We start from the raw sequence: 144,179 nt of genomic DNA on the forward strand, positions 1-144,179 counted from the left end.
TTTCCATGCACTACTCTGGTTCACCAGAAGCGGCTTAGTCAGGCTGGCCATGTGACCCGGAAGCTGTAGGCCAGCTCCCTCAGCCAATAAAGCGAGATGAGCGCCGCAACCCCAGAGTCGTTTGCGACTGGACCTAACAGTCAGGGGTCCCTTTACCCTTTACCTTTAAGCCTTCTTGGAGCTAATTCCTGCCTTCATAAACCATAGAGTCGGGAACAGGGGTTGGGGCCAAGCACACTTTTTCCATCCCTTCATTTCTCCGTTATTTTCGGAGTTTTTTAACTGGCATTAAGCCAGCATTCCCTGATTTGAACTAACTGGGAATTAGGCTTAATACAAGCTCGAATCTTTGTGCTCAAGCCATTGTGGAACAGGAATGGGTGAAGTATGCTGTTGTGATGTTCAGAAGGGCTTTTTAAAAAGCAGACAAACAAAAAGGCTTGGTATGCCGATGCTAAACTAAAACTCGAGTGCTTTTTTGAAAGTGTCTTCAGTAGAAGAAGTACAATTGTTGGGTACAAAGGTGGTTCAGATTCTGTTAATATAATACTATGCAAGTCTGAGTTCTGATAAGTTGCAATTTAGACAACAACCTACCTTAAGCCTTCCAAAGGGGCACCAGGGATATACTTAACCTTTTATTTGCTTGTGTCTCTTTTTGCACCCAGTTCATTATATTCTCAAGCTGATGAATCTGCAAAATGCAGATTCCGGGATTTGTTACTTCTTAGGTATCTTTGAAAAGACCATTTGAAGTTTGAAACATGGAAATCAGAAACATTAAACCAATAAGGTAATTTTATTTTAAATCCCTTATTTTTAAATGACCCTTGTAATAAAAATTTTAAGGTTTCATATATATAATAAATGTTCATAAATGTACCAAGCAAATATGTACATAAATATATAAACCACATGTCTGAAGCAGCACAGGAAGACAGTCCTGAAACCATTTTGACTCCCAAACTGACCAAATGTTTCTCTGCAAGGAGGGAGGGGGTGAGGGAACCTTCCCATTGTCTCAGGAATTAAGTGATTACCATCTCAAAGGAATGGCCAGACTACCAGAAAAGTCAATCAGGTAACTTGCCAGACAGGAGATAAACAACGCACTCAGATTTCTGTTGTAGACCGCCTTTTCTGTGATGTAGGTATGATGTTTTTGGGGGTGGTCTTAGACTCCAGGGTGGGCAATTTAAAATGTCTATATAAGAGCAGGCACACCTTTGTTCTGGGTGGTCCTCCTCTCTCTTGCATGTGAGGGGAGCACCCTGTTGCTAACAGCTTTAATAAAGATCAGGCTTACTAGCTGCTTTGCTTCTCAATACAGTGGTGCCTCGCAAGACGAAATTAATTCGTTCTGCGAGGTTTTTCGTCTTGCGAATTTTTCGTCTTGCGAAGCACGGTTAGTGGGACATTCCCGTGCTCTCCGGCCCGAGAGCGACGGTGGGGGCGCCGTCAGGCCCGCGGCTGCTTCGGCTGCCTTCTAGCCGCTCCCTTGGCTAGTGGTTTCATGAGGGCAGGGAAACCTGCAGAGAGTGCAGCAAATGCGCCTTCCCCCTCCCGCCGCCGCCGCAGCAGCAGGCCCGGGCTGGCCAATGAAGAGGGATGCACCTGCAGAGCAGCTGAGCTGGTGCAATTCTCTGCGCCTCAACACCACCACCGCCCCCCGCCTCCACTCCGGCAAGGAGCTGCTGCAATGGAAGAGCCGCACAAGAGCGCATGCACTCCCATCTGCTGCGGGGGCTCCGCACAGAGGCATTGCAGCTAGATCGGATTCTGCCACGTCAGCCAATAGCGGCCGCCAACCTGATCTCAACTTGGTGCTGGTCTGCGCCGTTCTCCTGAGCCACCGACCACCTCGCATTGAGGTCATCGACTTCCAACCTCAGAGAGGCATTCTGAATCACGTGCTCACTAATGGACTGCTTCCCTCCCTCAGGGACATGGCAATGGATTCAGTAGACTGGTGGATACTGGGGGGTGGGGGTGGGGATAGGTGGAGAATGACTTAATCCATAGCAGCAGCACATTTCAGGGGGGAAAAGGCTGATTGAAGAAGGCTGATCGCTGAAGAATTGATGCTTTTGAATTATGGTGCTGGAGGAGACTCTTGAGAGTCCCATGGACTGCAAGAAGATCAAACCTCTCCATTCTTAAGGAAATCAGCCCTGAGTGCTCACTGGAAGGACAGATCGTGAAGCTAAGGAAACAAACTTGCAAGACGTTTTCGTCTTGCGAAGCAAGCCCATAGGGAAATTCGTCTTGCGAAGCAACTCAAAAAACGAAAAACTCTTTCGTCTTGCGAGTTTTTCGTCTTGCGAGGCATTCGTCTTGCAAGGTACCACTGTATTCTCTATTTTCTCTTACCGATGGAGAACCTACAAAGGACTCTATAAGGGCTCTTGAGTACCCCATAAGGGAATAAGGGCAGATTTTGTTTACAACACCCTTGGGGTCCCTACTGTACAATTTTATGATTCTAACAGATGACCCTTAACTAAACAAGCACATTTAAATAAGAAATAATGCAGTGGTACTTTTCAGTAAAATTGAATTCCTCTTTACCTAACGTCAACATTTTTCTTTTTATTAAATCAAATTTGAGATTGTACTTTTTAAAAACTATTGCTGTTCTAAATATATATTCCTCTCAAGTTTCAGAGCTCATTTGAGACAACTAATAATTTGTAAGGCTCTGCTAGCACTACTTTTGCTGTTCAAACTTGAAAGGTGGGGATGCAATTATTAAATTTAGCAGAGTGCAGCTGAGTACTGAAAGTTTAACGAATGTTAACTTGATTCCTGATCTCTATGTGATCCTCCTGCAGTTTAGCTACAAACATCCAAAGTATATTGCCTTTGGTGCAGCCCATCTTAATAGGCCCTAAAATAAACACAGCTACTATGAAGAAAGGATTTAGTAGGAGACAGATTTTAGATATGGCCTGGAGTATTTGTTGTTGTATCTGTGAGATTAGTATCACTGTGTGGCTCACAGTACCCTAAAATACAACACAGGGATTCTTTCTAATTTTAAATACATGAGCAGCTTAATAAAATTGGAACTTCCGTTCCACCCCAGTTACCAGTTAATTATTGTTATCTTATTTGTGTGTATGCAGGGCTTTTTTTCCAGCTGGAACTCACCGGAACCCAGTTCCAGCACCTCTCAGGTGGGTGCAGTTGCCATTCTAAGAGAACAAGGGAGGCGTTCATGGTGAGTTCCGGCACCTCTTTTTCCAGAAAAATAGCACTGTGTATGTAACATGTAGGGACGCGGGTGGCGCTGTGGGTAAAAGCCTCAGTGCCTAGGACTTGCTGATCGCAAGGTCGGCGGTTCGAATCCCCGCGGCGGGGTGCGCTCCCGTTGCTTGGTCCCAGCGCCTGCCAACCTAGCAGTTTGAAGCACCCCCAGGTGCAAGTAGATAAATAGGGACTGCTCTGGCGGGAAGGTAAACGGCGTTTCCGTGTGCTGCGCTGGCTCGCCAGATGCAGCTTTGTCACGCTGGCCACGTGACCCGGAAGTGTCTCCGGACAACGCTGGCCCCCGGCCTCTTGAGTGAGATGGGCGCACAACCCCAGAGTCTGTCAAGACTGGCCCGTACGGGCAGGGGTACCTTTACCTTTATGTAACATGAAACTAAAATGTAGCTTGGTCTTTCTATTTTTCTCCCAGGGCTCTGGGGGTTTCCTCTTTTTTAGCATTGCAAAGCAAGCAAGAATTGCACCAGCAGTTCGGACCAAATTCAGACGTGCTGTAAAATAGAACATGGTGCCCTATGTTGTAGGCTACAAGTCTAAACCCTGACCATTGGCCATGTTAGCTAGGGCTGATGGGAGCTGTAGTTCAAAACATCAAGCGAGTACCAGGTTGGGGTTGCAAAGCTCTTGCAAAGCTTTGGAATTGGATGCAGTCTAAGTTAGAGCTTCCCGTCAAAAGGAAAGGGACTTAACTAACGTTTCAAATTGATCTCAGTGGGACCTAAGTACAGTTGTACCTCGGGTTACATATGCTTCAGGTTACATACGCTTCAGGTTACAGACTCCACTAACCCAGAAATAGTGCTTCAGGTTAAGAACTTTGCTTCAGGATGAGAACAGAAATCGTGCTTTGGCAGCACGGCAGCAGCAGGAGGCCCCATTAGCTAAAGTGGTGCTTCAGGTTAAGAACAGTTTCAGGTCAAGAACAGACCTCCGGAACGAATTAAGTACTTAACCCGAGGTAACACTGTACCATATTTTTCGCTCCATAAGACGCACCTAATTTTTAGAGGGGGAATGCAAAGAAAAAAATATTTTTTAAAGGGAGTGCTGAGCAGAGCCTGTATGCATCCCAGGCTTTGCTCAGCGCTCCCTTTCACAAGCTGCATGGAGCATGTGAAAAGCCTCTTGGGGGCTTTTCTCCGAGGAGGGAGAAGGGCAGCCAGTCAGTGACCACGCATTCTTTAAAGGGAGCGCTGAGCAGAGCCTCCCGCCTGCATTCGCTCCATAAGAAGCACACACATTCCCCCTTACTTTTTAGGAGGGGAAAGTTGCGTCTTATAGAGCGAAAAATACGGTATAACCAACTTTTAGGCTGTAATCCTAACCCCACTTACCTGGGAGTAAGGCCCATTGAATTAAGTTGAGTAGACATGGTTAGGATTGCACTGCCAAGTGTGCCTCCTATCCTTAGACTCTAAACATAATCTCCGAAAATCTTTTGTGAAATGACATTAATCCATGGTGGTGGCCCAGGCTTTTGAGCTACACTGTGGATTCAGATGTTTCAAGTAGTCTTGGAGCCGTTTGTACAAAATGGGTGGAACTCTAGTCTGGCTACTTCTAAATATAAGTGCCTGGGATTAGGACGTCCCATTGCCTATTCCTCCACAGCTCTTGCGTGTGTATATTGCATGCCCCTCCTCCACGTATGTACCAGCAATTTCGTTTTCAATGGTTATATTTCTGCAGTCTAAAAATAGTAGGTTTTTACAATTGCACACAAACTTCACTTTTGCTGTGTCGCCTCTGACATTTGGTGGCGCTTTGGAATCTTGGTACATGAAATGTGGGGCCCCTTGCATGTTGGTCTCAAAACAGCACATGCAGACGCTGGAATGCCGTTGGGAGATCAAGAGTTCCCACAGTTTTCCTTCTAAAAAAGGCAACCGAGTTCTGCTGCAGCTGTTGATCTGATACCAAGTCTGCATTGGGCTCTTTTTATTTGCTTCCCCCTTTCTTTCCTCCTCGCCCTCTCAGCAGCTGCAACGGTTTCTGAAGCAAACAGGCAGTGGTGAAGCTCCCCCCCCCCCATATTCTCTCTCTTGCTCACAAACAGCAGAGGAATGAGGGACTGTGTGGCATGATGAGTGAACAGCTTCAGAGGGGCTATGAATGCTTTACCAACATGCGTAAACCGCCGACCTCTTCATTGCTTGTTTGCTTTTAAATACCAGCACATCTAAAACATTTAAAAGTGTGTAGCATAGTTAATTTTTAAAAGTGTTTTAACGGTGGTGTGCCTTGTAAGTAGTTTTGTCCGCATCTGCAAACATTGCCACCATTTCTCAACAGAAGAGCCAGTGCAGTGCCCAGCGTTTGATTTGGGTTAAAAACAACCTGGGTTCAAATGTCTGTGCAGCTGTGAAACTCGCTAAGTAACAGGCTGCAAGGCACTGCTTTGATTACCTTACTATTGAATTGGGTAAAGGTAAAGGGACCTCTAACCATTAGGTCCAGTTGTGACCGACTGGGGTTGCGGCGCTCATCTCACTTTACTGGCCGAAGGAGCCGGCATACAGCTTCCGGGTCATGTGGCCAGCATGACTAAGCCGCTTCTGGCGAACCAGAGCAGCACACGGAAACACCGTTTACCTTCCTGCCGGAGCGGTACCTATTTATCTACTTGCACTTTGACATGCTTTTGAACTGCTAGGTAGGCAGGAGCGGGGACCGAGCAACGGGAGCTCACCCCGTCGCGGGAATTCGAACCACTGACCTTCTGATTGGCAAGTCCTAGGCTCTGTGGTTTAACCCACAGCGCCCCGCTGGGAGGAAAAGTAAGCTGCAAATAATGTAAGTTAAGAGGTTCCTTCAGATGCCGAATGTAGCTGCTGGAAGAAGTCCTGTGCATGGAATTCTCTCTCACAAGTGTCTTCTGAAAATGAGGCTCTTCACATTTCGAATCAGAATTGTAGAATTGGAAGGGACCCTGAGGGCCATCTATTCCAGTGTTTCCCAACCTTGGGTCTCCAGCTGTTTTTGGACTACAATTCCCATCACCCCTGACCACTTGTCTTGCTAGCTAGCTAGCTAGGGATGGTGGGAGTTGTAGTCCGGAAACAGCTGGAGACTCAAACATTGGTCTAGTCCAATCCCCTGCCATGCAGAAATCTGGCATCCCTAACAGATGGCTATCCGACCTCTTCTTAAAAACTTCCAATGAAGGGGGAGTCCACCACCATCTTCCAGGGGAGTCCATTCCACTGTCTGACAGCTCTTATTGTCAAAAAGTTATTCCTTATGTTTAGTTGGAATCTTCTAAATTGAATCCATTGGTTCATGTCCCAACTTGCACAGCAGCAGAAAACAAGCTTGTCCCATATTCCATGTGATGGTCATCATATTCTGGATAAAACAGGGAGGAATTTGAAAGCCTGGATAAAGGTGTGGGAACCACTGCTGTAATCCAGGTGCGCTTGACTCTGATCTGTGTTTCGCAACCAAGAAATTGCACTATTTTTTAACAGACTTGGCTACTTCACCTAACCAATCTGCATGTTGTGGGTGTGGGTGTTTGGTGCACCCATTGATACTGGATTAAGTATGTGGTTGAGAGAACTGTGATTGCCCCATCTGCCCAGCTCACAATGCAACCCACATTCATTAAATAAAATAATCATGTGTGGTTATTAGCCTTCAAGCACCTACCAATATGCAAATGTCTTAAACTGCTTGCGAAAGACATCAAAGCTATAGCTGTAGGGGAATTTTGGTGCTCGCTGTGCTCAGAAACATTTGCTCAAGATGCCCTTTGTTCCCAGGGCCATGTAGACACTGTGCTTCCCCCAAGAAGTAGGAGAGGAGATATTTATGGTAGGTAGAGCGGGGGCATACCTGCTGGCCTCTCTTGTCAAGCATTTTTCCTTGATAAAAGTGTCCTTGCTGTTTCGTTTCGCCTGAAGAGTCAATGATCGCTGGCCTTTTCTATTTATAGAAGGTATTCCGTTTCCTGAATAATTCTTCTCATCCTTTTCTGCGTCTTGAATAATGGCATGGTGTCCTTTGAGAAGCAGGAGATTATGTAGCTGTCGAGTTCCTCTCCAAAACGAAGTCAATAACCTGTGTTGCTTCATGCACGGAAATATAAAGAGTGGGTCATAAAAATGGAGAAGGGGTGAATAAAAGCATTGGGGTGGGGGTGTAAATCAAAGAAGGCCCAATAACAGAACTCTTTGCTCACTGGAATTGTGTTTCAGGGGAGAAGTCCCAGGGTTTGATGCATTTCAAAGGGAAACTGATTATCTTAGAAAAGCAGCCGAGAGACCCTTCCTTGGCCCTGGGGCACAGCTAATTGCCCAGCAGGCCACTTTCCCTTCCTATTTCCATAAATCTTTGATACCATGTCGCTTTCTTTAGCACAATTAATATACTCAGGCAACACACAGCTAAAGCCAGCTCCTGTTTTTAACCCTCAGTGCACCTGCATTTTTCTGACAGCAGCCTGATCCTATGCATATGTACTCAGGAGAAACTCCCACTTATTCTTCTTCTTATTATTATTAATTATTACTATTATTTATATCATGCCCATCTGACTGGGTTGCCCCAGCCACTCTGGGTGGCGCCCAACAAAACATTAAAAACTGAATAAGCATGCATAGGGTTGCAGCTTCAGTTAACTTCATCTGCCAAGAAACGCACCCCCCCTTTTTTAAATGCTGCTGCGTATGTATGGTATGCCTAGCTAGAGAGATGGGGGTTGCTGCTTATAAATATGTAACAGCACACTGGAAATTATGCATGAAATATTCATATTGGTCTACATATTTAACCCACATTTCTGACATGAACTCTTCTCGCACGGGCACGTGATAATGGGGGAAAGGGTTTTCCCATGGATGAATGCCAACGTGCTGAGAAGGTTAGCCATGTGAGAAATAGGTTTTAAATGCCAGAGGCTTGACGGCTTTTTTATTATTGTATATAGAACTTGCATTATTGTATATATAGATGCACAAAAGATCTTCCCAGTTAGTATTTTGGTGCCACATCATATACACATAGTTACAGGAGCTGCATTAGAAATCACTAGGTGCTTTTTTCCCCATTGGTATCTCAATTTCCATAAAAATGCCAGAATAACCATAAAATGTGCCTTAAAAATAACCTTTGATGCACAGCTAAGTGACTATGTCACTAAGCATTTCCCAACATTCTGGCCATGCATATTTAGTTCTTCCACTGCAAACATTGTGGTGAATGACAAACAAAACACTTTCAAACTCCAAGCATGTCTAAGGTAATTCTCAGTAATTACTTCTCTACACATTTCCTTTCCGGGAATTCCCTTCCCACAGAGGTGTGTCTGGCACCTTCATTATGTAGTTTTGATGTTGTATGTTCGAAGCTGCACCTCTTTATCCTGGTCTTTGACATCTGAGATAAGTGTTTTCAGGAGTCCTCTTGTTCCTTTGATTGTAATTTCTTTAAACTGTTTTTAATACTGACTTTTAAAATGTTGTATCCCACCCTGTGGTGACTGCTGAAGGGTGAGTGATTTATTTATTATCAACAACAACAACAACAAACTGAAACACCCCTTACAGTTCTGATAAATTTTAGTGGGTGGTTATTGTTGGCATCCATCTGTCTCAAGAGACAATGAAGTTGCACCTCTCAGGGTGAAGTTGAACCAAACCATCTTAGGGACGACTCCACTCTGGATTTGTGTAGGGTTTACTCCTTAGCCTTTTTTCCTCCTGAAGATAACCCACAAGGCAGCAAAGATTTAGGATCAGAGTTTTCCTCCTTCTAGATGGGTTATATACTGTATGTTTTAAGTAATTGCACCAGTGCCTTTAACTGGTTGAGATACTGTGGGAAGATCCCAAACACATGGGCAAAAACACCAAACAACTACGGCTGCATTCAGATGTGGGGTTTCTTGTGTTAGTTCGGCTGGTTATAATGCTAGCGTTTCTCTCCCAATTTCTAATGCTCCTTTTACACTGCAGTATGTGCTGCATTATGGAACTATGGCTTTTTGATTGCTATACCGCTATGTCACACTAAATTTTAAATTTTGTGTTTTAGCGTTTAGTCGTGTCCGACTCTTCGTGACCCCATGGACCAGAGCACGCCAGGCACTCCTGTCTTCCACTGCCTCCGCAGTTTGGTCAAACTCATGCTGGTAGCTTCGAGAACACTGTCCAACCATCTTGTCCTGTGTCGCCCCCTTCTCCTTGTGCCCTCCATCTTTCCCAACATCAGGGTCTTTTCCAGGGAGTCTTCTCTTCTCATGAGGTGGCCAAATTATTGGAGCCTCAGCTTCATGATCTGTCCTTCCAGTGAGCACTCAGGGCTTTAAAAAAAAATAAAAAAAATAAGACAACAGGCATTTAAAAATTTTAAATAGTGGGAATTTTAAATAGTGGGATACCACCCCAAATTTTGCCACATGAAATTACAATGCAATACTCCTGTCATTTTCGGAGTTAACAGGTTTGGAAACAGATTTTTTTCTGGAAACAACACAGAAATAAGTGTCCTTCAGCTCTCTACATTGGACAAACAGGCCAAACCTTACGCCAAAGAATAAACGGACATAAATCTGACATCAAGAATCACAAGACAGAGAAACCAGTAGGAGAACACTTCAATCTCCCAGGACATTCTATACAAGATCTCAAAGTAGCTGTTTTACTACAAAGGAATTTCAGAAATAGACTGGAAAGAGAAGCTGCTGAATTGCAACTCATTACCAAACTTAAAACCATGGAGAGACCTGGTCTGAACAAAGACATTGGATTCTTATCTCATTATACATGACAAAGCCATTTTTCACCTTCTCACCCCTTGCTTTTTCCTGTAAGACCTATTGCAGTCGTTAAGAGTCGTCAACAGGCTCATCACAGCTATCTGCCAATCACCCATTCCCACCACCCTTCTGAGTAATACCCCTCCCCACCTTCTCACTATATAGAAGGATCTGGCAACTTCTGTTTCAGTGTATCTGAAGAAGTGTGCATGCACACGAAAGCTCATACCAAGAACTAACTTAGTTGGTCTTTAAGGTGCTACTGGAAGGAATTTTTTTTGTTTTGACAGAAATAAGCGTTAAACTTCCCCTAGATTTTCAGAAGTGGGAATTGTCAGGTAAGGAAACATCAGGAAAATTGAATAAAGCGCTGTCTGAATATAGCCTATGTGATCATTGCAATATGGCTTCAGATGCCACTGTTCCTATAACAGCACACTAACCAATATACCTCCATGTCCTACCAAAGGCTGAAATACCCAATCTAACAGTGGGAACATTGAAGGATGTAGTGGCTAATGAGGAAGGCCACAAGGATAGATTTAGCCCTACCAACCAGCGGAATCTGCATTGCTGTCTTTATTCCTGTTTTCCTGAGCACACTGGGAAGGAAGAGTCTTGTTTTCTTGTGGCTGCTGCCAGTCTCCATCAAAGGCCCTCTCTACAAAGCCACAATAGTTTATGCAAAATTGATAAGCTACTAATGCGAATGCTCTTATGCTCCGAATGGCTTGGGCGCAGCAGCACAGAATGTTTCTCTTGATGCAGCTGGCAGAATAAAAAGCAAACCCATTTCTGCACTTGAGAGTGAAATGTAGCTGTGATTAGATTCAGCTTTAAAATGCTTCACACCGTTTGTTGTTTTAACAGAAGAAAATTCCTAAGTGCAAGAAGGCTGGTTGCACTGAGATACTTTACTGCTTTCTTTGATCCGCTATGGGATCCTTCTGTTGCCTGGCAATAACCTAATCCTACACATAAGAGGACAATAAAACCATTTGCTACACCATGATAAATCTTCTGCTCTTGCTCATAGTGTTTGCCATATTTTGTATCCCACCCTTCCTCCAAGGATCTGGACTATTCATGAGGCTTTCCTCCAGAACACTGACCGATACTGTCGTTTGATGTACAGTCCTTAACTTTCCCCTGTGTCATCTCAGGATATTTCTGGCCATAAGATCCGGTATGTTTTTTGTTCACTGTTTTTCCGAAGATGCCCAAATGAGCTTTGAATATATTGTTATGAGTTGGTGGGGGTAGACTGCATGCTTTGAGCCCACTTCTTATTCCTAGATCCAGAATGAATTCAATTCCTGGAACAGCCAGGCTAGCTTCCTGGTGAGGTAATGGCCCTCTAAGCATGGGCCATTAAGGTAACAAAGGAAGTGCCTCTGTGCCAGAGGACAAAGTTAGAAAGACAAAGGCTAGAGTTGAGAGTTTTGAGTGATGTGAGCTAGAAGCTGGAAGACTGCAGGCTGGGCAGCTGGGAGAAAAAGCCATGCCTGCTTTCTTCTTGACTCCAAGGTGGTGGCTATGGGAGAAGAATGACCCACTTGGGGTCTTGATGCTGTGAACCCCTCCATTGTAGACTCAGTTGTATATTTTGTTGTTTAGTCGTTTAGTCGTGTCGGACTCTTCGTGACCCCATGGACCAGAGCACGCCAGGCACTCCTGTCTTCCACGGCCTCCCACAGTTTGGTCAAACTCATGCTGGTAGCTTCGAGAACACTATCCAACCATCTCGTCCTCTGTCGTCCCCTTCTCCTGGTGCCCTCCATCTTTCCCAGCATCAGGGTCTTTTCCAGGGAGTCTTCTCTTCTCATGAGGTGGCCAAAGTATTGGAGCCTCAGCTTCAGGATCTGTCCTTCCAGTGAGCACTCAGGGCTGATTTCCTTCAGAATGGATAGGTTTGATCTTCTTGCAGTCCATGGGACTCTCAAGAGTCTCCTCCAGCACCATAATTCAAAAGCATCAATTCTTTGGCGACCGGCCTTCTTTATGGTCCAGCTCTCACTTCCATTCAGTTGTATATATGTGCAAATAAACCAAATATCATAGGGATACCAGAGATTCCACTGTGCCTCATTCTGAAGAAACATGAACCCTTGGCTAAGCGCCTGGGACCCCTGGGATCTCGCACCACTTGGGAGACTGGGGTGGCGTGCAGCAATATGAAGGATTCCAAGTCCTCGGTTTGGTATATCTGCAATTAAAGCAACATAAAAGGGCTCCTTAGCTGCAGGAATATCCCCTCCTATTAGACATGCATTCATTCAGCTCAGATTTCATACTAGGCCCATAATTGACTGGTAAATTTTAGGGGGTTGCATTGCCTTTGAGTGTATCCTGAATAAAGGGGCGAATTGGGCAGGGCCTCACATCCTGATTGGGCTGTTGGCAAAGCATGTTTGGGCAGGGGAGGAAACAAAAGCAAAGAAGAGGCAGCGCCGGAGTGCCAAAAGAGGCCAATTGGAGAAGAGGTACAGCCAGGATGGGCCAACTGTCCCTGAAGATCTTTGCCTTGGGGCCAAGGCTTCCACCACCTGCAGCTGCTGCACCCATTCTAATGCAGTTGAGCATAAGAGATATTTGAAGATGGCTAGCGTATCTTCTTCTTTTTTTTTTTTAAAGATATTTATTCAAGTTTTACATTTATCGCCCAACACATATAATCCCATCCCCCACAATACAATAATCAAACATAAAAGAAATAACAGAAAAAAGACTTACAGAAAAGAAAAAGAGAAAAGAAAAATTATAACATCAAATCCAAATTCTTAATGTTCATACTTTCTTCACTTTTGAACTTCTTCGCATCTTCCATTCCTGCTTTCCAGGTTTGTAAAATTCTAAACAGCAAATTATCACCTTATTTCAGTTTCTTATCTGTATTTTCCCCATATTATGTCTCTAAATTTAAGTTTATTTTCCAAATACTTAAATACTTAATTAGGCATAATATTAACCAAAAAATTAACTTTTTCTCAAATTTCACCTATTCTCAAATTCTTGTCAGCTAACTTACTGATGCCCCATTAATTTTTACTCTTGCATCATCTTAACATTCATACAATTTACAATGTTTTTGTAAGTAGTCCTTGAATTTCTTCCAATCCTCTTCCACGGCTTCCTCTCCCAGGTCGCGGATTCTGCCAGTCATTTCTGCGAGTTCCATATATTCTATCAGTTGCATCTGCCATTCTTCCAGCGTGGGCAAGTCTTGAGTTTTCCAGTGTTTAGCTATCAGTATCCTTGCTGCTATTGTTGCATACATAAAAAATGTGCAATCCTTCTTTAACACCCTCTGGCCGACAATGGCTAGCGTATCTTCTCTCAGTCTCCTCTTTTCCAGGCTAAACATACCCAGCTCCTTCAACCGTTCCTCATAATGCTTGGCTTCTAGACCCTTGATCATCTTGGCTGCCATCCTCTGCACATGTTCCAGCTTGTCAACCACCTTCCTAAACTGTGGTGCCCAGAGCTGGACAGAGTATTCCTGGTGTGGTCCCACTGAGGTGCTGTGGGTTAAACCACAGAGCCTAGGACTTGCTGATCAGAAGGCCAGCGGTTTGAATCCCTGCGACGGGGTGAGCTCCCGTTGCTCGCTCCCTGCTCCTGCCAACCTAGCAGTTCGAAAGCACCTCAAAGTGCAAGTAGATAAATAGGTACCGCTCTGGCAGGAAGGTAAACGGCGTTTCCGTGCGCTGCTCTGGTTCGCCAGAAGCGGTTTAGTCATGCTGGCCACATGACCCGGAAGCTGTATGCCGGCTCCCTCGGCCAATAAAGCGGGATGAGCGCCGCAACCCCAGAGTCGGCCACGACTGGACCTAATGATCAGGGGTCCCTTTACCTTATTACTTCCCTTGTTTGAACACTATACAGTCATACCTCATGCTAAGTTTGCTTCATGTTACGTTCTTTCAGGTTACGTCCTGCGGCAACCCAGAAGTATCAGAAAGGGTTACTTCCGGGTTTCGCCACTCGCGCATGCACAGAAGCGCTAAATCGCGCTTTGCGCATGTGCACAAGAGCCAAATTGTGCCGTGCCCCTGCGCAGATACGGCGCTTCAGGTTGTGCTCTTTTCATGTTGCAAACGGGCCTCCGGAATGGATTCCGTTCACAACTAGAGGTACCACTGTACTTCTGTTGATGCAGCCTAGAATATGATTATTTTAATCTTGAATCTTCTGTTTACTTTTGTTGGCTGTTTGACTGCGATGGTATCTTTTTATGCTGGGGTCGTTAATCAACGAGGGAGTGGGCTAGAAATTTAACAAGCAAACAAAATGCAGTTGCCCAATATTCCTCTTGCGGCAACTTTGCCTCTGGCCCAGCAGGAACTGTTGTAAGCAGAAGAAAGCAATTTGTCACAGGTCCAGCCGCTCTGACCACTGTCATAGGTTAGAATGAGGTGACAGGACTTTAGCAGAGGAAAGGCCCCCACCTACCTTGCGGGAGAGAGCGGCATCGATCCGCTTTGCCATCTAGGTCCAAACACAACGAGCGGTATAAAGTTACCGCCTTTATGAACGTCTTTTCCTCTGTGTTGGTTGAGGACAGTTCTTCTTTCTCTCTCTGCTCATGTTGTTAATCTGGATCCTTTGTCACAAAAAGAAAACACAGAAGACAGTGTTGAAAAAAAAGTACTGGAGATGTGCCGAGAGATTCAAACAGCAAGCTATTTAGCTAATGAATTATCTAATGGAAGCGCACAGTATCTCGTAACAAATGAGCTTGATAGCTATTCATGCACTCAGTTTCCAGAGAAATAAAGGGTATATTGTGTCAGGGATAACCTGTAGAAAAGATCTGGAGTAATGTTACTACAGTAACCTTAACCATGAGAGCCTCTGAAAAGGGCCATTCTGTCATTCTAAAGTAACCTGTGGACACACTCCGTGGATAGATTTAGAGAGGTTACATAATATGTTCGGGTCAGGTTTTCAGCTCCCGGTCTCTGAATAAGCTATTTTTCTACAGAAAATCTGAAGCTATGCAGGCATTCAAACCTGTTAGGAAGTTATGGTACTGCATGTTCAGATTCAAAAAGGACAGAGAATAATGGCACTTCAGAAGACACCTAGATTCTGAGCATGGAAGAATCAGAGCTATTATTGTTCTTTAGAAATCTACTTTTTAAAAGAAACAACATAATTGGAATGAGGTAGGTGAGAATGAACAGTGGCGTACTGTTCCTTGTAAATTTCTTCTATCTTTTCTCCCTGTGAACAACGACGAAATATCCCCTCTAACACCAGATTCAGGAGGCTGAGGGCCAAAGCATGGGAGTCTTCCATTTCTTTTTTCATTGCAGAGGGTTGGACTAAATGATCCATGGGGTCCCTTCCAGCTCTACAATTCTGTGTGTCTAAAATGCATAAAATACACACCATTAATGTATACCTTAAGTTTGTCCTTCCTAGCTTATAGATACAGTGGTACCTTGGTTCCCAAACTTTAAGACAGTATTGTAGATTATAAAAATTAAAATATTTTTTTTCCTTATTTGCACTGATAGTAGTCATTGTTTAGATGGGGGGCTTTTATCCATTTATGCAGTCAATCTGTAGCTGAACTGGGTTCCACACAGTCACAAAAACAAGTCACAAAAACGAAGTCACAAGCCACAGCCACATGTCAGTCCCATAAAACGAAGAACAAGTCACAGTCAAAAAACGAAAAATCCACACAAAAATGCAAAAAAAAAAAAAAGGAAAAATAAAAGCTCAAAATATCACTTCTGTGTTGTGTGGGTGCTCGGGACTCAACAGTCAACTTTCTAGAAAGCATGATTAGCAGCTGGGGACTCAATTTACAAACGGAACACACTCAACAGGAAGGGGAACATGTTCTGATTCCAAGGCAAAGTTCACAAACTAAAACACTTGTGGGTTTGCAGCGTTCTATTTCCAAGTTCATAAACTAAGCTGTTCTAAAACCAAGGTACCGCTGTGGGAGACTCGCCAAGGTGGTACGGGTCAATGCTCCTCTGAGAGGGAACTGTTCCATTCAGCCTTAAAGAGCTGGTCCAGGTAAAGACTGAGTTAACAAGGTCCTTTTTGAACTCTTTTGTATCAGGCAATTTCTCCAATGCTCCATCCTTGGGCAAGGTGCTCAGTGGTTTGGTGGCATCCCCACTCTTATTTCCTACTTCCCCGGATGACACAAATGATCTAGATTCCTTGCTTTCAATCCAGTTTCAGGTCCAGTTATGGGACAGAGACAGCTCTTCCCACAGTGATGGGCACTGCACCAGGAACTAGATATGGGGAGTGCATCCCTGTTGGGTTTTCTTGGACCTCTTGGTGGCTTTTGATGCCATTGACCATGGTATCCTTCTGGACTGCATAGCTGGGATGGAAACCAGGTGGCACTGTTTTCTGATGGTTTCAGGCCTTTCTGGAGGGTTGGTTTCAAATGGTTGTGCTGGGGAGCTTCTGGTTAACACCTCGGCTGTGGACCTGTGGTCTCCCACAGAGTTTCTACTCTATCTCCTTCAAGACTTACAGCTGAATGTAGATGTTATCTAGAGTTTGGAGCATCAGTATGCAGAGAAGACCCAACTCTATCCCTCCTTTCCATCACAATCAAGGAAACTGTCAATGTTCTGAATCAACTTCAGTGAACAGTAACAGACTAAAAAGGTAAAGGTACCCCTGCCAGTACGGGCCAGTCTTGACAGACTCTAGGGTTGTGCGCCCATCTCACTCAAGAGGCCGGGGGCCAGCGCTGTCCGGAGACACTTCCGGGTCATGTGGCCAGCATGACATCGCTGCTCTGGCGAGCCAGAGCCGCACACGGAAACGCCGTTTACCTTCCCGCTAGTAAGCAGTCCCTATTTATCTACTTGCACCCAGGAGTGCTTTCGAACTGCTAGGTTGGCAGGCGCTGGGACCGAGCAACGGGAGTGCACCCCGCCGCGGGGATTCGAACCGCCAACCTTTCGATCGGCAAGCCCTAGGCACTGAGGCTTTTACCCACAGCGCCACCCGCGTCCCTACAGTAACAGACTAGATGAGAACAAATTAAAGCTTAATTCAGACAAGATGGGCTACTTGAAGGATTGATTTATTTATATGAGCCTGCCCAGCTGTTTGTTGAGAACAGAAGTGCCTTTGTAGGGAATTTTTTTTATTTGTCTGCAGAATATTTGGGAGACAACATTAAAATTGCATATCTCACCTGCAGTCTGACATGGTACATCCCTTCATTTGTTCTATGAGTCCATCACCTCTAAGCTCAGCCTTGGTGATGGTTCCTATCTCCAAGGCTTTTTTAAAACAGCAGATTACTTGCAGCAAAACCAATGATGACAAGTAACTGTATTATAGGATAAGCTTTTATGGACTCTTACTCACTTTGTCAGATGCATGTGATCAGGTAGGCCTGAGTCCATGAAAGCTTACATATGTCCCAATACATTTTCAGGTGCTACCTCTGAAGAGATGGGCTTAAGACAACAAAAGCTTAGACCACAATAAATGTGTTCGTCTTGAAGTTGCCGTGGGACTCTTGTTATCAATACCAGTGTCTTTTACCAACCTAGTTATATTTTGCTAACATGATGCGTATTTGGTTCAGCTTTGCTCTTGACGTCTGGAAACTTCTGAGTGTTAAAGGTAAAGGTAAAGGTACCCCTGCGCGTACGGGCCAGTCTTAACAGACTCTAGGGTTGTGCGCTCATCTCACTCTAGAGGCCGGGAGCCAGCGCTGTCTGCAGACATTTCCGGGTCACATGGCCAGCGTGACAAGCTGCATCTGGCGAGCCAGCGCAACACACGGAACGCTGTTTACCTTCCCACTGGTAAGCGGTCCCTATTTATCTACTTGCACCTGAGGGTGCTTTCGAACTGCTAGGTTGGCAGGCGCTGGGACCGAACGACGGGAGCGCACCCCGCCACGGGGATTCGAACCGCCGACCATGCGATCGGCAAGTCCTAGGCTCTGTGGTTTAATCCACAGTGCCACCTGCATCCCTTTCTGAGTGTTACTAAAGTGCTAATAATAATAATAATAATAATAATAATAATAATAATAATAATAATAATGTAATACTTATACCCCGCCCATCTGGCCAGGCCTCCCCAGCCACTCTGGGCATCTCCCAACAGAATATGAAAAACACAATAAAACATCAAACATTAAAAACTTCCCTAAACAGGGTTGCCTTCAGATGTCTTCTAAAAGTCAGATAGTTGTTTATTTCCTTGACTTCTGATGGGAGGGAGTTCCACAGGGCGGGCGCCACTACTGAGAAGGCCCTCTGCCTGGTTCCCTGTAACCTCGCTTCTCGCAGTGAGGGAACCGCCAGAAGGCCCTTGGCGCTGGACCCCAGTGTCCGGGCTGAATGATGGGGGTGGAGACGCTCCTTCAGGTATACTTGGCTGAGGCCATTTAGGGCCTTATTATTTACAAAAACACTTCTGAATTCTAGTTCTGCAAATTTGCATGGTACTCCTTTGGATGCAAATATCTTTCAAATAAAACAAATACAGTTTGATTTGCAAATCTGAAAAAGGGAAGAGGAAATTTCCTCAGGGACAGGGCACCTTTCAACATAACATTCAAATACAGCTGAAGTATTGATGTAAACCCCACAACACAATGGATTTGTGTGCTTAAAAGATAATACTATGAGTCATCCTTACTGTACAGATCAAACATGTGTATCTGGAAGTAAGCACCATTGTATACAATGGGGCCTTCTCATAAGGTAAGCGATCAGCCTCTTTGAGATGGCCTTGGCTTAGTTCTACAGATTCCTCCTTATTAGTAAGGAATGCCCACTGAATCAATGCTAGCCATGCATGATAACTGAATGGCAAGTGCACAAAGAAGAACATTTTCAGCAGCTGGTCCACAGCTCCATGCTTTCTTCTCTATGAGGGTCACTAAAGGCTGAACTCTTGAGAGTCCCATGGACTGCAAGAAGATCAAATCTATCCATTCTGTAGGAAATCAGCCCTGAGTGCTCACTGGAAGGACAGATCCTGAAGCTGAGGCTCTAATACTTTGGCCACCTCATGAGAAGACTCCCTGGAAAAGACCCTGATGCTGGGAAAGATGGAGGGCACAAGGAGAAGGGGACGACAGAGGAAGAGATGGTTGGACAGTGTTCTCGAAGCTACCAGCATGAGTTTGACCAAACTGTGGGAGGCAGTGGAAGACAGGAGTCCCTGGTGTGCTCTGGTCCATGGGGTCACGAAGAGTCAGACATGACTAAACGACTAAACAACAACAACAAAAGGCTGAACGTGGGCATTTTCTAGTCACAGTCTTGATATCTAGGGAGTTCGTTTTTAAAAGCGAACTACCCACTCTGGGGCTTTAATCCAAAATACGGTACCAACAACCTTGCAATTGCTTATAAGTTGCATGTATTTTGGGAGGATCAAAACACTCATTTATTGGAATGCACGGTTCATATAACCATCTGCTTGATATTGCTCGATACACTGGCTACTTTTCCTGTGGGTCATGTACAACTGATGTCATTTGCATGCTATTTGCATACTTCTGCAAACCTGCATTCTAGAATGTTAACAGTCGTATACAAGCAACAAAACCAGTTCTGCATGTGGCAACATCTGCGTGCAGCCTGCAGGTTGCAGGAAGGGAGCTAACCTATGCATCCATTTCAAGCAGCCATCATGAGCCTTACTGGTTATTATGGGAATCAATCCTCATATACCCATTATGTGCAGTGAAAACTAAGGATGTCCTCCTCTTCTACTATAATCCTGTTCCTAGGACTGAAGCTATAACTGAACAGATTAAGAATATAAATTAGGGCAGGGATGGGAACCTCCAATCCTCCAGAAGTTTCTGGACTCCAGATCCCCTCATCTCTGTCCTCTGGGTATGCTGGTTGCGGAAAATAGGAGCAACATCTGGAAGGTCGCGGGTTCCTCAACCTGCTTTATGGCATTGAGTTACAGTTATTCTATTATCTGGGTAATTCCAGCAGTGTTACATACATAAATCTGAGGCTGCAAATTTTCCTGGGAACGGGGCCCATCATCAGTGGGATTTGCCTCTGAGTAAACATGGGTAGGGTTGGGCTGCAACACTATTTTCGAGCGCTGTCTCCATTTTGATGTAGCGCAGAGACAAAATCATTACACCCAGCAGCAGATAATTCTATAAAAGCCATTTGGTACAGTATGCGTGCCTTAAAAAAAAAGAAAAAGGACAAACCACTTTCAGCTCCCAACCATTAAAAGATCTATTCAATCAATACAATGCTAGTTTGACTGCGGTTAAGTGCCTCGTCATTCATTGTGACCTTGTTGTTATTTACTGAATCTTGTCACAGAGCCAGCTTTTGGGGGGTGGTTGGACAACGTGTGGCATGGTACCCCCGCTTCTGTGTCTATGGTGGGCAGCAGCACCATCACACACACCATGGCTGAGTGCTGCATTTTCATTTCCTACAGTGCCCCAGGCTGATGCTACACCAGGGAAACTGAACAGTGGGGAATTAAAATACCAGCTAGGTTCAGCAGTCTGGTGCTGCTCAGATCACTAGGCCGCCAGTAAGAGGACAGACATTAGCGCTGGGCCCTGGCATCTGCCCCGCTTGTCATCCTTAAACTAGGAATCCTGAGGTAATCTACAAATTCTGAACTAATCCAGAGGGGCAGGGGAAGGCCTTGTCTATGTCCCAGGCTGGAATCCTATGTGCATCCCTTACCTTATGATGTTAGCCGCTCTGAGCCTGGCCTCTGCTGGGGAGGGTGGGATACAAATTAACAACAACAACAACAACAACAACAACAGCTGAGTCATGGAAGCCACCAGACCCTCCAAGCGTCCCTATTTTGCAGGGACTGCCCCGGATTTTAAGAAGCTGACCTGGTTTCTGTTTTGATCCCAAAATGTCCCGCTTTTACTTAAGAGGTCTCTATTTTCATTGGAGTGTATGGAGTTATGCAAAACGCCCCCCCCCCCAGCCAAGGTTATAAGTAACTATAGAAGACATCTGAAGGTAGCCCTGTATAGGGAAGTTTTTTAAAAAAAATAAATGTTTTAATATATATATAATGTTGGAAGCTGCCCAGATTGAGAGGGAGGATAATAATAAATAATAATAATATGCCCTTTTTAAATGTGTTTTTTTGGGGGGCTATTGGGTTGTTGTTTTTATTTTTATTATGTATTTTGTGGTTTTATATCTTGATTTTATTCTGTGAACTGCCCTGAGACCCCCGGGGGAATAGGGCGGTATCTAAATTCATTAAATAATAATAATGCAATAGGACATCCCTATTTTCATCGGGGAAAAGTTGGAGGGTATGGGGCTGTAGACCTATGCACATCCCTTACCTGGGAGGAGAGTGGCCAGATCCAATGGGGCTTCTGCACCTTTAACAGCTGAGTTATAGAAGCCTCACCTGCCGAAATTCCCCGCTTTCTTAAGGCGCCTCTTCCGCCTCTGGGCTACTCCTACCTGGAAGGAAGACCCCCCCCCCCGACTTAAGAGTGAAAGTTGCTTAGGAGTAAACATGACTCGGATCGGGCCTATTGGGGTTCTATATAAATAGGCGCCTATAGATGGGATGCCTCGACCCTCCTCGCCGCCCCCCTCCGCTTGATCCCTGCTTGGCGAGCCCCCTGCCAGGCTGGCGGGGCAGCGAAGAGGATCCATCATCTGGTCGCCTCGAGGCGGAGCTTAAATATCCCGAGATGGGAGTTCAGCTTATGAAAATTTCACATCCCTCCAGCCTCTCGTGTGTTCCTTCTTTCCGTTAGCTCAGCCTTGACCGGCTCGCAAATAGAATCAATTAAGGCAACGGCGTCTGGTTTCCCTCGGAGCGCCCAGGGCGCGCGCGCGCTCGCTTCCGACGGCGGGGTGGGTGGGAAGGAGAGAGAGAAAAAGAAAAGAAGAAAAGAGAAAGAAAGAAAGCCCCGCCAAGTGAAAGGGACGAAGGAGCCTGACTACAATATATTTTATTTTTGTGTTGGGGAAGGACGTCGGGGTTGTTTCCTAGCCGCCTCCTCGTTTCTTTCCACCGACGATGTCCGAGCCAGAGGAAGGGAGTGAGTTTGGCTACATAGTGGACCTGCTGGAAAAAGGCAAGGTAAGGCGACGGAACCAGGAACCCCGATTCCTCTTCGTTCCGAGTCGGGAACCTTGCAGTCACTCCCCCTTGCAAAGGCGGGACTGGGCGCGCGCCTTTCTTGCTGCTCCGGCCGGGATCGGGCGCAATTGTTTATTTTCTTCCAGTTTGCAATGTGCGGCGGGACTTGCCGAGTTGTTCCCTGTGTCATTTTTCCCCCTTGAGGCTGGGAATACAACCCGAGAGGAGGGACGGTAGTCTATCTGGGTGCAAAAGAACGACTTGTTCCTCGCTGTGGCTTTTGTCTTCTTCTTTTTTGCCGGGCTGCAAGCGGGCGATTTGCATTTGCAAGGGGGCTGGCAGTGGGCGGCGGAACCGGGCGGGCGTGGCAGGCGAAACGGGAGCGCCGGTCCCGTGCAAAGCGAGGGGATCAAGCGAGGCCGCGCTGCTCCATGGGGCAACAGGTTGGGCGCTGCCAAGGAATCGATAAGCCGCCAGACTGCAGCCAAGCCCCGGCTCGTCTCCCTGCTGCGCCGCGCTCGGCCCAGCCGGGGACTAGACGCGCGGTGGCGCCTTGAAAGCCAAGGGAAAGGATCCGGCCAGTCGAGTTCCTTTATAGATATGGATATATTTGCATAAAATAAGCTGGCGGATATATGCACCAGGAGCAATTTCCCAAGTTTGTGTGTGTGTGTGGAGCTTTGCTAATCTGTTGGAGCGGAGGTCTTGTGGCACTTGCTGAAGCCTTTTCGCTCAGGGAGTTTATTCCATAAGAAAAGGTGTTCTGTCTTTAAGGCAGCCTTCCCCGACGTGGCGCCCTCTAGAGGCATTTACACATTTGTCGATGTGCCACCCCGTTTCCATTGTGTTTTTTTAAAAAAATTACTCCCCTTTTCTGGACCCTTTCTTCTATTTCTTATTCCATAACAATACTATAATCTCGAATCCCATCTGTTGCTTATAGTTCAAATCCTGCTCCCGAGTTCATCATATTAGAGTACAGTGGTACCTCGGGTTACAAAAGCTTCAGGTTAGAGACTCCGCTAACCCAGAAATAGTACCTCGGGTTAAGAACTCTGCTTCAGGATGAGAACAGAAATCGTGCTCTGGCGGCGCGGCAGCAGCGAGAGGCCCCATTAACTAAAGTGGCGCTTCAGGTTAAGAATAGTTTCATGTTAAGAACGGACCTCGGGGTGGTGCTGTGGGTTAAACCACAGAGCCTAGGACTTGCCGATCAGTAGGTCGGTGGTTCGAATCCCCATGATGGGGTGAGCTCCCGTTGCTCGGTCCCTGCTCCTGCCAACCTAGCAGTTCGAAAGCACGTCAAAGTGCAAGTAGATAAATAGGTACCGCTCCGGTGGGAAGGTAAACGGCGTTTCTGTGCACTGCTCTGGTTCGCCAGAAGCGGCTTAGTCATGCTGGCCACATGACCACATGAAGCTGTACGCCGGCTCCCTTGGCCAATAAAGCGAGATGAGTGCCGCAACCCCAGAGTTGGCCACAACTGGACCTAATGGTCAGGGGTCCCTTTACCTTTACCACTGTATTTAAGTAGTCCAGGGGAAAAGGCTTCCATTCTTCCGCCAAACAACCATCGTTAGAGTTTCCTATTTTGGCTGTTAACTTTGCCAATTCCGAATAGTCCATAGGCTATAATTCTCAACATGCTTGGCCCTTTGGCCATGCCAACAAGTTGATGGGATTTGTAGTGCAAAGTAAATGGAGGGCACTGGTTGGGGAAGGCTGCTTTAAAGTGTACCAGACTCTCTTATATCCAGAGCCAGCCCAAGACGTTTTGCTGCAGGCAAAACGCCCAGTGCTACCCCTGCCCCCACGATGCCCCCCATGCAGACATGGGCCCCCTCTCCCCACTGTAGCAGCCACACTACCACCAGCCCAGTCGCTACAACTGTACTCTCACCTGTGGGTGCAGTGATGAGAGTGAAGCCCTGGTGGGGCTGCCAGTGGTGCAATGGCAAGGGTTGCATCTGCCGCCTGAGGCAGAAGGCTTCAACTCACCTCACGCATGGGTCAGATTTGGAGGTGGAGACAACCTGAAAAGCGGATAACAACATAATATCTTCATAATAAGATCTTCATTGGCTCCCAGTATGTTTCCGAGCACAATTCAAAGTGTTGGTGCTGACCTTTAAAGCCCTAAACGGCCTCAGTCCTGTATACCTGAAGGAGCGTCTCCACCCCCATTGTTCAGCCCGGACACTGAGGTCCAGCGCCAAGGGCCTTCTGGCGGTTCCCTCGGTGCGAGAAGTGAGGTTACAGGGAACTAGACAGAGGGCCTTCTTGGTAGTGGCGCCTGCCCTGTAGAACGCCCTCCCAGCAGATGTCAAGGAAATAAACAACTATCTGACTTTTAGAAGACATCTGAAGGCAGCCCAGTTTAGGGAAGTTTTTAATGTTTCATGTTTTATCGTGTTTTTCATATTCTGTTGAAAGCCGCCCAGAGTGGCTGGGGAAACCCAGCCAGATAGGCGGGGTATAAATAATACATTATTATTATTATTATTATTATTATTATTATTATTATTATACAATTCGGTTGTTGCCAACTCACAGGGTTAGTATGGACCCCGCATCCCTGAGAATAAGCCACTTAGTTCATGCTACATAGGTATAGACTGGGGTTCACAGAGAAAAGCAGACCACTTGGATCTATTTGAGAGAGAGAGATCTGGGTGCCAGGTCTGCTCTCTTGTACTGGGAGGGCTTTGGTCAGAGAAAAGTGTCAAGGAAGGTGGCTGCTGTCTCTAGAGTCTTGGTTTCTAGTACAATGGTACCTTGGTAGTCAAACAGCTTGGCTCCCGCACAAATCGGCTCCCAATTGCCGCAAACCCGGTAGTGAGTGTTCTGGTTTGCAAACGTTTTTCATGGCTGACGAGGCTTCCGATTGAGTCAGGAAGCTCCTGCAGCCAATCGGAAGCTGCGCCTTGGTTTTTGAACTGTTTTGGGAGTCAAACGGACTCCCAGAACGGATTAAATTCAAGAACCAAGGTACCACTGTATTTTCTCCAGCACCCCAGAATTATCTCATCTGAGGGGGTGGTGGAGGAAGCAGCAGCAATTACTGGATAGTTCTGGGGTGGGAGTGGCCTACCTTTCAATATGGTGGTTGTGCGAGGAAGGTTGCAAGCAGCTTCTCCAACTGGGGCTATTGGGGTGTTAGCTACTGCACTGTTTCTTCACCTTTCCCGCTAGTCAGAGCCTGTTCTGTGCTTTTCATGCATTCAAGGGGAACTTCTCTGTTTGGAGGGACTGGACTGTTAAAAGTGACAAATCAGTATGAGGCAGACTTGCGCCACTAGGCAAAGGAAGATCCCATTACAGTGATATCTCGGGTTACATACGCTTCAGGTTACAGACTCCGCTAACCCAGAAATAGTACCTTGGGTTAAGAACTTTGCTTCAGGATGTAGAACAGAAATTGCACGGTGGCGGCGCAGCAGCAGCAGGAGGAGGCCCCATTAGCTAAAGTGGTACCTCAGGTTAAGAACAGTTTCAGGTTAAGAACGGACCTCCAGAACGGATTAAGTTCTTAACCTGAGGTACCACTGTAGCTGCTTTCTCCTGGACCCATAATTACCGTAATTCCTCTGTTCTAAAGTGTTGACTATGACTGCTGCATTAGATTAGAATTAAGCAGGAATAGATGTAGTTTATGTTGAGAATAAGTTGATTTGAACATGTCTGGGGTGGAGGTTGAGAGAGAATATTCCTTAGCCCGAAGCAAACATTATTTAAATAAATCTTAGCTGGCTGAATTCTGATTAGGTTAGGAAGAGAAATTGGAACCCTTCTGCTCAGTAATTTGATTACTGCAAACTCAAGACCCGCGCTAGCTAAGAGCTTTTGGCAAAGGGGCAAAGCTTCTAAGCAAGGAGGAGTCTATATTTGATCACATAATCAGAGTTGGAAGGAACTCTGAGGGTCATCTAGTCCACCCCCCTGCAATGCAAGAATATGCAGCTGTTCCTCATGGGGATCGAACCTGCAACCTTGACATTATCAGCACTATGCTAACCAATTGAGCTATCCAGCTGTATTGTGTGTGCCCCCTTTCGAATCTGACTGGCTGGTTAAGTCCAGTCAAAGGCAAAACAAAAACCAAAAACAAGTCAAAGTACAGTGGTACCTTGGTTTGCATACGTCTTGGTTTGCATATGTTTTGGATTATAAACACATCAAACCCGGAAGTGCGTGTCCTGGTTTGCAACCTTTTTTTGGATTACAACCCATTTTTTCTGAATTATGAACAATTTTTTTTGGGAGGCCCCATTGGTGAAAGCGCGCCTTGGGTTACAACCTGTTTTGGTTTACAAACGGACCTCCGGAATGGATGATTGTAAACCATGATACCACTGTATTGCATGACACAGGGGTTGCCACCCTTTTAGGGCACATTTGTATAAAGCTATGCGGGTAGCGATGTGGGTTAAACCACAGAGCCTAGGACTTGCTGATCAGAAGACCAGCGGTTCGAATCCCCGCGACGGGGTGAGCTCCCGTTGCTCGGTCCCTGCTCCTGCCAACCTAGCAGTTTGAAAGCACATCAAAGTGCAAGTAGATAAATAGGTACCGCTCTGGCAGGAAAGTAAACGGCGTTTCCGTGCACTGCTCTGGTTCGCCAGAAGCGGCTTAGTCATGCTGGCCACATGTACGCCAGCTCCCTCGGCCAATAAAGTGAGATGAGCGCCGCAACCCCAGAGTTGGCCACGACTAGACCTAACAGTCACGGGTCCCTTTACCTTTACTAGTGAGGAACTCCAACTATATCATTGCTCTTCCTGTGTGTGGCAGTTATTCTGTCCGTGATATTTCTTCCTGTCCTTGTAAAATGTTATGTCTATCTTTTCCTGATTGTTGCTGTTCTCCATCATGTCTTGGGCAGAGCTAATATCCCATTGTTGTTTCAGAAATTTCTCAGTTGCTCCGATATTTGTAAACCAGAGGGGTTGCCATGGGCACAACAAGCATGATACAGCTCTCTTGCATCCCAACTGTAATACCCACCCACCCCAAATTACCTTCTGTCCCGCAATGAGGCTTGAAGAAAAGTCTTCTGTATGCTACGGAAGGCTTCTTTCAAGTGTAATTTCAGCAGGAGGGCAGGATGTGACCTTCTGGGTGCTTGGAAGGGACACATACATGCTCACAAGCAGCATGTTGATAACCCATAGCACAATTTGTGAAGCCCCCTTGAGACAACACCGTTTATTGAGCAAGATTACGTTTACAAAGTTTCTGTTGATAAAGATGACTCTGCTCAAAAACATATCAGTCCTAACGCTTCCCCGAACATAACTTGATTTCCACAGAATCTTTATGAGGTAAAAAGGGTGCGTTGGGCACAGCAGAAACGCTGTGGACTTAAAACTTTTCTGGCTGGCTAAATTTTCTGTTATTTTCATGCCTACAAATTGGTCTTAGCCTGCGGAGGAGTTGTGTATAAGTTTTGTTAACGCTTACCACTCCCAATGGAAGTTAATTATGGCTATCGTGAGGATCAGTGTTTGCATAAGCAATAGTCCCATGTTGCTAAGTGACACTCCTAAAAATAATTTCTCATTCTGTGGCAACAGATAGGGAATATGCTAGGGAAAAGTTGTCATCTTTCAGGAAATGATTTAGGACTTGTAAATGGAGCTCAGGGGGGAAACTGAGGGTGTTTGCATCTTCACACTCTGAAAACCAAACTCCTCCTAGTGTGATATCACTTGTTATAGTAACTTGGGTTTTCTCTCTTCGCTGCTTCACAAAGTGTGCAACCAGCAGCCTATAAAACCTGGGGGAACTGAAGTTGCTTTCAATACTTAGCTGCTGCATCACTGCCCCTGACTCTGTTCTTGCTCCTATTGCTTGGCCAGCGAACCTGTGGCCTATTATCCCTATTAACTCATTTTCAACCCTGACCATTGGCTATACAGTGGTACCTCGGGTTAAGAATTTAATTCGTTCTGGAGGTCCGTTCTTAACCTGAGGTAGCACTTTAGCTAATGGGGCCTCCTGCTGCTGCTGCGTCGCTGGAGCACAATTTCTGTTCTCATCCCGAGGTACTATTTCTGTTCTTAACAATTTCTGTTCTTAACCCGAGGTACTATTTCTGGGTTAGTGGAGTCTGTAACCTGAAGCTTCTGTAATCTGAGGTACCAGTGTGCTGGTGGGGTTAATGGAACATCTCCAGGGCCCACCCTTGGACTAAACATTTCTTCTTGAGGCTCAACCACCTCCATTGGAGCTCTCCATCATTCCCAAAGGGCGTGTTTGTCCTATGAGGGCATTCTGTGCCCTCTTCTACACTAGTTCTGCTGACTCTAGTGAAGCGTAGGTGTCCTAGCGATTGGATTAGCCTTGGTGCAGTGGCGTGTGGTCAGTGGACTAAGGGGGCTAGTCTAGTCTCCTAAATGTTCCTGGTAAATTAAAGTATTAAAGCTTGGTGCCTCCTTCCCAAAGCCTGGGAAACTTGTGCCCAGCTTAGGGAGGGGGGCGCGATGCTTATGCACATAGAATAAGGACATCGTGAGGTCAGCTCCCCCCCCCCAATCGCCCCCACAAGCTGGTTCCTCTGGCCCTGTCACCCTACGCCACTGCTGGTGAGAATGTGAAAAATGGCAGCACTGCATCCCAGTCTAGAAAGCGGTTGAAGCACTTCCCCCTGCCCAGTTTAGTGAACAAAGTCCATTGGTAATTGTTTGGTAATTGCTCCTTTAGTAATTAAATTTTTAAAAATGAAGTTTGGCGTGTGTGTGGGGAGTCCTTTGAACATCCTCTTAAATTGCCAAATTAAACATGCCTCAACTGCACAAATTCATGTAAAAGAGGCAGCAAGTCAGTAGGAGAGACTGTAACTAAATGGGAACGAAGCTCTCAAGTAAAATAACCAAAGTGATTTCATTTCAAGGTAGCATAATAATATTGCTGACGTTAATTTCTTTGATATTTGTGTGCGCTGTTACAGTCTGGCTCTATATATCTTGTCGTCTCTGTGTGCCGCTCTGAGTCGTCTGTCCATTCTCTAAAAGGCTAGGCTTTGGGATCAAGGTATTGTAGTAGATGGTGGTACTCTGTAGAGCAGGGTTCCCCAAACTTGGGTCTTCAGCTGTTTTTGGACTGCAATCCCATTGTCCCAGACCACTGGTCCTGCTAGCTAGGGATGATGGGAGTTGGGAGTCCAAAAACAGCTGGATACCCAAGTTTGGGGAACTCTGCTGTAGAGAAACTAAGACCCAAAATAAAAGACAAGCAAGGTCTTGCTTCATGTTGGAGAGAACATGTCTCTGATCGGCAGCTGCTTTGAAGCCTTAGCTTTTTGATGTTAGTCTTCAGTGTGAATTGTGGCTAAGAGGGCTAAGGGAGAAACCACTTCCTCAGCTTATTCATAAAGTATACTTGCAGGGGAAAAAAGTTTGCTGCTCTTTGTGTTGCAGCAGGAGTTTAAAATGCACACCATATGATATGCACTGTCTTGTGGAATGACAGCTCATATTCCGGTGCACTTCAGGATAGAGTGTTTAACCTTGCAGCATAGAGAGCAAAAGAAAAGTTTTGTATAATGTTACCAGCAAAAATGCAACATATTTCATTTATTATTATTATTATTATTATTATTATTATTATTATTATTTAACTAAGATTTTACACCCACAATAAAATTCTGTCCTGCAGGAGAGTGAAGCTGCTTCTAAGTTTTCCATATCGAGACTGGGCATGGGCTTATGGGGTTATGATTCAGGAAGTAAAACTCTTGACAAAATATTTTATTTAGGGCATGTGTTAAGCACAAGCCTAACTCTATCCAGTAGGAACCAGAAACAACAGTAGCAGAGGAGCTGAAAAAAAGTTGTTTTAAATACAGGAAGCTTGGTTAAGGCTTCTGGGCTGTAACAGCTTCCCCAGTATTATGCAATCAATTTAAATATTTTTAGCAGACGTATTGTGAAATGTTGATTCCAAATTATTTTAGCAACTTCATATTAGAGAAATGTGATGTATTCTAAAATACCTGTGTACTCAATTTGACAAACAAGGGTAATAAACAAAAGAGCATAGTAAACTGGCTACAAATAGAAATGATGTTTACTCCCAATTCTCTGATGACATTTAGATTAATATTTCAAAATCCAGCTGAATATATGAATGCAGAATCTCTTCCTGAGTGAAGTCAGAGACGCAACATAGAGGTTTCCCCCCTTCAGACTTATGTCAAAATGGAAAGGCATTTTAAATAATTTCTTGCTTACTCTTTGTGACAATATAATATATCCAAATATATAATAAAATAAAATAAAATAAAATAATAAAATAAAATAATATATCCAAATAAATATATTGCCTGACAGTAGATCTTGGATTTTTTCCCTCATGAACCAACACAGCTACCTTTGCTTAATGTTCCTGTAAATAATTAAGTTACAGAAAAAGCTCTCTTCAAGAACTTTGCAAGAATCCCTTTCCCCCTCAAATGGCTAGTGCCCTGAGACTTTTGAGTAAAGATGGGCAGATTGTGCTGTCTGTGGATCTTCTGCCCTGGTTTCCTGTGTCTTCTTACGCCAGCCTTCCCTTCCCCCAAGAGATATAAATGCTGCTCTTAATGTAATCATTACAACAGAACAATCAGTGTATGTCTCCAGGACCTTTGCTGAATCAGAATTGCTTTGTCGAATCCCAGTGGAAATTAGATGTGTGTGTGTCCAGGGTGGGGGTGGGAGCTGAACTTTAGCCTGCAATTCTGTATATCTATTCTTACCTCTGAGTAAGCCCCACTGACCTCGGAGGGGCTTGCTTCTATTTGTAGGATTGCACTATTCATTGTATTCTTAAAGCTTTTGCGAGATTGTACTGACCTCACTGGTATTACAGCTGCTGCTCTGATATTTTGTATTATTTTGGGGGGAGGGGTTATTGTACAGTGGTACCTTGGTTCTCAGACTTAATCCGTTCCGGGAGACCGTTCGATTCCCAAAACGGTTCGAAAGCCAAGGCACAGCTTCCAATTGACTGCAGGAGCTTCCTGCACTCAGTTGAAAGCCATGGAAAGCCGCATTGAACGTTTGGCTTTCGAAAAACGTTCGCAAATCGGAACACTCACTTCCAGGTTTGCTGCATTCGGGAGCTGATTTGTTCAGGAGCCAAGCCATTTGAGTACCAAGGTACCACTGTAGTTGTTCTGCTATTTTAAATTACTGTATACATCTTCCTGGGAGTCTTGTGCTGAAAGGTGGTGTTATTTATCCCTACATAACAGTCAGAAGTCTCCTGGCGTGGACTGGAAGATCAACCTGCTGATTAAAACCCTGAATTGGTTTCAAATATGACACTAAACAATAGACAATAGAAATATTCCATCAAAATGCAACCCAAGGATGGTGCCTTTGTTCTTCTTAGGGAAGTTTTGTAGATGCTTTGTTCTCCTGGAGCAAAACAGGATAATTGACTATCTGGCGCATCTGAGAACAAGAAAAGAATTTGTAACTACTTGGTTTGTGCTTCGTCTTTCTGCTGAGATAATAGTGGATTGCCAAACTTTTCAAGGTATTATATTACAAGTAGCTTTGAAATTTAAATTATATTACCACTGAAACAGTTAAGAAGAGCAGATACTTACACAATGGCCCTGGTCCTAGGCAGTTTAAAATATGCTTCTGTTACCTATGAAAGTAAAATGACCTTTAATTCATTGCAGTTTTAATCGGAGTAGTAGAGCAAGATAATTGAGCTCCTTAAATCCAAAACAAACAAACAAACAAACAAACAAACAAACAAACATATCAACAGGTTAATCCCTTTGATCTGTTAGTGACAGGACTGAGCAAGCAGTTTTTCACAAAGGAGTCATGACAATAACAAAAGTTGGGAGGGACCGCCAAGAAATCTGCCAGTTTTATAATGAATCTACTTTGTCCCTGTGTCCGTGCAAAAGCAGCTATTGTTGCCTTGTGGTCAGTGAATAGATAGATACTGGTTGTGTTAAGTCTCAAGCAGCCTTTGTGCACCCACCCACCCTGCAGTCTAAGAAAGACTTGTTTTTAATGGTCCCTAACAACTGAGCAATGATTCTATATCAATTGATTGTTGCTGTTAACCTTGAATATTATTGGTAGCTCAGCAAAAACTAACAGGCGGCGTATGGTATCTATGGGTACTACTTATGTACAGTGGTACCTCGGGTTAAGTACTTAACTTGTTCCGGAGGTCTGTTCTTAACCTGAAGCACCACTTTAGCTAATGGGGCCTCCCGCTGCTGCTGCATCGCTGGAGCACAATTTCTGTTCTCATCCTGAAGCAAAGTTCTTAACCTGAGGTACTATTTATGGGTTAGTGGAGTCTGTAACCTGAAGCGTATGCAACCTGAAGCGTATGTAACCCGAGGTACCGCTGTTCTATGAAATAATCCCACTGGAATACTCTGGCTATTGGAATACTCTAGCATTCTAAAACTTCGTGCAAGTTCACAAGTAAGACTATATATGCACCAGATTTTTTGGGAATGGGCTGCTTGTTTTTCTTGAAATTAGCCATAAACTAATTCATTTTTGCATATGAAAGATTAAAACTTTGAGGCTTAATGTGGAAAGTCTTCCCCCCCCCCAGCCTCTTCAGCCCCCTCCCCCATTTTTTTGAAGCAGTGGTGACTAATTTCATTCTTCTGAGACTGAACATGTCTCTGGAGCCAGTAATATTTTTAGTTCATCTCTTTATATGTATGTAAACTTTCAAAAACAAACACAGTGCTGGATAGGGAGGTTTGCCAAACAGACAAAATGTTAATAAGAAAGTTGAAGTGCTTTGTTGCAGTGTGGATAATATAAAAAACTATGCTATCTCTTGTGACCCTAAACAATGTATTTTTAAAAATCATCGTCCTGTGGTCTGGGTGGGAATTGCAAAGCAATGGTGGAATCAAGTGCCCCTACAAACTTAAATAATTCACGGAGCAGGCCCTGATTGAATGGGGAAAGGGGGGGGGGCATTTGCCTCAGGCGGCAGGTTGGGGGCGGCAGCAAAAACAGCATCCTGTTCTAATAGGCAGAACCCAGCTGGAATGTTGCTGAGCATGTATTGCAGGCCAATGGAGTGCCACTCTCACACGCTGTAGTGCTCCTTCACTTTCTTGCTGAAGCAGCAGGAACGCAAAGGGGAAGTGAGAGGGTGGCTGGTGCTTAAAAGCGGTGGGCTGCCCCCTGCCATGCTGAGGATGCCAGGCATGCAGCTTTTAATGTCTGCCATGCAGGAGGTAGCCGCCCCTTCTACTACCTGAGTCACAAAAATGTCCCACAGCCTGACACCTGTCCCTCCCAGCATCTGTCCTGCCAGGATTCCCACTGTCTTGCCCTGTTCTGATCTGTGAAAATAATGAAGGCAAGAAAGAGTTTCTGCCTTTGCCCACCCCACTTTGCTGCTGCTGCTGCTGGCAGCCCTGGTCATTGCTGCTGCAGCTTCTTGTCTTCCTCTTTTATGAAAGCCTGCATCTCCAGCCAGTGTGGTGTAGTGGTTAAGAGCGGTAGTCTTGTAATCTGGGGAACCGGGTTCGCGTCTCCGCTCCTCCACATGCAGCTGCTGGGTGACCTTGGGCCAGTCACACTTCTCTGAAGTCTCTCAGCCCCACTTACCTCACAGAGTGTTTGTTGTGGGGGAGGAAGGGAAAGGAGATTGTTAGCCGCTTTGAGACTCCTGAAGGGGAGTGAAAGGCGGGATATCAAATCCAAACTCTTCTCTTCTTCTTCTTCTTCTTCTTTGCTTCTTTCAGGGGCAGACGGTGGAGGGCAGCTATGCAGAGCTTTGCTCCTTAAGGCAAAATTTGTAGATCCAGCGCTGCCAAGGAGCGTGAACAATCTGAATAGTTGTTGAAGGAAAAGAGAAAACTGGCAAAGGAAAATGCAACGCTATCAAAACAATGAATTCCATAAAGAAATATCTTAAGTCAAGATGAGTAGTCAAGTCAGCTTTGTGTTAAGACTCTAATTCAACATGCTTTAATTAAGCCTTTTCCAAAAATGTGAGCCAAATACAATGGCTCTCAGTCTAAAAAAAAAAAAAAATCTATCCAATGTGATTTTAGAAGCTGAACCCTATGGAAGCACAGATGGTATTTCCTCCTCCTCCTCCTGATGGAGAGATTCAGTTTGCTGGATGTAGATAAAGGAGAGGTCTGCTGCCTAGTTTCAGATAGAGTTCCCTGAATTTGTTTCCCTCTGTTCTGAATGGTTAATGATAGCTTAAGAATTAATCTAATTGAACTGACAGTGATAGAAACAGACAAGTACAGCCCATTCGCTCCTCATCCTCCTCTTTTTGGGCTCTCTTATGTTGGTAGCCCTGAAAAACTGTGTATGTTTACTTAGAGGCTGGTCACTAGATACAGTAGGGATCATTCTCCGGGAAGCATTGTTGAGAATACAGTCTTATCAATCTTAAGTTTGTGTGACTCACTTGAGCCAACTCATTACTCTTGTGCAGACACGGCACAAACTGCTATTTAAAAAGCTTCACCTTTGCCTCCATGGTTCCATGATCATTCTTTTGTGCCTGGAAAAAGGGCTTGCCAAAATAATTTGACTTCATTTGCAGAGGAACTACAGCAAAGATAACCCGCCACCTGGGATGTATTGTCTTGGATGAAGGGGAACAATCCCCATTGCCCTTAAGGCAACCGAGCCCTTGTGGTCCTTTCCAGCCAAACAAAGCCGATGGCTCACCATACCCAGAATCGCCCATTTTGCATGGGGCTTTCAGGGCTGCGCCGATTCCCCCAAAGCCCAAACACTACAACCCCCCCCCCCCTTGATAAGTTCCAAGCCTAGAGGCTGGACTCTCCGGGGCCCCTAAACCATTCCGGGCTTCCCTTTACTGTAGTAGTAACGGCTGCAGGTCAGTTCACGTTTATATATCGCTTTTATACGTATATCACGTTTATATATCGCAAAGCAACCTGAAAGCAGTTTATGTGGCTTGAAAAGCTCCAGCCCCCTCTGTGTCCCAGCTCAGCTCCCCTGCAGTCACCCCAGCTGCACGTGGCATCAACTCAACAGGTGAAGAAGCAGCCCTCCCTGTTGCAACACAAGGCCGGGGAGAAGCAAGACTGGCCGGCATCTTGCTTTGGCTACGAGCCGCGTGTGCACGTGCGTTTGGTGATTTGGGAGCAAGAAAGAGCGAACAAGCCACTTTTCTCCGGAGTGAACGTGATTCTGGCACTTGGAAAGGGGACAGACGGGGCGGGGCGCAGCTCGCTTCCCCTTTCCGCCACACATTTGGCTCCTGCGTGTGTACGCGTGTACACGTGTCGTCCCCGCCCAGCCTGCCTCATTTCCCCTCTCGGGGAGTGAAGTCCCGCCGGCAACCCGCCTCCCGGCTGAGGTGGCCAACAAAGGTGCCAGGTGCCGCCCCTCCCACATTGTGTCGTGGGCGTGGTTGCCAGGCTGCCCCCGCCGCCGCCGCCCTGCTCCCCCCGCCCCCTCCCGCGCCAGGCCCCTCCCCCTCCCCTCGCGCCCCACCCTCCAGGCCAGCGCCGGAGTTTCCTCAGGGGGGTAGGCAGCAGTCGGGTGGCAGCTGCTGGGCGCCTCGTAGCCGCTTCGCGCGCGCGCCCCTCTCTCCTCCTCCTCTGTCTTCCTCCCTCGCGCCGCGCGCTCCCCAAAGCGGGGAGGGCGGACCTCGCCGGTCCCGAGAGAGGCAGCGAAGCGAGCAGAGAGAGAGAGAAGCGAGCACACGCGCGCGCCAGGCACCCTTCGGGAGCAGCGGAGGCGGCGGGGGGCGGTGGCGTGTCCAGGATGGAAGGGGACCGGCTGGAACCCGCCGTGAGTAGCCCTGAGGGAGGGAGGGGGGGGGCTGGCGGGAGTTCTTGGAGGGAGACGAGTGGGCGGGGTGGGGGGCACGTATGTATGTGTGCGCGCGTGTGTGAGGGAGGTTTACAGGGACTGAGGAGGAAATGCTCTTCTCCAGTTTTAGAGTAGTTGAGCTACCTGCCTAGGTGCCTCCCTCAAAGCCACGGGCAAGGCCCCCCCCCAAAGGGACAGCTGTCCCTCTCCCCCCAAATCAAGTGAATAAATAAAAAATACTTAGGTTCTAATATGAATCCTGCCCCCCACCCCACAACACAAACCCCAGCTACGCCCATGTGCCTTGCTTCTTGATCAGGGGTGCCAACTTGAATAAAACATGGGGGGAAGGTATGACCTGCAGAATCCATCACAAGACACAGCACATACTATTTAAAAGGGAATAATGACCATCAACCTGGGGGGGGGGGGAGGTGCTCCCATCAAATATTTTATTTGGGGTGGGGCTGGAGGGACCTAGGCACCTCAGAGTTGAGCTGGCTTCTCTGCCTGCAAAAAGATATCCCAGCCTCCTCCTCTGCCCTCTTCCAGCATTTGCTTTACAGCTGCTGGTTTTGCCATATATATATATATATATATATATTCATTCTCTCCTATGTGGGGCGTGACTTCTCCCCCTCCATCTCTTCTTCGTTTTGACATGTACAATAAGCAGGACTTGGGTGTGTACCCTCTCGCTATATGTACCGTGCGCCCAGAGCGTTGTGCAAACTCATGCTTGCTGCAGTTGACCGCTGGGTGGACTCTGTCCCAAGGAGGAGCTGTCAGCTGCTGCAGGCAGACCAGGGGTCTCTTCAGATCTCTTAAGGGATTTCTGGGCGTGGGTGGGATCAGACAATGGTGCGCAGTGGAGAGGACGACGGGTGTGCCAAAGGTGCTTGCTGCACATGCTAAGAAGCTGTGAACAATCCCTGCTTTTCTCTGTGTGCGGAATAAAGTAGATGCATTTGTGTTAGGGTCACCTGTGGAAGCTTTATAATTGGGGCCAGCCGCATGAGAGTGAGTGGCAGGCATGGGGAAAACATAGCAGTGATGATGCAGTATCCATGGGCTGATGTCTGTCATCCACGTTAATTTGGAATGTCCTGTACGGGCTGCATTGTCTCCCCCCTCCTGCCCCCTTTCTGGGATGTACTGAAAATGTAGAGGGGGGAGAACACTTCAAAGAGCGGGAAAGTATTTTGGCTAATGAATCCATATTAAATTATAGATGGTATGGTAACTCAGTAGCCACTTGCAGTTGGATCTGGAATGATCAGTGTGAACTATGACTCTGGAATGCTTCAAAAATCTTTTTAGCTAGAACAATAGTAGCACAAAAGAAATTTGAGTCTGTGCAGCATAAGCGATGCTACTTCAATCAGACCACTTTCAGCCGGCTTAAAAACTACTCTCTCTCCAGTCAGTGTGTTAGGACTAATGTTCAGCGCCATCTCTCTGCTCCCTCTTCATTGGATGAGAGGAAGGTGCAGCTTTTGTTTCTGGAGAATGAATGGAGGGTTGATCATCACTCACTGTGCTTTGGCAGCACAGTTCGCAAAGCCCTATTCCCCAAAGGCGAAGAGCCGGGCATTGCGGAGTCTGTCTCCTAATTTATTCAACCAGGCTATAACTTATTCTGACTGAGCTGTAACTGGGACAAACATCTCTTCTCTCTTACCTAACAATGTGCTTTTTTGTTCTTCAGAGTCCTTTTGGAAGAGAGGCAAAGCAAACTGCGGCATGCACAGTAGTGTCTATTTAAGGGGCAGTTTTATTTCAAGTGCTTTGGTTACCAAATACAACTTGCCTTGCAAGGAAATTAAATTTAATGAGATAATTTACTATAATTGCATAAATGGAATATTTGAAGAGTAATTGATTATACAACTGCTTTAATATATAAAGTTGTTCCTATATGTAAAAACATTTTGGTAGTAACTTCTTATGATATTTACTGCCATACCATGGCATCACTGAAAGTGCAACCCTCAGAATACATAGGAATTTCTGAGATTTTCCTTTGGATATTTGTCCTGTCTGTGGCATTAAGATTTATTTTAGTGCACTCATATCCATAAGTTCAAGGGATGCGGGTGGCGCTGTGGGTTAAACCACAGAGCCCAGGACTTGCCGATCAGAAGGTTGGCGGTTCGAATCCCCATGATGGGGTGAGCTCCCATTGCTCGGTCCCTGCTCCTGCCAACCTAACAGTTCAAAAGCACGTCAAAGTGCAAGTAGTTAAATAGGTACCATTCCGGCAGTAAGGTAAACGGCGTTTCCGTGCGCTGCTCTGGTTCGCCAGAAGCAGCTTAGTCATGCTGGCCACATGACCTGGAAACTGTACGCCGTCTCCCTCGGCCAATAAAGCGAGATGAGTGCAGCAACCCCAGAGTCGGCCATGACTGGACCTAATGGTCAGTGGTTCCTTTACCTTACCTTTACCTTTTATCCATAAGTTAAATAGGACCCTGTGCAGTCTTTCTGAACACTGAATCTCAAATAAATATAGTTGCTCTTCCTTTTTAAAAAAATAAAGCTCTGTGGTTGAAATAGCAAATGAAATGAGTATATATATTTTGTTTGTTTATGTAGTTGCCTTGCTGCTGCTTATAATTTTTTTCATTCCTTGTTGTTTGCTTCCAGGTTACCATTAAGAATATTGAACGAGAGCTCATCTGCCCAGCATGCAAGGAGTTATTTACCCATCCACTTATACTCCCTTGTCAACATAGTATCTGCCACAAATGCGTAAAAGAAATTCTCTACTTTACGCTTGAAGATTCGTTCAATGATGCTGCCTCAGAGACCTCCAATCAAAGTAGCCCTCGCAACCGAATGCATTCCCCTAGCTTGGATAGAATTGACAGGGTTAATAGATCAGGTATGTAAAGGTAACGCTAATTTATTTGGAACAAGCCAAATCTTTTTTGTTTTAATTGTAACATTCCTTAGTGTTCTATAGGTAGTTCTTATTATTGTCAAGATGTATTAATATTATTATTAGATTTGCAGTGAAGTGGGCTGGATCACACATGTAGTGGTGGCTGGTTCCTAAAGGAACAGAAGGCAGGGAGACCAAAAGTAATGAAGCCAAGGCCAATGACAGGCAGAGCCAACTATTTCAAATTTTGTCCCCATCCTCCTCCCTGCTGAAATTTACAAAAACATTGCTGTGACTAAGGAGGAGGACTGGTTGTAGGTAAGAAGACAGGCAGGTAGAGACTGACTGGCGCAGTTCCCCATTTGCCCTAATAAACCAGAGCCCATTGTATATTTCTAGTAGTATTGCAATTGGGTTTACATTCCCTATAATTGACTTTGCTAAGCATATATTTTGTGTTTGCGCTGATTTAATTTCTAGACCCTTTATAGCACCTCTAAATCCATCTTACTGGAAATAAGCCCTGCTCACCAGTTATTCGAAAAAGGAGTGTTTAGGATCATGGCTTTAATCTCCCACTCATTTCTATGCTCCGCTATATCTGGTTTGCCGTGTGATGTTGGAATTGTTCACAAAGCCAACTAAAATTGCCAGATAGGTTTTAGACATGTACTGGGCAAGATAATTTGTCCAACTACCATTTATCTATTAATGGTATTGCCTGCTTTGATTTGCAACAGTTCTTCAGGATCTGAGGGAGAGGTCTTTCCCATCACCTGCTATCTGATCCTTTTAACTGGAGATTTCCCAGGGATCTTGCAGTAGTGTTCTTCCTTGTACTTTTGGTAGTTGTAGTCCTGACACACCGGAAACTAAATTTTACTAGTATTGTTACTGGGGTAGATGCCATAACTCGAATACCTTGTGTTTTCAAAAGGGCTTATATGACTGTTTGCATATGTTAAACTTTTACTTAATAAATCTATATGTGCTGCTGCTGTTATAAAGTGCCTAAGTAGGGCTATGAACTATTGGCTAATTAACTGGTTCAGGGTTTGTGTTTGGATATAGAGTTATGAATAATCTCCTTATGGTAAGTAAGTTTGAGGTTACATTGATTGTCTAAGACAATTATAATTAACCAATAATAAATGCTTCAGAATGTAACAGTTATCTTCTGTAATTTTAAAGAAACAAGAACTGTATTAAAATAAACCCTCACCTTTTAATTAGAGATATTGACAACTTGATATTAATAGACATGATAAGATGAAATCAAGCTCTCTCCCCGCAATGCCTCCTAACAATTGTGCAGCCTGATCTGGTCCTTGTTTACTCAGAAGTAAGTCCCCTCAAACACAGTGGAACTTACACGCAAGTAAGTGTGCATGCAGTTACATTTTTCTGTTCTGCAGTGGGAAGAAGGGCACCTGACCCATTATTTTAAGTATACCATAGTAAACCAGCTTCTAAAAACAATTTTCTGTTCATTGTTTACAGCCTCACAGAGGAGGTCTCTTGGGTGCAGAGGTAGAAATGCTTCACTTTTGTATGGCAGTAGTTAGTATTTGGCTCTTGTAATAAATATGTTTGCCTATACTTCTCTTAGACATCAGTGGTCAAGTCCAAGCTTAGTGGGTGGATAAAGGTAATATTGTTGAGGAACCATTACTCTCATCTTTGTGGAACAGATATGAAGGTCAACTGGATTCAAGAGTGCAACTTGGTAGCTCTTATTGCATAATCTAAAAGAATCAATACAAATAAAAGAATATCCTTTAGGAATAGTATAACCACAATGCAATTCTCTGTGTTTCTACTGAGGAGTAAGTCCCATTGAATTTAATGGAGTTTACTGCTGGATAAATGGTATAGTATTGCAGCCCCATTGGCAAGGTCACACTTAGATTGCTGGCTAAACTTGAAATAGTATTATTGTTTGTTGGACAAACTCTGCTTAATCTTAACTATTTTTAGTGTACACAAGCCAACTTAAAGGGTGGAATTCAGCATAGCACTAAGAAAATCATTCCATAAGAATGGAATCGATTTCCGCTTGCCCAGTGCAATGTCCTCCGCCAGCATGCTATACTGGGGCTTCTCCCAACCCTCCTGAGCAGATTTGGGGAGGGTGCAGGGGGAGCTTGTTGCACTAACTCCACCTTCTCCACAAGAGGTCTGGAGGGTGGCAACAGGAGAACAGGCATTTTCTGCTGTAGCTCTCTGTGGAATGCTCCCCCCTGGGAGGCTCATCTGACACCTGTGTTACATATCTGTAGGCTAACAGTTTTTCTCCAAACAAGAGAATTGCTTGTTCTTCAGTCTCCCCTTAACATTAAAAACTGTCATAAGTACCGTATTTTTCCGTGTATAAGATGATGTTTTTTGCTAAAAAAAAATCAGGCAAAAATTGGGTGTCGTCTTATACACGGATAGTGAATGCAGAGGGGGGACGTGCGATTAATGGTAGCAGCAAACAGGAGATTGGCAGCTGCAATTGGGTGGGTGATTGGTGGCTGCGGAAAGGCCTGCTGTCGATTGGATGTGGCTGTGGCAAGTGGGCGGGTGGGCTGTTGGTGGCGGTGAGCAGGCAGACAGTTGGCGGCTGCGGCGAGGTGTACAATCGGCAGAAGTGACCCCCCCCCCCAGCTAAACAACTTAATTTCTTAATTTTGGGTTAAAAAAACCAGGGGTTGTCTTATACATGGGGGCATCTTATACACAGAAAAATACGGTACTTTCTACTTCACTGATATCCCATGTTGTGTTTGAAAATACAGATTACAAAATATTTGACTTACCGATACATATATATTCTCCTTTTAAAGTGCATTTTGTGAGGATGAATGCATTCCAGAGTGACATGAATGGACCTGAAAAAGGGTTCCAATGCTAAATCGATTAGTAAAATTTATTAACCTTCAAGGAAAATGACATTGCCATAATGTAAATAAAGGTTTCTCAAAGTTTGATTCCTAAACTGTCAGTGAATACCCGCGTATCCTTAAGGGAAATATTTTATCTGAGGAGAGCAAGCATTCATTTTTGAACTTGAATCCAGCTGACCTTAAAACATAGTTTTGTTTCAAAATACACCCTGGAAATTTACTTTTTATTCTTCATTATGCTGGTGATATTGCTTATTAAAAAATGTAGGTTGAATTAAAAGATGTATTATCCCTTTTCTAGTTCTTCTGGCTTTTGCTGTAGGAAATCATACTTTTAAACAGTGAGAATGTTTTTTCTTAAGAAAAAAACACACCCACACACAAACCTTTTGTGGGGACAGGAAGGCTCTGTTATTCACGTGAAACTCATTGCATATGTGTAAAAGAGCATGAATTGCAGCTATTAATACTACCCTTGCCTTGCATGTGGGAAGAAGATTAAAGTAGGTGGTAGTAAGGACCTATTTGCAGCAAAAAAAATTTTTTTGGGTCAAATTCTGCATTTATATTTGCATGGAGGAAAAAGTGGGCAGAGTACAGTTATTGCAATATTTCCCCCCTGTGTTTAAAATATGTACATAGTACTTTTCTAATCAAATTTCCAAAGCAATTTACAGCAAAATTAATTATAAAACAATAACAAAATTGGCGAAACAAAACCCTGTAAAAAGTGATTTAAAATCATATAAAGCAGAGCAAGGCAATAAAAGTAGTAGTCACTCAAACTTTGGAAAATAAAAAGGTCTTAGCTTGTTGCCTAATGATAAAATATTTGTTGCCAGCCAAATCTGCCTGCAAGAAGGGATGACGTTTGAAAACTTTCTCCCTGGTTGCTACTTACTTAACCCCTTGAAGGTTGGTGCACCTGAGGATATCTAACACAGTAGCAGTACTCATAAATTTTAGACAGGTACATACAGATGAAAACAGTCTTTCAAGTACTCTATAAAGATCCCAATATGACATGGAATGCCTAAGTTAAAAATAGGGCTGCTGTGTTCTGAACCAGTTGAAGTTTCTGAACTCTCATCAACCAGATATGAAAAAAGTTTAGCCTTGTTTTGGACTATAACTTGCATAAAGGTAAAGGGACCCCTGACCATTAGGTCCAGTCGTGACCGACTCTGGGGTTGCGGTGCTCATCTCACTTTATTGGCCAAGGGAGCCGGCGTACAGCTTCCGGATCATCATCATCATCATCATCATTTATTATTTATACCCTGCCCATCTGGCTGGGCTTCCCCAGCTACTCTGGGCAGCTTCCAAAAAAATATTAAAATACTGTAATACATCAAACATTAAAAGCTTCCCTAAACAGGGAAACGTGGCCACCATGACTAAGCCGCTTCTGGCGAACCAGAGCAGCGCACGGAAACGCCGTTTACCTTCCCGCAGGAGTGGTACCTATTTATCTACTTGCACTTTGACGTGCTTTCGAACTGCTAGGTTGGCAGGAGCAGGGACCGAGCAAAGGGAGCTCACCCCATCACGGGGATTCAAACCGCTGACCTTCTGATCAGCAAGTCCTAGGCTCTGTGGTTTAATTGGCCATGCTGCCAGGAGCTGATGGGAGTTGTAGTCCAAAGCACCTGGAGGGCATGACATTGGCTAGTCCTGGTCTGCAACAAAAGTCATGTGATACTTAAAGAAAAATGTACCCGTTTGTTATGGCATAAGGATTTGAGGATAAAAGCCCACTTTGCCATTAAGGTGTCACAGACGCTTCTGTTTTTGGATATGAAATATGATTGAAGGCAAATAAGGCAAATATAACATGAGCAGTGCATATTAATACTAAATTTTACCACCTGAATCATATCATGTTCTCAAAAGCAAATAACGAAGCAGAGGAAGCTACTAAAAGTGGAGGATTCCCAATTCTGGTGCTTTCCCCCAGTTTTTTTAAATGGGCTCTTTTGCAGCTGTGTGAACCAGAGTAAAATGCTATGTAAAAGTTTTGTCTAAGCAAAGATAAATAGACTACATGAAAAGGGATGGAACATCTTAGATCTTTTATATTTACGAATCATCAGCATGGTGTCACCAGTATGTATGTAAAAGCATGCCTTCATTATCATGCTTCTCCTTATTTTTAATTAATTGATATGAAGACCACATAACTGTGTTATCTAACTCTATATTTTAGCCTGAAACTATAGGGTTCACACCTGCCAGCACTTCAGAAGCATGCTACTGGCTAAGCATTTAAGATTGCCTTGTTTAAACTTGACCACTGCATCGCAGTTATTATTATTTTTTAAATTGGATTCTGTTTTTTTTACATTTGCCTGCTTAATTGCCATTTTAAATAGTCAATAGTTTGAATATAAGTGATATTAGTTGCCTGCCGTACTAGCCAACATATGACTGCTGCTTTTAATTGCATGTTGCATGTTACATTCTTTTTTTACTTTAAAGGTCTTGAGTTATTCAGTGTCTGCAATTAATATACTGCATGTATGCCTTTTTTGTAGGGCATGTGGCTTTTGAGATTAAACTTGTTTAGTGTACGGGCATGCTTTAGGGTTCCGTGATCAAATTATAATGCACTCATCACTATAACTGCATATTTTTCTATGAATCTAAGGGTAGACATCTTTCCCTGGAGTGCGGTTTTGGATGAGCTGCTTTCACCTCTTTACCATCGATAATTCACATAAAGCGGGTTTGAGTTCTGAAGTGTACCTACAGCTAATAGAAAATATTGTTTTGAGCAGTACCTTTCTACTAAAACATATTTCATATGGCCAATTCTCTGTTATAGGGTTGGATCCAGATTTCTCTTTTTGTGTCAGGGACGAAGGAGTCCTCAAGATAAAGCCTAATGTTCTTAAAGTACAGCTTTAGAACTAGGAAAAAGTTATATTGGCTTATACTCTACATACTTTAACCAACTAATTTGGAGGTAGCCACTTTGTGTATGCGTAGGGGTGACAGTATGTTTCCTGTATATAGGGTTGCTGCAGAGTCACAGAAGCCAATCCTGAATTTTATTTACTTTTACTATTTATTTTTTACAATTTATATACCACTTTTATTTAAAGTAACGTCTAAGCAGTTTGCAACCTAGATTTAAGACATCTTAAATAAAAAAACTAACTCCAAAAATACCAGAGAATTTACACATTATAGAAGACACAATTAACTGAACAGAGTGTCGTCTTTAGCATAGAACTCAGCCGCAAAATACAAAGAAAAGTGCATATTGTAAAACATAGTAAATGCTAAATAAAGTATTTTCTAAACATCAGCAGATAGATTGCATCTGAAAATAAATATAATGTCCAATAATGATATTTAGGCAAAAGAAAAATCAACTCATACTTCCCAACCACCATACGCCAAATCAGTTAAACGATTAAACAAACCAATCCCATCAAATTCCCAGCCCCATGGAATCTAAATGCAGTTTTGTCCAGCTTCCTTGCAGGATCAATGGTCTTGCATCAAACACATAAACACTCGAATTCACGATTCTAGCACATCCTTAGTCTGCACTGCACACCGCAACCACTGCCATAATTCACTCTTGCATCCCAGAAGCGGTAGCAGCAGTCAACTTTTAGCCCTATGATAACAGCAATGTGTCTCCTGAACCCAATGTAGTATCACTTTCATTTTCAGTTGGCTGAATCACATGATTTTTGTATAAAGTTGTATCTTGTTTTTGAGAAATGGCTCCTCGTTTTTGAGAGATGGCTCCTATGCAGAAGAAGCAGAATTGCAAAACATCTGCACTCTTCTCAGCACCTCAGCTTGCTTTGGAGAAAGATTCTTATGCAGAAATGCTCTATATCTGAGAAATATTTCCTGCCAAGTTTTGACATCCCAAGACTCCAAATTTCATGGTTTAAGAAAATAGAGCCCTTACGATTAAAGAATGGCTAGCTAATTTTTGGAAACTGGTAGAAATGTATAAACTCAGCGAGTTGGTTTGACTGCGTGATGGAAGACAAAAGAGGAATTATTTTAAAAATGAATGGATCCTGTTGATTGAATATATGAAAAATAGATATAATATGGATATTGAAAAATATAATAGCATCTATATGGTAAGAATACATTGTCAAAACTGTATTGATTATTGACTATGATTGTGGATTTGTATATATGCTGAGTTGGTATTTATTTTTAATGTGAAATAGTGGTTTTTGTTTTTTTTTTATATATCTTGAGATTTTTATAAATGTTTGGAAAAAGAAAAATAGAACTTAAGTGCTATGGGAAAAGCATAGAGAATGAAAAATAGGAATCCACAGGGCTTTTGGTGTCCGACAACTTCCTGATTTATTTTCATAGTATACATCATTAATTTTAATATTAATTTATATTCTTCTATTCTCCTAGCCCCCCCCCCCCAAATCCAAATTCTTTGAAAGCCTTGATCTTGGAAACAAATTGTTTGAAAAGTGTGAAAGTTGATGACACTTATATAAATCTGCTTATAGAATTTAGATGTTTGTAATGTGTGTTGGAAAAAGTCAGGGTTTTCTCTTTGCATAGAGAACATGTGTCAAGAGCTTAATACTGAAGACGGCTCTGTTCCAAGTCACTATTATTATTGCCGAGCCAGAATGTAGTCATGAAAGCGACATATGAATATTTCTCACTCATGTATAAAAGTCTATTCTCAGTTGAGGTGACTAAGACATCCAGTAATGTGGATTAATTCTAGGAAGGCGGGGAACACATGACAAGCATTTGGGCCAGCCATGAAACCCTAAGCTCACCCCTCAGTTGGTTCCCTGCCTTGACCCAGAACCCATTTTCCTTGCTGCTCCTTTCTCTCTCAGCACTTAACTATCATCTTTACTCTTTTCTGGTTACCGTCTCATGGCTTGCTCATTTTCCTAGCCTACTTCCATGTTCTTCTCTTCAAAAGGAATAGTTTTTTTTTCTTTTTGCTCTGTTCCTCCTCCTCCTCTTTCCTTCCTCTTCCACAGCTCCTTCAGCCAAGCAATGAACGTGGGCTACAAAGAATATATTAAGTAAATTAAGAGTAGTGATGGAGGAAAGATAAAAGATGCCTACTTCAGCCACGGTGGAGCCACCAGCTGAGATTTTCTTTCATAGATACAGTAGGTATCAAACGTGCCTTTTCCCAGCAGATCCTCAGTGGGCCACAAAAACTTCTGAGGGCCATTTATGGACTACAGGCTTTAGCCTTCTTCGTCTTCCTTATGGACAAATGTTTTGTTCAGTGCCTGAAATAGGCAGCGATTGATGGCCTTGCGTATTAGTTTGTCAGGCAAGCGAAGGAAATGGGATGTCATTAGAGGTGGAAAAATTGTCCTGTTGGTTCTAAACCTTCTACCTCCCCCCAGTAGATACCAGCTGTTCCAAAGCTTTAGGATCCCATCCACACCTATGACGCTTCATGAAGGAGGCATCTCTCCTCTGCCCTCTGGTGGTGCACAGATTTCCAACTTGTACCTGCATGTGATTGTCAAGGCTCTCACAGCACCTCCCTTGGCAGCTCTGAAGGATGATCCATTAAGACTGCTGTCCCCAAAGGTCTCCTTTTCTAATGGCAGTTACCACCACTTGCAAGTTCTTAGATCTGGAAGTTCTTTTGATCAAAGAACATTAAGCATATTTTTCAGATCTTTCAAATGGATCCACTGATGGTTAACTCTGCCTTCCTTAGGGAACAAGAGCTGAACTTGCCTGCAACCCTCTCACCTAATGGAGGGAATTTGGGACTAGCTAGGCATTAGGAGGGGCCTACAAACTTCTATTGAACAAATGCAGCCGATCAGACTTGCTCTTTGTCTCTTTCCACTAAAGGTCATTGGGGGGAAAAATATCTAGTACTGCAGTTGACCAGATGGTGCAAAACATGCATCTTTTTGCCTTACAATTCACAGCACCTCCCAAAACCTCAACATATCATGGTCCCCTCCAGCAGGACAGCATACTCTTTGGCGACATTTTACACTAATGATCCCTACCTAGAAATCTGCTGGGCAGCCCCATGGAAGTCCCCACTGCCTTTACTAAACAGTACATATCTTGGTGGTCATTGTCCCTCAATCTCCAGCTTGTATTGGGTATTCTCCTGTGAACGAGGATTCTGCACCACCTGTTTTTTCTAGGTTCACATTGTGGTTTTGTTTCTTTTTTGGTTTGGACTCTTCTCGGCACTTCTGTCTCAAGCTTTGCTATGAGATGGAACTGGTGGAGAAGCTTAGGGTGACATGGCTGGCCCAAATGTTTGTCACGTATTCCCTGCCTTCCAGGGTGATAGGAATAGGAGAATAGGATAGGAGGAATTAAACCCAGCCAGCATATTGGATGCCTGTTCAACATAACTAGAAAGAACCTTCAAGGTAAGTGTCCGGCCCCTTCCGGAGGCGGCGCGAAACGGCAATGGCGGTCCTCTTCAGCTGCTGAAGAGGGGCTCTGCGGAAAAGGGTCGTGCGCTACGGCACAGCGACGACCCATTCAGAAAATCCACGGGTAGAGTGAGCCCGTGGCCGTGGGATTCGGCGGGTACCAGGAGCTACCTCGGAAACGCAGAAGGGACCCCGTAAGGGGCTCCGGAACGTGGAGGGGGTAGCGGTGCTGTGAATCCATCGCTCTTTCCGCGGAAGTGAAGCCGCGCGGCTGCTGCTGATGAGCGCTGACCTTTCTTCTTTGAACATTTGATTGGAAACAACATACTCGTGAGTAAGAGATTTGAGACTTTATTTGAACAGTAAAATTGTGAATTTCGGCTGAAAGCGGGAGACGCTAAAAAGGAAGTCAGTCTTCCGTCCCTGTTTAAAGTGCTGAGCAAAGTCTTTTTAAAACGGAAGCATGGAAAGGAGTTAAAAAGAACCTGGAATTTACCCTGCAAATTCGGAAACGACTGTCAAAAGTTAAAGACAAATTAAGACTGTATTATAAGTGGTCAGAGTTTGGGTTATCCCTCTCTCCCTTTTGTGGATTATAAATGTTAAGAGACCCAGCTCTCGGGCTGGCTGGATACAAAGTAACATCAGACTGTGGTGACTGTGTATAGGGATACAAAGTTTCAGCGGGCTATTTTGCAAGTTATAAGAAAGGAACTGTTGCAAGCACCTTCGTAAGGATCTTCTATACTCTGCAGTTTAAAGGGAATTTAGAGGGTTCCCCCCCTCTGTTTTGGATTTACCCTACTTGGGAACTTAAAGGAAAATTTCCATCTTTCCTCTCTAACTTCTGGGGTGCTCCCCCTGCTGGATTGTAGAACTATAAGTCTCTGAGAACTGCTGGTTGTTTTGGAATTTTTTTTTCTTTTTTTGTGTCTGGATGTTTACTTTTTGGATTGCCTTTCCCATGGGATTTACAATTTGACCTTGAAACATAGACAGCTGTGGAATGAGTGGTGCAGGAAAAACAAGGGCCGGCAAAAAAGCAAAACAAGCTGAACTATTGCAATTAACTTTGCCTGTGCAGCATCGTAGGTCATCAGTCCCAATTGTGACGGGTCTGCAAGAAGGACAATCTAAACAGCCAGTTTTGGAAGATATGGCTGCAGGAGGGCTAGACCCTATCTCTAAAGAAATATTGGACCAACTGGCAGCTTTAAATAAAAAAGCTGATGAACAAGCGGCTAAATTTGACCAGGTGACAGCTACAATTAATAAATTGACAGACCAAGTTGCTCAAAACACACAGGCGATAGGAAATATTGAAAAGACTTCAACAGAGAGTCGAAAATTAGCCGAGGAAGCAAGTGCAAAAGCAGACCTAAATACAAAAAGGATTGAGGAACTAAGAGGAGAAGTAAGACCACTGAGTAGACAAGTCACTGAACAGCAGGCCTACCTGTCTATGGCGGAGCTGAAAAGCAAAGAAAGCAATCTTAGGCTTAGAAATATCCCAGAATCAGAAAAGGAAGATCTGATCAGCTTTTTGACTGCAGAAATATCCAAGTTCTGGGGTTTGGCAGAAGAGAAGGACTTTAAAATTGTCACCGCCTTTAGACTGGGAAGAGTGGCCAAAAAGGATAAACCAAGAGATTGCTTGGTCATATTGAGATCTAAGCAAGAAAAAGACAATATACTCGGCCTACATTTCAAAAATTCATTGGTGATACAGGGAAAGACAGCAGAAATCTTCAGAGACATACCAAAACAGCTGTTGGACTTAAGAACTACATATAAAGATCTGGCAAGATTACTCAGAAACAACACAATTCCTTACAGGTGGGAATTCCCCCAAGGCCTATCTTTCAACTGGAAAGAGAAGAAGGTAAGAATTAGAACAGCGGAGGAGCAAGAAAAGTTCCTGAACGATCACGGGGAGGACCTTCGGAAAGGAACAGCAGGTACCTGGCCACCCCCCTTGCCTGGTCAAAAAGATCCACCTCCAGGAATAGACAACAAGGGAGACAACCCTATTGGCTGACAAACTGATCCAGGATGTCTCTGCAGCTCTTCAGTTGGAACATTCATGGTGCAAATTCCCCTGAAAAAAGGAAAAGGATTTTTCATATATTGAGGAAAGAACAACTAGACGTCATTTGTCTTCAAGAAACTCATGTGACCAGGCTCCACAGAAGAGTATTAATTAACAAGAGACTAGGCCAAGAATTTATTTCATCAGACAAAGTCAAGAAAAGAGGAGTAGTGATATATGCTAAGGAGAGCCTAGCACCAAAGTTTGTGTTAAAAGATGAACAAGGAAGAATTCTGGCGATTGAAATACAAACACAAGGAGAAAAATTCCTGATAGTAGGAATCTACGCACCGAATGAGGGGAAATCAGAATTCTACAAGAAGCTGCATGAGACAATGCTGGACCATGTTGACTATAATAACATCATTCTGATGGGAGATATGAATGGGGTTGTCTCCACACATATGGACAAGTCACAAAACCAAAACTTGACCAAAGATGGCAGACTACCAAAGACTTTTTTTGAACTTACAGACAATATGGACTTGATTGACATTTGGAGGGTAAAGAACCCTCTAGGTAAAGAGGGAACATTCTTTTCTGAGGCCCACCTATCTTGGACACGAATCGACCAAATCTGGATATCTAGAGGACTGGCACCTAAGACCAAAAAAATTGAAATCTGCCCCAAAACTTGCTCCGACCATAACGCCTTGAAAATGGATTTGAGACTCACACCAGCTGGATCCTTCAGATGGAGAATGAATGACTCTTTGTTTAGAGATCAGGAGATTGTAAAGAAGGCCCAAAAAACGATGAAAGACTTTTTTGAAATAAATTTGAACACTTCGGTGGAAAAGAAAACAATCTGGGACGCAAGTAAAGCTGTTATGAGAGGTTTTCTGATACAACAGAACACTATTAGGAAAAAACTCTGGAATGGTAAAAAGGACAAGATTTTGGAAAAGATAAAGGACGGAGAGAGAAGGTTGAGACTTAACCCAAAATCAAAAGAAGTTTTAAGAGAAATAAAATTCCATCAAGCACAATATGTGAAACTGATAAATCAAGAAGTTGAATGGAAAATTAAACAGATGAGACAAAGATCATTTGAATCGGCAAATAAATGTGGGAAGCTGCTTTCATGGCAGCTGAAAAGGAGACAAAAATTGAACTTTGTTACCAATCTAGAGGTTGAAGGAGAATGTATTCAGAAACCAGAGGAAATTAGAAAGTGTTTCCAGAAATATTTTAAAAAATTGTATACCCAAGGACCCCAAGTGGAGACTGAGATAAATAAATTTTTAAAAAGCTACGGCCTGGAAAAATTAACACAAGATAAACAAACAGCCCTGAACTATAAAATAACACAACAGGAAATTGAAAGTTCCATTCAGAACATGCAATTAGGCAAATCCCCGGGCCCAGATGGACTTACCTCCAAGTATTATAAGACATTGAAGGAATATTTGATTCAACCACTGATGGAGGTATGCAACCAAATTATCGAGGGGAAGGGGGCACCAGAATCGTGGAAAGAGGCATTCATTACTTTGATACCAAAATTGGAATCCGAAAAGACTCAACTTAAGAACTATCGTCCTATCTCACTCCTAAATGTGGATTACAAGATTTTTGCTGATATTTTGGCAAATAGATTGAAAAAAGTTTTAAATGAAGTAATTCATAAAGACCAAGCAGGCTTCCTCCCCGGCAGACATTTGTCTGACAACACTAGGAACATTGTGGATGTCCTGGAACTACTACAGACAAACTTGAATACGAAAGCAGTTTTGATATTCATAGATGCGGAGAAGGCCTTTGACAACATATCTTGGAAATTTATGAAGAAAAATTTGGAAGGGATGGGAGTGGGAAGGGCGTTTCAAAATGGTATTGAAGCAATTTATTCAGAACAAAAAGCTAAATTGATAGTAAATAATGTGGTGACAGAGGAGTTTAAAATTGAAAAAGGAACACGACAGGGGTGCCCCCTATCACCCTTGCTATTTATTTCTGTCCTGGAGGTGTTGCTGAACTTGATTAGGAAGGACCAGCGGGTGGAAGGAATACAGGTCGGAGGAAAACAATATAAACTGAAGGCTTTTGCAGATGATTTGGTTTTGACATTACAGGAGCCAGAACCCAGTACAAAAAGAGCTTTAGAACTAATCTCTGAGTTTGGTCGGGTGGCGGGATTCAAGCTAAATAAACAAAAAACTAAGGTTTTGGTGAAAAACTTGACACCTTTAGAAATAGAGGGGTTTCAGAAGGAAACGGAGCTAAATGTGGTTAAAAAAGTGAAATACCTGGGGGTTAATTTGACTGGGAAAAATTTGAACTTGTTTAAAGATAATTATGAAAAATGTTGGTCTGAAATTAAAAAGGACTTAGAAATCTGGTCAAGATTGAAACTTTCCTTGTTGGGAAGAATTGCAGCAGTTAAGATGAATGTATTGCCAAGAATGCTGTTTTTGTTTCAGGCCCTGCAGATCGTGGACAGGGTGGAGTGTTTCGGAAAGTGGCAGAGGGACATTATGAAGTTTGTCTGGCAGGGCAAAAAGCCCCGAATAAAATTTAAAATATTAACAGATGCAAAGGAAAGAGGGGGATTTGCCCTGCCGGACTTAAGGTTGTATTATGAAGCTGCATCCCTCTGCTGGATGAAAGATTGGTTTTTGCTAGAAAACACTGATGTCCTAGATCTGGAAGGGTTCAACAATGCTTTTGGATGGCATGCATATCTGTGGTACGACAAGGTAAAGTCTCACAAGTTATTTAAAAACCATATTGTCAGGAAATCTTTGTTTATTGTCTGGACTAAATACAAGGACTTACTCGAAAACAAAACTCCGAGGTGGCTGTCACCAATAGAGGCTAAGGCCACAAAAATACTTAATATGGGGGGTGGCTGGGCAAAATACTGTGAAATAATAGAAAAAGTAGGGGACACTTGGAGGTTGCAGAGCTTTGAAATATTGAAAGGAAAGGTGCGAGACTGGTTTCATTATGCCCAAATTTTAGAGATCTTTAAAAAGGACAAAAAAATTGGTTTCCAGGAGGAAAAATCAAAATTAGAGTCAGAATTACTTGAACCTAAGACGAAAGTGCTTTCAAGAATGTATAACTTGTTGCTTAAATGGAATACTCAAGATGAGACAGTTAAATCAGCCATGATAAAATGGGCACAAGATATTGGACACAACATTATGTTTGAAGACTGGGAAAGGTTATGGACCACCGGTATGAAATTTACGGCATGTAGTGCCTTAAAAGAAAATATTATGAAAATGATGTACAGGTGGTACATGACCCCAGTCAAACTTGCAAAGATATATCATTTGTCTGATAATAAATGTTGGAAATGTAAGGAGGCTGAAGGAACATTCTTTCACCTCTGGTGGACATGCCCGAGGGTGAAGGCTTTTTGGGAAATGATTTATAACGAGTTGAAAAAGGTATTTAAGTATACCTTTCATAAGAAACCAGAAGCCTTCCTCCTGGGCATTGTGGGCCAGAGAGTGCTAAAGAAAGATAGAACTTTCTTTTTATATGCAACTACAGCAGCAAGAATCCTTATAGCCAAATACTGGAAAGCACAGGAGTTACCCACACTGGAAGAATGGCACACGCAACTGATGGACTACATGGAATTGGCTGAAATGACCGGCAGAATCCGAGACCAGGGAGAAGAAGCAGTGGAAGAGGACTGGAAAAAATTTAAGGACTATTTACAAAAACATTTTAAGTTATATGAATGTTGAGAATTTGCTAAGTTTTGAGAAAAACAAGCTTCAGTATTGAGATTCGGAAATGATTGAAACTAAGTTATGTTTGAGAAAAGTTTAACTTTTAGAGTAAATAATTAGATGAAAATACAAATACACATGAAACAAGGTTTTAATTTGCTGTTGATTTTTATTGTAAAGAAAGCAGGGATGGAGGATGTGGGGAAGTCCAGTTGATGTTGAAAAAGGATCTGAAAAAGTGAATCTTTTTCTTTTTTGTCTCTTTACTTTGTAAAAAAAAAAAAAAAAAGCTCTTGTTGTGTTATTGACGATGTATTAATGTTGTACTTTGACCCTGGAAAACAAAGCAATAAAAAATATTTAAAAAAAACAAAAAAAAAAAAACAAGGTAAGTGTCCGGTGTTCCTTTTCTCTTTCGTAGTTGCAATTGTTTTTATTATGCTTCAGCCAAGATTTGCAGTTGGGAATGAATTTAAACTTAAGCCTGCTGAGCATGCTGGAAGAGCTAGCCTCATCTTGCTATTCAGGATGTTCTTACAGTTGGGTTTATTTTTTGTTTAGATTTGCAACCTGCCCTGTCTTGCACTCAGCATGTGCTATAGCAATATATTCATCAACTTGTCAAAACAGTAATGGATTATGGTGGGAGACAGTGAGTTACAGAGGATGTTAAGTGAAATTCAGGCTGAGCAAAAATTGAACAGAGACTTGCCATTCCCAGACCTCTCTCCCTTGAATTATAATGTCTCTTCCAGTAAGGTTCTTACTGAACAAAAAAACAACTCCAGCATTTTTCAAGTTGGTCCGAGGATTGTCAAAAGATGAAATATAAAACATTTTGCTCTAGCTTCCATATTATCTTTCTTTTGCAAAGTTGTGCAATTTATTTACAAACATTACTAAGTATGGCAGCCACATGGCATATGCATTAAAGGAAATTTCTAAATAAAGATCTAGTAGCTTATCGTTTATTCACTTGCCAGATCATTTTCCTTATCAACATTGCAACTAAATCAGCTCCTGCCATCTGCACAGGTTGGAAACGCAATTCCTTGACTCCTAAGACAACTACCTTCCCTTGTCCTGGATGCCGGCATGACATAGACCTGGGAGAGCGTGGCATCAATGGCCTATTTCGCAACTTCACTTTGGAAACTATTGTAGAACGATATAGGCAGGCAGCAAGGGCAGCTACAGCCATTATGTGTGATCTCTGTAAACCTCCACCGCAAGAATCCACAAAGAGCTGCATGGATTGTAGTGCAAGTTATTGCAACGAATGCTTCAAAATACATCATCCCTGGGGAACTGTAAAAGCGCAACATGAATATGTGGGACCAACTACGAACTTCAGGCCTAAAGTAAGTGAGTTTGTTTAATGTGTAATAGAACTGGCTTGCCTTTGTGCACATACAATTTGTGTGCTAGCTGTTGCTGCATAACAATTACTTCAGTATTCTTGATTTTAAATTCCAGAATTTTGTCGCTATGACTGTTGATGAGCTGCATTTTAGAGAGAACTATGTAATGTAATTTCCAAACAGAAATTGGATGTTGAGCATAGTGCTGAACATGTTTTATTTTGAAAATAGTACACCATTGTTACTGTTGAATTATTCCGGATAACTGTCTTCAGATATTTTCAAGTTTTGTAAACTGTTAAGAATCTACTAAAAGTTTAAATTTGTTGTAGTTATTACTTATGTTGGTATTATTATTATTATTATTACGCATCTAGCATAGCATATAGTTTATGCTGAGTGGGATATTTTGGGGTGGTGATGGTAACTCTGTAATTTTAAGTATTTTACAGGTTTTTTTAACCTTATATATGAGGATTGGGCAAACTTTTCTGTATGAAGAGCCATATTCCCTCCGAGGTAATCAAGTGGGCCAGAGCCACATGACTCTCTTTAAGACAGGTTGGGAAACCTATGGCACAACCAGATGTTGTTGGGTTGCAACTCCTGTAATCATCTCTGACCATTGACCATGCTCATTGGGGCTGATGGGAATGGAAGTTTGAAGAGTGACATGTTCCCCACCTCTGCTTTAGGTCTTCCAAGTTGGTGGCAACCACTACTTCTTATAGGAGCCAATTCCATAGTCTATAGACTGTGTGAAGAAGTGCTTTATTTTGTCTGTCCTGAGTCTTTCAACATTCATCTTCATTGGATATCCATAAGCTCTAGCATTATAAGAGAGGGAGAAAAGTGTTTCTCTACTTTCTCGGGACGCGGGTGGCGCTGTGGGTTAAACCACAGAGCCTAGGACTTGCCGATCAAAAGGTCGGCGTTCGAATCCCTGCAACGGGGTGAGCTTCCGTTGCTCAGTCCCTGCTCCAGCCAACCTAGCACTTTGAAAGCATGTGAAAGTGCAAGTAGATAAATAGGTACCGCTCCGGCGGGAAGGTAAACGGCGTTTGCGTGCGCTGCTCTGGTTCGCCAGAAGCGGCTTAGTCATACTGGCCACATGACCCAGAAGCTGTACGCCGGCTCCCTTGGCCAATAAAGCGAGATGAGCGCCTCAACCCCAGAGTCAGTCACGACTGGACCCTAATGGTCAGGGGTCCCTTTACCTTTAAGGTCATCAGGCTTTGCTGCTGTCGCATGGTGTTTTTAGTATCTGGCTTATGGTCTGACTTCTTCACCTCATTTGCAAAGTCAGTTGGTAACTAGCCCCAAGGCTCAAGTAATCAAGCTATGTGGTCCATGACAGGGAAAGCAAAACTACCTCTAAGTTGCTGCTCAGCATTCGTTTGGGTTGGCTGACTTCTTTTTCCAGCACTGTGGTTGAGAATGCTCTGTTATATGTGCAGTGTTTAAAACTAATTTGACACAGGTCCTCCCATTTTCACATTTCTAAATGTGACAGCGTTTAACGCCAAGGAAAAAAAAGAGAATTCACCATCCTATTTGGTGCCTCCACTATAATTGCTGTACCCCATGGACATAGCTGGATCTTAATCATTTATTTCACTTCAGGAGTTTTCACTGCTTGTCACCTTTACTGTATTACTTTCACACAGTATATGGATATCTTTACTTGGGACCTAATTTAATGTCAGAAATGGCTTTGTGAATGAGAATGAGAATCATTCTTGCCCTAAGAGGCTGTCTCATAACGCCTGAGGTTAAAATTGGCTGTACAAAACGTATAGCCTATTCAGCTTAGGAAAACAAATGAGGTTATTTGCTTTTAGCTTTATTGGGGCTGTGTTCCAGATTTTAATTCCCTGGATAGTTAACAACTTCCTTCCAATTTCCAGCTTATAAATCACTCAGAGTTGATTTATTTGTGTTTGCTTTCTGCTTTTCCCAATCCAAACATATTCTTTAGACTAAATATAGGCTTGGGTCCCCAAAAACCCCATTGCAAGGCATGGTGTGAAGGCAATAGTGCTTTTCTATCCACTGAAAAGCTGAAAAGTTCTGTGAGAGTTGGGGAATTCTTCAGAATGGAATGTGGTGCAATGCAGGAGTTACAGCTTGTGTTTGTGTGTGTGTAAATTGGTACATACATTTGTGCTAGTGAGAGTGCCTTTCATTTGCACAAATAGAGCATTGTATTCAGCCCCATCATTGTAAAATTATAATTTTAATAGGAAAGCTGTTTTTAAAAGAAAGCTACCTACAGTATTTCAGGCAAGATAGTGGTATTGTTGAGTTAGTTTCCATCCACAGCACCTGCAGGAGAACTGTTTTAAATGGTTATTTGTCCTTTCTTCTGTGAAGAAAGAGAAGCAGATGGAATCCTGTAATTGCTTGTAATCTTGTTAAAGTGAATTAACCTTAAAATGTTAAATTCAAGGCTGCTGTGGGTTTTTAGTCCAATCTAATTATAACGTCTCTTATATTAGCTGCTATTTAAAATTGTAAACAATCATATGAATCGCTGTAACTGAGTAAGGTGAAAAAAGCAAATCTTTGTAACATGCAAAACAAGTAATTAGGTGAAACAACTAGCTTGAATTTTGCTTTACTTTTTAAAGAAAACCAAATGCAAGAAACAACATTTCCCATCCCTTTGCACAGCCAGATGGCTTGCTTCTAAAACACTTTTTTTGGCAGTTAATTCTTCCATTTGTTCACCAGTTTTCCTTCACAGTCTTTTAACTAATAAGCATCCAGTGCCATCAGCAGTGATATCTTATTAAATTGTTTGGCATAGTTGGCCATCAAATCCTTTTGGATGGCTTTTTATGGTGACTCTAGTTCTTTCTGAAGGCTTGATTTCAGAAAGTGGTGCTGAGGACTCTTGTTTGACTTCTTGGCCATTGGCTTATGGCAGGGTGTGGCAAATGTTAAGAACATAGAAACTGCCTTATACCCAGTTTTATTTTATTATTATTCCATTATACAGATATTTAAAATTACACTCTCTTATTTCTCTTTCGTTTGTTTTCCACACACTCTTCCTCTGGCCCTTTCCCCTCAAGGGATGCCTGCCTCCCTCACTCTGAATTTCAGATCCTTTGCCACATTTGTTCAGCATGCTGGGAATTGTAATACTGGCATAGCTTCATCCAAAAGACTGTGACAGGACCAGGGGACGAAGCAGACAAGTGAGGAGGCATTGGTGGGCTGTGGCAGTGAGGCCCACCTGAAAGTGAACTGAGACTCGTTGGCAGTCCCCAACCCACTGCTTGAAAAATGTTGGCATATGGCAGGCTTCCTCAAACTCTGCCCTCCAGATGTTTTGGGACTACAGTTCCCATCATCCCTGACCACTGGTCCTGCTAGCTAGGGATCATGGGAGTTGTAGGCCAAAAACATCTGGAGGGCCAGTTTTGAGGAAACCTGCCATATGGTATCTTACAGGGGTCGGTTTTGTTCCCCACGCTGCTTAGCATATATGGTGAACAACTGGAATTTTGAGTTGTTGTTGTTTAGTTGTTTAGTCATGTTTGACTCTTCGTGACCCCATGGACCAGAGCACACCAGGCACTCCTGTCTTCCACTGCCTCCCGCAGTTTGGTCAAACTCATGCTGGTAGCTTCGAGAACACTATCCAACCATCTCGTCCTCTGTCATCCCCTTCTCCTTGTGCCCTCCATCTTTCCCAACATCAGGGTCTTTTCCAGGGAGTCTTCTCTTCTCATGAGGTGGCCAAAGTATTGGAGCCTCAGCTTCAGGATCTGTTCTTCCAGTGAGGGCTGATTTCCTTCAGAATGGATAGGTTTGATCTTCTTGCAGTCCATGGGACTCTCAGGAGTCTCCTCCAGCACCATAATTCAAAAGCATCAATTCTTCGGTGGGAATTTTGAGTGCATTGCTATTAAAATTCAGTTCTGTTTCCCTTGACATCAGATTCTGGAAAAAACTATTTGGATTGTATTCAACAGTGTTAGCTGATAAGGCGTCTGTTAACAGAACAGAGAAACTTTTGGCATCTCCACCTCTCCCTTGCCCCTCCACCTCCCAAATCTGCTCCAAAGGGCTGGGGAATCTACCACAGCAGGGGGGAAATCTCTGAAGATTGCTTCTCCTTGCTGCTCTGTTGACAGAAGCCTGGCAAGTGAGCAACACCATTGGATACAACTATTCATGCTTCAGAGCAATGCCTGGGGGCATTACTAGTTGAGGGCCAATAAAGTGGGGCTTAATCCAGATAAGGATGTAAGTGCTACTGATTAGGGAATAGGGATTCAGTTTGTCTTGAAAGATGCAACACTTTCTTTGGAAAAAAGGGGGTTTTCAGTTTGTAGGTAGTGGGCAGGGACTTAACAGACCTGGCCTTTTATTTGGATGTCCAGATTGCAGCTGTGGCTAGGGGTCCTTTTGTCCAGTTTAGGCTAGTTTGTTATCTGCACCTATTCCTGAAAAGATCTAACATGCCTTGTTGACACATACCTTAAGAAGCTGATTTTGAAACAGAGTTCTGGAGTCCATAAGAGGGAAACACTTCAAAATCTAGTTGAGCAATTAAGGCTGGCCAAAAAGTTGGTTTTTGAGTTCTACAGAACTTTTCATTCAGCTAGAAGTTACTCAAAGCAGGGATAAGAAATTATGCTGGATGTTGAAACCTTGATGTATGCATTTAAACTCGATCAGGAGGTGGCGATTGCGGTCTGGATTGATCTCAGCTAGCTTCTTGCAGGTATCAGGTATACCTAGGATCATGGGATAAAAGCAGCTGATTCCCCATTTTGTAAACACAAAGCCCATCTCTTATCCAGATTTCTCTCATGCATTTTGTGAAATACTGAGGCTCCTGGTTAAGGAAAAAACACAAGTAGAAACAGCAAATTGATTTTAATCCTAAAGTTCTGTTGCATTGAGTGTAAGTAATGTCCGTTTATGTGTGGGTCTGTGGAGTCTGATTTTGTCAGTCCCTCTTCCTGCACGTAGCATCCTATTCACAACCAAGCCCAGTGGATTTTCAGTGGGCACAGGAAGCTGCAGATAGAGAAATGAGGTGGGAAAGCCATGTTCTCTGCATGGAACAAATAAAAGAATCCAAACCTATGTGGCTGTTAAGAACACACAGTAGTGGTAGTATGTTTTATTCCGCTATTATTTTTTCTCAACTAGTAAATAGTTGAATTTCAATAAAATTAAATTTTCTGCTACCCTTCAAAATTCCTAGTTGTTACAGTGGGTCATTCTCTAGGCAGAAATTACGACATTCAGTTATTTATCACATATGGTTGGCTTAATTTGATTGAAACATGTTTGTATCTCTTCCCCTCCATATTGCTGACTTTTGATGGCTACTAGACTTAGCCTTTTAAAATAATGTTTCTGAAATGTTCTTTTTGCAAGAAATTGGTTGGATGACTGAGGTATGATAGCTATATGAATTCTTGACTTTGTGCTTTTTAATTAGTTTTTATCAAAAACTAAATATATTTTAAAATCTTGTTTTTAAGTTACATTTCCCTGATGCTGTGTGCATAGTTTAAAATCTGAGCACAGTAATACACAGAAGAGTATATATAACATACTGAATAATAACTAACCTGTGTTGCTGGGCAGTTCGTGAAAGACATTTTATATTATTATTTTATTCTTGTCAGATTTTGATGTGTCCGGAACATGAAATGGAAAGAGTAAACATGTATTGTGAAATATGCAGAAGGCCTGTTTGTCATCTTTGCAAATTGGGTGGCTCACATGCAAACCATAGAGTGACTACCATGAGCAGTGCCTACAAAACACTCAAGGTAAGTGGGAATGCTCTTATTTTTTCATCTTTGGTAACAAAAGCATCATGAAGTTTTTTCCTGGTGTATTTTAAAACACACACACATACACACACACACACAGATTATTTGCATACAGGCTCATTTTTGCAAATGTAGGCGCCATCTGTTGAAATGGCACACTTTTCGTTTATTTTGTTTATCAGTTTGCTTTTTATAACAAAAAGTCTCAACGCAACATGACAAGAATAAAATGTAACACACAAAAACAATTTTAAACCTGAAATATTTTTAAACACCGATAATACGCGGTACATAAAATGCTCATCAGGATGATCAAGGGTCTGGAAACCAAACCTTATGAGAAACGGTTGAGTGAGTTGGGTATATTTAGCCTGGAAAAGAGGAGACTTGAGAGGAGATATGATAGCCATCTTCAGATATCTAAAGGGCTCTCACATGGAAGATGGAGCAAGCTTGTTTTCTCCTGCTCTGGAAGGTAGGACATGAACCCATGGTTACAAGACAAGAGATTCCAACTAAACCCCAGAAAGAACTTTCTGACAGTAAGAGCTGTTTGACAGTGCAACAGTCTCTTATGAGAGGTGGCAGACTCTACTTCCTTAGATGTTTTTAAGCAGAGGTTAGGCGGCCGTCTGTCATGGATGCTTAAGATGACCCTTGGGATCCCTTCCAACTCTAGAGTTCTGTGATTCTGTGATCTACAACATGTTAATAAGAGCCAAGTCCCAACCCCCACTAAGATATTTGCACCACTATAGGAGGCAGCATTAAAGGCCTGGGTACACAGAAAGGTCTTAGCCTGGTGCATGAAACATGGCAAAGGTGGCCCTTTCACAGCCCCAGGGCTACTTCTGAAAAGGCCCATTCTCATTAGGTTACCTTCTTCTCACATCTTCCCTTGGCTGGGGCACACTAGGAAGGGCCTGTGTTGAAAACCACGTCGGATTCTATTCTTGAGATTATTGCTCCAGTGGCAATGGGAGCCAAAGCATCCACTGGGCAGACGTTGTGCTTGTATTAGGCAGTGGCACTGAAGAACAGTCCGCTTGCATAGCATATCCTTCCAGAGCCAGTACCTGGCATTGCCTCCTATGGCAGGAAGCACTGCCGTTAGCCACCTGGTGTCTTGTAAGAGATTTGTAGAAATGGGTGATAGCATAGATAGATGGGGCTGCAGAAGAACAGATCTGGTCTCTGGGGAACCTTAAGGCCTAGGAGCAGCCATGGCTGCAGCCTGCCCAACACATGCTCTTGAAATAGTCATGGCGATGCCGTTTTGATAGCTTTAGAGGTAAAATCGTTTTTGGTTTTACTTAACTAACCAAATTACAATATATTTTTTTACAATCAGACATTTTTAATTCGATGTTGCCAGCCTTAACCCATAAAACAGAGGTAGTGGTTATTGCTCATAAAATGTTTAATGTTCTTGAAGCATGGAAGTTTAAATTTGATTAACACTGTTGACCATTCCTAGCATGGCTCATACCAGCTGTTCAAATAGTCAAATGTTTTATGATTGTGTTTGTGGAACAAATGACATTTTAATTATTGGATTCACTTCGTTCTGTAGGGACTTTTTGTCACGAGGAGTTTTTATGTATGAACCATACTTTGAATAAAGCAATGTTCTGATGACAGGAGTGGATTGGTACTCCTTTATTCAGACCCTCTTAGTTACTCTTGTTTCAGACTGAAGCAGTTTAGAAGTGATTATGGGTGTTCTGATAGAATGAAGTGGCATTGGTTTCCATGAATGAAAGCTGGTTTTCTTCACCCGTACTGCAGTTGCAGAAATGACTTTCAGGACGGTGCACATGTGGATCATGACCAGTTCTACCACACACCCTTTCCCATCATGCTTTAGCTGTACTTACTTGAATTATACATTGTTTGTATCTCACAGACAGTGGCAATTAGCTGTAGTAGCACCTAAACACTAGCTTGGATGGGATGGTATTTTGCACGACACTGTTGCTTGTTGAAGGGGATTTGCTTACCTTTTTATTTAATATCCTGATATTCCTCTGAAAAGAGCCCCCAAATTCCCTGTTTGCTTCAGAGATTCTGCTTCAAAAAGCAGCAGAACATTTAGCCTTAGAATTCCTATGCAATGTTTTTACTTCTTTTCTAACCAGAATTGCTGCTATTTTTAATAGGAGAAACTTTCAAAAGACATAAACTACCTCATTAGTAAGGAGAGCCAGGTGAAAAGCCAGATTACAGAACTTGGTCTTTTAATGAAAGAGGCAGAGGTAAGAATTATTTATTGGCGTGTGTTAAACTCTCTTGTGATGTGTTTTCATTTTTAACAGTGCTCATTTTAATGTTAATTTATGCATGTTGGCTAGGTGTTGTGTTTTGTTCAAGGCAGTAAATAAATGATTTTTAATAAATAAGCTTTCCCTAAAAAACAACAACCCCATGTATATTAGCCATAGATCAGTCATTTATATTTAAAATACTTGCAAACAAATTTCTGTAAAAGTGGAGTGGTTCCCAGATAAAGGTAAAAGGTAAAGGTACCCCTGCCCGTACGGGCCAGTCTTGACAGACTCTAGGGTTGTGCGCCCATCTCACTCAAGAGGCCGGGGGCCAGCGCTATCCGCAGACACTTCCGGGTCACGTGGCCAGCGTGACATCGCTGCTCTGACAAGCCAGAGCCGCACACGGAAACGCCGTTTACCTTCCCGCTAGTAAGCGGTCCCTATTTATCTACTTGCACCCGGGAGTGCTTTCGAACTGCTAGGTTGGCAGGCGCTGGGACCAAACAACGGGAGCGCACCCCGCCGCGGGGATTCGAACCGCCGACCTTTCGATCGGCAAGCCCTAGGTGCTGAGGCTTTTACCCACAGCGCCACCCGCATCCCTGTATAATTGTTAAGCTGTTGTGCTAGGAGTGATGAGACTTGGGTTCAGATCTCTACTCAGCCGCAAAGCTCACTGGATTACCTGCAGCTCAGTCGCTATCTTTCAGCCTAACTTAAGTTTACACTACCCTGCGCTCCTTGGAAGACAAGTGGGGTATAAATGCACCTAATATTAATCCATCAGCCATTCTCCCTCCTTCTTCCTCAGGTTTTAGTTGGTTGTTTCAAAACTTACTTCCCTTTCCCAGTTCTGTTTTGTCACAGAGATCCAGTTATTCATCCAGTTATTTGGCAGAGTTGCCTATAAATGTGTTTCTAAAGAACATAATAAACAAATTATGTAAGCTGAATAAGAAGCTGGCATATTTGGTTAGTAGGTGGGTAGAGAATATTTATCTTCATTCTAGGAATTGGGGTAAAAAGATGTACCACAGTAGGCTGGTATTTATAATGCAGATTTTAAAAAAAATGTTGACTGTGATGAAGGATATGCCACAATGTGGTATTGCTTGCAAAGTGTTCAGAAAGCAATACAAAATCGTAACATGAGTTAGAGGAAACCAGTATGCATTTCTTAAAAGCAAGTAACGGTAAGTTACATCCTGAAGCAGATGAGACTGCGGGGAGAGGCTTATATTGGTGATGGTAGGCATTTTGCAACCATTTTGGCTGAAGGCAAGTTTAACATTTGGAATACCGGAATGTGTGAATACATTTTGGAGTTTCTAAGTTTAAGAAAGTGGTGCTTCGTAAATGTTCCAAGAGCAACAATGACTTTAAATAAATCTTAAGGCAAGAAAATATGTAGAAACATTCTCCATGGAGCCTTTGTACAGATTCCATCGGATATTGATGTTGTTACAAACAAGAGTATCTGATGGACAAGTTGCAATCTCACAAGGAAAATCATTTCACCTATGTGTGTGCTCACATGAGATATTGGAGACAATGGCGGATTTGTGTGTGAGAGAGAGTGTTGGAATGAAAAATCACAGGAAACGAGAGAGGCGGGTTAACATGAGGCGTCTGGCCAGGGCGGACCCTGGGAGCCCTTTTTATTGAATATTACAAACATTGACACAGGTGTGCTTGTGGCTGATTGGTTGATACATACATACACAAAGAAACTTGTTGTTGATTGGTTAACATAAGCATAAGGCGGGAATTACATGTGAGAAATGGGGGTTACGTATGATCATTTATTATCGGTGGATTAAAGGCTGGGAATCGGCTGGGAATCGAAGGTAGAACCCAGTTTGGGACCGTGATGCACCTTTGCAAGCAAATTCCCTCCCCCTCCCTGATACCACCAATTTTGGCGGCAGTGACAAAATGATTATAATAATGTAGACACAGTGGTTGGGGGTAGGTAGAACCCAGAACCTGATGAAGATCCTTCATAGTCACCACCAGATCAGGCATTTGATGAGCAAGGAGGGGACAATAACCTTCTCAGCTAGTCTGCATTGATAAGCTGAAGATGGTGGATTGAGCTCTGTCTGTGCGTATATCTTCCTGTGTGTCCTTTGTGCATGAATGTGAGAGTGCAAGACTGGGCAGCACACATCCACTTTTGACCACCCCACACTGTTGCCATGAGATCCTCAGAGGGTTGTCCAAGGGTGAATGTCACCATCTTGCCCAAAAAGGTTAGCCACCCCTGTGCTTAACCAATCCCTCCATGCATTTTTTCTAGTGTGAATCCACTACTTACCACCTGGTATTTGCCCTGTTAGGTAAAAAGCGTAAGTTTAGCTTGGCGGGTGGCACTGTGGTCTAAACCACAGAGCCTAGGGCTTGCAGATCAGAAAGTCAGCAGTTTGAATCCCCGCGACGCGGTGAGCTCCCGTTGCTTGGTCCCTGCTCCTGCCAACCTAGCAGTTTGAAAGCACGTCAAAGTGCAAATAGATAAATAGGTACCGCTCCGGTGGGAAGGTAAACGGCGTTTCTGTGCACTGCTCTGGTTTGCCAGAAGTGGCTTAGTCATGCTGGCCACATGACCCAGAATCTGTAAGCTGGCTCCCTCAGCCAGTAAAGTGAGATGAGCGCCACAACCCCAAAGTCTGGACCTAATGGTCAGGGCTCCCTTTACCTTTAATTCTAATGTAATTTTCCATTTAGGTTGGAACCAGTATTTTCAATGAGGTCAGATACTTGCATATTTGAAAACCCTCCAAAAACCAACTGTTATTGAAATAGTTTTGAAATCAGTACAGTGGTAACTTGGTTCTCAAAATGGCTTGGCTCCCAAACAAATTGGCTCCTGAACGCCGCAAACCTGAAAGTAAGTGTTCCAGTTTGCGAATGTTTTTTGGAAGCTGAACGTCCGACGCGGCTTCCGCAACTTCCGATTGAGTGCAGGAAGCTCTTGCAGCCAGTTGGAAGCCACGCCTTGGCTTTTGAATGGTTTGGGGAGTCAAATGGACTCCTGGAACGGATTAAGTTTGTGAACCAAGGTACCACTGTATTATTTTAGCTTTATTGTAACCAAAGGGACAATGAAAGTGATTTTAAAGTCTTGCATTATAAATAATGCTATTTTTTAAAGTCCCACATCTATCTCTTGATAAAACAAAATAGTAAATTTAGGAGTTTTCTTTTAGTTTTTGTTAGAAATTTATAATTAGATGTATTTTCACACAACTAACTTCAGGTGAGCCTCACTGTCACCTGAAAATGAGAGCAGCTCTTCACACTTTTTGCAACATCTGACTTGTCAATAACAGCTCTTATATTCAGGCCAGGACAGCTGTGTGTTTAGTGAAGTGTTAATTAACCTGGCTTGGAAGTGGTTCTTTGTAACTTTGAAAATACAGTATGTAAGTGCACTTTGCACCAAAAGCTTAGATTTTCAATGTCATTGTTTTGCTAAAAGCAAGAACGAGTCTTCCGGCAGACTACAAATTTTATTACTGCTCTTCAGATCCTTGGAATGTTAGCAGGTATGGCCTCTTATTTTTGCTGCAACAGACTGACCTAGCTACCTTTGGAAATTGTTCTGGCAGTTATTGAAAAACATGTTCCTGTTTTTCAGCATAATGGCGAAAGAGCTAAGGAAGAAGCATCTCACAGCTTTGATAAGTTGTTCGATGTTTTGGAAGAGAGGCGAGCAACTGCACTCAGGGCTATTGAAGCTTCCAAAAACCTAAGACTGGAGAAATTGCATTCTCAGATAGAAGAGTATCAGGGACTTCTAGAAAATAATGGCCTTGTAGGGTATGCCCAAGAAGTTCTTAAAGAAACAGACCAGTCTTGTTTTGTTCAAACAGCGAAACAGCTTCATGAAAGGTATGCCATTTATATTCTAAAATGTTTAGATGATGTACAGTGGTACCTCAGGTTACATACACTTCAGGTTACAGACTCCGCTAACCCAGAAATAGTGCTTCAGGTTAAGAACTTTGCTTCAGGATGAGAACAGAAATCGTGCTGCGGCGGCAGCGGGAGGCCCCATTAGCTAAAGTGGTGCTTCAGGTTAAGAACAGTTTCAGGTTAAGAACGGACCTCCAGAACGAATTAAGTACTTAACCCGAGGTACCACTGTACTTCAAAACATGCCTTGTTCTTCACCATAATTTGAGTATAGAGATCTGCTTGTGGGGCAACTTCCCTCATGTGGAAGTAAAATTATTTTCTGCCCACTTTTTGTATTTTGGATCTAAGTGATATGTTTCGAGATCATGGGTCTCAAGTAGCTCCGGCATGTAGTGCCTTAAAAGAAAATATTATGAAAATGATGTACAGGTGGTACATGACCCCAGTCAAACTTGCAAAGATATATCACTTGTCTGATAATAAATGTTGGAAATGTAAGGAGGCTGAAGGAACATTCTTTCACCTCTGGTGGACATGCCCGAGGGTGAAGGCCTTTTGGGAAATGATTTACAACGAGTTGAAAAAGGTATTTAAGTATACCTTTCATAAGAAACCAGAAGCCTTCCTCCTGGGCATTGTGGGCCAGAGAGTGCTAAAGAAAGATAGAACTTTCTTTTTATATGCAACTACAGCAGCAAGAATCCTTATAGCCAAATACTGGAAGGCACAGGAGTTACCCACACTGGAAGAATGGCATACGCAACTGATGGACTACATGGAATTGGCTGAAATGACCGGCAGAATCCGAGACCAGGGAGAAGAAGCAGTGGAAGAGGACTGGAAAAAATTTAAGGACTATTTACAAAAACATTTTAAGTTATATGAATGTTGAGAATTTGCTAAGTTTTGAGAAAAACATGCTTCAGTATTGAGATTCGGAAATGATTGAAACTAAGTTATGTTTGAGAAAAGTTTAACTTTTAGAGTAAATAATTAGAAGAAAATACAAATACACATGAAACAAGGTTTTAATTTGCTGTTGATTTTTATTGTAAAGAAAGCAGGGATGGAGGATGTGGGGAAGTCCAGTTGATGTTGAAAAAGGATCTGAAAAAGTGAATCTTTTTCTTTCTTGTTTTTTTACTTTGTAAAAAGAAAAAAAAAGCTTTTGTTGTGTTATTGACGATGTATCAATGTTGTACCTTGACCCTGGAAAACAAAGCAATAAAAAATATTTATAAAAAAAAAATCAAGTAGCTCCAATACACTTATAATTTCTTTGCAGAGGAGAACATCCTAGTAGATTGTGTCCCTACTTTCTTTCAAACTAGCTTATGTCAACTATGCATCATAAAGTTTCTGATTAATTGAATAATCAATATATAATAAACTACAGTGGTACCTCGCGTTAAGTACTTAATTCATTCCGGAGGTCCGTTCTTAACCTGAAACTGTTCTTAACCTGAAGCACCACTTTAGCTAATGGGGCCTCCCACTGCTGCTGCGCTGCTGGAGCACGATTTCTGTTCTCATCCTGATGCAAAGTTCTTAACCCGAGGTACTATTTCTGGGTTAGCGGAGTCTGTAACCTGAAGCTATGTAACCTGAGGTACCACTGTATTGAGGATTTCAATTCCACTGTTACATAGGAAAGTCAAAGAAAAAGTATACTTTGGCAGGTGACTTGTTTTATTCATTCTCAGATATTAGCAAAAACTAAAGGATCGTATATTTTAGCATGGGTCTCTGGAAGGTATTGTTCATTTGCAAGATCTTTTCTTTCTCTCACTTATAAGAGGCTAAAGCAGTCGTATTCAAAGAGTGTGGTGCGCCAGCCACACTGATGTGGCAGTAGAAGATAGCAAGTGTGCTGGGCAGATTCAAGGACAATCAATATTATATTTTGTGAATGATTCATGTTCTTATGTAGCTGCATTGTTTTATGCTTTCTGAATGTCTTACAAGCACATATTACAAAGTAGTTGTATTCTATGTTACAACTCAGACACTGCTAGAAGTTGTTTCTTTTCCTTTTCCAATGCATTTCTTATCAGTAAAAAAATTGGTGTGGCGCAAGCAAATTTTCATTCTGAAAGTGTGGCCCAGAGAGAAAAGTTTGAGGACCACTGGCTAACTTGTTAAGAAAGAATGCATATATATATTTATATCTAGCTAGTAAAACTTTTCCACATACAGAATTCAAAAAGCAACTGAATCTTTGAAGAGCTTCAGACCTGCAGCTCAAGCTTCTTTTGAAGATTTTGTTCTTGACATAGCAAAGCCACAGGAGGCTCTTGGGGACATGTCTTTCCTTTCGAGTGGTAAGTTGGAAAGGAAGCTCTGCTTAACCCCCCCCCCCCCCCACATAGACTTTCCAAACACAATTTGCTCTCAGCTGAGTTTTCAAAGTTCTTGAAAAGTCAGTTGTATACCTGTAACAACTATGGGAATTTCTTAGTACTAGAAAATACCCTAATAGGCCCTGCTACTATTGGGCATTTTGGGAGAGACAGAACAGATCCTTTGTATTGAAGAAGTACAGTGGTGCCTCGCAAGACGAAAAGAATCCGTTCCGCGAGTCTCTTCGTCTTGCGGTTTTTTCGTCTTGCGAAGCAAGCCCATTAGCGGCTTAGCGGGCTTAGCGGATCAGCTGATAAGCGGCTTAGCGGATCAGCTGATAAGCGGCTTAGCGGATCAGCTGTTAAGCGGCTTAGCGGATCAGCTGTTTAGCGGCTTAGCGGATCAGCTGTTAAGCGGCTTAGCGGATCAGCTGTTAAGCGGCTTAGCGGCTTGGGGAAAAGGGGGGGGGGAAACCCTGCAGGAACTCGCAAGACATTTTCGTCTTGTGAAGCAAGCCCATAGGAAATTCGTTTTGCGAAGCACCTCCAAAAAGGAAAACCCTTTCGTCTAGCGGGTTTTCCGTCTTGCGAGGCATTCGTCTTGCGGGGCACCACTGTAATCATAGTGTGGCAAAGTCAAGTCAGCATTTGACACAGCTGTGTGTGCTGTCATGCACATGCCGGAGTTGCTTTTTCTTGTAACCTAGTTGATCTCAGAGCATATTTAGATTGGGAATGAGTCCAGGAAAGGTGTTAGCAGGAGCAGCCAATGATTTCCCTGGTGTTTAATGTATTGTTACCAGGGGATTGGTAGACGGTATGAGCAGCACTGCTGTTGAGTGAGTGACAACCAAGGGTGAATAAGATCCAGCACGAATTCTGTAGAATTCCCTCCCAGCCCAACAACTATCAACTTGGAGAAGTCTTTGTTTTAATTTAGTGAAGTTAACAGCTTGTTTGCAAATCTAAAAAAATTATTCTTGTATGTTTAATTCAGGTGTTGATATGCCAGAAATCAATGAGGAACAAAGCAAAATGTATAACAAAGCTTTGATCTGTTGGGATCATCCACAGAAAGCAGGTTCAGCTGATACTTACATCCTTGAATACCGTAAACTGAACAGAGAAGATGCTAACCCAGCCTGGCAAGAGACTGAAGTCTTTGGCAAGAGTGAGATCATCTCTGATCTTGACACTAACAGCAGCTATGCCTTCAGAGTCAGAGGATATAAAGGATCTATCTGTAGTCCTTGGAGCAGGGAAGTGATCTTGCACACACCTCCAGCTCCAGGTACAATTCATGTATTTTTGCAACTCCCAAACTGGTGGCTGTGGAAGGTTGAGGTCTTGCTGTGCATACATATATGAACACTCACACAGAAGTATATCCATCACCAAGTTATAATAAAATTCCATTAAATTAATATTTTAAGTTCCCCACTCTGCCTGCTTTAACCATGAGCCCCAATATTTAGCCCAAACATGTAGCTCTAGCAATATTTCTGAAATGCGCACAGGTTTGCTCTTTGGCAAGCTTTTAAGGTGAACTCCATAAATGGGGGCAACTACAAGAAGTGTTTCCATATCCTATTTAAACTTGACGCAGTGATTTGTATTGTTGGAATGACACACTTGGTTGATCTTAGGAGGAGGCAGTCTTAGCTTCTGTTTTATAAACCACTTTAACATTTACAAACACTAAAAATACGGTATCTCTTTGCAGAGATACAACCTGATAAACAATACCAGAGGGGCAAGGGACATGAAAACAAGCAAATGCAGATACTTAATTGTTTAATAAAGCTACGTAAATATGACCAGGTGCAATGGCTATTGAAGGAGACAGAGGAAGGACCAAAAGACAAGTATTCATAGTGGAACAAATGAAATACAAAGGAGAAGTTACGGTAGCCATTTAAGCTCTATTAATAAAAGCGAGGTCTCTTTTGATCACAAAAGCATTAGTACAATGTGCCCCTGATGACTCAGCTTTGTTAAAAGGTGGACAGTTTCATTCCCCTACACCAAGACTTCTGAATAGTTTCCAAGGTCAGCCCAGTCACCATGCCTCAGGGTAATGACTGATGAACACCAGGGCCTCATCAGAAAGAATAGGCTGCAGTTTTCTTACTATGTGTAGCTGCAGTGGAAGTGATGCCCTTGGCTGCTAGTAACATCTGAGCTTCCAGGTACAACAGCTAGTCCTGAAGCACTCAAGGCTTCTGGGTGTTAGGGGCTGGGGGCAGGTGGGTGGTGAGATTGGCACTGGCAGAACCATTCCAGCACTATCACCAGTGTGCCCTGACATGGCCACTGTCCCTTCAGGTAAGTGACAGCAATACTGCTGTGGGGAGGGTGGCTTCGCAGCACCGCCTTACCATGCTGGTTACCCATCCCACATAAGTCTTGTGGTCTGCTAGCCAATCTTGTTTGGATTCAGTTTTGGGTTGGGAGTAACCAGTAACAAATGCAGCTGTCACTACACAATGGAAAACATTGGAAACATATTCAGATAATGTGTTTATGTCTAAAATAATACATTCTATTTGGTCAGTGTGTGTACCAATTGTGCATTCATTCACTGTATATAGTAGAACAAAATCTAAACCTTGAGTGTTGAAAATTAGTCTCAATTGGTCTTCATAAACTTGAATTTGAATGGTGCCTACAGATGCTCCTCTATAGGTGCTTCCTGGAAGGAGATGTGTAGTGCCAGGTGTAAAGAAATATGACCATCAGATTGAATCATTTGAATCTGGAAGAAAGAAAACATCCTTTGATGCCAGCCGAATAATTTTTTAGGGAGAAACGAAACGAAACTAATTATATTTAATTTAAAGAGCATAGAATGCACAAGGGATGAAGAAACAGATGACTGAAAAGTTCACTCTGCCAAAAATTGATCCATAATGGGAGGACTGGGTTATGGAATCAAGGGAATGGTTCTCTGAATGAGAGGAAGAGCATTGTAAACAGAGATTATTTATTAGTAGAAGGCTACATGAATTGTGAATATATAATTAGGTTAGTGCTGATGGTTTTCAGCACCTGAGAGCTCATACTGCCTTTCCCTTCTTGCTAAAGAACCAAGGAGGAGATTGTAAACCATAGCAAGCAAAACTATTTAAATTATTAGAACTTCGTGGCAATCACAGTTTCTTAAAATATCAGATATTTAAGGGAAGAAGGGACAATGTAGTGCCCCAGTTGTTGGCAATTTCAAAATTACAATATGGAGAAGCCAGTACCATTTGGCCCACAAAAAGAAATGAGCATAATTATGGGGTCTTAAAAGAGAAGGGCATCCTTTGCATCATGCTTATTAAAACTAAACAAAACCTTGGGAGGTGAAGTGAATTCCTTGCACTTTAGTAGGAGTCATGGTGCCACTAATGTGTTCTGGTAATTATGTCTGAGATTCCTAGTCCAGTCTGCCGACAGAGTAAAAAAGTGATATTTTTTTAAAAAAACTAGGAATATCTCAATCATTAGATGCTGATCTAGGATGCATATTTTTCAGTTTTTAGTTTCCTTTTCGATGACAAGTGTGGCTACAATAGCGAACACCTCGTGCTGAATGCGAGGAGAAATGCTGTGGAAAGCAGGGCTGGATTTCCTTTGCTTCTGGGAGCTGAACGTATCCAAGCTGGTTGCTACACTACATTAGACTATGTTGTTGGAGACACCGGTATTGTGAAAGGGAAGCATTTCTGGGCTCTCCGCGTGGAGCCCTATTCATATTTGGTGAAAGTAGGAGTTGCATCTGATGCTAAGATCCAAGAATGGTTCCAAAATTCTCGTGATCTAACAAGCCCAAGGTAAGTAATACTTTTCGTCTCTTTCGTAGAGGCTAATGCAAAGGTTATATAAGATAAAAGCCATATTGGTTGAAGTAACAGCTGGATTGCTGCCTCAGCTGCCTTCACATGGGGAAGGCGGTCTGCCTCTTTCTCCTAGTTTTAAATTCTCAAGTTTTAAATAAAACTTGGGATTCCCCCAAGCATGCTGATACACCCCGCTTGCTTCTCGGCAGCCCTCTTTCTGGTTCCATTTCCAAGATTTCACTATTAGAGAGTGATCGTTTCTTTTTAGAGATTTTGTTTCAAGTGATTTCAATTGGAGTGGGTCTCTAAAAAAGCGACATGCTCTCGATTGCTTACTCATGCACATGTCAACATGACATTTGTTCCTGCCTTTCCCCCCTTGTGAATATTGGTCACTGTAATGTACAGTTTCCTACAACTTGTGTAGGGAAGAGGAACACAGATTTGATGCTAGTACTTGTGTATCAGAGTTGGTGCTCGCACTTGTGTATCAAATATCTATATCTGCGTTTCCAAGAAGCACATGGGCATAAAAGGACAGATTGCTGATTTCGTTTTGACTTGCGTGCTTGTACAAGCCAAATTTCTACTCAGTGCAGCAGCAGCAACAGTAAAAAAGCATTCAGCTCAGAAGTGCGACAGAGTGTGATTTGGAAGCAAACTGTTACAGATCATTGCTCAGCACTGCAGCAGCTCACACCAGCAGGCAAGAAGCCTCCTTTTTACGGTATTGTATACATTGCTTAAATTGAGCAGAAATAATATGTGCATGCATGCAGACAGCAATGCATTCACGGCTACTCTTCTAACTCAGCTCAGACCCTTCAGGTCAGTCTCCTTTGACCTCCTGCTTCTAGCAGGAGGGGTGGAAATGAGGAGGACAGGATCTAAGCTGCCTTTTCAACTTCTGTTAGCTTCTTTTTCATGTTCAGCATCTGGGGAAACTAATCCTTCTTCACTGGATGATGATTCCAATGCGGCTGCTGTGATGGGTATTTTGCTAACGCTGGCTGCCCATATTTGTCCTGAGTCAGTTGCTTTGTTCATAACCCTTGTTTTCCCTCTTCAATAGTACTGACAAGTGCCGTTTTAATTTTTTTTTTTTTTAAGATTACGGTTGCGTGGCACTGTCGGGGAGAGAAAAATCTTACAACATGAAGAAAAGGGCCAGAAAGAGGAGGAGGGGGGAAGAATGGAAAAAAGGTGGACAATTTTTTTAAAAATTAATACAGTTTGAAATTGCACATTTCTCAGAAGTACAGTCCAGATTGTTGCTAGTAGATATATACACCTGCCCAGCTACTTTACATCCCATGTAAAGCACAGATGCAAAGACTTGTCTCTTCAGCATGTGTAGATGGGGGCTGTTTTGGCTTCCCATCTGTTGCTTGCTTCCCAAGGTTGATTCATGCCTTAGGTGCAATCTCTGTATACCTGCATTTTTTGCTGACTTTAAATATCTTCCTTCATAGCCTTGGTTCTTCAATTTTTATTTATCATTCACTAGAACACATCACAGTAAACACAAACTTACAATGAACTATCCAAAGCAGGAATTTGAAGTGTTTGCTGATCTCTATTATACTGCCATCTTTCCATCCCTCAGACCATTTTCTTTCAACCTCCTGCCCTGAACCTGAAAAAGGGAATTATTATTATTATTTGCAGAGTGCTTTCTTCTTCCTTTTGAGAGTCTCAAAATGATTTCCTCCCCAAAATCCTGACTCAACTGAGGGTGGAGGTGTATGTTAGAAAAAGGTTCCAACTCTCTCTATATATGATTTTGTAAGGTGAACATGGGTGCATGGGGTTTTGCAAGAGAGAATTGGAAGGTGAAATGGAGTAGTAATACTTCCTAGCTCTCAAATGCTGCTGCTAGTAATTACTACCATTACTGCTACACTCAACTGCAGTGTTTTCTCCTGTTGCACACTTAAAAATGGAAGTGAAGCCTTTTTGGGAAAAGAACTGGAGGCCAAAGAGATTTCATGAGTGTGGGAGGTGTTACATCAGCAAGTGTAAGCTTGGGAAAATTTGCCCGCAGGGATATAGATATATAGATGGAAACTCTGTAACCAGTATGTGGGTAATAACCTGCACAGAATAAATCCATCATCATCATCATCTGCCTTAAGAAACAAAGAGTTGTATCCAATGGTGACTTGGCATAGAAGTGCTTTTGCTGGAGCCAACCAAGGCTCCTTCTTTGTTCTAATCCCCCTTGCCAATTGCAGCCCTCTAGTCCAGGCTTCCTCAAACTCGGCCCTCCAGATGTTTTTGGCCTACAACTCCCATGATCCCTAGCTAGCAGGACCAGTGGTCAGGGATGATGGGAATTGTAGCCTCAAAACATCTGGAGGGCCGAGTTGGAGGAAGCCTGCTCTAGTCCATACCATTCTAGCGTGTCCCATAACCAGTGCTTTTTTATGGGGGGGGGGGAGGTACGCAGGGGTACGCATACCCCTAAACATTTTGTGAATCTCAGTTTGGCCTCATTGACTGCAGTATTTCAGTATGGGTAGGAAAATGAGAATACCCCTAAACATTTCTTTCTTTATTTTTAGAAAAAAAGCACTGCCCATAACCCTTGGGAAAAGCTTTTGGGAGTTATTGGATAGGGGAGGATCAATGAAAATTTTGAGAGAGAAAATGTGAAGAAGTTACGACACACAGACGCTTATAATCTCCAATTTAGACCTGGTCTTTCTGCTCTTGGCTGTTAAAGTACCGTATTTTTCGCTCTATAAGACGCACCAGACCACAAGACGCACCTATTTTTTGGAGGAAGAAAACAAGGGGGAAAAAATTTGAATCTCAGAAGCCAGAACAGCAAGAGGGATCACTGCGCAGTGAAAGCAGCTATCCTTCTTGCTGTTCTGGCTTCTGTGATAGCTGTGCAGCCTGCATTTGCTCCACACATTTCCCCTTACTTTTTAGGAGGGAAAAAAGTGAGTCTTATAGAGCAAAAAAATACGGTAGATGTTTTCTGGTAGCCAATATCCAGTGGCTCACTTCTAAGAGTATAGATTCTAGCATTAGGCTTTCCTGCTTGCCAGGAATAGAATCCTGCTTGACCTGCTGGGGATTCCTTTGTTATTTGCTCCACCGCAGTTCACGGAGAGCAGTAGCCTCTAGCTGTAAGGTTCTTGAATCCAGATAATTACTCTCATTTGTGCTCAATTATCTGGAAGCCATGTTAGGGCTGACCTAGTTCATAGTGATTTTTTGCAGAGGAGAACTTATCACTGGAGGCCTGCATATGGTAAGTCCAGCAGAATTACAAAGGACAGGTGTCTAATATTTATAACATTTGGCATAGAACAAAATGGTAAATGACACTGCAAATTTTAATCCAAGAAAGTTTCTTGGCACAGAGGAAATAGTTCAGGGGACGATGGTGACCAGGTACATGCTCTCTATAAAACAGAAAAAAACTACAACTTGTACCATGAACTGTACCATGTATTCATGTTGCCAGACGTGCTTGGCTTCACTTCCTCAAACATGAGAATTGTGCTGGTTAACACTGCCACTGAAATACTGTTTTCAGAAGAGGAATTACTTTAACTGTTTCAGAAAGTTAGAATCCTCTTTGATTCGTTTGTTTTGTTGAACGTTGCTGATAGAAGTTACCCTGTAGCATAGTAGCATAGTCCTCTTGATCTCAGAGGTACCAAAGTACTTTACGCAATGCCTCAGACTTTGACCTTGTATACTATTTTCTCAACTGTTTACATTTGTACTTGGCCTTCCTCAGGGGAAATCAAAGCAGCATTTTAGTCTTACAACAGCTTTTGAAGCTGAGAGACAAGTGACTCTTGTCCAGATTTCCTGAGCTTGCTTCACAGTTGACTTGCCTAGATTTTCATTCTTCAAACACATTTTGACTTCTTCCATCCTGTGGAAGGCACATCAAACAGGAAGTGGTGAGGCAGGATGCCCTATATGCATTCTAATTGCTGCTTTCCTTGAGTCTTGGCCTTTGGCAGTACAGATCAATTTAAGAATGTGGTACCATTTGAGATGGATGTAACGTAGCTCCAAGGACACAAGCCAGGATCCTGTTCCAAGGACCTTGCTGTGGTTGCAAGCCATACTGGCAGGATCACGGAGGAGGACCATTTTTCCATTGTGAAAAAATGTGGTTAACTCACATGATCATGCACTCAATTCTCATTTAAATCTGCACAAATCTTCCTAGTGTTGATGTTATGTAGATTCTCAGCACACCTTCTCCCTGCCCTCTAGCATACTTTGGGACTGCATGGCAGAGGATCTGGCTTCATGCACAATGTTTTAAGGGTCTGTGTTTTATTGTGTGAAATTTACCGTGCTGGACTGTGAGAAAACTTTGAAGATTTTAGGAGATATTCCAGTATGTCTAGTATACATCAATCAATGTTGTGTTCTTCTTCCAGATATGAACAAGACAGTGGTCATGACAGTGGGAGTGAAGACATCTTTGTTGAGTCCTTGCAGCCTTTCACACTGGTGACCTTAGGCATGAAGAAATTCTTTATTCCTAAGGTTTCTCCTGCTCCAGCTGCTTCCAAAGATTCCATGAACAGAATTCTTCCCATGCCATCATGCATTGGAATCTGCCTTGACTACGACAAAGGCAAAGTTGGATTCTATGACGCAGACAGGATGAAATGTCTTTATGAGCGTCAGGTAGACTGCTCTGGTAAAATGTATCCAGCTTTTGCATTGATGGGGAGTGCAGGAATTCATCTGGAAGAAACGATTGCAGCAAAATATTTGAAATACGAAGATGAAGACATGTAATGCCCAAGGAACCATCTTTAGCATTATGTCTTAATTACATCATATCTCCTAAGTGCTTTTGCTGCAACCCTGCTTTTGAGTCTTTCTGTTTTCGTTTCGTTTTTTAAGTGTCACAGAATTTTTTCCATCTCTACCAGATTTCTTTTGTCCAGAAAGAGCTTTCTGGAGTCACCCCTTGACCTGCCTTTTGGCATGCCTTTGGAGCCTTCAGAAATCAAATGGATTAGCAATCTCATTGCCTTTCATAAGCTAGAAGTCTGGTGGCTATCTGGTTTTAAATTTTTACTTAGCTGATGCTTGCTGGCATTCACACTCCATTTTAAAATGGAAATGGGCCCTATGTAACATTGCATTTCTTATGGTTATGCATTATGTATGCTCCTTGCTTGAAAAGGAGTTTATTTCACTACATTGCGAGTGGTTAGGTGTCCTGGTTACTATATTTGCATGGGAGCAGAGTACATTGTGAATCCACACTGCAATAGAACACATAATAATTGGGAGATAGATGTGAATCACAATGATTGCATCCAAGATGGATTTATTGTGACTCACGCAATTGACTTTTACAAACCTGTCTATCAGTGATCAATAGCAAGGTTCCTGTGTGTGTTTTCAGTGTTGTTGATTATTTCCTATATACTGTACTTCAGTATATTTAAATATAAGTGCAATTTCTCTTGAAACATCAGACCTTGCTGTTGAAAACTGCATATAGAGAGATTTAAAAATGCAGGCCCAAATGGTAATATTACAGATTTTTTTAGAAAAAGAAAAAGTGAACATTTTTTGTTTGCATAGTTTATACTGTAACTTCATTTTAAAAAATGGTTTTTAGTGTGTTTAGAATAAAGTGTACTGACCGTTAAGTTTGGAACACTTTTGCCTTAGGGTGCCCTTGTCAATTAGATGTCTTAGCTAGAAAGTAATTCATACAAAACTGACCGAAGCTCCATATAGTCTGCTTAGCTTGTGGCAAATGTCCCTCTTAAGCAGAGGTTGGTGAAGCACTGCACTTCTGATCATCGTTTTCTTTTGGCGGAATTAAATTTATGTAATATGTTTTGCTAAATACTGTTTAAAAATACTGCAACAGGTTTCCCAAGGTTTGGCAGCTGCTGATCATTCGGGATCATAAAACTGTAGCCCAAAGCGTTACTTTTAGCTTGTGTTTATTTATGAGATGCTGACTAAGCCATAACTTATTTATTGTACAGTGAAGTGATATTCTGCTTTTTAAAAAGAACCCCTCCCCCATCATAATTTAATCAACAAGTGGATTTGGACATTTCTGCTACTTTTATGCACCATACTGTTTCAATGCACCATACTGAGAATTAGTGGAATGTTTGGGACCTATTCAATATAAATGTGGTGCTTACACTTCAGTTGAAGGGACCAGGGGCAAAGATGTCTATGCAGAGCTTCTTCCTTTAAACTAAAATTGAAAAGTTTTAAACCACCCAGGAATGTTGTGTCATGGTTTCGTTTGGTCTTTTTTTTTAGAAAAGGGGGGGAAAAACCCATCCAGTTTCTACTGAAAAGAAAGAGCACTTTACATTCAGACTAAGTGAAACCTTGTGTGGATCATTCACATATAGCTGCTATAACTAACAAACCTGTTAGGGACTACTGTGTGATCTGCAAAGCTCTATACAAGTGTACATCATGTAGACAATTTTCAGAAAATAATAATATTTGAAGCTTTAATGCAAACCGTAAGGCCTTGTTTGAAAATATTGTGAAGTGGAAATGTAACTTTCTCAAGATTTTTTAAAAAATAAAGTATGTCAAATAAAAATGCCCTTATTAAACACTCTTTGTTATTACTAAGATAATGGCAACTCCCTAATAACAGTTGACAACTGGATTTTAGGTGTGGAGAAGCTGATATCGTATTACTTATTGGCTGCATTTCAAAATGTGAATGGTATGAAAACGAAGTAAAGCAACTGATTTGATTAGCTCAAGACAAATTTCCAAAACACATTCCAAACTTGCTTATTATTTTGCACTGATTGTGCAGCATTAATTGTGATTCATACGTGTTTTTTAAACATGTAGAAATAAACAAGTAAAATATTTAAAACAGCAAAAAACAAGGACAATCACATACTCTCACAGCTCATAATTTCAGGGTTGCCTGGAACAGTATCAAATGTAGCTCTCAAATGCTTGAGTAAACAAGACAATTTAGCAAGTTCCTCCTGAACATTAATAATGAGAGAGAGAGGTGCATATAGCCAATGAGGACATTCCACAAATGGGGAACTAGCCTGTAACGAGTCAGTGCTAGCTGAGCAGCAGCCTGTAGTGTCGCCACCAAGACTGATTATAGGGCCCAAGTTCACATTTTGGGAACTGCTCTTTTGGATCCTTGGGTCCTAAGTGGTTTATGGCTTCTGAACTGGGCTCACTGGCAGCCAATGCAGCACTTTCAGGGTCAGTGTTGCAAGATCTCACCAACCCAGCAGTTGCATTCTGCACTTGCTACAGCCTCTAGACTATCTTCAAGGGCAGTCTGATGCAGAATCTGTTACAGTAGTCCAGGTAGGATGTACCGAGAGCATGGGCAAATAAGGTCAGGCTACTGCACAGGTGTAGCTGACAAACCAGCCTAAGCTTGGCATAAGTACTCCTCGCCACTTGAGATTTCAGTGCCAGTAGGAATCTGGTACTCCTAGACTGCACCCCTTTCATTCATGTGGAATGCAACTTCCCCCAAAATATTATTAGGAACTCCAATTCCTGGACACGAGAATTAGCTATTCATAGTGTACCAGTCTTGTGGGGTGGGGGGAAAGCATATTCCTTCCTCATTGCTGGCCTGCCAGCCCCAAACCTACTGATTGGACCCATAAAAGAGATGTTCTTTAGAAGTTTGGGCTTGACTTGAGCTGGAGACTATTTCTAGATCCTTGGCCCTGCAATAAGGCCTTCTCTGTGCACACTGCCAACTCCAAACAGTACATCAAACCAGTCCAACTATTTATGAAAGGATTTGTTTGTTTAGCTAGCCCGTTTGGTTAGACATGCCCTGTCCCAGAACTCTCAACCCCTTCCCTTCTCCATTTGCTCAGATAACCCCCCTGGCTTGTCTTAAAGATTCTAATACGCAGTTTTATTTTCCCTTGCTCTCAATGCATAAAAGCTTTTGTTTGCTAGTCCTGGTTCTGACACAATCTTAAATCATTTGCAAAGGATGATTGCACATTTCCCCTTGTCCTATTAAGAGTTGGTTTTCAAGACAATGGATGTCCTGAATTGGTGCTGGTAATGTTTTTAGAAGGGCTAAATTTTGAGAAGCTGATTTTTATATATATATAAAAAATCCTTTTATTTGATCAACATAAAAATTCCACAAGGATGAACAATTAACAGTGGGAACATACAAAGTTGGGGAAAGCTAATAGTGCTGTCCTGTCAAGTGATTTGAGTACAGTATTCGATGAAGAAAGCCCATCTCTCAATAAATTACCCAAACTGATTGTTTCTTGAAGTTTTTCATAGATATGCTAGTTTTCATAAATATGCTAGTTTTGTCATTAAAGCTTTCCCCCACATTTATCTTAACTAACTTGTTACAATTGAAGGGTTTTTCCTTTTCCATATTTGGGCAATGCAGAGTTTGTCTCCAGTCAATTGGCTTCTTATATGCTGAAGAGCTACATTTTTTATTTATTATTGCAGAGGTAACTGACTCTCCCATTTATCTATTTTCCCGACCTGTGCAAAGCTGCGGATGCAGCCTTACTTGGCTTTGGGAAGGCATGAGAGCTCTGGTCTGGCAGCACATTGGGAATAATGCTTGAGGGCTTTGGCAGGGTTCTAGAACCTGCACATTTCCCAAAGCTGGGCAAGTGCTTTGTGGGATTTGGGAAGGTGGTGGGAGGGCTCTGGAACATTGCCAGAGCCCTTCCACCTTCCCAAAGGTGTTCAGCTTCCCAAAGCTGTTCAGCTTCCGAGGGGCATTTGAAAATGGAAGCATTCATTTCTGGGTTTTGGGCGTTCAGGTTCTGAATTGGTTGACTTCCGAATGCTCGGAAACCAAGGTTCTACTGAATATACATGGACCTCTGGAACTGAACTGTTGCGTAAGATATCTTAACATTGGGAGAGCATCGCAGAACAACTGATAGAGCGGAATGAAGTGCGGATAGTCCAGTATTAACCCACCTCTAATGCACTATTATTGTGTCAATGGCATGCCAAATAATATACCCACAAAGCCATCCCAGTCTGGAGGGGCGCTTATAGCAAGCATTCATGGAGGAAGAGGACAGATATAAGTTTGGGGAGTGTGCTGTGAACTTTAAAGGCTCCCTCATCCCATGCAAGATGTTTCAGAAAGGAACTCTTTAATCTCTTCTGAGATTAAAACTGAGGCACATCGGCACAATATTTTTAAAGCACTGTGATGTCACTTTAAGGGTCAATCCTGGGAACTGCATGCTGAGTGTTGTTAAAGGTAAAGGGACCCCTGACCATTAGGTCCAGTCATGGCTGACTCTGGGGTTGTGGTGCTCATCTTGCTTTACTGGCCGAGTACAGCTTCCGGGTCATGTGGCCAGCATGACTAAGCCGCTTCTGGCGAACCAGAGCAGCGCACGGAAACGCCATTTACCTTCCCGCCGGAGCGGTACCTGTTTATCTACTTGCACTTTGACGTGCTTTCAAACTGCTAGGTTGGCAGGAGCTGGGACCAAGCAACGGGAGCTCACCCTGTCGCAGGGATTCGAACCACCGACCTTCTGATCGGCAAGTCCTAGGCTCTGTGGTTTAACCCACAGTTCGTTGACCCCTATTTCCCTCACAAAACTGCAATTCTCAAAAGTTCCCTGGCAGGAGTGTTAAAGCACCCTGGAAATTGTAGCTCTGCGAGAGGAATAAGGTTCTCCTGTTGACCCTAAGCATCCTTAACGAAGCACAGTTTCCAGGATTCTTTGGGGGGAATGCCACGGCTATTAAAATTGTAGGATAGTGCTTTAAATGTATAGCACCCCCCTCCCTATATAGCTCAGATGCTCTATAGCAGCTGCTCACACATAAGGGCTCCTCTTCTGAGCTTACGGCCTGGATATTGGGGCTAAATCACCCACATGACAGTGGGGCAAGACCAGTGTCACATCCTCATTCCTCCTGTGCCTGAGTGCCTCCATTTGAGTAACAACTGCGAGGAGTGTGTCTGTCTTCACCTTCAAACATCCTCCATGTAACTTTCCCAGTAATATTGGCTCAACAATTGTGAGATGCTTTTCTTTGCTGTTCTTTGGTCTTGCCAGTAGATGGTGACCATCGACCATGCAGCAAGTAAGGAAGAATGATTTTCATTCACGGCCATTCCTTCTGTCTAGCAGAGTTGCTGCTTTTTGGTATTTATTGCCACGTGGAAGAGAGAAGCATATCTCAAACCTTTGGGACAAACAAACAGAACTGGCAAATTCTAAAGCAACCACTGGGGTTAGGTTGCCAGCCAAAAAAAATTGTGTCTTTTAAGGTTTTTAAATAGTCTGTGGAGAAATCATAGCAACAAACAACAAAGTCTCCCCATATTTTATTTTATTTTTAAAAAGGCTTTTGTAGCAATAGCATTTTACTCATGATTAATTTTCAGAAGTTGACCAAGAAAACTTGACTTGATGGTTTTATGCTAGATAAGGGAGTTGGGAAGGGAGGTGAAAATCCCAGAACACTTGATAGCTTGAAAGTTTCCATTTGCATAGTTGATCAAAAGAATAATGCAATCCTATACATGTCTATGCATGACATACAGCTAGGAAACTCTGTGCACAGGACTAAGCAGCTTTATAGTCTCTCTTCATTGGAGTCCAGGATGAAAAAGGTTTTGTTTATTTCCCTGTTTATGGCCTTTGTGTGTAGTATAAAAAGTGCCTGCACAACCTCTAGTACAGGGGCAACCCTCCAGTTGTTGTTGAACTGCACTGCCCATCAGCCCCAGCCAACTTGGCCTGTGGCTGGGAATAATGGAAACTAATTCATGAACATCTGAAGGAGTCACACTGATCCTTGCTTTAGTACAACCACCACTAGGGGCAGATGGGGATTGTCAAGCCCATCTAGGAGAAGGAGAACTCTGATCCTAAAGCTCCACTGCCTTGTGGGATATCTTTGGGAGAAGAAAAGGCTAAGGTGTAAACCCTACACAAATCCTGAGTGGAGTCCCTAAGACAACTGGATGGTGTATTGTACACCTCCTTCTAGCAACTCCTGCAGCCAAATGTATTGCTCTGCTTTCCTTTGGACCACATCAGCGAGGCCGAGAGAGGGGTCTTGTTGTCTGCCAGCCCAGGACCTCCATGCACGCTGCCCAGGCTTGTGCCCTGGTGAGGTCACTTCAGTGCTGCTAACACAGCAGTTTGACTTTACCCCCAGAAGTCTCCATTGTCTCTCAAGATAGACAGATGCCAACAAGACAGTACAACCACCACATTCTGAATCCCATATCATACGAACCAATGAGATCTTTCAGTTAAACTGAGCTCTGCCCCCCCCATCCACCCCATCCTAATCTGCAGCATCTTCTCCAGGGACCCAAGCAGGTGAAGAGCTACCTGCTTTCTTTGTGACAGCCCAGAGACAGTATCACTGTCCCACTGTGCAGTACAGTGGTACCTCGGGTTACAAACACCTCGGCTTACAAACACTTTGGGTTACAGACTCCACTAACCTGGAAGTAGTACCTCGGGTTAAGAACTTTACCTCAGGATGAGAACAGAAATCGCGTGGTGGCGGTGTGGTGGCAGCAGGAGGCCCCATTAGCTAAAGTGGTACCTCAGGTTAAGAAGGGACCTCCAGAACGAATTAAGTAACCAGAGGTACCACTGTAACTTTTTAACAAACCATTTGGTGGCTTTTCTAACCTCGATCTTTCATTTCATCTGGTTGCTTTTATCCACCAAAGTATTTGATTGCCTTGGGACCAAATTTCACTCTCTGCTTAATGTGTAACATGCAGCCATTTTGTCTTGTTTTTCTTTAAGTGTGTGTGTGTGTGTGTGTGTGTGTGTGTGTGTGAGAGAGAGAGAGAGAGAGAGAGAGAGAGAGAGAGAGAGAGAGAGAGATCATTTTCAGGCTTACCACATCTAGGGCAGGGAGGGCACAGCCATTAAGATTGCAAGACCAAAGAACTAGGACTATTAATATCTAGGGAAAAAAACTGCTGTAAACAGCTATGAGACTATGGGAGAAAATAGGAAACACGTCAAACCAACCAAACAGCCAACAAATTCCTGTATCGTTGGGCATCAAATCAAGTGTCCTTATCAAACAAAACAGCCAACCTGCTCAGGGCAAACCCAATTCTTGACCCACATCTGATGTCAAGCCAACTTTTTTACTTGTTGTTGTTGTTCTAAATGTGGTTGGCAGGATTCATTTGTCCCGATGTCCCTGTAATACAATGTTTGGATCTAAACGCGCTGAAAGTGGAAAGAGTAATAGGGCTTTTTGCATGCTATAAACCCCGAGGCCTTTTCTGTGCCCCCACCTGGATTATCTCTCTCATCTCAAATGCATTGGCATCTGATGAGGTTGCTCTCTTGAACCTGCCACTTTCTCTATTGTTACACACATTGGAAAATTGGAGGGATAACCTCTGTGATCTTGTTTTCCTGCATGAATGCAACACCTATGTTTAATTTATTATTCTTTGGCTATTGCTGTTGCTTCTGAATGTGACTTGAATATTTCGCGCCACAGTATTTAAAATAGTCTCGACGTACTGAATGGCTACTTGCTTTTCTTAAATACAGAAATAATTATTGTTATTCCTGATTGGCATGTTATCTTATGCTGAACCAGGAAATGGAACTTATTTTAAAACAACCACTGTCTCCTTAAACTGTGCATCTTTTCTGCACTTTACCTTTTTATATGCAGACTTATAAGACCTTTTAGTGCCTATGTTAAAAAGTTTAAATATCAGGAACTTTTAATTTTTTAAAATTGAATTTTCTGGTCTACAATTTCAAATACTCATTTTACATCCTTAAAATATCAATGACTTCCCTTCTTCTCTTTCCACGGTTCATTTTACATAACTTAAATCCCTGCAAATTTTACAAAAACTATACCAATCAGTTTTCCATTATTGCATCCATCAAAACTTATCTACACTGTTGAATTTATCTTAATGCTGCCAGCATTTTCAGCTGTATACAATTATCTTCCATATATTCAATTAACGTTTTCCAATCTTCTTTAAACATATGTTCTTCCTGTTTTCTTATTCGATATGTTAAGTCTGCAAGTTGTGCATATATTGTCAACTTAAGTTGCCATTCTTCTTTGGTTGGGATATGGCAATATCAGGAACTTTTCTATCCTCTGTTTTCACAGACCCTCCCAAGTGTCCCTATTTTCCAGGGACAGTCCCGGATTTACAGAAGCCACCACAGTTTCTGGTTTGATCCCCGAATGTCCCACTTTCCCCTTGTTGTTGTTGTTTAGTCATTTAGTCGTGTCCGACTCTTCGTGACCCCATGGACCAGAGCACGCCAGGCACTTCTGTCTTCCACTGCCTCCCGCAGTTTGGTCAGACTCATGCTGGTAGCTTTGAGAACACTGTCCAACCATCTTGTCCTCTATCGCCCCTTCTCCTTGTGCCCTCCATCTTTCCCAGCATCAGGGTCTTTTCCAGGGAGTCTTCTCTTCTCATGAGGTGGCCAAAGTATTGGAGTCTCAGCTTCACGATCTGTCCTTCCAGTGAGCACTCAGGGCTGATTTCCTTAAGAATGGATAGGTTTGATCTTCTTGCAGTCCATGGGACTCTCAAGAGTCTCCTCCAGCACCATAATTCAAAAGCATCAATTCTTCGGTGATCAGCCTTTTTTATGGTCCAGCTCTCACTTCCATACATCACTACTGGGAAAACCATAGCTTTAACTATACGGACCTTTGTTAGCAAGGTGATGTCTCTGCTTTTTAAGATGCTGTCTAGGTTTGTCATTGCTTTTCTCCCAAGAAGCAGACGTCTTTTAATTTCGCGGCTGCTGTCACCATCTGCAGTAATCATGGAGCCCAAGAAAGTAAAATCTCTCACTTTCCCCTTAGGACTTCCCTATTGCGATTGGAGAAATGTTGGAGGGTATGGTAGGACGGCCCTATTTGCATTGGAGGGTATGGAGTCATGTACCGTATTTTCCGCCCTATAGGACGCACTTTTCCCCCTCCAAAAATGAAGGGGAAATGTGTGTGCGTCCTATGGGGTGAATGCAGGCTTTCGCTGAAGCCTGGAGAGCGAGGGGGGTCGGTGCGCACCGACCCCTCTCACTCTCCAGGCTTCAGGAAGCTATCCGCAAGCCGTGGGAGAGCTGTGCAACTTCACGCAGCTCTCCCACAGCTTGCGGAGAGCTGCCTGCACCCTGAAGCCCACGGCTTGTGGATAGCAGCCTGTTCTGGGGGCTGGGGTCGGGGGAAGCTCGGGCTTCCCCTGCCCCAGCCCCGCACCTGGGGGGAAAATAATTTTTTTCCTTTATTTCCCCCCCCAAAATCTAGGTGTGCCTTATGGGCCAGTGCACCCTATGGGGCAAAAAATACGGTAACCCCCAAGCCAAGGAGATAAGTAACTGACTTCTTTGGTAGCATAAACAAAATGTCTAAGGAGGAATTTTATTCTTCTAAAGCTCTAGTGAACTCAGAGAAGAAACACTAGGGGGCACTTTAGTCCATGTACAAAACATTATTTCTGTCTCAGCAGTGCCTTTCTTAGTACAGGTGGAAGTGCAACCACAATTTCTTGCCACAATTTCTGAATGCAGCTCATTTCAGTTTCTGCAGATGTAAAGGGCACAAAGCTGAAATACTTATCAAGAAGAGTCGGACTGAAGTATCTCAATGGAACAGGGGTCCAGCATCCTCTATATCTGCTGATATTTTAAAACATTCACAAATTTAAAACCACCAAGTAGAAATGAGATTACTGGAAAAACGGCCATGAGAGAAAAAAAAGAGGAGGAGGATTGACACATAGGTGGCTGAAAACTCCTGACTAGATTTTTTCCTAAAATATTGACGCAAAGGTTGACATTGGGTAATAATAATAATAATGCACATTATTATTATTTCCTCAACTACTCTGGGCGGCTCCCAACAGAATATTAAAAACACGATAAAACATCAAACACTAAAAACTTTCCTAAACAGGGCTGCCTTCAGATGTCTTCTAAAAGTCAGATAGTTGTTTATTTCCTTGACATCTGATTCTACAGGGTGGGTGCCACTACCAAGAAGGCCCTTTGCCTGGTTCCCTGTAACCTCACTTCTCGCAGCGAGGGAACCACCAGAAGGCCCTTGGCGCTGGACCTTAGTGTCTGGGCTGAACGATGGGGGTGGAGATGTTCCTTCAGGTATACTGGGCTGAGGCCGTTTAAGGCTTTAAAGGTCAGCACCAACACTTTGTTGTAGCCAATGAAGTCATTGTGCTCATGGAATGGAGGGTTAGGGTTGAGGGAAGTCCCAGAGCAGATCTGGGGGTGGGGACATGGAAGGGAAGTTTGTCTTACTACATTTATATTCCACTTTTCCTCCAAGGCACTCAAGATAGTGTACATGGTTCCTCCTCATTTTATCCTCCCAACAATTCCATAAGATGGGTTAAGCTGACAGACTGTGCCTGGCCCAAGGTCAGTTTCATGCCTGTGCGAAGATTTGAACCCTGGTCTCCCAGCTTCTCACTTTAACACTCTAACCATTATACAGTGGTACCTCGGGTTACATACGCTTCAGGTTACAGACTCCGCTAATCCAGAAATAGTACCTCAGGTTAAGAACTTTGCTTTAGGATGAGAACAGAAATCGTGCTCCAGCGGCGCAGCAGCAGCAGGAGGCCCCATTAGCTAAAGTGGTGCTTCAGGTTAAGAACAGTTTCAGGTTAAGAACGGACCTCCGGAACAAATTAAGTACGTAACCAGAGGTACCACTGTATACCACACTTTGTGTGAGCACTTTGACTTCATTAGATACAACCAATTGTGGGGTTGCCCCTATCCGGCAATAGGAAACGGATTCGAGAACTGGGTCTTGCACTGTGCATATAAGTGGGGGAAAACCCTTTCACCTGGCCTTAGGAAATGGTGCAAATAGTTGTCCTATCTTAAGCAGAGCTGTGCACACCCATTGAAGAAGTGACTGGCAATGTTGGCTGTCAAAGCACCAATCACCTGATGAGGAAGTAATGTAGGAGGAAACTATCCTGGCACTTCATCAACAGATTGACACCGCAACCAAAGCTTAGAGAACTGATCTCTTTTTCAGGGAGATTCTGTATGTAACCTGATACAGAAGTTCAGCACTGTACCCGGCGCTATATATTCAGATTTAATAGTTAAAGAATGCTCAATATTTCATTTAGACCAATATGTTTGCAGAGTTACTGGTATTTAAATAGGAAACAAGACTATAAATTCCTTCTCAGAGGACAGTAATTAAAAATGGTTGGAAATTTTTTATCAGTTCCTAGCTGGAAAAACGAGCAGCAAGAACCACCTTCTTCATCTTACTAGGTACTTGACATCCATCTTCCATTAGTGATATTAAATTAATGGAAGCTGATTTGCCAGCAGTTCACTTGCTGAGTCAAGACTCTGAGCGTTTAGTTTAAGCTTCCTTGCAAGGGATTTTGCATTGCGGTACTAAAACTCAGTCAGTTTAATCTAAAAAACCATTTCATCTGAAGGACATGGAGCCAAGCCTATGCTCACTCACTGAAATCAACAGCATGGAGGCACTGTCTCCTCGATAAGAACCAACCACAGGGAGCCAGCGTGGTGTAGTGGTTAAGAGCGGTGGACTCGTAATCTGGTGAACCGGGTTCGCTTCCCCGCTCCTCCACATGCAGCTGCTGGGTGACCTTGGGCTGGTCACACTTCTCTGAGGAAGGGAAAGGAGATTGTTAGCCGCTTTGAGACTCCTTAAGGGGAGTGAAAGGCAGGATATCAAGTCCAAACTCCTCCTCCTCCTCCTCCTCCTCTTCTTCTTCCTCTTAGCACTTGCACAATACTTCCACAAATCTCACATCTGGCAAAAATGTTGGATGGCAGAGGGGTTGCTGTACAGCGTCCCATGAAACACAGTTTATTCTGTGATGCTATCATCTGTGCTTCTGAAATCTCTGAAATCTAAAACATCTGATGCTTTTTTAAAAAAGTGTGTTGGGGAGAGGCTGTTTTAGTTTTTATTTCTGTTATTTCTCGGTAGTGGCGCCCGCCCTGTGGAACGCCCTCCCATCAGATGTCAAAGCGATAAATAACTACCTGACATTCAGTAGGCATCTTAAGGCAGCCCTGTTCAGGGAAGTTTTTAATCTGTGATATTTTACTGTATCTTTGGTTTTTATGGAAGCCGCCCAGAGTGGCTGGGGAAACCCAGCCAGATGGGCGGGGTACAAATAATAAATTATTATTATTATTATTATTATTATTATTATTATTATTATTATTATTATTATTTATTTTGTGCTTTTATATTGTGCTTTTATGTTGTGAACCGCCCTGTGGCTTTGGGTATAGGGTGGTATACCAATTTAATAAATAACAGCAGCAGCAACCACTTGAATGGCTCTTTCCTCCTAATAATGGAGCCCAATCAAACTTGAAAGCTTTCCTGCTGAAGCACCGTGTGAAATGAATACGAACCCACATGGCTGATCTGTACCACTCTGAAGCCTGCTGCATGCATTACTTACATGAAGGGGCTCTACCTCCCAAAAAAGGAAGTAGGGCCCTGATTCCTGACCCCACCCCAATCTGCCATGCTGGGCTGGTCCTGGTCTTCAACATCAGCATGTTAAGTGTCGATGACTATAGCTGCTCAGCCCCAAGTGCTCCATGCAATCAGTACCCCAAAATTATCCCAGTTGCATAGAACATTTAAAGGTGAGGAACAGCTCATGTAGATGCCCTTCTGCAGACTTCTGTGGTTAGTATGTGGAATTCCACCCTTACAAGTGATTTTGAGGTGAGCTAGGACCCAATTCCCTTCCTTCATGCAGAGCCCCCAGTAACGCATGAAGGGGACTTGAGGGATAACTTAAATCTGCCAATCTAGGCATTATGTCTCTGAATAGCATCTGGGGGGGGGGACACAGAGGGGTCTCATCCCCTCTAAGGGAGACATCCCCCAATAGTCTATTGCCTGCAGCAGGCCTCACAGGGCCTACTCATGGCCGCGGCAGGCCCCGTCCGGCCTCCCCGCAGCCACAATGGGCCTCACGGCCTCCTCTGGCTGCATGACGTCACCTCACGCACTCGCACTGGGTTCCCCCAATGTTGGGTGGAAGCCGGTGCCTGTGGACATCTGCTCAGCCACTGTGAGAAGAGGATGTTGGACTAGACGGGCCATTGGCCTGATCCAGCAGGCTTGTCTTGTGTTCTTAGGTGGTTCCTTCACCTTACACGTTTCTGGGTTCAGTGAAATCAGAAGCATGGGAAGCCGCTGGCTAGGTTCAAACAAAAACCGGACTTCCTGCCCTCTCATCTTTTTCATCTTCATCTTGTTTTGATTCACATGACTATGTCAATTCCTGGCCTGTTTCCATTAGTGCAATATGCACAATGCTTTTCTAGATAGATCCTGGATGACTGCGGCAAAGCTGTAACTGACAATACCAAGTCAATAGACTCGTGACTCAGCCATTCAAGCTCTGTCTCACTGAGTGGAGTGGAAGGAAGGAAGAAACGTCACCTTTGGTCTATAAAGAGCTCACACTGATCCCAGTTACAAGTATCCCCACAAAACAGCATTGTTTGTGGTTTGACCTGAACGGTAGATCTTGCTTTCCCCCCTCCTGTAATGGGGACCATTCTAGTTTTCCAAAATAGCTCTGAGACACCAATTCTCGGCTGCTATAAGGTTTTTGTTTGTATTATGACACAATGGCAGCCATGGCTGTCTGTGGAACAGCACATCTTTACGCAGATATGTAATTCATTCCTCCAGAGCGTTACTGAAAAGGAACATCATAATACAAAGCAATCTCTCTGCGGCTTTCTCCGAAGTGAGACGGGACTACTGCTGATCATGATTACCGTAGTTCCCTTTGTGTGCCATGCTGAAATCAACACAACCTGGTCCATTAACTCTGTAAGAACTCTTCTTTACTGAGTCGCCTTCCTTTCAGCTGTGGGGACCACAACCCCCCCCCCCCAATAACCTGGCATTCAAACAAAAGCGAGGTTTCGATGGAGCTGCGGCAATGTTGAGCAGCAGAACTTGTGGGCAAAGTGCATTTAGTCGTAATAGGAGACCATGTGGATTGAAAAATTCAAAGAAAGGGAATGAGAAGAAAAGCAGAAGAGAAATGCAGAACAGCAGTGACTTTTGCTATAACAATTAAGCCCTGTTCATTGTAATTATAGCTCACAATCTGTCCTCTGCCCAGTTCATAAAACTACTGGGATGATGCATCCCTTCTCCTGAACCAGGCAATTCCCATAAAGCGTGACAAGATGGCTTCAGGCATGTGACTGTACATATGTTGGACTGTTTGCCATAATAGTTCCCATATTTTTTTAGAGGGTGAAGAATATCACAAACTGATTCTCTGTGTCCAAGGCCTCATAGGCAGGATATCTGCGAGAAGGGAAGGAAACAACATATCTTCTCCTACACTGGAAGGGATTTGAAAAACTGGTAGTGTATGAACCTGTCTCCATAATTTGACAGATAGGGCCTATCCTATCATCCATCCATCCATCTATATCTCTATCTATCATCTATCTATCTATCTATCTATCTATCTATCTATCTATCTATCATCTATCTATCTATCTATTATCTATCATCTATCTATCTATCATCTATCTATCTATCATCTATCTATCTATATCTATATCTATCATCTATCTATCTCTATCATCAATTATTTTATACAGTTTTCATTTATTTTTGTTCTCTGGATAGCTAACAAAGTAGTTAGAAACAATAAAAGTACAATAAAAATTGAAAATAGAATTAAGCACACAGACTACCACAACAAACTAAAATAGCAACAGTCCATAAATACAGACAATAAAATTAAAAGGGATATACCTTTCGGCTTAGGTGAACCTTAACTGCTTGGGATAAACCAGGGTTGGGTGTTAGCAGTATATTGTTGAATGCCACCCCAATCTCTACAAAAGTTCGAGATTTCATGGGTCCCAGGTGCTTACCCAGGGTCCATGCTTCCTTTGGAAATGAGGCACAACAGAGTCTGTGGTGTCTTTATGATAGATGGTTTATTTGCACATATACCCTATCCAAGCTGCATCTAGGTGGAGAGAGTTCATAGCATTCACATTCCAAAAAGGTCCTGTTCATCCCATTGCTGCAGCCTCAAATTCCAAGAGACCCCAAACATCATGCCTGACCTTCTCTGCAGCATAAAACAGACTGTGTACCCCGTGCTCTGTCCCCGCCCCTCCAGTTTGCAAAAGGGACACTTTTTCCTGTTTGATTATTTCAGGCCCCCGGTAATTCTGAAACATCTCCTTCCTGACTCTGGTATTGTCTTTGCTAACTATGCCCCATTTGTGGCTGGCACAGCCTCTGCTTTGCTGATATCCAGTCTTGGTTTCTTAATAGCTTATCTGCCAGAGGATTCCCCTTCTGGAAAGGAAAAACCAGGGTTAGCTTGCATTTTTACACTGCTGAATTAAGGGGTGGGGATTTGGCACCAAGGAATTTACGGGAGTCAGGGCACCACACACACCAATAACATTATATTGTCTTGAAGCCTTTTGCCCTGAAGAGAGAAACAGCATGTCCCAACTATGTCTCTGGCGCTGCTCTGTTTATCTCAGATGAGAAGAGGGTCACTGGAGAAGAAAGACGTCTGTGAAGTTTACAAGTGTAGATGCTCAGCAACATCATGTCCCCACAAGTCCACTCATCTATTCATGCAAGAGAAGAGACACAGAGCTGCATTTAATGGGTTCATGTGGCAGCAGTCTTGCTTTATAAGAATATGGATTGAAGATGTTGAATGGTTTCTTTAAATGTAAAGGTTCATCATTGTTCCACTCGATGTGTATATCTTAAAGGGGCCAGAGCAAGGGCCAGAGCAAGATAACGAGACCCAACTTTAAAGCTGTGAAACATAGCAGGTGCTGCTGAGTTGTATTTGATTAAGGTGTGTCAGCATTTGGGTTTAGTATATAAGGAGCAGCACCTAGCTCTCCCATTACCCTGGGGTTTGGGTTGGTGGTTGGGTCTGGTTTGGTTGTTAATGTATTTAGTGTAAATGGAGTTTTTGTTTTTCTTATTAAAACCTTGTTTAAGTTATTTTTGAGTCCTTTTCATTTTTAATGCATGATCTCCCCAGCAAGCTATCTGCAGCGCTACCATACTGCAAATAGTCAACATCTTTGGTTATGGGCCCAGCTGCTGAGTGGATGACTGCATATTTTTGGACTCTGAGAAAGGTTTGAAAACTCCTTCTCCTGTTAGTGTAATTTTTTGTGGGTCTGGAAGAGTTCCAGAATGGTTGACCGGGTTCCTGAAGCTGAGAAGGCTCTGGTCTTCCCACAGCTAACAGATGAGAACTATAGTTTATGGTCTTTTCGGGTGGAGGCGCTTTTGACCTCTAGAGAAGTATGGACCTATGTAACTGATGACCCTCCTGACCCTGTAACTAATGCTTGGTCGAAAGGAGATGCAAAAGCCAGGGCGATAATTAATTTGGCAGTCAGTGACCAGCAAGTAGTCTATATAAGAAATAAGAAAACTGCCAAAGAAATGTGGGACAGTCTTGCAGCAGTGCATGTTAGAAAAGAGTCAGCATCTGCATTGTCGTTTTTCAAGCAGTTGTACCAGACGAAGTTGCAGCCTGGTGGTGATTTGGCAGCACACTTGAGACGTCTGGAGGCAATACGCGGCGAATTAATTCGAAGGGACATGGTGATACCTGATATTCAGTATGTTTTTATCATCCTTTGTTCCCTTAATGAGGACTTTGATGGTATAGCTAGCCAGATATCTGCTGTTCCACCAGCACAATTAACTGTGGAAGGGGTAACGGCAAGATTAATGGGCGAGTTGGATAGAAGGGAGGCTTGTGCCATAAGCACTCCTATTTCCAGAAAGAATGAGGAACGCCATATGCAAACCTGTGGTGATACAACTGCATTTAAAGCTGCAAAGCGTTGTTGGTTCTGCAATAAGCAAGGACATTTTGCAAAGGACTGCAGAGCCAAAAGAAAGCAAAGTACTCCCAAGTCTGTTTCTGTTCGTCAGTCACGGTTGTCAGCCCAACAGCAGACATCGTATAGTAAAGACAGAAACGAGCCGCGAGCTTTTCATGCTTGGACTACAAATCGTAAAAGAATTAAAGATGCCAAGTGGAAGTCTTTTATTATAGACTCTGGAGCATCTCAGCACATCTGCAATGATCAAAGCTTGTTTATTTCTTTCGAAGAGGAAATTGGTAATGTACATTTAGCCAATTCACAAGTCTTGCAGTCGCTTGGCAGAGGTACTGTAAAACTTGACTCTTTAAACATTACAATAGCAAACTGCATTTACTGCCCGTCAGTGGACAATTTATTGTCAGTAAGGTGCTTTGCTCGTCAAGGCATAACTGTGCGTTTCTTAAAATCAATGTGTGAGTTTTTTGATGGGAACAAACGTTTATTGTATGCCCGGGACTCTGATGGTTTATATAGACTCTATTTTCGCACCTACTCCCAATCGCCTATAAATTGCAGAGAAGCACGGTCAAGCCAGGGGTTGAGGAATGTAAGGCCTCATTCCGGGTGTGTCCATGAGGCGCACAGAATTCTGGGACACCTGAATTTTGCTGATGTAATTAAGACAAAGAATATCGTTAATGGCCTCAACTTAAAACCATGTAAATTCTTTATGCAATGTCTATCCTGTTGCAAGAATAAGATTAAGGTTGCACGCAAGGGTAGGTGCTCAGATAGGAAAGTAACTGAACCATTTGAGCGTGTACATTGTGATTTAGTTGGGCCACTCCCACCATCATTAGGAGGTTCTAAGTACTGGCTTACTCTGATAGACCAGTATAGTAGATACTGTTGGACTTATGCAATAGCTGAGAAGTCCCAAGCATTTGAAAAGTATAAAGTTTTTTGCAACTGGGTAAAAACGCACTTTAACAAACCAATTAAGAACCTGTTTTCTGACCGGGGCGGGGAATTTGTTTCTGAGGATTTTGAGAAATTCCTGGAAGCGCAGGGGACTACTCATGAGTTATCTTGCCCCCGAAGTCCCTGGCAAAATGGGCTTGTTGAAGTTGTGCAGCGTGACCTACAGGCAGGGGTTAAAACGTATCTGCATGATGCTAATCTGCCCAAAGACTTTTGGGCTGAAGCACTTAATGCATTTTGTTACGTTAGAAATCGCAGTTATCATACTGGTTTAGATGTCACCCCCTATGAGAAACTGTTTAAAAAACGCCCTAATCTGAAATACCTCCGCATTTGGGGTTCAGATGTAATTATGCATTATCCTGCTAAGCAAAAATTGGGTGAACGTAGTGTCCAGGGAAAATTAATGGGCTACCAGCAGGGGGCGTACAGAATTTACATACCAGCAACTGGCAAATTTCATATTACCAGAAGCATGATACAAACTGTAAATTGGAATGGAGTTGCTGTCTTCCAAGATACTGATGGTATAGATAATACTGAGGAAGAAGAGGAAGAAACAGCAGAAGAAGCAGCAGGAAATAGTGCTTCTGAATTAATGGGAAAAGACAAAAAGCCTGTTGAGTCTGATAAATTGTTTGATGATTTAAAGTCACAGGCACCCGAGGGGAGGTCAGATTCTCTTGAGTTTTCTGACCGTGAGCTTAGCCTACAGGCACCTCTTCAATCTGACAATGATTTACAACCTGAAACTAGTGGTTTACTTAGTCCCATTAAGTCTGAGAAGTCTGACTCTCCTTCTGGACTGAGACGTTCAGATAGAAAGAGACAGAAGCCACAACGATTTGCAGATGAACATTTTAATACTGTGTATGCCAATAAGGTAGTTTTTGAGCCAAAAAGCTACAGTGATGTTCAGAAATTACCTAAGCAACAAGCTGCAAATTGGTATAAAGCTATGAACTCCGAGATAGCTTCTTTAAAAGAGCATAACACTTGGTCTCTTGTACCACAAACCCCAGATATGAGACTTATTGATTCGAAATGGGTTTATAGAGTTAAAACGAATGACAAAAATGAAGTTGTAAGGTACAAAGCAAGATTAGTTGCTAGGGGTTTTCAACAAATTCCAGGCGAAGATTATGATTTGTGTTATTCACCAAGCGTAAAATATGAAACAGTTAAGCTTTTGTTAAAAGATGCATCACAGCGTGGACATTCCGTTTATCACCTAGATATAAAAACTGCATATTTGTTTGCAGATTTAAAAGAACAAATTTTTATGCGTGTTCCTGAAGGCATAGACGCCGCTGAAGGTTTGGTATGTAAATTAAACAAATCCCTTTATGGTCTGCACCAAAGTGGAAGGAATTGGCACCAAACTTTAGCAAAAGAATTGCTGGATATTGGTTTTTCACAAGGAAAGGCAGACAATTGTGTGTTCATAAAGGAAAGGGCAAACTCTGTAACAAAAATATGTGTGTATGTAGATGACGTATTAATTTCTACAAAAACTAAACAGGAATATGAACAGGTGGTATCACAGTTACAGAAGAAATTTGATGTAGTGGAATTAGGCATAGCTAAAAATTACTTATCCATGCAAATTGAGAAAGGCAAAAATGGATCTTTTCTGGTTCATCAAACTGCAAAAATTGATGATCTTGTTGAAATGCTATGTTTAGAAAATGCAAATGGGAAGGAAACACCTATGGTGTGTGGTTTCACCTTTACAGGTGAAGACAAGCCATTTCCTAACAAAACTTTGTATCGTTCTGCTATAGGCAAGCTAAATTTCATTCAAAGAATCTCAAGACCAGATATAACTTATGCTTTTCACTTTCTGGCAAAATTTGTGGAAAAGCCTACTACACAATGTTTCTCTGCTCTTAAGAGAGTGGTAATGTACCTTAAACATACCAAACATTATAGGTTGCAGTTTACAACATGTATTGACAAAGGTTTTGAAATTTTCTGCGATGCATCTCATGCAATGGAACAAAATAATTGCAGGGGTGTGTCTGGTATGGTGTTTTGTTATAACGGTTGTCCATTTGAATGGAAGTCCCAAACACAAACCATTATTTGTCTCTCCACAACAGAAAGTGAATTATGTGCATGCGTTCAGGCCACTCGTGATGTAGAATGGTATCTGCAAGTGTTTGCAGACCTACAGATGCAAGTAACACTACCAGTAAAAGTTTACCTTGATTCCCAGAGTGGACTTGCTATCCTGTGCTCAGAGACCAATACGCAGCGCACTAGAGTCTTAAGGTTACGTTTAGAATTTGTAAAGCAACTAATTGCTGATGAAATGGTTGTATTTGAATATGTTCCTGGTGACAGTCAAATTGCGGACATTTTTACAAAAGCACTTCCAAAGGTTACACATGAAAAACATGTACAAAGTATGCTTTCTGTTTTTGTTCCACAATGATGAACCGCAGGGGAAATGTTGAATGGTTTCTTTAAATGTAAAGGTTCATCATTGTTCCACTCGATGTGTATATCTTAAAGGGGCCAGAGCAAGGGCCAGAGCAAGATAACGAGACCCAACTTTAAAGCTGTGAAACATAGCAGGTGCTGCTGAGTTGTATTTGATTAAGGTGTGTCAGCATTTGGGTTTAGTATATAAGGAGCAGCACCTAGCTCTCCCATTACCCTGGGGTTTGGGTTGGTGGTTGGGTCTGGTTTGGTTGTTAATGTATTTAGTGTAAATGGAGTTTTTGTTTTTCTTATTAAAACCTTGTTTAAGTTATTTTTGAGTCCTTTTCATTTTTAATGCATGATCTCCCCAGCAAGCTATCTGCAGCGCTACCATACTGCAAATAGTCAACAGAAGAGTGGGGCTATTTTAACACTATTTAATTTGCAGTAAAAGCCAGTTTATTTGCTACCTGCCAGCACAATCAGATGTGTCTACTGATATCCAAACCCATAAATTATGCCCCTGAGAGGAGGTGAATGGAAAGCTAACAACCCCCAGAATAGATGAGGGCGTGATTTGAAAGATAAAGCTTTATCTCCCCCACCCCCAGATTATGAATAATTTTTATTGGCTATGGGATGAGCCAAATAAAACGCTGAAATAGATGTTTGGAGGTAAAACTTCAAGCATTTGGGCACGGTCACAAAGACCTCTTAAGATTGATAACTATTAAATGAATATTATCGCCACAGGCATTTGTTTAGCTGAATGTTGCTATAATTAATTCTAGGTGCACACAGGCAGATAAAAGTGGGAGAGTTGGATAAAAATCAGCCAGATGCAAGACTTCTGAAACATAGATTGGCACAGATCTTTAAAAAGAATTTGATAATTAATAGTTCATGATTGCTTGCAGTCTATAATTATGTTAGGGAGACCTCTGTATCCTGGGCTCAGGACCAAGCTTTTCAGCTGGGGTTCCTCCAAAACCAGCTTTGAATAAATCCCCAACTATGTTGGGCTACCTGTTTTGTGTCATCAACCATGGAGTCGGCTTGAGATATCGGTGGGTAAGAAGCTAACCAACTTCACAGACAGTTAGTGATGCGTAACCTTCTCCTCTTTGTTCACCTCCAGATGCTGCAGGCATCCCTGCTGAACGAGACCCAGCGGGCAGCCACTAGGAGCAGAATGTTTTAAACAATGGCACCCATGTGAAAGGTAAAGGTAAAGGGACCCCTGACCATTAGGTCCAGTCGTGACCGACTCTGGGGTTGCGGCGCTCATCTCGCTTTATTGGCCTGTACAGCTTCCAGGTCATGTGGCCAGCATGACTAAGCCGCTTCTGGTGAATCAGAGCAGCGCACGGAAACGGCTTTTACCTTCCCGCTGGAGCGGTACCTATTTATCTACTTGCACTTTGACGTGCTTTCGAACTGCTAGGTTGGCAGGAGCAGGGACTGAGCGACGGGAGCTCACCTCATTGCGGGGATTAGAACCACCAACCTTCTGATCGGCAAGTCCTAGGCTCTGTGGTTTAACCCACAGTGCCACCCGCATGCACGGCACCCATGTTGGGTATCCCTAAAGAGGACCACCAGGCCTTGACTATTCATTCAGGCATCTGTTCCAGAAGGTTTGTACCTAATCACAACACAACCTTAACCATGTCTACACTGGAGTAAACCCTGTTGAATTCAATGGGGCTTCTTCTCAGGTAAGGATTGCAGACTTGGTAGTCTTAGATGTTGATATTTTAGCCCTTTTGCCACCCACCAGAAGGATGCTGAGTGTTTCCGTTGCATGTGTTTTTTTATGGCATTGTTGTTTTATTACTTCTGCTGCTTTGTGAAGAAAAGAAGATGCAAGTTACTAAAATAAAAGCAAAGAAAAGAACACTTCACAGGGCTAAAGTTGTCCCTCTAAAAATATGCATGATGTTTTGGGCTAACTGCTACGGGTGGGCAGAGGATCTGTACGCAGGCTGAATAAAAAGGGTTACCTATTCTCCACATGCAGGGGATGCAGGTGGCGCTGTGGGTTAAACCACAGAGCCTAGGACTTGCTGATCAGAAGGTCGGCGGTTTGAATCCCCGCGACGGGGTGAGCTCCCGTTGCTCAGTCCCAGCTCCTGCCAACCTAGCAGTTCGAAAGCACATCAAAGTGCAAGTAGATAAATAGGTAAACAGCGTTTCTGTGCGCTGCTCTGGTTCGCCAGAAGCGGCCACATGACCCGGAAGCTGTACGCCGGCTCCCTCGGCCAATAAAGCGAGACGAGCGCCGCAACCCCAGAGTCGGCCACGACTGGACCTAATGGTCAGGGCTCCTATTCTCCACACAGAGCTACGGTTTGCATATTCCATAAGTTTTTGTATCCATTCTTCCTTCGCTGGGACTTCTGCTTCTTTCCATTTTTGGGCAAGAAGCATTCTTGCTGCTGCACTGAGGCCATAATCCTAAACCTATTTACTTGGGAATAAATTCTATGAAAATCAATGAGTTTTTCTTTTATTCAAATAAGTTTAGAATTGGAGTGAATGCTTTGGGGTTGTTGTTTTTGTTGTTGTTGTTAAAGCAAAAATGAGCATGTCCTGTATTCCAGTGGCATAATAATTTACACAACTGAGAGGAATTTGATTTGAAGCTCTAGGCCCACAGAATGAGAGAGAGAGACAAGTCCTTCTGAGGATAACAGTTAATATTTTCCAAAAACCCAAACTCTGGCCACCAGTCAGGATTTGTTTTGCTTGATCAAAGTGCTCCATTCCCATGTGGCGCAGTATTAACATGGAATGCAATTAAGAGGGAGGCCGAATTTGTTCTGAGGCGTTTCAAATCTGGAAATATTTTTGGCATTTACCCCCCCCCCAAAGGGATATGAAATCCCACACCATTGCACTGATTGTTCTAAACTGTGGAGGATTAGCACTCAGTTTGAAGTGGCGTGCCAGCCACTGGATTTCTTATTTGGTTCCTGGAATGTGAAGTGCGATGGCAAAGAAGCCTTGAGCGAGAACAAAGTGCTCTACATGAAGAACCTTGCAGGCTTCAGCACTAACCCAATAAGTGTTAAGTTGTGGGTGAACATATCAGACGACACAGCGATTCTTCAAACAGCTCCTGTTTATTCACAGGCCAGAACAGAACTGAACTGAAGGGTTCAGCCAGCCTGCTTATACAGAGCTCCACTAGAACGCAACTGTAACCATTTTCTGTAACTATCCAATCACTCAACATCACTTTTGATCCCTTATTTGCATATGTGGACCTGAGTGAAAACTATCTACAGTTCCCCCCTGCTGGGCCAGGGTGAGAACTCCAGTACATAACAATAAGCGCTGATCATCCCTCTTAGCTCTGGGTGGCAGTTTGCAAGCAGAGGGCAGGAATCCAAGAGGATTCTGTGCAAAGAAGGGCCTCTAGAAACCAGACGCCTATAAAAAATTATTGCTCCATTAAATATTGGGGTGAGGTCAGCATACTGCATACTATCCTCAAGACACACAAAAATGGAGGCGAGAAGAGCTCTCTGCATCCTCAAACAACTTGTTGCCTCAAATGAGACAGACTGGTTTCTGCAAACCTGAACTGTCACTTCTTCACCAGGAGGTTAGTTATATGCAGTGCTTTTTTTCTGGGGGGACACAGGGGTAGGCATACCCCTAAACATTTTGTGAATCTAAGTTTGGCCTCATTGAGGGGCAGTATTTCAAGATGAGTAGGAAAATGAGAGTACCCCTAAACATTTTTTTAAAGAAAAAAAGCACTAATAATAATAATAATAATAATAATAATAATAATAATTATTATTATTTATACCCCGGCCTCCCCAGCCAAGGCCGGGCTCAGGGCGGCTAACAAGCAATAATAAAAACAAGTTGAATGATTACAACTTAAAAACAAAAATTAAAATACAACATTAAAATACTGAAACATTAATATATTAAAATGTAGCCTCATCGCAGGAGGAGAAAGGAAAAGAAAAAAGAAAGAGAGGGAGGCAGCGGCGTAGCGTGGGTTGTCAGCACCCGGGGCAAGGCAAGTAATTTGCGCCCCCTAACCCGTGGATTTGCGCCCCCTAACCCGTGGATTTGCGCCCCCTAACCTGTGGATTTGCCCTAACCCCAGATGTTGTGCCTGGTGCGGCCGGCCCCCCCTGCACCCCCCACGCTACGCCACTGGAGGGAGGGAATCAAATTGGCCCCAAGCCAAAGGCTAGGCGGAACAACTCTGTCTTACAGGCCCTGCGGAAAGAAATCAGATCAGTATATGTACTTCTCTGAGGACAAGCTGCTCTCACTGCACCCAAACTACATATTACGTATAAAAACATTGACCAGAAACCCTCATGGCAACTTTTGGTACAGGAAAAGCAGTTTCCAGGGAGAGCAATTGTGTGTGTGTGTGTGTGTGTGTGTGTGTGTGTGTGTGTGTAAGAGAGAGAGAGAGGGGGGGGGAGAGAGAGAGGGAGAGAGAGGGAGAGAGAGCGGGAATGGGTTTGCGTTCACAACCCTTTTCATGCTCCTTTCTCCTTTCCAAATTATATTCTCAACAGATATTCTACCACCTTCTTTAACGTGCATACCTGGAGGCAACTGGAGTGTTATGTACTGAAGTTCTCACCCTGGGCCAGCAGGGGGATACTGTAGATAGTTATGCAAATAAGGGATCGAAAGTGATGTTCAGTGATTGGGTAGTTTTAGAAAATTGTTACAGTTACGTTGTACTGGAGCTCTATATAAGCAGGCTGACTGAACCCTTCAGTTCAGTTCTGTTCTGTTCTGGCCTGTGAATAAACAAGAGCTGTTTGAAGAATCGCTGTGTCGTCTGATATGTTCACCCACAACTTAACATGGAGTTTCCCCTCAACATTTGATCAGATAGATCAGAGAAGTTAAAATTATTTTAAGATTTTGTTAAGCTGAATTGGGACGTGTATCTCTACTGTAGCTTATAATGTGGAAATTCATTAGCATCCGCTGTAAATTTTAACTAAAGTTGATGGAGTAAAAGGAAGCACCCATCGCTTAGAATCACAATTGACTTAGAAAATTAAATGTACACTATGCTAGCAGCATTCTTTTTAAGTGACTAATCTGTTTTGTTTAATTGAATTATCACCGACAAGGAAGTAATCATTCTTACTTGTGTATGTCACTCTGCTGTTTTAACAGTTTAGGTGACTCATTCAGAAGAAATGGAGCAAGAGATATCCATTTAATATTGTCTCATTCAGCTGTAGCTGTAAGCCATTTGAGTTTCCTAATTTGGAAAATTGTTAGGGAGGTGGGGAGAGTCATCTCCACTTCACTGTTGTCCTTGAAGGGGTGTTGCAATGAGAGCTGATCACTTAGCAAAAAATAATCACCCATCCTCTGAGCTAGTACCAACTCTGTAGGGTGATAATAATTATCACGTTATTTAAAAGTGTTGAGTCTGTTTGCCACAACTCAAGTTTGTATCTTTAGCAGATAGACTATGAAGATAACACAGCGAGTGGATCTAAGACCTGCCCTACCATTTTACGGAAGTGCTAACATAATATTTACTCTTGCAAGTAGTACTTGCCATTGTTTCACGATAAATATGGCTAGGGTGCACTGATGCACTAGATAACTGGACTCTTAAATCTTTAACAGTTATACAGAAGAGGAAATTCCATCAGGCCAGCTTCTTAGATAATAAATGCTTTTTTGGGGGCGGGTTGCGGTTGGACTCAGAAAAGCTGCATCTGTTAAAATTCCTATTTTTGCAGGTCAGATTAGACTTTGCATAGCCCTAGTTAGCAGCAGAATTCACTTGCCAATATTTTCCTTTAGAATCATGGATTTGTTAGGTTGCTTTTAAGTTAAGCTAAATCATCCCATGAACCTCTGTTTTTGTGAAGACACACGTTGCCAGTTGAATTATATTTCATATCATCTTAGAGTTGGAAGGTCTCTTGCAGGTCCTGCTGGCAAACCAGTTTTCATATAGCAAGAGATCCTAACTCTATGATGCATGACAGATACTCGTCTATTTATTTTCCTAAAAAAAATAATATCCATAGTAACAGTCTGTACACCTCCCTAGCTAGTGTGTTCCATGCCTGTCATGTTTCCTTGTCAAATAAGTCAATCACACATTTTTGTTTTGTTTTTAGACTTAGGTGACATCTCATCTTTGTTTTGTTTCCCCTTTACTGTCTCTGTCTCTTTTAGGTGACACAATATAGTTGCAGTACAAATTTTTATTTCTGCTCTTTCTCAGTGCAGGAGCCAGTAACTCAGCAGGAAAATGTAGTCACCTTTTCTTTATTGTTCTCAGGAGCTTTTGCACAGCTTTCATCTGCCTGTTTTGTCTAACTTCCTGATTGCTAATAGTACAGCAGGTACTAGAGCTGTACCACAAGAGTTGGCTTGTACCACTATCCCTAGTGCTGGGAAGCAACCTAATTTGTTTCAGATCCACTCTACGTCTTCCTGACTCATTATACAAAACCAAATTAAATCTATTGAATCTGAAGTTCTGCTCATCCTCTATTCCCTATAGGGAATGTAAAATGGTTATACCTTTTTTTGTGTCTGAGCTGAAAGTTTGAAAACTTAAAACAAAACCAACGTGAACTGTGGAGAGGGGGGGTGAGAATGAAAACAATTCGACCAAATTGATTTTTGATTGTTTGTTAGAAAGAGATTGGGAAGGAAGCCAACAGTTCACCATTCTTCTCAATTTTTCCAGCCAGGTAGTTGGAAGAGAACAATGACCATGAAAAACAAACCTTTATTATTTACTTCAGCATCCCTACCCCAAATCACTGTGATTGGAGCATCCTGGAGAAGACACTCCCTGTGATTTAAACCTAGACCTGCCTATCAAAGTGAAAGATTTTCCCCCTTCTCCCCCCCTCCCCGCTGATCCACTTTGAGTTGCCTTGTTAATTGTGAAATCCAGCTCCGGCATGTGAAAACGTCACCCCTGTACACCTCGTAATTTGCACTGCACACTCAGCTGATGCACTCGCCTTCCAGATATATTGTGCAATATTATCCTAGGGATGTCAGCTGCGTTCAGCCAAACAAAGTTGTCAGCCACTTCATAAAGTCCCTCCCAGCCTAGCAGAATAGCGGTCACTGACACATTGCACTAGTGGTCTACCCTCACTCTGCTGGCACAGATACGAGGGCATTTGCATGGTAATAGATGAGAGGTCTCTTTTCTGTTGACCTTTGCTTATTGGATTCAGAATCCATGCAGGTATTGACAACTTAATAGATTTCTTTTCTTTTCTTTTACAAGGTTATGTGCGGCTTCCTGGAAGAGGGCTCTTAACACAGGTTTTTACCCAGAGTTTTTCCTGGCTGAAGGCATGGGGAGAGGGCATGTCTGAGGGTTGAGCTGTATTTAAGGGGACAATGAACTGCTACTTCAGTATGTTTGAATAAAGGGAAGGGTTGGGGTTTGTGTTCAGAATTTAGAAAGCAACCTTTGCCAACCTGGCGAGCTCCCGATGTTGTGGGTGGCAACTCTTATTAGCCTAGTCAGCTCAAAATTATGGAGGGTTCATTTTAGTTTTGAGTGGAGTGATAGGTAACACAGAAGATCCATCAAGATTTGCTAAAATGTATAAGACTAAAAATCAGATAATTCCTGGAGATGCAATGAGGCTGAGGGTATGTTCTATCATATGTGGTGGACCTGTAAAAGTTAAAAGAGTATTGGGAAATAATTTATAATGAATCGAAAAAAGTGTTTAAAAGTACTTTCCCCCAAAAAACCAGAGTCCTTTTTGTTGGGGATCATTCAGAATGAAATTCCCAGGTGTCAAAAAAGATTATTGATGTATGCCACTACTGCGGCCCGTGTTTTGTTAGCCCCCAAATGGAAAATGAGTGAGGTCCCAACTAAAGGAGAATGGCAACTTAAGCTGATGGAATATGCACAGTTTGCGGACTTAACATATAGAATAAGAGAACAAGAACATACGTTTAAAGAAGACTGGAAAATGTTTATTGAATATATGGGTGAAAATTGTGTACATTTGAAAACGTTGGCAGCATTAAGATAAATTAAACAGTGTAAATAAGTTTTGATGGATGTAATAATGGAATGCTGAATGGTTTAGTTTATGTAAAATATGCAGGGATTTATGATAAGTAAAATGAAGCATGGAAAGAGAAGAAAGGAAGTCATCGATATTTTATGGTTGTTTAAATGAATATTCCAAAATGTAAAATAGAAAAACTTAATAAAAATTATATACAGTGGTATCTTGGTTTTCGGAACCGAACTCTGCAAACCCGGAAGTAGGTGTTCCGGTTTTTGAACTTTGCCTCAGAAGCCGAATGTGCTCCTGAGCTTCCGTTTTCACGATTGTGCAGCTTATTTGAGTCCCCCGCATAGTAATTAAGGCTTTTTTCATCCTGTTTTACACTTGCGAGGCAAATTTAAGTCCCCCCATTGTAATTAAAGCCTTCCGTTTCTGATTGCAGTGTTCTGAGGTGATATTTGGTGCTTTTGTTTTTGCTATTTTTTGCGTTTTTGTTTGTGTGGCTTTTTCATTTTTGTGACTGTGGCTTCCTTTTCATTTTATGATTGATTGATTGATTGATTGTGTGACAGCGGAAATGGATAAAAGCAATGACTATAATCCAAACAATGACTATAATCATCATCATCATCAAACCTTTATTAGGATGTCCATAAGCTCCTCAAACCAAGCGACTCTAGCTACCAGAGAAAGTTCACCACTCCCTACCGAGATCAAGTGAATCACACGATCAGAATACACCAAGGTTTGGAAAGACGATAGAGTATGCGCGTTAAGCCAAATCCTTATGTACTGAGGATGCGGTACCTGGGGGAGTGGATTGATTACATTTTCTGGCACTCTTGTTGGAAAGACGAATTTACATTGAAGGGGGAGATAGTCACTAAGCATAGGATCACCTATGTGGAACTCAACCACATGGGGCAGCAATTTAGTGGGGACCAGAACATAGTCTACCACACTATCTCCTTGGGGGGGGGGGGAGGAAAGTAAAGTTCCCAGAACCGTCCCAATTTGGTGCTTTTGTTTTTGCTATTTTTTGCATTTTTGTTTGTGTGGCTTTTTCATTTTTGTGACTGTGGCTTGTTTTTCATTTTATGATTGATTGATTGTGTGACTGCAGAAATGGATAAAAGCAATGACTATAATCCAAACAATACTATAATCAGTGCAGGTAAGAATTATTATTATTATTTTTAATTTTTATCGTCTACAATACTGTCTCATTTATTTTAAAGTATAGAACATTGATTATTGCTTTCATTTTATGGATCAATGGTCTTGTTAGATAGTAAAATTCATGTTAAATTGCTGTTTTAGGGGTTGTTTTTAAAAGTCTGGAACGGATTAATCCGTTTTGCATTACTTTCTATAGGAAAGTGTGCCTTGGTTTTGGAATGCTTTGGTTTTGGAACAGACTTCCGGAACCGATTAAGTTTGAGAACCAAGGTACCACTGTATATAAAAACAGAAGATCCATCAAGAAAGCGTTGTGCCTGTCATCTTAATGGCACTGCAACTTAAATCCTGTTTTTATTTTTTAAAGACAGGAGAGGGACTTGGAAGGCTTCTCTTCTCTTTTCTTTTTCTTTTTCTTAGTTTTCAGATTATTATGGAACCACAGAGACAAGTAAACAATAATAAAAAACTCAACAATATGTCCAACTAAAGGCAGGGAATACAAAACCTAAACATATTAAATAATAACAGTCAATCTAAAATCATGACAACTACAGTCATACCTCAGGTTGAAGTAGCTTTGGGTTGAGCATTTTCGGGTTACGCTCTGCGGCGACCCGGAAGTAACAGAGCGCGTTACTTCCTGGATTCACTGCTCGCACATGCGCAGACGCTCAAAACGACGTCATGCGCATGCGTGAAAGCGGCGAATCGCGACCCGCGCACGCGCAGATGCAGGTTGCGTCCGCTTCAGGATGCGAACAGGGCTCCGGAACGGATCCCGTTCGCATCCAGAGGTACCACTGTATATTTCTCTAGAAGGCAAACAGAGAGATACCTGTAAATCTGAAACTAAACTTCATGAAATAAAATCCCACCATACTGAATAGAGGGCGCTGCAGAGCAACCAGGAACCAGCAGTAGGAAAATGGTGTTATTACGGCGAAAACAAGGTCTGAATTTACTTTTAATTTACTAGGATGCCCTGCGACGTTTTAGAATGATGTATCCAATGTTGTTCTAATAACGTTAAAAAGTTCAGTGTAGATCCAGTCTTTGTGTCATTTCACTCCCATGCCCACCAACACCCACTCACAGCCCCCTCCGCCTGTGCCAGTGATCCAATCAGGTTTGGCTACATAACTGAAAGCAAATAAACGGATTGTTCTCCTTCAGAACGGCTGGTGGAGAACTGGGAAGAAATGCATCTTCATTGCTGACACAACAGATGCCCCCTAACCTGCAGCGCTGTGCTGTAATTTCATTTCTATAGCACTTCGTGACGCACCAGAATCAGTTTCCTTTCTCCAACACCTGTCGTGAAAGAGGGGTCCTGCGTGAGGGACAAACATTTTTCGCTCCCTCCTGGAAGACTGCTGAAAGAGGGATGAAAAAAAAATACTTAGGGGAGAAGCAACCCTCTCCCTTTTTAGCCTAGCGTGAATAATAAAATTAAGATATGCTGAAAACCTTACTGTTCATTATCTCCGCAGTAAAAGAATTGTGCTGAAATAATTATAGGAATGCACCAGAACTACAATCTAATGAGCTCTCTCTGTGGATGAAAAGCAGCTTCTCCCATTGATGGCAAGAACATGGGACAACACCCCTTGTATTCATGGGAGCTCCATTCATCCATGATAGCAGCGAGAGCTTTGTGTGCAGTGCTGTGTATTATAGCCAATCGATTTCAATGATTAACACTGAGAAATGTGACAAAGCCTGGACTTCTTTGAATCGGCCAGCAGTATGTTTATATTTGATTGGTATTCAGCATGAAAAACGCTGAGGGAGAGGAGGGGAAGGCAGCTTATTATGAAAGCTTAAATACCAAGCACTCTTTTCTGTGATTTGACTGTATTGTGACTGATCTGGACGGTCTCTACTTGGCCTTTGAGTAAAGTTCAGATTATGCAATTACAAATATCTGAAACTGGCACAGTCTGCCCACATATTGTAAATCATAGAATTGGGCCCTCGGTTTCCATGTGTTCTGATATGCTAAGCTCTTACTAGACAGCTGGGATAGCTCAGTCAGTAGAGCTTGAAACTCTTAATCTCAGGGTTGTGGGTTTGAGCCCCATGTTGGGCAAGATTCCTGCATAGTAGGGGGTTGGACTAGATCTAATGTTTTGGGACTACAATTCCCATCATCCCTGACCACTGGTCCTGTTAGCTAGGGATGATGGGAGTTGTAGTCCCAAAACATCTGGAGGGTCGAGTTTGGGGATGCCTGGACTTGGAGACCCTTCCAACTCTACAGTTCTATGATACTCTGAATCTTGTGCAAAATAACTTTGTTTTCATCCTCATAAGAGGGTAGGTTGCCTTAGTTGCTCAGCATGTGATTTATTTATTTATTAACAGAGGGGACCACAATAGCTCTATCTGCTGCTCGTGGTCCAATATAACTGCTTTTGATTTATTATTATGCACATTGGCCTAACAAAGTATCAAAGAATTCCTGTCATCTGGACAGTAATAATCTACATCAGGAGTGGGGAATCTGAGGGTTGCCCTTCCCTCAGGGCAACCTGCCACATGCCACGTGTCTCAGGCAAAAATGGGCATGGGCAGAGGCAAAGGTGGAAGGAGCAGGAAATGTGAATGTCAGTTTTGTACGGTAGGGTAGTTTCACACAAACTGACACCTCAACCCCTCAATATTCTCCATCCAGACAAGAAGAGGCATTATCAGAATTCAATGGCATTTTTCAGAGTGAAACAGGATCAGTCAGGGGAGAGTCCTGAGAATCAGGTAGAGGAGTCTAGTAGGCCACGTTTAGTCGTCAGTCTTGAAGTTCCAGTCTCTGGCCTAAATGATTTCCCTCATCCCGGTCAACTTTTTCAATCAAAGGGCATAGAAGTTATACAGCAAAACATCCAATTATAATTGATAGCCCTTTAGGTGGAAGAAGACCCAGTTTTCAGAACTTTCTGAGATCTAGTATTAGCACGTTTCTCCCACGTTGCCATATATTATGCAAATGCATACCCTCCAACATTTCTCCAATGAAAATTGGGACGTCCTATTGAATTATTATTGTTATTGTTGTGGTTGTTTTATTTTATTATTTATACCCTGTCCATTTGGCTGGGTTGCCCCAGCCACTCTGGGTGGCTTCCAACATATATAAAAACATAATTTTGTTTTTTTAAAAAACTTCCCTATACAGAGCTGCCTTCGGATGTCTTCTACAGTGGTACCTCAGGTTAAGTACTTAATTCGTTCCAGAGGTCTGTACTTAACCTGAAACTGTTCTTAACCTGAAGCACCACTTCAGCTAATGGGGCCTCCTGCTGCCGCCGCACAGCCGAAGTACAATTTCTGTTCTCATCCTGAAGCAAAGTTCTTAACCTGAAGCACAATTTCTGGATTAGCGGAGCCTGTAACCTGAAGCGTATGTAACCTGGAGTGTATGTAACCTGAGGTACCACTGTAGTTACTTATTGCCTTGGGGTTTTTTTTTGGGGGGGTCACATAACTCCATACCCTCCAACATTTCTCTGATGAAAATAGGGATGTCCTAAGGAAAAGCAGAATATTTGGGGATCAAATCAGAAACCAGGACATCTTCTGTAAATCTGGGACTGTCCCTGGAAAATAGGGACACTCGGAGGTTCTGTAAATGCATCTCCTGTGAGCCAAGCTTTTCATAACCCAAATATTCAAAGCTTTCCGGCCGCTTCAGATAAATGAGTGTTTTGCTGCAAACAGAACCACATGAAACCATCCCATTGTAGCCCAGTAAACCAAAGAATCCAATACATTCCACAACAACTTCACATCGGGGACTCTTTAATTAACAGAGGGCCACTTATCATTTTAAAAGCAGCACCACAAAGTAATAAATAGCTCCAGGGACTTCTGAAGGCTAATTGAAAGCAGTTTAGAACATTAATCACAAAATAGTTCAAAAGCAATTTCCAAATTGCTTCCTACAGAGGTCAAGTTATCGATATACACATTTGAGTCAGTTGGCCTGTGAAGAAATCAACATTGGGACCAAGATCAATGACAAAGCATTTAGCTGGAGTACCTAGCAGATGATTTCAGTGGTGTAAATGACAAATGGCATGTGATTATTATTTTTTAAGTAATCTTAAAATACATTATAATCAGTGTTTTTTCCTGGGGGGGCGCAGGGGTATGTGTACCCCTAAACATTTTGTGAATCTAACGGGAGAAGAAACTAATTTTTAAGATTTCTTTAGTTTTTCTCTAGCGTGGTGAATCGTCAGTTCTGTTTCTACCCCTGATAGTGGCCTCATTTCCTGTCACGGTGTTTCCTGAGTCTCAAATGGAATGAGAGTACCCCTAAACTTTAGGGGGAAAAGCACTGATTATAATAATAATAATAATTATTTATTAGATATATTTTATGGTGTTATTTCTCCTAAGTTTTTGTTGTTGAACAAAGCACTTCTATGATGGATGTGGCTAGAAAATCCATAGCTGAGGTAATCTGCATCTGAAGGTAGCTTTGAGTTCCTCAGAAGAATTTCTTCTACCTGACTTGCCTTGCACAAGTGTGCTGGCTATTCACAGTCACCACGAGAGTCCCTTTTAACTCACAGGAAGTAAAGACAATCATTATTTTTTTCTTTTTCATTCCTTAAACAGCAAACATGCATCCCCAATTATTAAAACTGATTGATAACAAAGGTTTCGGTTGTAATCCTGTCCAGGTCTGGAGGGTGGCAACACAAGAACGGGGCCTTCTCTGCAGTGGCTCCCCATCTGTGGAATGCTCTCCCCAGGGAAGTTTGCCTGGCGCCTTCATTATAGGCGTCAGGCAAAAACATTCCTCTTTAACCAGACCTTTGGCTGATTGACATCCAATGCCCTTTTAAATTGTGTTGGGGAGGGAAGGATATTTGGGTTGTTTTTGTTTTTATTGTGTATTTTATGCGTTTATATTGTGATTTTATCTTGTGAACTGTCCTGGGACCTGCAGGCAAAGGGGACTAAATAATAATAATCCACACTTAATTTGGAATTAGTCCCACTGAAATCTGTGGGGCTTTCTTCCGAGCAGACATGCATAGGATTAACTTAATTTTTGACCCATTAAATTATGCAGCACAGCAGTTTAGACAGTACATACATATGTCTCCGGGGGGCATGTGCTCTACATTGCAGAGCAGGGCTGCCTGTTCCAAATCTGTTTTAAAAATAAAGGGTGGGATTCAACTAATGAGTCTCATCAGTGGAAACACTTTCCCCCTATGTGCCCCAATACCCTCTGAAATTGGCTCAGGGGGCATAGAGAACTCCCAGAACAGTGAGCAGGGGTGAGAAAGGGGAGGTTGTTCCATTTGGCAATCCAAAATGCTTGCCATCGATTGAAATAATCAATATACAGTGGTACCTCGGGTTAAGTACTTAACTTGTTCTGGAGGTCCGTTCTTAACCTGAAACTGTTCTCAACCTGAAGCACCACTTTAGCTAATGGGGCCTCCCGCTGCTGCAATGCCACTGGAGCACGATTTCTGTTCTCATCCTGAAGCAAAGTTCTTAACCCGAGGTACTATTTCTGGGTTAGCGGAGTCTGTAACCTGAAGCGTATGTAACCCGCAGTACCACTGCAGTGCAATTTTGAGATCCCCCCAAGGAATGACAGGAGCTCTCAGGTGCCAATCAGCAGTTTGTACTTGGACCGCAGGCTGAGCAGAGACACAAATCACTGGTCACTGTCTTACCCATTATTTATAAGTTTGCATCTGTCCACATACATGACGTGTGGAACTTGCAAAGCTCTGGCAACAGCTGATCACCTGAGCTAGTGAATCCAGGTGCACCTCCTTGCCTGACAATCAGCTGATGGTTGGAGCTTGCAAAATCCTTGTTGTTGTTGTTTAGTCGTTTAGTCGTGTCCGACTCTGTGTGACCCCATGGACCAGAGCACGCCAGGCACTTCTGTCTTTCACTGCCTCCCGCAGTTTGGTCAAACTCATGCTGGTAGCTTCGAGAACACTGTCCAACCATCTCGTCCTCTGTCGTCCCCTTCTCCTTGTGCCCTCAATCTTTCCCAGCATCAGGGTCTTTTCCAGGGAGTCTTCTCTTCTCATGAGGTGGCCAAAGTATTGGAGCCTCAGCTTCACGATCTGTCCTTCCAGTGAGCACTCAGGGCTGATTTCCTTAGGAATGGATAGGTTTGATCTTCTTGCAGTCCATGGGACTCTCAAGAGTCTCCTCCAGCACCATAATTCAAAAGCATCAATTCTTTGGCGATCAGCCTTCTTTATGGTCTAGCTCTCACTTCCATACATCACTACTGGACCCGAGGTACCACTGTAGTGCAATTTTGAGATCCTCCCAAAGAATGACAGGAGCTCTCAGGTGCCCATTAGTACTTTGCACTTGGACCACAGGCTGAGCAGAGACACAAATCACGGGTCACTGTCTTACCCATTATTTATAAGTTTGCATCTGTGCAAACATGTCGGATGGAACTTGCAAAGCTCTGGCAACAGCTGATCATCTGAGCTAGTGAATCCAGGTGCACCTCCATGCCTGACAATCAGCTGATGGTTGGAGCTTGCAAAATCCTACCCGCAGTGTAAGGCAAGACCTGGCAGTCAGCTGATTTTGGGGGTTTGCAAAGCCCAGCACAGAGGGATTTTACCCAGGGCTTGCAGGTACGTCTGATCAGCTGATCGGCGATGCTTTCAAACCCCTTTCGGCTAAGCCGTATCTTTACCTGCCCCAATACCATGAGCAGAGGAGAACACAGACTTCTAGAACGGTTCCCCTCTGTCTCTTTAGCGTTGCTGTTCTGTTTTGTTAATGTTATTTCAATGTCAACTGCTTTGTGAGGTTTGCCCCAAAAGGTATATAACACAAAAAACACTCACCTGGCTTGAAGGCTGTAGTAAAGATTCCTGACACAAGCAAGTGAGATGTCCAGAACACTCAGAAAGCGCTAAATATTGTTCTAAGTGACAAGCCTTCAATGCAATGGTGTCAGTTTTATTATTATTATTGCTCATAATTATGGCAAACGAATTAACCTGTTCATAAGAGCCAAGCACTAAACCTTGGTACAGATGCTGTGTTGAAATGAATAAATCAGTGGGTAAAAGTGAAACAAGTTATATAGACAGTAAAATAGAAGAATTTGCTAGAAGACGCTCGATTTGCCACTGGGTGCAATACCTCTCCCATTTCCTTCTGTTAACTGCCATGTGGAAGCCTTATGAGAACAATGATTCAGGACCATTGGCAGCCATTTATGCACCCTGACAGCACACACTTTCCTCCTGCCTGTTGTCTGCACACCTACTGTGAGGGTGTTCATCATAATGACATTATGAAGCCTTTTTTCTGGTTTTGTTTTTTTGCTGTCAGGAATAGGATGGCATGCAAATTGCCCCATAAATTGTGTGCATCATAAAAACGGAAAGCGGAGCTTTAAAACCTATTCCATATCAAGAATCCACGACTACCACGATCACCACCACCACCTCTGGAGTTTTATGAACACAGAGATAAGACATTTGCATAACAATTTTTGAAGTGCGAATGGGAGGGAGGCGAAAAACATAAGCTATTTAGAGGAAGTCATTATAGCCTGTAATGTTCCACTGTGTTGATAATGGCAGATAAATGATTTGTACGAACCACTTAAAAGATGGTGCTAAAGCACTGTGGGATCTGTTCCCGTTCGCCTCTTTAAACTTGAGTATTTGCGCTGTTGAAATGCTTTCGTTTTGGGTGCGCTTTTGCATTTATATTCTCACTCTCCTTGACAGATACATTCTGTTGATGGCGATGATATTGTTAATTAATTTGTTCTATGGCTTCGGAGCCATAACCTAAAGGCAGAGCACCTGTTTTATGTGCAAAGCAACCAGGCTCCTTCCCTGGTATCCCCAGTTTAAAATGGATCTGTGATGGCAGGGCTTGAAACTTTTGCCTGTGACCAAAAGAGCTGCTATTTGTGTGAGTTGGGGAGTGGAGTGGCTCTTAATCACTCAACTGTCCCAATTTGAGCGGGACATCCCAGAATTACCGTACATAAGTCATCCCAGCTTCTGATTGGATCCCGGAGTGTCCCGTTTTTGGTTCGGCACTTTGGCACAAGTTAGCTGTGTGAGAGCTCAGGACCCAAAAACTAAGTTTCCCAGTTTGGATCACCCAGATGTTAGTGGTATGCTACCAGGCTAAGTTCAAGGTACTGATTTGGGTGTATAAAACCCTATGCAGCTTGGGACCAGGTTACTTGAAATATTGTCTCACCTCTTATATATCCAGTTGATCCCCGCACTCTGCAAGCGAGGGCTTATTGCTTATCAAAACTTATCAGAAAGTTTTATGGGTTATGGTTTAAGAGAAAAATATATGGAAATGATATATTGTTGGTATCTAACACTGAGTAAACTGGCAAAAATGTATAAATCTAAATAAAACAAGTGTTGGAAATGTAAAGGAGAAAGAAGGTTCTTTTTTATCATATGTGGTAGTCTTGTAGTAAGATTAAGGCTTACTGGGAAATGACATATAATGAAATGAAAAGGTTGTTTAAAATAACGTTTGTAAAAACACCGCAGAAGCCTTTCTTCTGGGAATTATAGGGATAGAACTACCTAAATTGTATAGAAATTTATTTATGTAAGCGACTACAGTGGCAAGAATGCTACTTGCCCCAAGGTGGAAAGAAGCAGAAGTCCCAAGCAAAGGAAGAATGGATAGAAAAACTTATGGAATATGCAGAAATGGCAAAACTTACCAGAAGAATAAGAAATCAAGATAACAATCTTTTTATAAAAAAAAGGAAATGGTTTATTGAATATTTACAGATAAATTGCAAGCAGATGAAAACACTGGCAGGATTATGGTAATAAGCTGCAGCTATATAGGAGTATAAATATAAAGAAGATAAATGAGTAAATTAAGTTAATCTGGATATGCAGAAGATATTAAAAATATATTAAAGGAACCACAGAAAGAGGGGGAAGGAAGTCAAGTTTTAAATTGTCAAATGAATGTAAAATCAGTAAAATGTATATATCTAAAAAGTATAATTTTTTTAAAAAAGAAATTTTTATGGTTTGTGTCGAAGCTCCTGGCAAGCGACTCAGGAAGAATGCTTGATAAACAGGTCTCCTCAGTGTAAACAGATGACACAGTATTGTTCTCTTCTTACACCGAGTAGGGAGGGGACGTTGATATTTGGTTCCTCTTTGCTCTTGTGTGCCACTTTTTTAACAGGTCCAGTGGAAGGACCCTAGGAACTGGGGGTTTACCATTGGGGCAGGTTGAACAATATAATAGCCTTTCTCTGCCGGTCATAATAAACCATTATAAAGGAGTAGAAGGGACTGCATGAAAACCTAAAACCCCAAATGCCTATCATCCCTTGCGGTGGATATGACTTTGATTAAGAATCACTGCAGTAGACAACACTGGACTAGAAGGATCAATGACCTGAACCAATATTGAGGAGCTCCATGTATTTGTGTTTTGTTCCAGACAAAAGAAAACATAGGTCTGCAGTCCTAGGCATATATATTAAAAAACACTGTGAAAATGCTTTTTAAAAAAAAAACGTTTTAAAATATATACTGAATTTCGCCATTAGCTCACCATTGCCATCTAGTGTCACATTTGTAGAATGAACTTAAAACACACTTAAAACATTATATTTGAAGTTACAAGTAGGTAGCCGTGTTGGTCTGCCGTAGTAAAAAAGATTTAAAAAAAAAAATCTTCCAGTAGCACCTTAGAGACCAACTAAGTGTTATTTGTATGAGCTTTTGTGTGCATGCACACTTCTTCAGATGTGCATGCACACGAAAGCTCATACCGATAACAAACTTAGTTGGTCTCTAAGGTGCTACTGGAAGGAATTATGTTTGAAGCTGGATAGCTGAGTCCCTAAACTCACCTAGCTGGCTGCGGATCTCACTGAACACACTGGGACTTATTTCTAAATAAATATGCTCAGGCTTTTGCTCTTCAGACATCCTCAGGGCACTCTTTCTTCTGGTTTCTTGACTCATCTCCCCGTAAGCTATGTGACAATACCTGTGAAAAATGGAAAATCTCTATAGCTAAACATATTAAGTCCCCCCCCCCCCTTGAGATCTACAACACGAAAGTCAAGAAGTAGCTTTTAGGAATGGGCAGCTTCACTTCCATGAAGATGTCATTGTTGTATGCAATTTAGTTGGATGTGTGATGCTAAATTAGAGAGACAAATTATAGAGAGGCTGTTGGGGAAGTGTTGTACCCCAAAGGAATTGTGTGCCATCACCTCCCACTCTAGGAAAATGAAGGCAACGTTCCTACTGTTAATGGGAGGTTAACAGAGTATATTGAGAGTAACTTCCTGAGGGGAAACTTCGTGCTCAGATCAGAAGGGTTTATTTTATTTTATTTTATTAATGACAGCTCTATAGCAAACAAAAGAGAGGGAGGATTCATTGTCAAATGCAGACCTCGTGTTCTAAATATAAACGATCCATCATTAACAATGTGCAAACGGAACAGTACTTTTGTCATGAGGTTCTTCGTTCGTTTGAAGACTTGACGGCTCAAGAGAACTATGGAAAAAATGTATGTCTAGAAATATCTTGGTTCCTGGATATTACTGAATCTCCAGACTGTAAATCCTCTTTTGTTTGATGCAATTATATTCAGCGAAGGATATCTTCCATTTCCTCTGGATTGGTTTCAGAGGGGCCTCCTCTGACAAGGGAGCTTGCTTCAGCAGAGAAAGATCCTCTGGTTCAAACCTCCATGAATAAACAAATATGTGAAAATAGGATAACTGGTGCTTTAGGTCAGGAGTGTTGACCTTTCAGATGTTCTTGGGACTCTCAACTCCCATCAGCCCCAGACAGCATGGACTAGGGATGATAGGAGTTGTAGTCCAATAACATTTGGAAAGCCAAAGGTTACGCAGCTTTGACTTATGTGAAAGGTGAATCGAACGACTTACATTTTACAGCAGAGATTTAGAACAAAATAACAGAAACTGTTCCCAGCTAAAAAAATATTCATGATTAAATGTTCTTACTTCCTTGAGTTTTCTTTGCCAGACTCACCTAGCCTCCTGCCCCTCAACATATTTTCACTAGGGATGGAAAGATCTGTAAAGTTTGGATCTCTCGGTTTTTCATTTTTCCAATCTTAACTTCAGTTCTTCACAGTTCTGCAGCAATTTGAGGGTTGTTTTTTTTAATCTTCATGAAAATTCTCCAGTATTTTAGTCCTAATTTCTCCTACCGAACATATTTTTGTATTCAGTTTCATAATAAAAATAATAATGTTATTATTTATACCCCGCCCATCTGGTTTTCACTAATGTATACATTTTTGCTAGCAATTTTAATACGATGCATTTTCGTATGTTGTTTTCCCTAATATATCAATATAGTTGATAAATATAATATGGCTGATAAATTTGGCTTTAAATATAAATTGAATGGATTTTTTCCCTCCATTCCTCTTATCCACACACCTTGTAACTTGAAGAATATTCCCTTTTAGTTAGGTCAATTTGGGTTTTATATGTGTGTGTATATGTGTGTCTGTGTGATACCAGAATATTGTTACAAAAGTCGTGTGTCACTCCCACTCTCTGTTGAGCGATAGCAAGATCCCAGGGGTTCCAGGCACTCCCTCAAAGTTTGTGTTCCTTTGGAGAATTGAGATATGGCAGAGACTGTCCTAGCTTTATGAAATATAGTTTCTTCACATATTTACACCGTCAGTGTAAATGGAGGGACTCCAGAACTCACAGCATTGTCATTTCAAGAGAGTTTGTCCCCCACAGCAGTGCAGCCAACCTTCAGGCAACCTGCCCAAGATGGATCCCAGACTTCCAGGTCTGGAAGATGTGAGGAGGTCCAACTGGCAGTGATAAATTATGGAAAGATGATCTGACACATATCCACTCTTTTTTATTTTCTTTTATCTTTATAATTTGTTTCTTGTTTCTTACTCTTGTATGCTTCTGAATTTGTGAACTTATGGAAAGAAACGCAATAAAAAATATTTATAAAAAAAAAAGATGGATCCCAGACTTTCTCCCCTCCCCCTTCTTCTTCCCAGAACACCCTGCTAAAAACTCTCTTTTCCTGTCACCCCATACCCAATTACCCTGGCAACATCTGTCTCCCCAGGCCAAAAGATCCCTCAGGTAAACACCTTTTATCATGTTAACAGGCTGGTTTTCATGAGCCAGCTCAGGGATACCTTGTCTGGCACAGTTCTGCAGCTTGTACTTTCATCCACATCCCAATTAATCAAAACCTTACCATTTATTAATTTATAGGGTTTAGGGGGATGTCCCCCAAATCTATAACAATATATTAAGCAGATCCTCTTCTCCCCTTCATTTACTCCCTGCCCTGCTTCCCACAGACCCCTTCTTCATTTCACCTGGCCCTCTTTCCGCTGCCATTGTTGCTTTCAGGACAAGTGAGAGGCTGACAGCACCAAAGAGAGCCCATTTCGTTGAAATTGTATGAGGATGTTCAAGTGGAAGGCACAGCAGCTGTACCTGTATTGATTAGCACAGGCTTTCCTACTTAGAAGCAACCAAAGGCTACAGAACACATTCAGGAGGCAGAATTCTGAAAGAGCTCTGTATAGCAGGATGAGAGAGAGAAGTGGGAGGGTTGGGAGCTCAGTGAATATGGGCATTTGCTGTGTGGGCAGACCATAGACTGCTAAACATGCACCTCCAGGAATATAACCTTCAGTGCAAACAAAACACATGTGCAAGGACAGATCTCACATGGATGCCTCTAATTTCCATCATTGATGTATAGATGCAGAGTCAATAAAAGGGACGTACCCACCTTGGCAACACTTTCAGGTAGAATAGGTACAGTTTTGATGTTGTTAATAAAACAGATCTGCTCTACTTTACTCAAATTGATTACTTGGCTCAGCCATTTCATTTCAGGAATTTTTAAATCTTCTTTCACACTTCAGTATGAAGGAAAGACAGCTATGCTTTCCTCCAAGTTCAATGTTCACAATTTAATTATCAAAGTTTTGGATAGAGAAAGAGGTATTCTACTACATTGCCTTAGGAAACAGAAAACATGAATGATCATTTTCTACTTTTAATACGTATTTTCTAAATTCTGAAACCTCGGTTTGTGCTTTCGGCTTATTTTGAATCCGCTCTTGTATGATGAAGTGAGGGGGCTTGCAATTTTTTTTAATTTTTTTTGCCTAGGGTAAAAATAAAAATAAAGAATAAATCCTTTTTTAAAAAAACAAAGTGGGGAAAAAATATTATCCTGTATCCTGGACCCAATGGACCACATGTCCGTTTCCATCTTCTGGCTATTTTTACCCTACTCTCGTTTCAGGTAACATACATATCCAATCCTCAGACTATTGCGTTGGCTGACTCCCTAGTGTGAGCTTGCCAAAATGATGTCCTTCAGATGTCATTGAGCTGCAAAACCATCCTTTCTGACTATTGGCCATACTGGTTGATGCTGATGAGAGTCTGTCATGCTGAAAGGAATCATGTTGGCTAACCTTTCCTCAACTCATTCTGATGAAACCTTTCAGTCTGACTCTGCAGCTTTTATTTCCCCTACTCACAGCAGCCTCCATTCTGGTTTTGGAAACAGACAGAATTTGCTTCCTGATTACGTCTTGCAGTGTCAATCTGTTGAAGAAAAACAAGGCTCATTAAGGCTAGCCATGTTTTGCACTCTGAAGGAACGATGTTTACGCTGCTTCTAGACCTGTGTACCTGCCCTCTGTATATGAATCCATATGAAAGATATTATTGGCATTCGCAGACTGTTTTCATCTTCGGAATCTCACAGCACTACGCAGGCACCAGCTAATTTAAAAATGACATCTCAATTAGCAAAACAAATGAGTACATGGGAGCCCCAACTCCATGTGTTGTGTGGAAACCAGTTAAGATTCACGTCTGCTGTGGGAAATAAGGCTCCATCAACTTGTCTTCCTGAAAATGCAAAAAGTGTATATGGTTACAGTAATTGAGCTTTATGGTCTTAGCAAGCCTTGCTAAACTCTCCAGAAACAGGTGTTTAATAATCGCTGATTTTAATGAGATTGTCTTGAGAAAGTCTTGGGGAAATTGACAGAGACATCCAAAATGGAAACAAGAGGCGGCAGGGAAACAATCACACGGGATACAGAGCAACTTGAGACATGTCTGGAGGGCAAAGGTTTAAGGCAATTGCTGTGCGAGATAAAGCAAAAAAGCAATGCACATTTAGCTTATGCTATCTTTTGTTCTGAATTGTTGACACATTTTCAGACATGGAAAGAATCATTTAAATATGCAATGGCAATAACAGGATAGGAACAGCAAAATGACAGGCTTTGGGTGCATTTTCAAAATCACACTGCTTTCCACTGACAAGATCCTTTTCTTTTTTTACTCTTTTTCCATCAAGACAATTGAGCCATTCAGTGGTCAGTGTGCAATGGGTATCTATGCTAGTGCAAAGGCAAGGAAGACCTGTGCTAGGGAAGTCATTCCTCCTTCTCTCTACTGACCTTCCCCTGTGGCCTTGCAAGAGATTGGACCATTGGCACCAATGGGGAATGGCTGTGTGTGCATAATGCAAACCAGACTTGCCTTGTGCAAATGGAGCTGTAAATTTGGAAAGTTTCCTAATGGCTTTCTCAGCTTTTTACAAGTCTTAGAGGAGTGCATCATGTGGCTGCATCTGATGTCGATGCCAAACAGAAGGGAGAAAGGACAATGCTTTTGAGCTTCTAGATTATCTGTTTATTGAGCATTCATTCTGATTATTATTTTTTTGCAGGGATGTGAAGCAATTGTTATCACACACTTTCCCATAAGTTTCCTTACCACAGAATGTCTGAATTTTTTATTTTAGTTTTGGAGGAGTGTTTGCTGTGCGAGAGTGACAAATCCACTTTAATTGTGAAACCGGGATTCAAATTGTGGCAGTCTGGAAGCACCTGAAGTGACAAATCTAAAAGTGGCAAGCCACTGGGGACAGATGGCGTGCACCCAAGAACTCATAAAGAATTCACGTAAGAAATAGCTGATAGTTTGACTAAAATGCAGAATTGGTATCAGATGGCTGCAAGGCTTTGAAGAGATGATAGTCTGATAACTATGTAGATATTAGGAAAAGATGACTGGCCTAACTGGATAACAATGCTATATAATTATTATGAGATTTAAGAAAACAAAACACGTGGAATGATTTAAAAACATAGGGTGATTTAAAAATATATGGTGATTTATTTATTTGCAATTCACTCATCCCCTCCCCCCATAGAAGGCATTTGAGTTCTTCTAGAAATCTTCAGCCCCCTATCCCTGATATCTTTTTGCTTCTTGACCCCAGAAATCTGAAGCGGCACCCCTGTTCATTAAATTAATGTGATCAGGTCAGGTAAAATGGAGAACTGGTTAATGGTACAGCTACTCCCCACGACACAAGCCATAATAATCTCTTTGACATTTTAGTCCTTAAGAGTCACATAAGTGAACCTGCAGCAGTCTGAAAGTCAGTCAAGGTTTCAAACCGAGCAAAATTGTGCTCTTTTCAAGGGCAAGTCTGTTATTTCCAACGCTTTCCATAGTCATTGTGTTCGGTTTAAAAACCCTCACGGCTCACCACAGTGGCTGACAGCTTTCCTTTTGTGTCAGTCTTCCAAGTAGGAGGAGAAGTGTGTGGGGGGGGGTGTAACAGTGAAGTCTCAGGGTTTAAAAATCCCCCCCCCATATGTTGTAAACAAGCAAGAAAAGGCCTCTCTCCCTCTGAGGAATGAAGAGTAATACATAGGAAAGAAACAAAGGCTTGGGACAGAACTGAGTGCCTTTTCAGAACACAAATTCATATGCCGTGACTTAAAAGAGAGCTGACCACTGAACAATTTTACCACAGAAAGGCAATCAAATCCTTAGCAGGGTGTTCCGGGACAAAGGACCCCTTCTTTCATGAAATTTAATTGTATAACTATATAGCAGCGTGGTCCCTCTTTTCTGTATACATGAACCATTGCTTCTATTGAGGAGTTTTGCAGGAGAACATTCTGAGAAGTTTAATGCTCTATTCCTCCCCTCCCCGCTTTCCATCTGCGGGGGCTTCAAACGGGGCCCTGTGCCATTCTTAAGTTTCCCATCAATTTGCATTCTGCGCTGCTGAGCAATTGCCACCCATTCCTAGCAGAAAAAATAATTAAGCTAGTCATTACCACAATCTGCCTATAATTAAGCAAACAACTGGCTCTTTTCAGCTGGGGGGGGGGAGGAGGTTCAGGCCACTTCTGTGTCAGCCCGCAATTTTGAGTTGGCGGTGGTGGTAGCAGAGCAGCCGCAGCAACTATGTGTGTGGTAGAGGCCAGCACACCAAAACATAGGCATGAGCGCAAGGATAAAATGCGCACTTTGCAAAGTATTAGTTGATGGAGGCAAGATAACGAGTGGAAAGAGAATTGAGGGAGAGAAGCCACATGGGTATATTTTCAAAAGAGAATGCTAAAAGAAGATGCTATACGCATATGATTTTTGTTATGTACTGAAGTTCTCACCCTGGGCCAGCAGGGGGATACTGTAGATAGTTTTCACTCAGGTCCACATATGCAAATAAGGGATCGAAAGTGACGTTCAGAGATTGGATAGTTACAGAAAGTTGTTACAGTTACGTTGTACTGGAGCTCTATATAAGCAGGCTGGCTGAACCCTTCAGTTCAGTTCTGTTCTGACCTGTGAATAAACAAGAGCTGTTTGGAGAATCGCTGTGTCGTCTGATATGTTCACCCATAACTTAACAACTTTGAATACATTGTTACAGATGTCAGGAGGAAATGAGGGATGTATTTTAGTCTACAGGCCTGATTCTAGGGAACATTGCCTGCCGTGGCCATGGGTTATCTTCCTGTCCAGGTGGATGCAGGGTGACCAGATAGTTAGTGGAACAGACTCCCATGAGAGGTGGTAGACTCGTCTTCCTTAGAGAATTTCAAGCAGAAGTTGGATGGCCACCTGCCATGTATGATCTAGTTGAGATACCTACATTGCAGGGGTTGGACTAGATGACCCTCGGGGTCCCTTCCACCTCTACAAATCCTGCAATTCTATGACTTGTATCGGCAGATGCCTCCATCAAACACAATGGCCCCCAATGAACATCATTATGTGGGTAATCATCCTTATTCAGATGATGATAATAATAATAATAATAATAATAATAATAATAATAATAATAATAATACTTATTTATACCCCGCCCATCTGGCTGGGTTTCCCCAGCGACTCTGGGTGGCTTCCAACAGAATATTAAAATACAATAGTCTGTTAAACATTAAACGCGTCCCTAAACAGGGCTGCCTTCAGATGTCTTCTAAAAGTCTGGTAGTTGTTGTTCTCTTTGATATCTGATGGGAGGGTGTTTCACACGGCGGGTGCCACTACCAAGAAGGCCCTCTGCCTGGTTCCTTGTAGCTTTGCTTCTCGCAGTGAGGGAACTGCCAGAAGGCCCTCGATGCTGGACCTCAGTGTCCGGGCAGAATGATGGGGGTGGAGACGCTCCTTCAGGTATACTGGACTGAGGCCGTTTAGGGCTTTAAATTGTGCTCGGCAATGTACTGGGAGCCAGTGTAGGTCTTTCAAGATATGCCTCTTCATGAGTTGCATGCCTGCAGATTTCTCTTGTGGGATTGGTGTGATATTATCTCTCTCTCCCCACCAAATCTTCTTTCAATTTTCAATAATTGTTCAGTTGAGAAAAATGCATTGCTCCCTTTAATATTTGACTGTTTTTAAAAACTGCCTATCAAGAGTCAAGCTTCTTTGCCCCCCCCCCTCCTTTTTGTGGAAGTATAAGCTGAACCTCTAAGGGGTTTGAATATAAAGCATGTGTCAAGCATAAAAACGACTCAGACAGAGACTTTGGCAAGTCTTTTTTAATCCTGTCATTGAATGTTTGGACCTTTCCATTTGGAATCCTCTGAAGAGTGCTTAGAATCCTTTTAGATCTCAGATGTTAAGTGATCTGTCAATACATGTGGGCATAAAACAAAAAGCAAAAGCCGTTTCATGGATTATATCTGTGTAAGAGGTCTGAATCACGGTGCTGCTATCACAGGTTATTTTCTTTAATATTATTTTTAAAAAACAAAACCTTTCATCTCTTGGCATTGACAAGTAGGAAATAGCCACAGGCATACCAAAGGGGAAGAGAGCCATCAGTCTGGCATGTCAGGAAAAAATAGTACAGGTAGCCCATATATTATCAAATGTTCACTGTCAATGACTGCACCTTGGGTATTGCACAAATAGCCATTTCGTTTCTGGTTTTCTTTTTTGCAGAAGGGTGGAGAATTTTTAATAGTCCCATGCCAAGGGGAGGTGCATAAATACAGGATAGTAGCTAGTACCTCTCAAATACTTGAGGAAAGGAACATGTCTTATTTGTGTAACTGCAAAATTCTTACCTTAAGGCTAGGGCTGGGAAAAAGAATAAACAAGCACAAAACAGTAGAAATGGCTGTGAAGTTCTCCTAAGCCCGGCTTGGGTATAAATGTTGGGCTCTTTAAAAGCTCACCTCAAAACAAGCGGTGGTTGAAATGCTTCACCATCTCAGACGGAAAGCCAAGCTAAAGCCAAGCTAAAGAAGAATCCACAGCTGCCTATCTCTGCTGCCATCTCCATAATACACTCACAGCAACCCCACCCATTGAAACATGCTCCAGAATCCCCTTTAAAAGAGACAATTCATGCTGGTTTTGATCTATAAAGCCTTTAGTGGCTCAGGACCACAATACCTCAAGGACCACGTCTCTCTATATTAACCATCCTGGACTCATCCTCTGAGGCCCTTCTTTGTGTGACACCTCTATGTGAGATCCATGTGAGGTGGCAACACGAGAACGGGCCTTTTCTGTACTGCTCCCCATTTGTGGAATACTCTTCTCAGGGAGGTTTGCCTGGAGACTTCATTATATATATTTTTAGGCGCCAGGCGAAAACATTCCTCTTCAACCAGGCCTTGGGCTGATTAATATCCTACAGCCTTTTAAATGTATCTGTGGGAAGGGGGGTTATTGTTTTGTTGTTTTGGTTTAATTATTTACTTGCGCTTTATATTGTATTGTATTTTATTCCATTAACCGCCCAGAGATCCCTTGATGAAGGGCAGTATATAAGTTTAATAAACTTAAATTTTTCTAGAATTTTTTTTTCCCTAGAAAAAGGGCTATTTTTCTAGAAAAAGAGGTGCTGGAACTCTCTAAGAACACCTCCCTTGTTCTCTTAGTATGGCAATGGCACCCACCTGAGAGGCACCGGAACTGAGTTCCTGTGAGTATCCTGTGGAGGATAAGGTTATAATAATAATGAGGAGCTGGTACTCATAGCTGTGATTGCCAGCACACAATGGCCCATGTGGGCAGCAGAAAGAAGAGACAAGGGTACTCCATACCAGTGAGTATCAACACACACAAAAAGCACTGGCTTTAGCTCCTGGGAGACTGTACTGTGCTGGAATCGCAACCTTAATTTTTTTTTTTATTGCAACTATGGGGATGAAAGGTAGTGAATAGAGAAAAGGAAAAATCTAAAGCAGTATTATCCTCGCCACCAATAGCTGCCCCTTGCTGACTCTTACAAAGTCTATGGGGAGGAAGGAGACTTGCTATAGCACCATGGTTTGAGCTTTGTTCAAAGCAACAACTTGCTGACTTTTTTTGGAGTGGGGGCAGGTCTGAATTGCCTGAGATGACCTCTTAACTTTCTCAGATCTTGCTGTAGCTGGTTTTATTTTGAAGTGGTAAGCTGGAGATGAATGCCCTTGAATGTTGATGCAATGCTCTTCTCTTGCCTTTGAGACACCATAGCCTTAGGGTGACCTAGGGCAGAAAGGACGGTGTTCCTGTCTCTTTAATTGGCTCTGTAGTATAGGGAATTACAGTGAGACTTGACCCGTCGGCAGTAAATGGAACCTGCTGAAATTCCCTAGTAGCTAGCTCTACTATTGGGCAGAGTAGCACAAGGTGGGGAGCACAGGTGAAGTTCTGGGGGACAGAGGTGAACCTGTTGTGTGCCTCTGAAGTTAGCCAGTTGCGCTCTGGAGCGGTGGAAGACACCATCCCATCTCCAATACTGAAGTAAGTCAGCTGCCAGTCTGGTACATGGAAAGGAGGGAGGTGCCCTCTTGTCCTCTGTCAATGTTCAAGGATGATGAGATGCCCAGTAACCTCTGGAGAGAACCATATTGGTGACCCCTGCTTTAAAAGGTGTGGCTGTGTCATCCAGGCACCAATTCCTGTTTTCATCATTTCCCACCCACCCAGGGCTGCCTGAAGCACATCTCTTCACCCTGCCTGCATAGTAGGGCGGATCATGTCCCAGACAGTTTACAGAGCTGATTATAATTCAGTCCTTCTGATTGAAATTGCAGGAGGTGGTGACATGTGCAGAGTGGCAAGGTGCTGTTATGTAACAGAAGAGATTGATCATGATTTGGGTGGGGAAAACATACAGCTAATTGACACTTCTTTTATTTTTGCCTTGTAATCCTCATTCCAGGTCTATGAAACTCACATTGTCTAGCCTGCACGCAATAATTACAGAAAAGAAAAGAAGAGTGACAGAGATCACTTAGAATACAGCTCTTCTATCTGTGACTAAATAGGGCTTTGAAGACACCTTTTTACAAGTCTCGCTGCTGCCTCTTACAAGACTGTTCCTGCACTGTTAAAGGCATAGGTAAACTCCTTTGCACACAGTGTTATTCTACAAGCATGGATACCACGTTCTGGGAGCTTTGCATCATTCCATAGCTGTGTGTGACTTGCAAAACTGTCACCTCTGCAGGAAAACCTGTGCCATAGTCAGACTTGGTGGTGCAAGGTTTCTTGTTTCCCATTGGCTAAAGTTAGCCATCCAATTTCTGGGAAAGCAGCTTTTCTGAAAATGAGGCCATTTCTCTTTTTTTTTTTTTATAAAATTTTTTATTGCGTTTCTTTCCATAATTTTGTACATTCCAGACACATACGGTAGATACAAGAAACAATTTTTTCTTTTTTAACAAACAAAAAAACAACACACAAAAAAAAATACATCCCTATTTGGACTTCCCCACCCCTTCCGGATCTGCGTTCTTTAAATTGACAATGTCAGCAATTTGTTACCTTATTTCATACCTCACTGTAACTTTCAATTGTTATGTATCCAAATTCAATGTATTGTATCTCAGTTTTAATGCCTTTAAAATAAACATAACATATTCGATTCAATTTGTCTCCTTTTCTCTTTTATCACTTGTTTTACCATTTACTTAATCATAGTTGCTAAAGCATAACATTTCCTGATCGTGCACTATCTTAAGATTCATACAGTTTGTAATATTTTTGCAAATAGTCTTTAAATTTTTTCCAGTCCCCCTCAATTGTTTCTTCATCCAAATCTCGGATTCTGCCGGTCAGTTCAGCTATCTCCATGTAGTCCATCAACTGCGTCTGCCATTCCTCCAGCGTGGGCAAATCTTGTGTCTTCCAACTCTTTGTGATGAGTATTCTTGCTGCTGTGCTAGCGTACATAAACAAAGTTCTGTCCTTCTTTGACATTTTCTGGTCCACCATACCCAGCAGGAAGGCCTCTGGTTTCTTGGGAAAGGTATACCTAAATACCTTTTTCAATTCATTATAAATCATTTCCCAGAAGGCCCTCACTTTTGGGCAGGTCCACCAGAGATGGAAGAAGGTCCCCTCTGCCTCCTTACACTTCCAACATTTGTTGTCAGACAGGTGATGTATCTTAGCTAACTTGACTGGGGTCATGTACCACCGGTATATCATTTTCATAATGTTTTCCTTCAGGGCACTACATGCCGTGAATTTCATTCCGGTGTTCCATAACCTTTCCCAGTCTTCAAACATAATGTTGTGTCCAACATCCTGTGCCCATTTTATCATGGCAGATTTAACTGTCTCATCCTGTGTATTCCATTTAAGCAGCAAGTTATACATTTTCGAAAGTGTCTTAGTTTTTGATTCTAACAATTCCATCTCTAATTTCGATTTTTCCACCTGGAAACCCACTTTTTTGTCCATTTTAAAAACCTCTTGAATTTGAGCATAGTGTAACCAATCTCGCACCTTATTTTTTAGTTTATCCTGGCTCTGCAACTTCCAGTTATCTCCAATTTTTTCAATTAATTCCCAATATTTCGGCCAATAGGCCTCCATATTGGGTCTTTTTCGAGCCTTGGCCTCCACCGGTGATAACCACCTCGGTGTTTTACTCTCTAATAAGTCTTTGTATTTCAACCAGACTGCAAAAATTGCTTTTCTGACAATATGGTTTCTGAACAATTTATGAACTTTAACCTTGTCATACCATAGGTATGCATGCCAACCAAAAGCATTGTCAAAACCTTCCAGATCTAGAACATCAGTGTTTTCCAACAAGAACCAATCTTTCAGCCAGCAGAAGGCTGCAGCTTCATAGTACAACCTCAAGTCCGGCAGGGCAAACCCCCCTCTTTCTTTCGAGTCAGTTAATATTTTAAACTTTATTCGGGGCTTTTTGCCCTGCCAAACAAACCTGGATATATCCTTCTGCCATTTTCCAAAACATTCCATTCTGTCCACGATCTGTAAGGTTTGAAACAAAAACAACATTTTCGGCAATACATTCATTTTTATGGCTGCGATTCTTCCCAACAAGGAAAGTTTCAATCTTGACCAAATTTCTAAGTCCTTTTTAACTTCCAACCAACATTTCTCATAATTGTCTTTAAATAAATTCAAATTTTTGGAAGACAAATAGATCCCTAAGTATTTCACTTTTTTGACCACACTTAATTCTGTTTCTCTCTGAAACCCCTCTGTTTCTGTAAGTGTCAAATTCTTGGTCAGAACCTTAGTTTTTTGTTTGTTCAACTTAAATCCCGCCACCCGACCAAACTCAGATATAAGTTCAAGAACTCTTTTTGTACTGGATTCTGGCTCCTGCAGTGTCAAAACTAGATCATCTGCAAAAGCTTTCAGTTTATATTGTTTCACTCCAACCTCTATCCCTTGTACCGACCGGTCCTCCCTTATCATGTTCAGTAGCACCTCCAGGACTGAAATGAATAAAAGAGGGGATAGAGGGCACCCTTCTCTGAGCACATTAACAGCGGCAGTGTAGTTTTCCTGAAAAAAGAAAGTCAGTGGGTCTGGAAAGCACAAAGTGGTCTGCAGATGACCCAAACAACACTGAACTTTTCAGGCTTCCTTGCAGATCTGGTGGTGCACTCTTTCGGGACCACCATTTATTTCACTTTACATCCTGTCTTCTGCACTAGATGCCCAAGGTGGCTGAAAGTGATGCTGATGCGGAAAAGGCTGGCCGCCTCAGCATCTTGCTGGCTAAGTCACCTGAACTCATGGCGCAGAGCTGCCTGCAGCAGAAGAACCTGCCGTGGCGCTCCGACCCACGAGTGGGCTCTTCCCCAGACTCAACTCTCGGGTCCCAGACTCTCGGGTCCCAGCACCCGGGTGCCCCGCACCCTTAGCACCTATGGGTAAGATGGCCCTGGTGGGGCTGCATATGGCAGCCATATGGCAGCCAGTTCTCCCACCATTTTGTACTCTGGCGAGGCTCCTGCTGGTTGTGAGTTTGGCATATGTGAGAATGGCCCTTCAATACTTGCCATGGAGCGCCCTGTGCCAATCAGGATCTCTCTCTCTCTCTCTCTCTCTCTCTCTCTCTCTCTCTCTCTTTCTTTCTTTCTTTCTTAGCATTTATAGACTACTTAAGATTTCAAAGCTCTCTAAACGGAGTACAATCTCTAACCAGTGAAAAAACTATCGGTTGTTAAAATGTTAAAACAGAAACATAACCCAAAACCAGTAAAACGGCAACATATAAACACAGGCTGCCACCAGGGGCACAGCTAAGCTGCACAGCCCTTCAGCCCCCTCATTCATTTATTTTAAAGGGGAATGAGGTAAAATTCTCACACGGAGTGTAAGAATTTTACACTGGGAGTGTCAGGTTCAGAGGGCAGCCCTGTGCCTCCAGCATTGTGCAGTTCCACCTTACACATCTGTTCATGAGAACTGCCCTGAGATCTTGGGATGAAGGGTGATAAATAGATGTAATAAATAATAATAGTAAATGATAATCACATGGAGGAACACTCACAGTTTCCCAGGGGTCCTAAAAACATGCCCAAACGATCATGTGACTCAGCCCTTGTGCTCAAGGGGATGGAAGAAGCAGCCTTCTGCTCCTAGGAGGGGTGATTATTCTTGCTTGAAGCAGCTTTCCTGATAACAAAAGGAACTCCCTGTGATAAAGTTTGCGAGCCCCTTTTATAAGGACGCTTGGCCTAATTAAGTCGATAGTGTTTTCAGAGGCATCTCCTCTTTCTATTCAAGAGGCCGAGTTTGATGGAGTATAATGAGTGTTAATCTTGATAGAGCATTGGATTTCTACCAACTTGTACGGTTCTGTGATGCATGAGTGTATCCGCTTTGCCAAGACAAAGGAAGAAACTTGCTTCTGGCTTTCACAGAAGCACAAGGGGGGGGGGGGACTGTCTTCCAAAATGGCTTAGGGTTACACGAGGATCTCAGCATACGCCAGAGGCATTTGGGGGCAAACCTCGCGAGCATCAAAGATATAAGGAGACCACATGTAATTTGTGCAATTTCAGCAAAAGAAGTCATGAAAAATGGCTCAACATGTGCTGGGATCCACCTGGAGAAGGTCCAACTGCTTCTCCATCTGGGTGTTCTTTCCAAATATCCCTCCCTCCCTGGATCTCTCTTAATGCCCTTTAAAATATCCAGAGTTCAAAAAGCAATTTGTCAAATTCTCTTCCACAAATTTGGCTAATTCTCTCTAAAAGCCACCCAAGTTGTTGGCCAACACTCTCTCAAATTGCATATCTGTGTGAAATATGTCCATTCTCTGTCTGCCCCGAATCTTCTGACATTCAGCTTTGATGACATTCCCTACCACGGTGAAAAAGAATTGCCCAAGAGGTGTGCATCTAATCTAGTTAATGATCAGGTCTAAAACAAGCAGGAAGATGCTTCTCTCCCCCTTGTAAAAAAACAGCAAAACAAAACAAAAAAGCATATTAATCGCCGTTACTGTCCATGTTTTTATTGGCCAGTTGTCAGCAGTTGGGTTGCGCAAGTGGCAGTCTTTCTCCATTGATGTGTAATGTGTACAGTAAGACAAGAGGCTTTTAAACTGGTTGAAAAAATTTCTAAAATGTGGAGGGAGGGAGAGACCTCCTAAAAAGCAATGCTACAGCACCTGGCTTCCTTGACGTTCCAAGCAGATCAAGGCTTCGCCATGCCCTGCCAGACAATTATTGATATTTGAGGTCTCTGTTTCAGTGAAAGTCATCCTCCTTTGCCTCCCGGGCTTTTCTACGAGGCTGTCAATCTCGGGTCAGGATGAACATGCTAATTGACTGCCTCGTTAATTTATTTATGGCTAATGACAGAAAGAAAAATGTGGGACGCTCATGGTCCAAGGCCTTCAGTGAAGAACTATTCACGTTTTAAAGGAATGCCTTTAACTACCCACCATTACTAATTTAGCTGATCGTCATGCATTATATTTAAAGATCATCAACACCCAGCAAAGTGCTGCCTTATTATGGAAGGAAATGTACTGGGGAGAGGAAAGCATTACATGTTCCACACAACAATTGGAGCTTTCAAGCATATTGTATTACGAGAACAGGGAAACTGTTCTAGCATTTGAAAGTAGGATGCAGAATAATTATATTCAATTAACTAAGGGCTTCTTGGGCAGTTGGCCCAACAACACACTTTATATGCCAAGGCCTCCGGAGAACGAAATCGGTTGGTGGGAATTATTTTCCCGTTGCACCAGGCATCTTGGCTGATGTTAAGCATATTATAAAAGGGCCAGAATTTCTATTAACATTAAAACAATTAGGAGAGCCTTGTGTGGTGCAGTGGTTAGAGTGCTGGACCAGGACCTGGGAGATCAGGGTTCGAATCCCAACTCAGCCATGAAACTCACTGGGTGACCTGGGGCCAAGTACACACTCTCAGCCTAACCTACCTCATAGGGTTCTCGTGAGGATAAAATGGGGAGGAGGAAAACTATGCTCCTTGGAGGAAAAGTGGGGTGCAAATGTAAACAAACAAACAAAACCATAGCCCCATTATATCTATGCTGCACCAGTATTTTATTCACATTTCTATGTTTTCGGATGCGTGGAACAGGTCTCGGTGTTTCGATTTCTGGGAATGGAGTTGAGAGACGACCTAAGCTGGGGAGAGAACAGCAAAGACCTGGTGAAGAGAGCACAGCAGAGGTTATATTTTCTGAGAATCCTCCGGAAAAACAATCTCTCAAAGGACCTGTTGATGGCATTTCACCATTGTACTGTGGAGAGTGTATTAACTTATGGTCTGTGTGTGTAGTTTGGCAGCTGCACGGCCAGGGAAAAAACAATGCTGTCCAGGGTTGTAAAGACTGCAGAGATCTAAGGTGGGTGTACTCTTCCCACCTTAGATCAAATCTATGCTGCCAGGTGCCATAAGAAAGCGGCAGAGATAGCACAGGATAGTACGCACCCCGGAAATTATCTCTTTCAGCTTCTGCCTTCTTCCAGAAGGTATAGGGTTATAAAGGCCAGGACTAGCCGCCTGAGAAACAGTTTCTACGCAAATGCAATTCTGGTTCTAAACGCAGCATAAGGGGTCTCTATAGTATAGTGTTTTTAAAATGGGGTTTCAGAGTTTTTAGGGTTTTTTGAATGTTTTATGTAGTTTTTCAATTTCATTGTTCTGCATGGGACAATGACAATAAAGATATAGTATATTGTAACACAAGTTACAGCTGCCTGTGCAAAACTGATGAAAATAGCAATCCCTGCCACAACTGCTGCTAGAATCACAAGAAGTACCAACAGTAGAGGAATGGCAGATGAAGATGATGGATTTTTCGGGGCTAGCCGACCTGACCGGAAGAGTCTGTGACCAGGAGGAGGAGGAGTACCAGGAGGAATAGAAGAAATTTAAAGACTATTTAGCTAAATATGCTAAGATCATTTAAACAGAAATACTTGCAAGTACCAGATTGGCCTAGGATTTAAATAAGTGATGTTATAGAATAATATGTTTAAAGTAAAATGAAAAGAAAGAAAGATGTTAAGTGATTAAGTAAATTACACGTGAAAATAGTTTTGGAAAACTGTTACAATGATATACATTGAAACTCAGTCTGGGGGAGTTGAGGAAGTCACCCAACAATGTAAAGAAAAATGGAATTATTATACTTAAGATTTATGTTTGTTTGTTTGTTTATCTGTTTATTTGTTTATATATATGGAAAATCAATAAAAAATGGAAAAAAAGAAAAAGAAACTGATGAACTACACAGAATTAGACAAATTAACAGGAAAGGTACGAAACCGACGAGATCACAAGTTTACCGAGGACTGGAGTAAATTTGTAGACTATATGAAAAGCATATGTGATGTACAAATAACGTTTGTGGGTTTACAGGAAGCTTTGTGAAGAAATAAGTAAAAAAGGGAGCAAGGGAATAGGTTTATTTAAAATAAAAGGCAATGTTAAATTTAGAATTGCGGATAGAAGATTAGAAAACGGAAGATTCGCGGATGAGCTAAAGGAAGTCAAAAATATGTATCTGTGACAATATTGAAAATGTATGATTAAAATTTTATATTGGAAATTGAATAAAAATAATTTTAAAAAAAGAAAAGGAAAAAAAGAAAAAGAAAATAGCAAACCGTCCTCTTTTTGGCATATATTTTCCCCTAGAAGATTTCTTTTTATATATAAAAAAGTTCAGTTCAGTTGGTGTTGCAGAACTGTTTTATTCCTCCTAAAGTGGATCCTGCAGCCCAGTCATCCATTTCTGAATGGCATAAACTGCCACCTCTTTGCAAAGGATGGGTTCTGCATGGGGGTATGCCTCAGTAAAGTTCAGCGAAACTGCAGCAAATGCAGACAAAAATATGGTGGAAATTATTCCTCCAGCTCAATTTGTAGCAGCTTGCTTGCCAAAATCCTTGCAACAAAAATATTGATGTCTGGTGGGTAATCAAACACTGATAGGACAGGCAGATTACCTTCTCAGAAGAAATTCCATCCATCAGCTACGGCAATGAAACTGGGACACGGTAGAGAAGGTTGCTGTACTTTAGCGATAAGGATTAGGGTGGAAGCGAAAGTGTGAAACATGGTAACTGAGAACATTTAGAGTGCCCTATTAGCAGTTCCACAGTGTATTTTCTCCCTTCTTCTTTATGTGGGAGAAGCAGGAGGAGATTCAGCCTCCTGCCTGCAGGGCTGTTTAGGGACTGGCCAGGCTGGGGCCACTGCTCACATCATTGGCTCCCTCCATATATAGATATTATTATTTCTTTTTTGTACTTTCTGGCAAAAGTCATCTGCCCCTTTCTGCCACCATGAGTAAACTCTGGATCCAACGAAAAATGTTTTATAGTGTATAAAGAAAAGTGAAATGGGTTTTCTATTTAGGAAATCAGAAAGGGTGAGCATCTACAAGTAACTCAGTGTGTTTGCTGAGGACACTCCATAGAATATGATAAATGACATTTCATCCCAAACTAAATTATATGGGGGAGAAGCCCTTGCAAAAAGAAGTCAAATTATGATACATTCCCCAAACAAAACAGTAGCTTACAGAAATCAATCAGGCTATCACTTATCATCAAGAAGGCCATCAGTTCAACTTGTACTTGGTTTCCATTTGATTACAGTAATCTAGTTTCTGTAGAAAAATGAATGTTTGGGGCATAATAAAAGGACTTCCCAAACACCTGTTAAGGACACAAAGGTATGTCATGGAGTTGGCTCCATGGGCTCACCTGATATTGGGAAGCCCACTATCAGTTAAACAGGTCATGGACCAGGCAAATGCTAACCCTCCACCTAGTCCTCAAATAGAGATTAACAGAGGAATGCCTGCTGTACCTTGACCCTGATATTCCTTGAATAACATGCAAGAGCCTCCTCAATCACTGCTCACCATGAGGATAGGAATTCCTATTTTCAGCTTCCCCTGACACTTTGTACACACTGTTAACTTCTCCCCCAATTCCACATGTTTAGCCCTGACTTCACTGCAAGACTGCATTGCCCTTGGACATGCTGATGACCAAACCACACTTCACGCCAGTTGTAGAGATCCATGGCTGGTATCTAAAGTCTGAGTCGCATGTGGTTCAGCTATGCTTTAGATCAAGGATGGGAGACCTTTGGCCTGCCAGATCTTTCCTGAACCACAGCTTGCTGCATCACCAACCTTTGCTTGCTTGGGGGCTGATTGGAGTTTCCCCTCCGCAACATCTGGAAGGCCAGAGGTTTCCCACATCTCCTTTAGATGTTACAGAAGCAGAGCAGGAACCCGTTTTCTCAGTGTACATTCAATGGCACTGCTGTCACCTGCCACTATGGGATGGGACCAGTCATGCTGGTCCTTTCCACCTTGTTATTGCCTCCCAACCATGATGTGTTAAATATACTGCTACAAAAGTATGATGCTACCCCACTCTCTGCAAGACTTCATGGGGTTCCAGACACTCACCCAGGATTTGTGTTCCTTTGGAGAATTGGGACACAGCAGAGACTGTCGTAGCTTTAAGAAATATGATTTATTCACCTATTTACATTTTCAGTGTGCATGGAGGGAGTGTAGATCTTACAGTATGGTCATTTCAAGAGGGGTTTGTCCCACACAGCAGTGCAGCCATGGAGTCCAAGGCATCTCTCCCAGCCAACTTTCCCAAGATGGATCCCAGTCTTCTTTCTTCTTGCCAGAACACCTTGCTAAAAACTCCATTTTCCTGTCACCTCACAGCCAGTTACCCTGGCAGCCTTCCAGATCCCCGGCATCTCAGGGCAAGAGGGTGGGAGGACAATTCTCTTGTATTGCAAATGACCATTTACTGTTTCTCAATGGCTCTCGCTAACCCAGGAATTCATCTGCAGCTTGCATTTCTTCCTGCACATCCCAAATAATGGTGTCTCCGAAAAATGTCATGCATCACTTGGGAAGACAGGTGAACTAATGCCAGTGTACTGGAAGAAGCAAAGATCACCAATGCTGAAGCAATGATTCTTCAACATCAACTTTGTTGGACTGGTCATGTTGTGCGGATGCCTGATGATCGTCTTCCAAAGCAACTACTCTATTCCGAACTTAAAAATGGAAAGCGTAATGCAACAAAAGAGGTTTAAAGACTCTCTCAAGGCAGATCTAAAAAAAATGTAGTGTAAACATTGACAACTGGGAAACACTGGCCTGCAAGCGCTTCAGTTGGAGAACAGCCTTTACCAAAGGTGTCATGGGCTTCGAAGACGCTTGAATTCAGGATGAAAGGGGAAAACGTGCTAAAAGGAAGGCACGTTTGGCAAAACCTCACCGTGATCAACTCATGCCCGGAAACCTATGTCCCCACTGTGGAAGGACGTGTGGATCCAGAATTGGCCTCCACAGTCACTTACGAACGCACTGTTAGAACCTTGTTTATGGAAGACAATCTTACTTGGCTACGAGTGATTGCCAAAGAAGAAGAATGACTCCAAATCCTACCATTTATTAATTTCTAGGGTTTAGGGTGGGTTCTCCCCAATCTGGAACAACACACAGAACTGGCCTCAGGCACATGACCTTTAGATACTACAGCAACAGCACTATGGGATGAACCCATGGAAAAATGACTGCCCTGCAATTCCTGTAATGTTTAAGGTCCTAAAGCAAGCCTGGAGAACTTGTGGGCTTCCAGACATTGCTAGATTACAACTCCCATAATTTCTGGCTATTGGGCATGCTGGCTGGGGCTGATGGGAATTGGTATCCAACAGCATCTATAAAGGTAGGTAAAGGTACCCCTGCCCGTACGGGCCAGTCTTGACAGACTCTAGGGATGTGCGCCCATCTCACTCAAGAGGCCGGGGGCCAGCGCTGTCCGGAGACACTTCCGGGTCACGTGGCCAGCGTGACATCGCTGCTCTGGCGAGCCAGAGCCGCACACGGAAACGCCGTTTACCTTCCCGCTAGTAAGCGGTCCCTATTTATCTACTTGCACCCGGGGGTGCTTTCGAACTGCTAGGTTGGCAGGCGCTGGGACCGAGCAGCGGGAGCGCACCCCGCCGCGGGGATTCGAACCGCCGACCTTTCGGCGGTCTATAGGGTCTCCTAAAGAGTGCCATTGAAACTGTTCTTTTTTTTTTCCTTCTTCTTGTTTTTTTCTTTTCTTTTTGCTACCAGCACAACCCATTCCCTTTGCAACTGATGGTGCTGAATAAAGTGGTTTCATATGCTGGTGGCATTTACAGGACCATTTTAAAGAACACGGATCACTCCCAATTTTAAAGCTCATATTTCACTTTAGGTTCCATTAAAGAGCCAGTTTTGTTTTACCTTTTCAGTAGACACTTTCAAGTATAAGATACAACCTCAGTTCTTTCACAAGCAATTGACTGGGAATCTCAAGAGACAGGTTGGGTTCCTGAAGTCTTTCGCCATAAAACGATTTAATGCCTTATTATACTTTTCATGGTTCTGTCAGGTTAAAAAGCAGGTCTAAAATGCAATCTATCTGATTCCATATATATGGATCACACACACACACACACACACACACACACACACACACACACAGACTCTTCATAGCAAGATTTTGTTATGTTGCTCTTTATCAAATGTATGTCTTGACTGATTTTCAATAATGCTATATAAATAAACAGGAGTTAAACTGGTAACACAAATAAAGAAGGCTGATCGCCGAAGAATTGATGCTTTTGAATTACGGTGCTAGAGGAGACTCTTGAGAGTCCCATGGACTGCAAGAAGAACAAACCTATCCATTCTTAAGGAAATCAGCCCGAGTGCTCACTGGAAGGACAGATCCTGAAGCTGAGGCTCCAATACTTTGGCCACCTCATGAGAAGAGAAGACTCCCTGGAAAAGACCCTGATGCTGGGAAAGATGGAGGTCACAAGGAGAAGGGGATGACAGAGGACGAGATGGCTGGACAGTGTTCTTGAGGCTACCAGCATGAGTTTGACCAAACTGCGGGAGGCAGTGGAAGACAGAAGTGCCTGGCGTGCTCTGGTCCATGGGGTCACGAAGAGTCGGACACGACTAAACGACTAAACAACAACAATCTGGTAACTCTTCTTTCCTGTCCCATCTTGCTCTCCCATCCTTGAGGGTCTAGGTTTCTCATGACCAGCATTAAAAGATGTATAAATGCCATACTTGTTTAGATGCTCACATAGCATAACATAACTTATCCTAGATTTATTTTAACAGATCCACTCATAATTGTCCATGTGTTGCCAGTGGAATATAGTACATAATAAACTAGGGCCGTTGTTCAACAAAATCGTCATCGGAATCTGCGTTGGCCTTCTTTGGTTTAAATGGTTTGCTTTTAGTTGTTACTCTTGAACAAATAGTTTTGGAATTTTTAATAGTATTACAGTGATTGGTGTTTGAAATTGACCAGCTCATATGATCTTATTTAGTTGTTACTCTGCAGAGAATATTACATTTACTTTTATCTTCAAAGGGAATATTTATGGTTTTTGGATTATTTTTTTAAAAAACTTAGCCCCATCAGATGATAAGAGAAACAGGAGGGGGTAGCCACTCACATTTTATCTTGTTTTCAAACCTTTGCTGCCTTGCGAGTTCTCCCTTTCATGCTTTCTTTGTTCTTCTCTCCCACTGTGCTCTCTTTGTGTGTACAAATGAGTGTTAAGTTGCCCACAAAGGCTGGCTGATAAAGAATATCAAGAGCACCCTACTAGCAGCAGTGAATGGGGGGTTGGCTTATAAGTCAAATGTTAGACTTTTAGACTGTGGAAAGATGAAGGTGCGGATTCCAGCTATTCTATGATCGCTCAGCAGGGATAATAGGATGCTCTGTGGGAGTCTCAGTTTCCAGCTTATCCTGTATCCAAGTACTCACCCGTAACTTTGCAAATTAACAACACAGGGAGTTACACGGTCTACTCCCAGTGTCATCATTCTGCCCCCCCCACTTATGCAGGTTTCATTCTGTCCAGTGGCTCTTCTTATTTAAAGAATTATGAATCTTCTACCTCCCACCCCAGTCATCATTTGTACATCTGAGAGACATTAAAATGCATTTTAAATTGCATTTTAACCTGTATTTTAAATTGTGGTTTTTTTCCTATTATGTTTTTATTGTAATTTTACTGGTGTTAGCTGCCCTGAGCCTGGCTCTGGCTGGGGAGGGCGGGGTATAAATAAAATTTATTATTATTATTATAGGTCTGCAGAGGTCAGTCATGAACGTCCCATCACAGACAGGAAGATCACTTCATCATCTCTAAAGATAGCTCAGCTGGTTAGAGTGTGGTGCTGATAATGCCAAGGTCACAGGTTTGATCCCTGTATGTGACAGCTGCATATTCTGACATCGCAGAGGGTTGGACTAGATGATCCTCAGGGTCCCTTCCAACTCTATGGTTCTATGATTATCTGATTTTCTGGAGCATTGGTCCTTTAGTCTCCAAGTTAGGAGAGATGCAGAGAACAGGGTCATTCGCAGCAGCCGTACTGAAAAGCCAACTCGGTCAGACTTTCCCTCTTCCTCAGCTGTCTGTCATCTAGCAAGAGCTGTTCCATGGGGCTGCAGCAAAGTGAGAGAATGGAAGCAGGGCCACCAACAGGACTGCTGACAAGTCACCTGTATCAAGTTCTTCCCTCCCTCACCTGTCGCCTGCCAGCAGCCATGCCATCAGGTTACAGTAGAGGCAGAAAAGGAACGCAGAGCCACTCTAACCACTCAGCTGAGAGACAGACAACTTTTTCTATTTCACCTGGCCATTATAAAAAATTGTGTTAGGTGTTCCCCCCCTCCTCCCTCTTAATCCCTTTCCGTTTTGTGTCATGTCTTCTAGGTTGAAAGCCTGAGAGTGGGATCTTCCTTATAACCAAACTTTGTAAGCTGCTCTCGGAGCCTTTTCAGTTGAGTAAAAATGCACAAACAAAGCAGGAAAAAACTGTTTTCAAATAGTCTAGGTTAAAAAAACAAACATTTTTGTTTCAAGTGAAGTGCAAACTTGGTTAAATCAGTTGGTTGTGGCTCAGCCAACTGATGGCAAAATGAGATGGATGGATGGATTGACGGACCCAAGAGAACAAGAGAAACTGGGAGAGATGGTGCAGAAGACATGTTAAGTGTCTACATATTAATAAGAAATAACTAGCCAGATTGTTGCCTACAGGTCCCTAGTGCTGACTCAAATAATAATTTCAGATGGTGAGATACTGCCCAAGGGGATGTAGTTTGAAATAAATCTCCACTGGGCACATGGCGATGCCTTGTTCATCCCATGACCACATTTCATTCTTACATTGTTTCACCTGCGTAATTTTGTTAAGGCTGCCAGTCTTAGGGTTGGAATGGATTTGAGGCCAGGCAGGATGTTTCCGCTAAATGTTATCTAATAAATCAATGAGCCAGCTTTGTGTGTAGCATCAGTGGTAAAGACATTTGACTGGAGACCAGGAAGCTCATGTTCAGTTAGATGGGCTGCTTTCATCACAGAAGGGATTGTGTGCTAATGGAGCAGTAGATTGAAACAGGAGTTAGAACTTGCAGAATGTTCATAGGTAGGTGACAGGGGCTGGAGAATAAGCATTTGGGACAATAGAAAGAAAAAAAAAGAAGCTTTAAAGGTTGTAGCTAGCGGGGAGAGTACATAGTCTGCATGCAAGAGATCCCAGATGTATCTCTGACATTTCCACACAGGACTTGGGGGACTTGCATCTGAGACCTGCTGCCAGTTAGTGTGCATCAAGGAGGGCAGCCTATGTTGTTGTTGTTGTTTAGTCTTTAGTCGTGTCCGACTCTTCGTGACCCCATGGACCAGAGCACACCAGGCACTCCTGTCTTCCACTGCCTCCTGCAGTTTAGTCAAACTCATGCTGGTAGCTTCGAGAACGCTATCCAACCATCTCATCCTCTGTCGTCCTCTTCTCCTTGTGCCCTCCATCTTTCCCAACATCAGGGTCTTTTCCAGGGTGTCCTCATGAGGTGGCCAAAGTATTGGAGCCTCAGCTTCAGGATCTGTCCTTCCAGTGAGCACTCAGGGCTGATTTCCTTAAGAATGGATAGGTTTGATCTTCTTGCAGTCCATGGGACTCTCAGGTAAATAGAACCAAGTAAATAGAATTTACTTGGGTTTGTTTTATTATTAGAACCTGGAGATCCATTAAATGGAACCGGATTCACAACAGTGGCTGCAAAACAGCAGGGACAGGGGTGACATGCTCTTGGATGTAAGAAACAGGGTGCCTTTGAGCACATGCATTTGTTTTCAGTACCAGAAGTGAGTTCATAGTCTGGTCACTCAAATATCTTTCATGTTCCCTCCACTATCCTCAGCTTGCTTCCTTTCATGAGCCTGATTTAGAAGGAGAGAGAAGCCTTTTTTGTTATTGTTATGTCAAATAATTGCTGATCTATTGCAAATCACTTGGTGATCTACCTGTAGACCCCAGGCTACCCTCTGCCTATCACCTCTAAAGTAGCCAATATTGCTAGCCAGACCAGAGGTGGCAGCTTCCAAATAAAATGAATGATGTCTGATAGTCTCTCTCTTGATCCTTCTGCCCCAAGCCCCTTACTTTTGCAAGGGTAAGTTTATATCACCTTGAGGTGGATTTTTAGAAGGCCATGAATAAAGCAACTACAACCACAGTGATAACTACTAGTAGTTGTTTGTCCCATCTGGTCAGTAGATAGAACAGCTCCTTGTTTAGAAGGCAACAACCAACCAACCAACCAACCAAGAATGGTTAGTAGTAGTAGTAGTAATTTGTCAAATATGTTCCGTAGATAGAACAGCACCACATATCCATTTATTTGCACAGACTGCAAAAGATTATTATTCTCTCTATATAATCTTGTGAGGGCATCATCAATGTTTCACAATTTGGTGGGGGTAAAGTAGATTCCCTCATAAAATTTGTGCCAGAGGCCTGAAAGGGAGGGGGGGGGTGCAAGAGAAGCAAGACTTACTCTAAATCTTCATTAAAAACAAATCTGAAGCAGGGTGAGGCATGAGCCACAGCAACATTTGATGGAACCCTCTTGGCTATTAAGAAGCTTTAAAAGTAGGTTAAAAACTCAAAATATTTAATATCCTTCCTTATCTCTTGCTTCCCTTGACATAACCAGGGAGTTCTGGCAGTTTTGCGACAGCCACAGGAATGCCTTTTGTGATCAGATTTAGCTACCTGTTAGTTTCCAGCCTCTCTTC

The 144,179-nt window shown here is 42.7% G+C and overlaps 1 protein-coding gene and 1 long non-coding RNA gene across 6 annotated transcripts; one reads left to right on the forward strand and one right to left on the reverse strand.

Moving 5' to 3' along the window:
- Positions 1–21,175: 21,175 nt before the first annotated feature.
- Positions 21,176–79,970, forward strand: TRIM36 (tripartite motif containing 36). Of its 5 annotated transcripts, none has more exons than XM_028748317.2 (12): positions 21,179–22,108; positions 38,557–38,794; positions 40,295–40,324; positions 54,891–55,216; positions 60,874–61,020; positions 63,183–63,278; positions 66,928–67,181; positions 69,405–69,529; positions 70,545–70,838; positions 73,068–73,365; positions 74,482–74,574; positions 77,790–79,970. In XM_028748317.2, exons 1-12 carry the CDS (start codon positions 22,046–22,048, stop codon positions 78,154–78,156), a joined length of 2,331 nt encoding a protein of 776 aa, XP_028604150.2. In that variant the 5' UTR covers positions 21,179–22,045; the 3' UTR covers positions 78,157–79,970. The 5 variants fall into 5 exon arrangements, with proteins under 5 accessions (XP_028604151.2, XP_028604150.2, XP_028604153.2 ...); XM_028748319.2 differs by lacking the exon at positions 21,179–22,108 and adding an exon at positions 35,589–35,889; XM_028748318.2 differs by lacking the exon at positions 40,295–40,324 and having other exon boundaries at positions 21,176–22,108.
- LOC114606278 (uncharacterized) lies at positions 31,205–33,823 on the reverse strand. The gene is made up of 3 exons (XR_003708815.2): positions 33,709–33,823; positions 31,704–31,747; positions 31,205–31,545 (listed from the first exon to the last, which is right to left on the reverse strand). It is a non-coding gene; the product is annotated as an uncharacterized LOC114606278 (long non-coding RNA).
- Positions 79,971–144,179: the final 64,209 nt, after the last annotated feature.

This window comes from Podarcis muralis, chromosome 11 (assembly GCF_964188315.1).
Source record: "Podarcis muralis chromosome 11, rPodMur119.hap1.1, whole genome shotgun sequence".
Classification (NCBI taxonomy): Eukaryota; Metazoa; Chordata; class Lepidosauria; order Squamata; family Lacertidae; genus Podarcis; species Podarcis muralis.

What these genes read in the sequence shown, in the direction of transcription:
- TRIM36 (XM_028748317.2), top strand. Translation starts at nt 22,046, where the DNA reads ATGTCCGAGCCAGAGGAAGGGAGTGAGTTTGGCTACATAGTGGACCTG. An exon ending in CATGTCTTTCCTTTCGAGTG is followed by an intron (nt 69,530 to 70,544) that starts GTAAGTTGGAAA and finishes TGTTTAATTCAG; the next exon opens with GTGTTGATATGCCAGAAATC. An exon ending in GGGGGAAGAATGGAAAAAAG is followed by an intron (nt 74,575 to 77,789) that starts GTGGACAATTTT and finishes TTCTTCTTCCAG; the next exon opens with ATATGAACAAGACAGTGGTC.